The following is a 121896-nucleotide window of genomic DNA, read 5'->3' on the forward strand; positions in this document are numbered from 1 at the left end:
TACATTGTAGAACAATACTGAAGACATCAAAACTATGAAATAACACATGGCACATGATGATGCTTTGCACACTATTGGTATTATCTTAACCAGCTTCATGAGGTAGTCAGTTAACAGGTGTTGCCTCGTCAAAAGTTAATTAGTGGAATTCCTTGCCTTCTTAATGTATTTGATATCAAACAGTAAATAGTAGATAATAAAAATACAGTAAGTAGCTCTATTTGACACTGGTAGTAATCCATATTATGTCAGGAACTGCTCACCTAAGTAAAGAGAAATGACAGTCCATCATGACTTTATGACATGAAGTGTCTTTTAATGAATTAAAAAAAAAAAAAAAAAAAACCCTTTGAATTAGGTGTGTCCAAAAATTTGACTTGTACTGTATTTTTTGCGCAAATATATCTCATCTCATTATCTCTAGCTGCTTTATCCTTCTACAGGGTCGCAGGCAAGCTGGAGCCTATCCCAGCTGACTACGGGCAAAAGGCAGGGTACACCCTGGACAAGTCGCCAGGTCATCACAGGGCTGACACATAGACAACCATTCACACTCACTTTAGAGTCACCAGTTAACCTAACATGCATGTCTTTGGACTGTGGGGGAAACCCACACAGACAGACAGAACATGCAAACTCCACACAGAAGGGCCCTCGCCGGCCCCGGGGCTCGAACCCAGGACCTTCTTGCTGTGAGGCGACAGCACTAACCACTACACCACCGTGCCACCCCACGCAAATATATGAATTTGCAAAATTAAAATAATATTTTCGAAAGCTCATAACTATTTTGCCTTTCTGTAATGTATGCACTGTATGTGTAGTAAACATTTATGAATATATAAAGTTTTTTCTCCTTGGTGAACACTAGATGGAGAAGTCAGTTATCTTATTGTGGGCAAAGTACTGAGAACCACACAACCCTGCTCACATCCTCCAGAGATGTTCAGTTCTTTGATGAAGAACACGACTTTTCACAATAAAACCTCTGTGACAGAGTATACCTGGTCTTCTATCATACACACTGCATATATATTATCCGAACCCCTGCTCCGGTTACTCTTAGTAGCTCAGTTAATTTCAGAGACACCATTCTTATAAAACAACATAACTGTCCACAGATGACTAAACTTTGAAATAAACCTTAACTATTCTCTTCCACTTAGCAGCTCTAACATTAAGCTGCCTGCTGCTGCACATATGACACATAGAGAAAGCAGTGGCGGAACAACTGCACGCAAGGCCCCGGGGCAAAACACCAATCAGCCCCCCACGGCGAAATTGCAAACAAACAAATTAGAAGGCTTGCGGCATACAGTGGGGCAAAAAAGTATTTAGTCAGCCACCAATTGTGCAAGTTCTCCCACTTAAAAAGATGAGAGAGGCCTGTAATTTTCATCATAGGTACACTTCAACTATGAGAGACAGAATGGGGGGAAAGAATCCAGGAAATCACACTGTAGGATTTTTAATGAATTAATTGGTAAATTCCTCGATAAAATAAGTATTTGGTCACCTACAAACAAGCAAGATTTCTGGCTCTCACAGACCTGTAACAACTTCTTTAAGAGGCTCCTCTGTCCTCCACTCGTTACCTGTATTAATGGCACCTGTTTGAACTCATCATCAGTATAAAAGACACCTGTCCACAACCTCAAACAGTCACACTCCAAACTCCACTATGGCCAAGACCAAAGAGCTGTCAAAGGACACCAGAAACAAAATTGTAGACCTGCACCAGGCTGGGAAGACTGAATCTGCAATAGGTAAGCAGCTTGGTGTGAAGAAATCAACTGTGGGAGCAATTATTAGAAAATGGAAGACATACAAGACCACTGATAATCTCCCTCGATCTGGGGCTCCACACAAGATCTCACCCCGTGGGGTCAAAATGATCACAAAAACGGTGAGCAAAAATCCCAGAACCACACGGGGGGACCTAGTGAATGACCTGCAGAGAGCTGGGACCAAAGTAACAAAGGCTACCATCAGTAACACACTACGCCGCCAGGGACTCAAATCCTGCAGTGCCAGACGTGTCCCCCTGCTTAAGCCAGTACATGTCCAGGCCCGTCTGAAGTTTGCTAGAGAGCATTTGGATGATCCAGAAGAGGATTGGGAGAATGTCATATGGTCAGATGAAACCAAAATAGAACTTTTTGGTAAAAACTCAACTTGTGTTTGGAGGAGAAAGAATGCTGAGTTGCATCCAAAGAACACCATACCTACTGTGAAGCATGGGGGTGGAAACATCATGCTTTGGGGCTGTTTTTCTGCAAAGTGACCAGGACGACTGATCCGTGTAAAGGAAAGAATGAATGGGGCCATGTATCGTGAGATTTTGAGTGAAAACCTCCTTCCATCAGCAAGGGCATTGAAGATGAAACGTGGCTGGGTCTTTCAGCATGACAATGATCCCAAACACACTGCCCGGGCAACGAAGGAGTGGCTTCGTAAGAAGCATTTCAAGGTCCTGGAGTGGCCTAGCCAGTCTCCAGATCTCAACCCCATAGAAAATCTTTGGAGGGAGTTGAAAGTCCGTGTTGCCCAGCGACAGTCCCAAAACATCACTGCTCTAGAGGAGATCTGCATGGAGGAATGGGCCAAAATACCAGCAACAGTGTGTGAAAACCTTGTGAAGACTTACAGAAAACGTTTGACCTCTGTCATTGCCAACAAAGGGTATATAACAAAGTATTGAGATGAACTTTTGTTATTGACCAAATACTTATTTTCCACCATAATTTGCAAATAAATTCTTTAAAAATCAGACAATGTGATTTCCTGGATTTTTTTTCTCATTCTGTCTCTCATAGTTGAAGTGTACCTATGATGAAAATTACAGGCCTCTCTCATCTTTTTAAGTGGGAGAACTTGCACAATTGGTGACTGACTAAATACTTTTTTGCCCCACTGTATAGGCCTACTCTAACAAAATGCTATATCTAACAAAAAGCAGTTTTTAAGAACTTAGCCTTTGGACCTAACCATGGCGAAATTGCAAACAAACAGAAGGCCTGCGGCATATAATCAGGCTATATTAGAACAGAACTTGCTAAGTTTTTTTTTATTATTATTTTATTTTTTATAGGCCTACATAGCCTGTATTTTCCATTCATTTTTTATTATGTTCCAAATAGACACTAAACAACAACAACAACAAAAAAAAAATCAATCATGAATGATACACCCTCATTGTGTAAGCACGTCTTCAACTACAAAGCCGACACAGAAATCTGTGTTCGTCATTAAAAAGGCATTCGACGTGCCTTGCACTCCGCAAAGTCGTCGACTATTTGAGGGATGTTGAGCACTCTTGCTCGCTCATTCTCAATTGATAAAATGGCCAATCCACAGAGTCTCTCTTGACCCATTGCGCTCCTGAGATAATTTTTTATCAATTTTAATTTGGAGAAAGCGCTCTGCTGTCGCAACTGAGACGGGGAGAGTGAGAAAAAGCAAGAAGGCCATGCACACCTCACTAAATGTAGAAGTTACTTCTGGATGATCTACTACCAGCAACCTGGCCAGGCTAAGCACAGATGTGTGTCTCGCTATCTGCTCCTTGAAACAAGCCCTATATGACACTAGTTGACCAGGAAAGCTGGAGTCAATATCCCGACTATAGTGATCACACAGTCAACGGGCCACTTCGTATAGCTCCTTGGCATGCTGGAGCGTATTTGGATGAATAGTCTCAAACAAATGAGCAGTCTGATTTAAACTGACAAACCTTTGTAACAGCTGCTGAATGATTACATCAAGGCATGCATAGAACACATTCACCTGAAAATAATGTTCTGCATCGGAAAGCCGACTGTCTTCGCTAAGGTGATCAAAGTGGCGCTTCACTTTTTTCAACCTGGTGGCTACAAATTGCATTTGACTGCCCCATTTCACAGCCAATGCCAGAGTGGAAGCCTTTGCCTCATCAAACTGCTCTTTGTACTCCTGTAGAGTTTGTACAGCATTCTGCAATAATGCAGACGCTTTGAGGAGATCAGTGGTCTTCTCCTGCAGTAACTTTGAGATGGCATTAGTGCACTCCAAAATCTTTGTCTGAAGGCTGATTAAAAATATGAACTGGAATTTAGTAATGGCCTTTTTAAGTGCATCTGCCTCATCTCGTTCATTCATTTTCTCGCTTGTGAGAGCTTTAATGACGTCTCCATATCTGTACATTAACGCAACAAGCACATCATAGCGGGAGGACCAGTGGGTTGGGCAGAGGCGTTTCAAGGTTATGTCCCTGCTCTCTGGGCTCAATAAGTCACCAAGTAATGCTCATCTCTTAACACTGTTGGCAACCACATCATAAAACTATCTAATCTCTCGGATAGTTTTGACAGAATCATTCAGTACCAAACTCAGACAATGAACCGTGCAGTGCATGTACAAAGCAAGGGGCTCCTGCTCCGCTATTCTCGCTTGAACACCAGAATAAATTCCACTCATGGTTCGCTGCGCCGTCATAACCCTGTCCATGGCATCTGGAGAGATCTAAGCCATTCCCTTCAATGCAGCTAATAATTCGGCCATCCAGTTCAGAAGCGGATGCATTCGCAGTTATCTCAAATCCAAGAAAAACCTCAACTATCCTGATTTCACAGGGGTTTTTTAATTTTATTTTTTTTAACCATGATAAGAATGTGTAGCAAAAATTAGAGATATATAGGTCAACTAGTCTGTAATCATGTGAAAACTTGTAGGTTTCAAGGAATTTCCAATGAAATTGCATAAGGCACATTTATTGGGAGGGCCTGAATGTCAAAGGGTGGGGCCCTGTACGGCTAGGGGGAGGGCCCAAGGCCCAGGGGCAATGGCCCCACCCGCCCCTTTAGCTCCGCCCCTGTCAAACACCTTAGTCAAATCAAGGAACACCATGTATAGTTTCTGATTTGTTTGTGGATATCTCAGCAACCTGACAAAGCACAAAGATCATATTGATAGTTCCCGAATGGAAACCGCAATGAGATTCAGGATAGATGTCATCAATTAGGTATTTGGTTATTTTACTGAGAATAATCCTTGCAAGAATTTTGCCACTAAGGAGTGAGATGCCACGTGAGTTGCCACAGACATTTTTTTGCCATTGTTCTTTTTGAGATGCTTGATGGGATACATCTTTATATTCCTGTGGGACAGAATTGACTTTCCAGATGACCTTAAAGAGTTCCAAGTTTTTGAACAAGCATTTTTCCACCAAACTTAAATTTCTGTTGGAAAGTGATGATCTCTACAAAGTTATGCTTCAACAGCAGCACTTCCTGGGTGTGGCCTTCTAGAAACATTCTCTCATATGTAAAGTTCAGCACATACAGCAAGCGCTATTATACAGGATCCTCACAGAGCTGTGTTCAGAAATGACTCAAATATACAACTTCCTGTACACAGTGAGATACATCCCACTGATTCTCACTGTGACAACAGGTAATTCATTTTCATAAATTAATGATATTAATGAATACCCTAGTTTGTATTAATATTGTAATTTCATAATTTGTCAATATTTTGTTTACAAAAATATTTCCCAGATTTCTTTCTTTATTTTCTTTTTTACAACAGGCAATTTTGCAGATAAAATTGTGCCAACAGATAAAGATGCCAACACTGTGGGGAAAGAAACAGACACCGTTACTCTGAAATGTTCATATGAGTCAAGCAGCGATTACATTCGGCTTTACTGGTACAAACAATATCCTAACAGTGCACCACAGTTTTTACTGTATAAAGGTGCGAGGTCATATAGTTTGGGGATCACTTCTACTACTCCTACTGACACTCGATTAGAGACAGCAACAACCTCAGACTCCACAGAACTTACTATCAGAGGTCTAAAGCTCTCAGATTCTGCGCTCTATCACTGTGCTCTCGAAGTATACGCACAGTAATATAGAGTCAATTAAAGGCTGTACAAAAACATACAAACATTATACTGGAAGTTTGTAAAACCACAGAAGATTAAAGATTCCAACTTATCATCAGTTAACCACAGACACATGCAACATCTGTGGCAGCATTTGCAACTGAAAGAAACAGAAAAGAAGAATAAAGATTAACACAAACAATGACATATCAATCACAGTAAATACACAAATCTACATTTGATGCTGCAAAATATATTTTAAGGAAATATCACAGCCATTGTGTCAGGTGTTACTGGTGTACACTTTGTGGAATTAATTCCTGTTCAGTTTTTCCCAGTGATTCACTGTAAATCAATTTTCATTCATCCATCCATTCATTCAGTTATGTTTTTATTATGTTTAACCTAGGTGAATATAATAAACTAATAGAAGCTTAGATCAATACTAAATGTAAACAAATAAAATAACAGTTGTGTTTAAGGTAACAGGAAGTCATAAAAATAGTTAAACTGTTCAATTTATCATTATTTTTGTGTGCACTGCTCCTTTAGCAAATGCAGCGGTAACAGCCAATCAGGTAACTACAGCCAATCAGGTAACTACACCCAATTTTTTTTTCCGTGCTCTTACGGAAGGTGGTCGCATTCCTCTGCTCTCCTCTCCTTTTTTTCCCCTGCTTGTGCTCCTTTGTCTCATCTCATCTGTCTATACTTTTGAGAGACTCTCTCCACACTGCTCTCTAAACTAAAAAATCTCAGAGACTAGAATGGACAGAATGGACAGACAGAGTGGTCGTGTAAAAGAATGCGTCTGCTCACCCCAAGACCAAACAATCCCAATCTTATCTGCTTTTGGCTCCCTTAGACAGCACTGGCCTCGGCCAAGGCTGTTGCTGGGACAACATCTCCCCCTGAAGGTCACTGCTGTGAGACGCTCTCGTATTCCTTCTCCCACTTCCCGCGGTCGCTGCTTTTACCCCCAGTGTGACAAGCGGGTTCGTGACCAGCACCATCATGGCTGCAGGAGCGGATGGCTGCTTGCTTGCGCTGTGTTACCTCTACCTCCTCCCCCCACGCCTGATCACCCTCCCCCAAGTCTCGAGTTTTCATGTTGTAAAGTGTACTTGTGTTATTTTGTGCTTATGTGCTGAGGTGTCTTTTTAATGTTCCCACACTGTACTCCTCATAGGCGCATAGTGTGGGGGTTGCTTTTTTTTCTCCTCCCCTCTCCTTATGTTACTCTGTATTTTTTTTTTTCATCCCTGTCTTCCTGTCCTGTCTACTCCCCCTCTGTCAATTGTGTGTATGTGTGTATGTAAGGACAGGTTGATGGCCAATTTCGCTGGTACTTGTGACTAGTGATAATAAAGGGTTCATTCATTCATTCAATCAGGTAACTACAGCGCCATTGCTGGAGGGAGGGAGAATAATTAGAGCAAGAGCAGAACGCTAGAGACGGCAGATGGAAAAGTCAAAAACTAGAGGAAAAGAGAAAATAAATAGGAGTAAAAAGTGTATTTTGAGGTTTTACATCTTGTTTTTCTTTCATTCTTAGGAAGATATTGTATTCACCTGCTGTCCACGTTGCTGGATCCTGTTTTATTTGAGTTTTGAACAAGGATTTGGCCAGGTTTTTTAGTTGGGATCACTGGTGTGTGAAAACATCTGGAGCTGTGGAAAGAAGATGGCGAGCCACCCATAGGAGAGACACTCGAAGGATCACCTGTTCTGCAAAACTCACCTGCACACTGTGGATAAAGACACTGATTCTAACATTTGGATCGTAACAGAACTAACAGTTTTTTGCAGCAATACACAGTGAATTTCATTTGGACCAATAAAAGACTTAACTAAAGGACTGGTGATACACCAAACTGTGGAAATTTGAGTTATTGCTTATATACATTGATCTGTGTGATCTGAGATTTGAGTTGTATTTTTAATATTTTATTGAACTGTTTTTTTTTTTTTTAAATTCACTTTTCCTCATTGTGTGCCCAATTGGTATTACATGAATGGGTTGTGTAAAGTGTGTTAAAGTTTAAATAGAGCTGGTTAAGCTCTATTTAAAGTACAAGTAGAAAGTAGAAAAGTACAACTAAACTCATAAATAGGCCTAACTGAGATAAAGTGAGAACTTAAACTGAGTAAACTCAAGGGAGATACCAGGAACTAAACAACCAATATAAGAAACCTAGGTACAAAATTATCTCAACCCAAACAAGTTGTATTAAATCCAAACGAGATAAATAGGGATAAATAACCTTATTTTCCTGAGATCTTGGTTTCATTTTGAATGGTTGAAAGGAAATTGAACAATTCCTCTGTTGTATTTGTGTGTGTAAAAGTGTTTGGTACCAACATATGATTATTGTTTCTTCTAATAATTTACTATATAAATAAGTGTAGAGTGGGCTGTACATTCTGGCTATTTTCTCATCTGAGCTAACAAAAACACTGGACAAGCCAAGCCCTCAAGAGACAAACCATCAGCACCATGAGTGACCTCAATTGCGCTTTTTTTAACGAAACCTCTATCGTCTTTTCAAAGTCAAAGCTTGAATCCCCGGAGCTCCATGCGCTGCATTCGGACGAGGAGTCTGTTCCCATGAGGTTCTAATCCCACTGGGTTTTGATCCTGGGTTTTTGTACCAGGCAGGGTATTCATTGTATTATATTTTGTTTTCAAAATTACATTATTTTTCCAAGATTTTTTTTTTGTATTCTTGTCTCAGCAATGGTGAAATCGAATTTGTAAATAAAATCACTGCCCTGACTCTACTCATTAGGCAGGCCAGAGCTATTCTCTTTCTGTGTATGTTTTGTACAACATAAGGAAACAGTATAGTGACTATAATGGTAAAGAAATAAAACAAAAGAGGCTGGCTATGATATAAGAAAATTCTACAACCCAGAAACAGATGGGAGCTCTGCTTTTAGGCAGTGCCTCAATCTATATACAGAGGCTCCAACTCTCCCGCCGTGGGTGGGAGATCTCCCGCTTTAGGGAACATTTAGAAAATCCTCCCGACCTCCCGCTGACAACATGAAAATCTCCCGCCCGCCCTTACTACACATGATTTGTTAAAAAATATATAACTTGATACATTTATGTTGATGAAAATTAATAGTTGACTTTCCACTTTTCGTGTGTCTGGCATTGTATGGGTGGACTCAAGTGTGTACCTCGCGGTATATGCTGATTCCCCACTCGGTACACCGATCGGTGTAATGGGGGGATTGGAGTGAATGCTGGAGGCATGCGCGCGCAGATCAAGCCCGCAAATGAATCAAGCGGAATTCAGTACGCCGCGTTTGTGGTACACACTTGAGCCCACCCAATGTCTTAGCAGTTACCGATAAAGCATACAGATGGCACTATTAATGATACGCGCGAGAGAACGAGAAAACCCGCGACACTCAACCATTTTGTTTGGCTTTTTTTGTGTCTGCATTTATCGCCTGCTCATCTTTAACTTTATGTTCTCTTGAATGAGATAATGAAACGAAGTTCCGTTGGTGGAAATGGCAAAAGCCAAACTACAAAGAAAAAATATCAGAAAATCACAGAGATAAAGTTCGGATCGCCCGTCACGATGGTCGCCAGGGACGAATGGCGGACTATTTTGGACAGCAGCAAGACGACCCTATATCTGACAAGGTTAGATCACCAGACGAGACATTAGATTCTAATGAACTTGTCTGACTTTTTTTGTCTGACATTTACTAATTTAGAAATAGAATATTATTAGAAGAATATTATCATCAGAGGGTCTACCATTGGCAATTTATAATAGTCATAATTGACAATAACATTGACTTTAGGCATATTAAAGTTTGGTCTATAGTCACTGGATTTATCTAGATCTGTTACTATTAATAAGATTTAATTGACACAAAATGTGGTGAATCATTCATATATATATATATATATATATATATATATATATATATATATATATATATACACACACACACAAATCATTATATATACACACACATTTTATATATATACTAGTGCATCTCAAAAAAATTAGAATACCATGAAAAAGTTCCTTTTTTTCATAATTTAATTCAAAAAGGTAAACTTTCATATATTCTATATTCATTACATGTAAAGTGAAATATTTAAAGCCTTTTTTGTTTTAATTTTGATGATTATGGCTTATAGCTCATGAAAATCAGAAATCCAGTATCTCAAATTATTAGAATATTCCCTAAGATCAATCAAAAAAAGGATTTACAATACAGAAATGTCCAACTTCTGAAAAGTATACTCATTTATACACTCAATACTTGGTTGGGGCTCCTTTACCATGAATTACTGTATCAATGCGGTGTGGCATGGTGGTGATCAGTCTGTGGCACTGCTGAGGTGTTATTGAAGCCCAGGTTGCTTTGATAGTGGCCTTCAGCGGATCTGTATTTTTGGGTCAGGTGTTTCTCATCTTCCTCTTGACAATACCCCATAGATTCTCTATGGGGTTCAGGTCAGGCAAGTTGGCTGGCCAATCAAACACAGTAATATCATGGTCAGCAAACCATTTGGTAGTAGTTTTAGCACTGTGGGTAGGTGCTAAGTCCTGCTGGAAAAGGAAATCAGCATCTCCAAAAAGCTCGTCAGCAGATGGAAGCATGAAGTGCTCTAAAATCTCCTGGTAGATGGCTGTGTTGAAGTTGGACTTGATAAAATACAGTGGACCAACACCAGCAGATGACATGGCACCCCAAATCATCACAGACTGTGGAAACTTCACACTGGGCTTCAAACACCTTGGATTCTGTGCCTCTCCACTCTTCCTCCAGACTCTAGAACCGTGATTTCCAAATTAAATGCAAAATGTACTTTCATCTGAAAAGAGGACTTTGGACCACTGAGCAACAGTCCATTTCTTTCTCTCCTTAGCCCAGATAAGACACTTCTGAAATTGTCTCTGGCTCAGGAGTAGCTTGATATTAGGAATGTGAAAGTTGAATCCCCTTTCTTGAAGATGTCTGTTCGTGGTGGGTCTTGATACACTGACACCAGCCTCAGTCCACTCTTTGTGAAGCTCTCCCAAGTTCTTGAATCAACTTTTCTTGACAATCCTCTCAAGACTGCGGCCATCCCTGTTGCTTGTGCACCTTTTCCAGCCACCCTTTTCAGCAATGACCTTTTGTGGCTTACCCTCCTTGTAGAGGGCATCAGTGATCATCTTCTGGACAACAGTCAAGTCAGCAGTCTTCCCCATGATTGTAGTTGTGTGTGCTGAACGAGACCGAGAGATACACTGTTCATACTGTTTTACTCAAACTCGAAATGAAATATTCTAATATTTTGAAAAAATTTTTATGTTTTTGTACTGTATGCCATACTGATTAAAATTAAAATAGAAAAATGCTTGAAACATTTTAGTTTGTGTAATGAGTCTATAATATATAACATTTTCACTTTCTTAAATAACTGATGGAAAATATTGAACTTTTTCACAATATTCTAATTTTTTGAGATGCACTAGTATAGTTTATATTATGCTCAAGGGCACTTCAGCCCAACACCACCTAACTACCTGTACATGTCTTTGAACTGTGGGGTTAACCAGAGCTGACACAGGGAGAACACGCAAACTCCACACAGAAAGGCCCCCACCAGCTGCTGGGCTCAAACCCAGAACCCCATCCAGAACGTTCTGGGCACGTACGCCTTTGGTTGCCTATATGGTGCATATACGTTAGGTTTGGTTGCCACTTGGTTGCCATGGAAAGTTTTTCTGACGTTGCCCAAACGTTTCCTGTTGGTTACAACAACAACCTTCCCCTGCCCTTCCCCTAACCTTGCTGGTTGCATGTTTGGTTCCCTGAATGTTAGCCTAACGTCCCCCTGACGTTGTAGAATGTTATGTTTTAGTTAGATTTTGCTTGCAAGTAATTAGCAACATCAACACATAACTGCTAGCACATCTACATGAGAAAACTGTCAGTGATGAATGAACAAGCAAATTTGGCAGGTCTTGAAAGTTTAATGAGATAAAATATCAATAACAAATTTGAATAAAAAAATGTTTGAAAATAAAATAGAAAAGTTTCTGAAAGTGTAACGGTGCATTCAATAAAACAATCATATATATACAAAACAGAATAAAATAGAAAAGTTTCTGAAACAGTGCATTCAGTAAAACACATTCAAAACAGAATAAAATAGAAATAACAGCTTTTTAAAGTGTAACTGTGCATTCAATAACAAAAACATAAAATAGAATTAAAAAAAATCACTTCACAAAAAATAGAATAAAAAAAAAATCACTGTTCACAAAAAAAAGAATAAAAATTCACTGTTCACAATTCAATTGTCCATCCGTTGCTGCTGACCAGCTGATCTGAAAAGAAAAAGGAACAAATGTTTAAAAACAAGAACAATGAGCACATGTCCACAAAAGCATGATAAACCACCCTACTACCAACCACAAAATTTCTGTGATTGCACCAAATTAGAGAGTAGAAGTATACCGTCTGTGTGGTGCAAATTTTAGAGTCTGCCCAAGGCATTCCTCCACTTCAGCTTCCGTATGGCTGGGAAATTTTTTGACACATGCAGCTAGAAGGCAAAATAAAGGAAAGTTACACATCAAAACCTAGTCAGTCAAGCATGGCATAAAAGTGATGTGATCAATATATAAACACTTACCCTTTATAATCTTGCACAGAATGAGGTCATCAAAGGACATTTTGGCCCGTCTGCCCCGCAAGCTGTACTGGGCGAGTACCTCATTATTTGCCACTCGGCGTAGCATACGGTGAATGGCTGCCCCTAAACCTGCCCCTCCGACAGTTTCAAGAAAATGTTGCTGTAAAAAAATAAAAATTATTATACAATGAAAATTACTGTAGCGAGCTAGCTAGCTAGCTAGATAGAGCAAATTACCATCTTGTTCCTCTTGTCTGGTTGTTCCAGACTCCTATCCACCTCCAGCAGCTCCATCACCATGCTGCATGGTTTAGCCAACACCACATCATCTTGCTGGAGTTGAGGCGTGTGTGTCGGGGCGTTGGTCTCCACCAATGACTCGATCTTGTCAAACCTAGCCTCGGTCCTGTCAAACCTAGCCTCGATCCTCCGCATCAAGCGACTCATGTGGGCCTCTGTGACTATGGGGACAAATGTGATGGAAGTTGTAATTTATAATGTACTTTCCTGAGTGAGTGAACTAGTTAAGTGTGTATAAAAGTACTTACTTCTCTCAAACATGGCTGCGATAGCCGAGACACCCTGTCCGTCATGAAGCGCCTGGCTGCTGGCTGAAGTTTTCAAAAAGAAAATATTAGTTTTCCTGTTCATGATTTTGTATTCCAACATCTGTAAATGGGAACTTGAAAGCAACTGTACCTTGAACAGAGTCAAAAGAGGTTTCCAGTGATTCTTGGAGGTGCCTGGTTGACTGAATTGGGTGTAGTGCCAGGCTGCTGGCTGAAGTTTTCAAAAAGAAAATGTTAGTTTTCCTGTTCATGACTTTGTATTCCAACATCTGTAAATGGGAACTTGAAAGCAACTGTACCTTGAACAGGGTCAACAAGACTTGGGCTAGGGTGGTGAGGACTGGCTCCAGTCCCGGCTGGTGTTGACCCTGAAAAGATGGTGCATATGGATGTTAAGTCATTTATTTGGGGGGGGGGTTCTTATACATGGTATTCGCAAAAGAAGAACCTATGATAATACATTAGACATTTACAAATAAATTGAAAAACACTTACACTTACATTGTGGTGGTAGGGGCATTGGGTCCTGCCGACCTGAAAAGAGCACACAAACATCAGATCAGTCATGTAATATGCACCGGTTATTCATCATGAATGTTAGCTCCAAGCTATGAATGATGATTTGGGAACTGTTAACTTACACACAGGGCTTCCAGGCACAGTCAGAGTCTTGGGTTGCTTCTGGGTTGCTGCTACCACTGGAGCAGAATCATCTGGAAGGAAAGACCATACAATGTGCAATGTAAATTTCTTGTAAATGACTTGAAAATGAACACTGAATTGAGTAACTAATGTCATTAGTGAAGAGAGCTTACCATCATCAGAGGATTCGGAGACAAACCTCCTTGGGCGCTTACGCTGTCTTATTGCAAAAGTGTTCACATCATCCTCTGTATCAACACTTGAGGACTCCATCAATTGCAAACACTTCCGTTCAGCTTTGGCGTATGAATCTATGGAAAATGACTTTTAGTCAGTAGCACAAAAAAAAAAAGTGCTGCCATAGAGAGAACAATTCAGTATATTCTATGTAGTGCACAACAGCGATAGCTCACCTGTTTCGTACCAGGTTTTCTTAACGGGATGTTTGGCCCAAGTTGTATTTGGTGCTCGGCACTTCACAACATACAATCACACATTGTGTGTCGTCCAGTAGCAGACCATGCCATGCTAAAAATATATATAATTAAAAAATATATATAACAAGCATATATATATTTGCTATCAAAAGTATATAGGCATATGTAAGCATACATATTTGCTATGTATCGACAAAAAAAAAAAAAAGACTCGTACCTCAGAAGTGTGTCCAAGCCATGAAGATAGCACAACCTCAATAGCATTGTCTGTGAGCTCATCTGTGAAAACAAAGGCATCATTAGCAAGGAAAATGGAGCAAAAGGTATTAGTTCCCTTGGCTGGCCTATGAAAACTCCTGTAGGTGTGAAACAGTCTATTTGGTTTTAAGAAAACATTACAAATAAACATGGCATTAAGATGGACATATTTTCCCAACCCATTCTTTTTACATGGCTAAAACACAGAATCTCCCATTAGCAAAACACATTTTGTATCATATTTCGCAAGTGTACACAGCAATTACCCTAAAAGGATTCCTCCAAAAAAAATCATTGTGATGGTTAAATTGTGTGTGTGGATGTCTCCTAAAAATCATGCAGGACTGTCATGAAAACATTAGTCTGTTTCTGTGGCTCCTCAATCATCAAGGCCTGTTTTGTGAGTTCACATTCTGGCACCAGCTTCATGACACACTCACTCCTTTTCACTCTGAAGCACCCAATGATTCTTGAATCACAAGGATCTGTGAACAGAGGATACACCCTCTGAAAGACCTTGCACAAAACCATGTCATTCCTTTCTTCAATGGCCTCACAACATTTGGCACCTGCCAAAATGTATGCATTGTTTGGTCTTCGGGTTTTCTTTTTCGGTGCTGGAGCTGTGGGAGTCTGATCCTGGTCCATCTCCGAGAGCCTTTTAGCCACTTGAATTAGTGGTCTATTCCCTGATCGGATCAGACGTTTCAGCTTGCCCAAGTAGTTTTCAAACCGGAAGGCACTGCATGCATCAAGGCATCCAAAGGTCTCTGCTTCATCTGTTAAATGGAGCATGCTGTGCACATTATACACCATGAAGTGTCTGCCATACAGCTCTGCAGTCTGTGACACGAAATACACCATCAGGTTTAGTCTGCATACTTGCCGGCTAGGTTGGGAGAAACCAAAATGTTCAGTGCCACACTGAAAGCCACGAAATGCCTGTACAGTGGCCTGGATAGAATGCCCTTGAGCACTACTTTTCTTGTATACAGGGCAAACTGGCGCAGCTCTGTAGCTTTCCTGCGGTCGACTTCTTCCAAGCTCCTGGGCTTTCTGGTAAAGCAACTTGGTATATATATTCTCTCAATCCACACAATCTTCTGCTGACCTCTTGGAGCTGTGTAGTCGACAGTCTCACCTTCCTGCTTCCCCTCGCCCATTCCACTAACAGTTTCCTCATGACACCTAAACAAGCTTGGTGCATGTAATCAATGGGAAACATTTTGATCATATCAATGGGAAGTTGCAGGAATGGGGACACTGTATAGCCCTCAGTTTCCTTGACAGCCATCTCTCTTCTGAACAGGTCATTGGTTCGCAGGGTGCTTTGGACATCAGGGTATGTTACACGGCCGTCTTCCCATGTCCCTTTCTGTGCACATTTGTCACATCCATAGTATCCTGTGCACAGTTTTGTTGCTTTGACCATTGCCTTGGCAGGCACATCACATACAACACAGCGCATGACAACCATCTTCCCTTGAATTCCGTTTTCAAGTAGATCCTTCATTTCTGCAACCACATCGTTGAGAAACTCCAAATCATTAGGTTTAGCAGGACCAGATGTTAAGGTGACAGGGAAAACATGAGTTGGACTCAGATGGATGGCACACAAGACAGGCCACAGAGTGGTCTTGCTGTTTTTGAACAGTGGAACACCATCAATGTTCAGAGACAACTCCAGGGTGGTTATTTTTTTCAGAACCTCTTGTGGGTAGTGGTTTAGTTGTGCTTCAATAGCTCTCCTTAAACCAAAGTGAACATACTCCATTCCTGATTCCGGAGTTGACCTGATGTCTCTTGGGGTTGAGAGAAGGGTTCTTGCTGTTGAAGGCAACTCTGTGTGTCCATTGGCTTTTAATCCTACAAGAAGGTCATCAAGTGCAGAGTGTGTAATCTGGTGTTTTAAGGCCCAGTGTTGTAAAAAGTCCTTTAGTGAGCTTTGTGGGTCGTTTTCCTCAATGTAAGAGTCACTGGTGTCACTACTATCCTCCACATTCATGGGTGTGCTCCACAGCGCATCTGATGCAAACTCAGTACCAACACTACTGCTTGTTGGTACTGCCATGCACTCTGGCTCTTCTTCATTCTCCTCTGCCAGTAGTACAGATTGTTCTTGCAGTTGCTGCTGATGTTGATGAAGCCTGGCCACTTCTTGCATAGCCTGCTCTGCCCGTGCAGCATCTAGTGCATCCTTCTCCTCTTGCATTTCTGCTCTCAAAGCCTTTCGCACCGCTTCCACCTCTCACCGCACCATCTTCCATCTCTTCATGTAGGCTTGTCTGGCCAATCGCTTTTCACTCATTGTGGGGAAATACAATGTGACTGCAATGACAAAACTAAATGACTAACACATTAACAGCACATTGGCACAGTACACAGTAATGCCACAAGTCAATTGTGGATACTAAAAACACGTTCATCATTCAATGAATGACTTAACTTTATCAAAATCCAAAAACATTGCAGAGTGAAGCGTTGCTAAAAAAAAAAAAAAAAGATACAACTGTTACAACGCTTTCCATGGACATTGCAACATGGAACTCAAAATTACATTAAAAGATATGTGCATAAGCCCATATCTTGCCATTCTGAAGCAGGCTGAGACATACCCCAAATTTGCCAAATAACAGACAGCAGCAAACATAACAAACCTGGTGAGGACCACTCTATTACATTGCAAAGAACTCAGAAAGGAACTTCATGTTCAAAATACTGCACATATCCTTTAAAGGAGAATTCCGGCTGTTTTGCAAATAAAATTTTGAACTTTTGATTCCCCTGAAGTCAGCGCTGAGCACCGGTGAAGCATTTGATGCGCTCAGCGCTGACTTCTGGGGAATCCGGAAGGCAACAAAGGTATGTGCTGGCTCGAAAAGTTCAAAATTTATACACCTATGTGCTAGCTAATGCAGTAAATCTGCAATGTTTTCAAACATCAGGGTCCACACACCACGGGCAATCCCATGAAAACCATTTTGAAACAAGTTGTGTGAATATACGAACGTTGAAAGGCTGCCCTGTAGCCACCGTTTCAATAGAGAGCTTCGAGGTCAGCGCGAACCCGGCGGCGGCCATATTGGAAGTCAAACGTCGCTGTGTCAGTGCATTGTTGTTGCTCAGCGAAGCAAAATGCCGAACACGTGTCATTGTTGGCTGTAGTAGCCGGGGGGAAGAGGGTGGCAAAAGCTTCCACAGACTCCCTAAAGTCGTGACAAACCAGGGAATTGCAGCACAGGAGAAAAGCGAGCGGAGGAGACGACAGTGGCTGGCTGCCATTAACCGATCAAATTTAGGACAACTAGACTGTATCCGGATTTGTTCTGATCACTTTGTGACAGGTAGGTTAAATTGTCTTGAATTTCATAGTTACTAAAATAAACGTGATACAAACTTATCTTTTAATGATTAATGGATATATTTGTCACATTAGGTAGCTTATGTCTACTGCAGTGCATTGTTGCATCAAATAGCATTTAAGATCTAGGCCTAGTAATGTTTATGTACACATGCTGTTAGTACAAGTTACATACTAGGCCTACATTTTATTCACTGACTAAAATAATTGATAATAATTATGCGGCAACAAGCTGGGGTCAGCTTTCCATTCCTTCTCACTAACAGTGTATGGATCTACATTCCCAATGAAACGTACCTTCTCAGCATAACGCTCCCGTGCCTGCTTATCCAAACTTTCACAGTAGTGCTCCATCACTTCAGATGTCTAAATTCTTAAAAAATCAAAGCTTCTAAGCCCTCTAACGCGGAAACAAATCGGTGAATGTGTACTCTATGATGTGTACTCTATGCTTGCTCTGGAGCGAGTGACTTCCAAGATGGCCGCGCCAACCACATGGTTACTATTTTTAGCATCATCTCGGAGCACTCATTGAAATCCGCGTAGCAGCTATATGCATAACTTTTTTTTTTTTAGACAGGATGGATTTTTCTCGTGGTTTGTGCTACTGCCAACTTTCCTTGACCACAAACGTTTGAGACATATTTGCAAAACAGACGGAATTCTCCTTTAAGGTATAACCACAACCAGAACGAAATCACAAATTACCTTTTCGAAAGTAGAGTACTTGAACAGAAGCAGGCTTCAGTACTTCCAACAGAGACGTTTGCTTCCAAATCCAAGTTCCGGGTAGTGACTTTACTACACGCACCTACGTCCTCTTATCCATCTGTCCAGCCAATGAGGAGTGTTCGTTTTGCGTCACATGCCGTTGTGTCAGGCAACCTGACCAATCAACAACTTACAGTGGCTAGGTCTCATTTCTTCCTGTAGACCCCATGGGAACAAATCCAATGGATAAGGGAATCTGAACTATAAAATAAGTAACTTATTTTATAGTTCAGATTCCCTTATCCATTGGATTTACTACATGATGATTATTAACTTTTATGACAACCCTTCACACCAACAAAGTGTTGTTTTTCAACAGACAGTAAAAGTTACGTTACGTTTTCTGTGCAACCTCTGAACTACAATGCTTGTCTCGTGCTATATTCTAAACTCTAAGCAATGTGGTTTGAGTGAGCTAGGCTAACAGAGTACTGCAGTAAATGTGTTGCTGATCTTTGCAGCCTACAAAAGTAGGCCCTCACTTGAGGTTTTATCCACCAACATACTATATTTCGTCAAATAATACATGGGGAAATCCGTACTGCTGTTATGCCGCCGTTCTGAGGCACAAATACACAGACATTTTAACAGAGAACACCGTCACCTACACGACATGTATATCGATATGGGGTAATCATGCGTAACCTCGGCGCTATGGCGTTAGCCATGCTAAGGTATGCTACATAGCATTATATCAGCGTGCTAAATCACAACAAAGGTGAAAGAATTATGTACGAGTTCTTTGTCAGATGGGAGACTGGAAAAGACGTGTTTTAGAGATACCAACAACGATTCACTTCGTATAATGTGACCGGAGATGGTTGCACACATAGCAGCTAACTGCTAGGTGAATACTATTCACATTTATACAGAATAAAATAACACATTACCTGATCGCACATACTGTAAATCCAGATAACGTACACTGGCGCTGGTAGTTCTAAATCCAACAAGGAGACTCGGTGAAATTTTCAAATAGCTAAATAAAAGGGCTATCGTAGCATCCATTAAGTCCACCATTTTGTTATTTGCCTTAGAGCTGTTTGAAAGCACAGAGAATTCTGGGTAATGTGCAGGATGATGATGCATCGAAGCTACCTAGCTGGACTTTTATTTTTAGAAAATAAGAGGAGAAGAGAAGTGGATTTTTGTATTGCAGCAGATTTTGTTAGTGGTACAGGGTGGATTTGGTTGTTGTTGGGACAAAGTACAAATAAGTTGATCAATGGAGCTGGGTGTGAGTGAGTTGGGGCAACAATAGGGATAATGTACCAGAAGTATGTGCATGAGAAAATGTAGTTGGGGCAACAATAGGGATAATGTACCAGAAGTATGTGCATGAGAAAATGTAGGCATTATTGTAATGCAGCATGTTTTGAGGGCGAAATGTGTGACCACAACTTAAAGGTCAAACTTTTGTTGCTGCTCTGCCATATTATCAGGAGCCAATTTGCACCACACAAGACTGTGCACCAAGTCACAACGATCCATTGCCAAACCATGTTCACCCTCTTCATATGATATATGCTGCAGCCTGCTCATTACAGATCACTTGAATTCCACAAAAAACATCACCACTTACAATCCAAACAAATTTAGCCTATAAGTTTATTTCTGCAAATCAGCCACACTCTACCCACATTGCACTAACTAGAAAAACATTTAACCTGTCCATTTTGCTTTCACCATTCCCTTCTTGCCCAGTAAAATATCTTTTACATTTAACACTCAAAATGCTTCCTTTCCTTCGTTCTTAATTGGGTCTCCTGGAATTGAATTGGAGTCGCCTGAAATAACCAATAGAAGGAAAATACTGAAAATAAAAATGTTCAACTAATTATGTTATATATTACAAATAAAATGCTATATATCAGCTTTGAAAAGAAAACATCCACATAACTGAAGGCTAGGCTGCTGATCAAAATATAGAATATGTGACACTGTGCAATCTCTATAAAATCTAAAAAATGTGTATGGGGTCATGAGAAATTGGTGATGTAAAAATGGGGTCCCAGGCCAAAAAAGGTTGGCAACCACTGCTTTAGACAGTCAAAACACATTACTCAGGAATGTACATGGGTTTGTCGCCTATTTTTGTGAAAATTTCCTTGCAATATATCTCAGAACTCAACATAGACTAGCCTATTTATCTGGCCTAGTATGCACACGTTCTGTTGACCATGGCGTTTTCAATGTGTGAGGGTTGGATTCCAAACCAAAATGGCACGACATAACAATGCATGACAAAAGGAAAGTTATATGTGACAGTTTACTATGGCAAAAAAAATAGGCTACAAGTACAAAAGAGGTTGAAATAAAAGATTAAAAGATAATTTAGCCAGCATCAGGAAAAGCAGATAGTATAGTTCTCAGAACAACAAAAAAACAACCAAACATAACGTTGTGTGGAGGTTATAGTGTAACCAAATGATAACGTTTCAGTTGGTTAGTTACCTCAACGTTTCGGGGACGTTTGGCTTCGTTAGGTTTATGCATAACCATGAGGAAACGTTCTCTAAATGTTAGTTGTTGGTTACGTTCTAACAAACCTTTAGAGAACCATAGGCTAACGGTACATTAACGTTCTGTGTTACTAGGGGGTACAATGAGTGCAGTTTTATAAGGAAATGAGCTGTAGGTTTTACTGAGCATCTTACAGAACCAGCCACAGTTCTGGATACTTTCACTGACTGTCACACTCGCTTCTTAATTTTGCACCAAAACCCAGCAGCCTTCATAACGTTTTCTTTTTTGATCTGAAAAGTGCTTTTATGTAATATGCTGTTCAAATATTAGGTTTTTTTTCTGTAACATTTAATTTTGTGCTGGAGAATGAATGTGTGGGACTCTAAAATGTTTTTGTACTCACTTGATGTAGAAATCATAAAATAAAAATCTATAAGTTTGTATGAAAAGAGTGCCTAAGACAGTCCTGTGTGTGTGTATGTAAAAATATATTGCATTTGTGAATGTTGTTTTCTTTCACAGGAAATTTCAAAGCAGGTGTCTATCCAGCCATCCATTATCTGTGGCCGCTTTATCCTGTTCTACAGGGTCGCAGGCAAGCTGGAGCCTATCCCAGCTCACCATAAGCTGGAACATTTACTGGAAGATTACAGTAACTGGCAAACACACCGCCTAGTGGCCAGTGTTAGTAATTACCAGTCAGACACACCGCCTAGTGGCCAGTGTTGTTAATTACCAGTCATACACACCGCCTAGTGGCCAGTGTTAGTAATTACCAGTCAGACACACCGCCTAGTGGCCAGTGTTAGTAATTACCAGTCAGACACACCGCCGAGTGAAGAATGTCTGAGCGTTAAGAGGCTTTTGGGAAACCCAGCCCTGATCAGTATGAAGGTAAAGAAGAAGGAATGAGAATAGACAGTCATGCGATTAGTGTGTGTCGTGTTAGTAGACTATTAAAACTTAAAGAAAATACAAATCACTGTTAGTACAAGGTGACTTACTACGAAGGAGAAGATTAAATCGCTGATGAATTACTGATAAGTTGCTGATGATCGCTGTTACTCGCTGTGAAGGTTTGTGTCGCTCTGAAGCTCTGTGTGGATGTGTGGCTCTTGTATAGCTGCAGATTTTGAAACATAACTAATTAAACTGTTTTCATTTAAACTAATTAAACTGTTTTCTACGGAAGCGTATTGCTTTCACTTGGAAAAAAAAAAGAATCCAGTTTTTTTGAGTAATTTATTTTTTTGGTTTGTTTTTCGGGGTAATTATTTCAGTTTTTCTGAGTATTTTTTTTCTTCCTGTTTTTCTGAGTAATTATTTTATTTTTTGATTTGTTGCTTTCACTTGAAAAAAAAATCCGGTTTTTCTGAGTAATTTATTTTTTGGTTTGTTTTTCGGGGTAATTATTTCAGTTTTTTTGATTAATTATTTTTCTGTTTTTCTGAGTAATTATTTTTCTGTATTTCATGGTAAGTTTTTCTTTCGTAATTAATTTTTTTTTTTTAATTATTGAGATACTTCGAATGGAAGCAAACATGGCTGGCTTGTTTAGTTTAATCAAGTTTTACTTTGATCTGGGTTTAAGACACTGGGAGATAGTCCTGTCTTTAAGTCATATAGATGGTATTACTATTAGTTTGTCAACTTTACGCAGGCACCTGAAGACTTTGAGGTTGTTCAGAAGGAAAGCCCATTCAGATCTCTTAGACACAGCAATGTTTCTCCAGGATCAGCTGGACATATATGGCATGCTCCATGGATACAAGATGATGCATTTGAAATGCATTCAGACTGGCTACATGGTGACTCAAGAGACGATCAGGAGACTGCTGAAAATATTGGATCCGCACGGTGTGCAGCTGAGGCGCCGGAATCGCCTTCGGCGGCGTATGTACCAGAATCCAGGCCCAAACTTTTTATGGCATGTAGACTCATATGATAAACTCAAACCGTATGGGATCTGCATCAATGGTGCAATAGATGGATTTTCACGAATGGTGATATGGTTACATGCCTACTCTACAAACAGTGATCCCAGAATAATCGCGCAATACTTCATTGATGAGGTGTCATCAAGGAATGGAACTGCTGCCCGAATTCGTTCGGACCTCGGAACCGAGAACTGTTACATTGAACAAATGCAGATGTTCTTGAGGCACGATCATCTGGACAACTTTTCGCACAGATGTTATCTGTATGGATCGAGCAATCACAACCAAAGAATAGAGAACTGGTGGGGCTTTTTAAGGAGGCAACATGCACAGTTCTGGATGAACGTGTTCCAAGATTTAAAAGACTCAGACTCCTTTTCTGGTGACTTCCTGGACAAAAGTCTCATTCAGTTCACATGTCTTGAAATAATAGAGGTAAGAACTGCAAAACGTTTATGTTGTTTTTTCCCATAGTGCTATATATGTCAGAATAATACTGTGACACTTGCTCAGCTTAGTGCTTAATATATAGGCCTACTATTATTAGTGAAAAAGAGCTCACTCCATGTAGGCTATATTCAAAACCTTAGTAAAGTAAGCTTTAAAGTCAACAATATTCAAAGTACTTAAAGTATGAAAAGTATAAAATGCAATAAAATGTTCCTGTCAGTGTTTTGATGTTTTTAATTGCGTAATACAGTTTATTATTGCAGATGTTTAAGTTGGAGCTGATTTGAACTACATTACTGGCTAATTTAATGATCATGTGTGAACTGAATTTCTCACTTTCTATTTTTATTTATCTTTAGAGAGAACTGCAGGACGTTGTTCACCTCTGGAACGCTCACAGAATTCGCCCATGCAGAAATGCTGTGTCTCCAGGTGGGCGTCCAGTCATGATGTACACCCTACCCCAACTTTTTGGTGCCAGAGAGTACCTGAAAGAGGTATCCCAACAAAAGATAGAAGCCTGCAGAGAGGAATGCCTTCAGAGAGGTCCGTATCCCTGTGATGATACAGTGTTTGACATTTGCTGCCTTGCCATGGCAGAAAACAGTCTTCATCCACCCACCTCTCCAGAGGAAGCCATTGAGCTTTACATGTTTTTACGTGCTTACATACGAGCTTGAATTTAATGATCACAACCTGCTCTACTGGATTAAATGACTGGATGTAAGCCTCCACATAAGGGTAGAAAATCTTATGGACCATGAATTTCTAACTGTGAACTCTTTACTAATAGACATCTGCCATTTGTGCTTTGTATATCTTTCTGTTCATTATGGAAAAATTACACATCATAATAAGTGCTGGCAGTCCAATAGCTGCATATGAAATATCGCATCACATGTTACATGTTGTGAAAAAATGGAAAATCTTGGGTGCATTGTAAAAAGAGCAGCCATCAAACAGGTTATAACATCTTGTCCTTAATGGTGTGTATGCTGAATTTCAAATGTAGCGCTTACAGACACAATACCTGTTAAAACTGAGCAGTGAAACTCTTTTCTCTTTTGATATTTAGTTATTGTTTATCGTAGCATTTAGGAAATATACCTTCCTGTTTTTTTGTTTCTCTCATGAAGTTACTATATGTCCATTTGCAGCCAAACAATTACATGTAACAATATTTGGTGAATGTGTGTATCTAAAATTAGTTGGTGATTGTGAATGAATGTCATCTCTTAAACTTAACTGAACAGTTTAGATCAACTATTCTTATGTATTTGAATGAAATGTCACTCTATAGATTTATGTTGAAATGCAGTTGTCAATAAACTTTCAGCAAATGAAGCATACAATTATCTTTTATTAGGGCATGCATCTTTCCTTGAATTTACACATTTGATAACTTTAACATTTCACAATAGAAGCACCCCATAACAAAAGGAACATGTCTAATTTTATGATTGTGGATGGAAACATATCATGTCTCACAGAGCAGGACTCCTGAACTACATGATTCAACAGTAAAGACAATCTGTTTGAACACAGTACAAAACAAGACAGAGCTGTGATTCTATTTGTAAAAAACACACCTCAAAGTACCTTTTAATGTAACGAGCAGATTCACAAACACTGTCAGTATTAACATCTGACATGAGGTAGAGATTCAAATTCTGTTATGATTTAACAGTGAAAATATAACAGAAGTATTTTTAATGCCCAAACATCATTATCCTAGACTGATAACAAAAGTGTCTTAAATCAAAGTAAATTGTTAACTGTTTCTTGGTATGATAGAAAGAAAATATCCAAAATAAAAAAATTAATCTGTGCCCACACAGCCCCTGAGCTAGTCACATATTCTCCTTACATGCTCTGATAACAAAAAGTGTCTTAAAGCAAAGTAAGTTATTGTTTCTTGATATAATAAAACCAAAATCTTGAAATGTAATAACTATTTTGCACTGATCACACAGCACCTGAGCTACTGTAATCACATTTTCTCCTTATATGCTCTATCCCACATTCACACAGTCTAAACATACATCACTGGCACTGAAGGGGAAGAGAAAATTGTGTATGGTGTTCATAAGTCACTTATGCAATGTCCATTGCATAAGTGTTGCTGGACAGTATAGACACCATTTCAGCTCGAAGCTCAGGGTAGCTGCTGTAAGTTGATGGCAGCTCCACAGTTGGGCCACAAGTATGGGCAATTGGCCGCCGTGCTAGCCCTTCCAAAGAGGTGAATGTGACTTGAATTTCTTTTACACAGATGACATCAGACCCAGTCAGAAATCTCATCAGCTTCCGGAGACCTATTTCATCCAATCCCCTTATGTACTGATGTAAAAATCGCAAACTTTGGTTCTCTGCTGAATTAGCTGGAGAAGCTGTTATCATCTTAATCACCTTTCGTGTTGTTGGTTTAATGTCCTCATACAGCTTCTTCATATCCTGTAGACTTGGGAAAAACTTCCTGAGTATTGGTCCTGCAACCTCTGCAATATTATCCAATGCATATTTTGGGTGCTGGATCATTTGCTTGTGGGCGACCTGGACAAGCACAGCTCTCAAGTTATCTGGTGTCGGTACTGTTCTTACTCCCATGCGATCCATAAGATCAAGAAGCTCTTCCTCGTCATCGCCGACAACAGCCTCTTGCAAAGCAGTGGACAAGAGATCACGCTCAGACTGACTAAGATACAACATCAGGGAGTCAAACAGTAAATCAGGTGAAACAGAGTGTTCACCAAATATGACTGCTGCTGTAAAGGCTTGTGCCAGCCGAAATGGAAAATACCCCTGGTCCTTCAGTCCCTTGGCCAGTATCCTGCCAACAGACTTCCATTCCTCCTCTTGCCATTTTGGGGATAGTGATGGCACCCTCACATCTGCACCTTCTGCTGCACAGTCTAGGAATTCTGTCCAGAAGGCAGCATATACTGTACATCCCTTGACACACCATCAGCATCTGCCCCCATTTCATCAATGAAGCTGTATTTCACAGAGTAGGTCATCATTGCTTCATCTTTGAATTGAGCAATCAGTTCATCTAAGAGAGTCACTCTGTGAAGTTTCACAGTCACATGCAAAAGTTCACTTGCTGGAGTTGGTGGTCTAGCAGAAGCTGTCTCAGCATCAATAGGAGTTGAGGTGTAGGTGGGGGTGTTTATTTGTGCCTCTTCTATTGTAAGGATTGGCTCATGTATGAGTGTATCATCAAGATCACCTAAAAACGGCCCACCTGTCAAAGGACCAAAAATGACCTCTGATGTATTACACAAAGATGTAAGATCAATAACCTGAAGAGCTGCAGTAGAGACAACAGCTGATATTGTGGCAGTGCTTTGCTCATCATCTTCGACTGTGTGCATTTGATTTTCACTGTTATGTCTTTTTGGTGTCAGCTGCTTGACCTCTTCCATTGTGTGTTTATCTTGTCCAGATTCTGTTGTGTTTTCATGTTGCTCATCTGTCTGTACATCAGCTCCTTCCTCTTGGTCATCACCACTGGTCAGGGTCTTTGTGAACAAATAAAATCTTAACAACCCCAATTTGTGTGTCTCATAGTAGTCTCCCACACTAACATCCTCATCAACTTGTGCTTCTTGAAAGTTAACTATATCATGACTGAACTCTTCCCACTTTCCCATCGTTGACTTTTCATTAGGGAAGAACAGTTTTTTAGCTTGTGACAGAATCTCAGTTTTAGTGGCATTCTTGTTCATATCAAGAACTCTGGTTCCTCCACCACTGCGTTTTCTGACCTGTCTGTTGTCATGTATCCACCCTAATTCTATTTTTCTGGTTGTCTTCCAGGCTCTCTTATTACGTTTTAGATGCACATTTGTTGGTTGCACTGTATTCTCCCCCTCAAAACCTTGATCGCTGTCTTTGTTGCTCATTGTGCCCATTTTCTTTTTAAGTTTTTTAAATAAGGACAGTCTTTTTGTATCATCTCCACCTCTTCTCTGTTTTTCCATACAGAAACGCCTTGTGGCAATCCTGTCACCATAGGCTGGAATGTAAGAAGCCATAGTGGCATCATCTATTTCTCCAATTACCGAGCTATCAATCTGCAATAAAAACAAAAAGTATAAATTAGACATGACAAAGCTTGAAATATATTATCGCCAAGACTAGTTACTTCTGTGCCAAATTCCAGGACAACCAATTATAAATGCCTAATGTAGATGATAACATAATGGACAGTATGAGACAGTACAAAAACAGCTTTTGAAGTTGTGACTTACATGATCCTGCTGCATTTTCTGAATACTCTCCTCAGGAACACCTCTGCTGCGAAGAAATATCCACAGACCATTATCTTGTTGGAGGCCGGGGGTTGAGGATGTAGCCATTGCTGGCACTGCAAAAATTTAGGAAAAAGGCAGAACCTATATAAAAATTTGTTGCACCAACAAATAATATGTTTAAAACTGTCAAGGCCAATTGTATCATGATATTATCATGATATATATGGAAGCACAAAATAATTTTGTTTAAAATGGATGTTTCAGGTCTTGACTGTTGACCTATAAACACTCTGTATAATCAACTGAAAGTGGACCTGTCATTAAACATTTGAATACACTCACTTAAAATACCACCAAAATTGATTTGTGTAGTGTCCTTTGGTGATGAAAGCCTTCACTGGTTATTCATAAACAATAACATTACTCTGATAGTACAGAAGACTAAACTCAGCAGCTCAGAGTGGGCTTTTATTAGTAGTATTATTGTTGTTATTATTATGATTACTATTCAAATAGTCAATAAAATCCAGATTGGGGCTTTGCAACATAGGGCATGAGTAACTTGTACTTTACTAGTAAGCAGGTGCAAAAACGTTTTAAATTTTAAATTGTTTTATTCAACATATGGGCCTATTCAAATAATTATGTGCATGGACGTTTCATGCAGGATCCTTCCTCAGTGTGTTTCAGGTATGCATGCATGTATTAAATAAATAGGAAATAGCAAAGGAGAGGGAGCCCATGAGCAAGCCACAGCAACCTCAGCAACTCAAAAACACTCGTCATGGTCCGTCAATGGTCAATATAGTGACTAGTCTACTGGCAACGTTCTGTTTGTTTACATGCCCCATGTTAAACAACTTCTATGTTAGTATTCTCATGTTATGTCTCTACAGTGTTAGTGTATACTAATAGCATTTAACCTAACGTTATAACGAATGGCTCATCCTATTTGTGCCAAGCCAATATAATGAAAGAAAGGCGATTCATTTTTGATGAGCAACAATGTCCAGCACGATGGAAACAAAACTGTTAGCTTACCTGACATCTTAAATCATGCCGATAGACACCATTCGAACTACGGGGGTACTCGGGGGATCCGAGATCCCCTGAAACAGACATGAGATCCCTTGAAAACATGATTTGGGAAATGTTGGGGGGTCTCTAGCCTGACCGATTCGTTCATGTTTGTGGTGCGATTTGTTTGTTGACACGTGTTGAAATGGAAGATTGTTTGTTGACATGATTTCCAGTGATGCTTTGGTGCTGCTGTGGATCAGATGTGTTGAGTAGCCTGACTGTTTTTTTTTTCTTGTGTGTGGTATCATTGTTGACGCGAGGTTGTTTTTTGAACATGCCAATGCGGACACGATTTCCCCTGATGAGTTATGACTTCAGACGCAATGCGTGTGTGGAGGTGTGGAGTCCGCGTGATATGTGCGTAAGATAGGCTTCTCATGTGTTTGGAGCAGGGGCGTCACTAGACCCAAGACCATACTGGGGCACAAAAGGGGCACAGGAAATGTATGCGAGCGCGCGAAGCGCGCGAGCTAAAAATTTTGCACTATATTTATATTTATATTTTTTATATAATATATATTACATTTTATGTAATATATATTATATTTTATGTAATATATATTTATATATTGATATTTATATTTAGAAACGGCCTGCTTAAAACTAGTCACTAGAGCTGTAAAACTCAAAATGATTACGAGGACACTGAATCCAGGTCAATCATTTAATAATAACAGTATGAATATTTGCAACATTTGTGATAATAGCAATGTAATACTTATACTGTTGGTAATATTGTAAAAGAACATATTAACATACAATACAACACCGCCGAGTTTTTAAACTCAACCAAGAGTACTTAATGGCCAACAGTATTCACACTGTTACATAGGCTAGTGTACTAGTTGAACAGTGATCAGCTTGTGGTTCATCACCCACATGTTGCCTAGTTACCTTGTTCATTCTTCCTTTCTGCTTTATTCCTGCTCCTAGCAAATAGCTTTCTGATATCCATCTAGAAGAGGAAGTTTGCAAAATTGAAACCATACTAATAAACACCTGCCAGTAGCCTACACAAGTAGGGTGGAGGCTTGCTCAGAATGGCAGTCCAAAACGCCTCTCCAAGCGCTAGGCCTACTGTGTGTGTGTGTGTGTGTGCGTGTGTGTGTGTGCGCGCGCGCGCGTGTGTGTCTGTGCGCGCGCGCGTGTGTGTGTGTGCGCAGAGCGCGTGCATGTGCAATTGAAATTCGGTTCAATAATTCAATTACAATACTCAACTGGACGTAGCCTCCAAAACAACAGTTGTGTGTCATTACGTTAGGTGGCTATCTTCACACAGTCCATCACAAAACTATCAACGCGATCTGGCAACACGCAAACTGAGGGCTCGCGGCTTGCCACGTTGCAGACGACGGAATGAATGCAAACTTTTCAATATCCCTTCGTTTCAAACAAAAAATCAAGACAACACGAAAACAATGTCCCAACACATATTAATTCTACAGCGTTACAAAAATGACAGTGGAATTACTGTCTACTAACCTGTAAACAGTTGAAAAACACGGAGAGATGGTTTCCCCTGCTCTGAATTTCATTGCATCTGAGGGCTGCTGGAGTCTGCGGTCCCCATAGCAACCAAGATGTTACTCATGTCACGCGCACACTTTTTTCACATTGCTTAGTGTGCGCGAGGCCAGCCAAAACTACCAATGTAAAAGCATTGTAGATGGTCTTCTTCGCGCATCGGTTAGCCTACCCCACGTTATGAATTAATTAAATTGCAGCTATTCCCAAGTTTAAAATTCAGAGCGTTTCGTCACTGGATTTTTTTTACTGGGGCACTACAGATCTATACTGGGGCACGTGCCCCAGTAAAATACCCCTGGCGACGCCGATGGTTTGGAGGTCCGCGCTCCGAGACAAGCGCAAGCACACACACACCCCCGCAAATATCGGCATAGTTCGAACACTGCCGATAGACATGTTCGTCTTTCCCTAACTGCTACATTGAGCAATAGGCTTACAGTAGAAGGATAAAGTCTAAAACATAACAAGAGTATCATACCTTGTCTGTAACTGTAATTACATGCCTTACCTTTACTGAGCCAGTATGGTATAAAGTTGACAGTGGGGCATGCACGTACGGGGCAGGAGGCATCATAGATGGACGGGAGTCACTTGCAGGTTGCATGTTCTCGTGGGATTTCAAAGTATCTCGATAATTCAGAAAAAATAGCTCGAAAAACAGGGGGAAAAAATTTGCACGAAAAACAGAAAAAAAGTTACTACGAAAAACAGGGGGAAAAAATTAGCAGGAAAAACAGAAAAATAATTATTCAGAAAAACAGGAAGAAAAAAAAATACTCAGAAAAACTGAAATAATTACCCCGAAAAACAAACCAAAAAAATAAATTACTCAAAAAAACTGGATTCTTTTTTTTTTCCAAGTGAAAGCAATACGCTTCTGTAGTTTTCTTTTAAACTAATTGAACTAATTAAATTGTCTGAATCATGTGACCTGGGTTTTCCCCTAAACTTTAGGGGAAAACCCAGGTCATGTGACCAGGTGACATCAGCTCCCTGAGAGAGAGAGAGAGAGAGAGAGAGAGAGAGAGAGCATCCTGATCGCTCTGTGTTGCTCAGTAGCCCATTCAGTGTTGTGTGTGGGCGGCTTTACATCTTCTCTCCCGGACCGAGAGCTCATAGGCTCGTCAGAGTGAAGCCATCTGGCCGCCATCTTACCCCTCACATCGCGTGGATTTGGTTTGTGTGTTAAACCGTCATATCCGATCAAACTGGCCCCAAGACAAGTTTCTCCTGACCCCCATCCCCATTACCTCCTCTTATTTTCTCAACTTTACCCCCATTCCTTACATATCTTTATAGCGCTCCCCTTTTCTTTTCCATTTCAGTCTCTGGTCATTTTATGAGCAGCTCTTTTACTACTATAATTATTTTTACAGACATTATTTCAATTTATCTTTTTTTCTTTTGTATAGTTCTTCCTTTCTATCTGTTTATTTAAATACCAACACAAAGGCTATCCTTCCTTTCTGTTTAGGACAGCTGTTGAAACAGGAATATTTTCTCATGTTATTGGCCATTTTCACTTCATTCTTACAGTCAGGTTTTAACAGTATTTATTGGTCACAAGCTGCATGAATATTGTGACAGTGAATTATGTGACTTTGCAGCTTTGCTGAGATTTCGTCCATATAGCGTTCCGATGCTCTCCCAACTGAGCTGCTTTACCTGAAAATCAGTAACGTATGAGGCAAAAATCAGACGCTTGGTCCAGGAGCAAGGTGAATCCCATTTTATCTGATGACCACGTTCGTAGAACAAGCCCGACCATGCCACCATCAGAGCTCTGTTCTAATGCTCCCCGAGCCACCATGTTGCACCCAATGCACACATTTCTTTAACTGCATGGACCAAAATTCACAGCCATGACCCATTTTCATCTTTAACAAAAGTTATTTCTTTGTCCATCATTCAAAGTGGGCAAAAGCTTTTAAAGGTTCCACCAAGAATTGGACTCGGATGGCTGGATTCAAAGGCCAGAGTGCTAACCGTTACACCATGAAACCAAGTTATGCTCCACTTTTAATTTTTAGAAGATGAATACAGACCCGGGGCATTGCTAGACATAAAGCTCTATTGGGTCACAGCCCCCCCATATCAAAGGTTTATGGTAGTTATTGATTTTCACCCTGGCAAGACTGCATAGTTTTTGTAGCTTATATAAATGCTAGTATGCACTGACTTTTGAGTGCTACGGGATTCTGTAGATTAGAACTAACTAACTACTTTTGACAATGCAGTGAACTTACTGAAGGTTGACAGCCGTAAATCAAATGCATACAGCATCAACAACTAGCATCACTGTTGCCAGCTGACCGAGCATAGATCAATGATGATAATATTAACATACAGCTAGATCATCTTACCTCCCTCCACCTTATCCACATCTCTCCTTACTGCTTCTCTCCCTGCCTCTGTTTTGGATGAAGAATTTCCTGATGTCCATCTGCAGAGGTACAACCCCGATTCCAAAAAAGTTGGGACAAAGTACAAATTGTAAATAAAAACGGAATGCAATGATGTGGAAGTTTCAAAATTCCATATTTTATTCAGAATAGAACATAGATGACGTATCAAATGTTTAAACTGAGAAAATGTATCATTTAAAGACAAAAATTAGGTGATTTTAAATTTCATGACAACACATCTCAAAAAAGTTGGGACAAGGCCATGTTTACCACTGTGAGACATCTCCTTTTCTCTTTACAACAGTCTGTAAACGTCTGGGGACTGAGGAGACAAGTTGCTCAAGTTTAGGGATAGGAATGTTAACCCATTCTTGTCGAATGTAGGATTCTAGTTGCTCAACTGTCTTAGGTCTTTTTTGTCATCTCTTCCGTTTTATGATGCGCCAAATGTTTTCTATGGGTGAAAGATCTGGACTGCAGGCTGGCCAGTTCAGTACCCGGACCCTTCTTCTACGCAGCCATGATACTGTAATTGATGCAGTATTTGGTTTGGCATTGTCATGTTGGAAAATGCAAGGTCTTCCCTGAAAGAGACGTCGTCTGGATGGGAGCATATGTTGCTCTAGAACCTGGATATACCTTTCAGCATTGATGGTGTCTTTCCAGATGTGTAAGCTGCCCATGCCACATGCACTAATGCAACCCCATACCATCAGAGATGCAGGCTTCTGAACTGAGCTCTGATAACTTGGGTCGTCCTTCTCCTCTTTAGTCCGAAAGACACGCTGTCCCTGATTTCCATAAAGAACTTCAAATTTTGATTCATCTGACCACAGAACAGTTTTCCACTTTTCCACAGTCCATTTTAAATGAGCCTTGGCCCAGAGAAGACGTCTGCGCTTCTGGATCATGTTTAGATACGGCTGCTTCTTTGAACTATAGAGTTTTAGCTGGCAACGGCAGATGGCACGGTGAATTGTGTTCACAGATAATGTTCTCTGGAAATATTCCTGAGCCCATTTTGTGATTTCCAATACAGAAGCATGCCTGTATGTGATGCAGTGCCGTCTAAGGGCCCGAAGATCATGGGCCCTTAGACGGGCCCTTAGTATGGTTTTCCGGCCTTGACCCTTACGCACAGAGATTCTTCCAGATTCTCTGAATCTTTTGATGATATTATGCACTGTAGATGATGATATGTTCAAACTCTTTGCAATTTTACACTGTTGAACTCCTTTCTGATATTGCTCCACTATTTGTCGGCGCAAAATTAGGGGGATTGGTGATCCTCTTCCCATCTTTACTTCTGAGAGCCGCTGCCACTCCAAGATGCTCTTTTTATACCCAGTCATGTTAATGCTGGGCTGCCAACTCTCACGCAATGAGCATGAGACACACACATTTGATTGTCTTCACACGCTCACACACCATACCTCCGATTACTCACGCTAGAAAAAAATCTATTTTATCTATCTGATCTAGGCTACCCATTGCGTCGCGCCAACCACTTGTGATCGATCAATTACGCCTTACGCATGGCTAAACAGGCAAAGAGGTGTTCCCTTCTGTACACACTCCCCTATGGTAGGTGGCGCATCTAATGATGCTGCACTCGCCGGAAGTTGGATAATTGCCTACCGTCAATTTAGAGGAAGAGGAGAGAGAAGAAGGTATCCGAGTTGAAGACGGGTGTCTCAGACAGGTTTGTACATATGCACGCCAATGTGTGGTGTTACTGGCATAATTATGAACTTATATAAAGTTTCTTAATTGTTTTAGCCTATAAGTGTTGTGAAAATATTTAATGCCATATTGAGAGCTGTGTACTAGGCATGCTAAATCATTATAGGCCTACTGCCGTGCCACAGCCTCTATCTTCCCCAACAAGCAGCACGGGAGAGCACCTCCTTAGCACACGTTTATTAAGGTGCATTTTTAGTTTGTTTACTGTATGTTATCATACTTTATGACTTTATTTGAAGCCGTACTGGAAATGTTGTAAAATAAAGCAAGTAAGAGATAATATTACAAATGCAAGAAGAGCCATTAGCCACCATACCTATTGTTTATTTACAGGGTATTTATTTTTAATTATTTATGATGTATGTAATTGCTCAGTTAAAGTAAATAAAGCATGGTCACCTGTAATATCAAAGAGCTTGAACTTGTGAATAATTAAAAAAAAAGACAGAGAACAATATACTGAGGAGACAGGGTTTCAAAGAGGGCAAGACAGGTAGAGAATATTTGTCAGATAACAGGCCCTGACGAATGCTCTATTACTAATAAGAAACATAGATAAGAAATAAATTAATAAGAAATATATTAATATAGCTTATTTAAGTATGACCAAAATTTTTAAGCCCAACTTTGTGTGCACATTCCCACCTATGGCCAAGGTTCAGCTTTTTGTGTTTCAATACTGTTCAAACTCAATCATTTTAATGTTTCTTGCACATTTTGCTTACTGTTTAAGCATTTTATTTGTTCTTTTGCTGTTGATATTTTTCCCCATGCCAATCTTCTGCTGAACCTAGTGGTGGGGAAAGCCCTTAAATGCATAATGAATAGTCAGTGAGGGACAATCTTATTTTTTGCAACAGTTATTAAAAACTTAACATTTAGTTTCAATTCAGAAGGTATTTAGGCTTAGCTGATGAAATATTTTCAAACATGAACTTGCCTTTAAATCTGAAACACAGGTCTATAGGGCTACAGGAACATTGGCGGTCATCTGTAGTTTTCAAGTGTGGGGGCTTTTAAGCCAAAACTTGGTGCTTTTGTTGGCCACAAGCTGAAGGCCTGGCAAGTCAGGGTGTGTAAGAATGTATGTATGGCACAGCAGGCCACTCCAAAAATCCACCAGAATGCAGGAACATCTACTAAATCCAAAATCTCAAACCCCCCCCCCCCCCCCCCCCCCCCCCCATTGTCCATCTCCAGCTGGACGACCCACAAACAAAACACCAGAATGCAGGGGGACAAGTGAATATCAAACTGAATACAAAATTCCCACTTACTGCATGGTGTGTGAAAAAATTTGCCGTCGACCCCCCCAAAAAAAATTTCACTCCAAGGAATTTTGAAAAGTTGGCAGCCCTGCCTTACAGGCCCCAGTGAGGATTGAACTCACGACCCCTGGTTTACAAGACCAGTGCTCTCACCACTGAGCTATGGAGCCTTAACTCTTTCACAGCTGCTGAAGCTTGGGGCCACAGCAGAACCTTGAAGCCCCTGCAGCGATCCTCAAAACAGCCCACAGAAATTGGTGTCACATCACTCACAACTTTAGTTCTTAGCTGCAGTTAGCTTCTGTTTACTATTTGTCTCACAAAAAAAGACACACATTTTAAATAATGTGGTGTGTCAATCGTAGAGTGGGCTGTGGACTGTACATTCTGGCTACTTTCTCATCTGAGCTAACAAAAACACTGGACAGGCCAAGCCCTCAAGAGATGAACCATAAGCGCCATGAGTGACCTCCTGATCTTCAGGCTCTTCATGTGGGGTCATCCTCAGCAGCAGCCAATGGTTTTCAGGTGATGAGAACTCCAACCAAAACAATCCAAACAGTATTTTTGGTTGCATGTCTGTGAAGATTCTCAGTCATCCAGGTCATAGTAAACTGTGGGTGGTAAAAGAGAGCAACTGGACTTGCTTGAAGATTCTTGAAGACGTTTCACCTCTCATCCGAATACTTCTTCTGTCTTAGAAGCCTTTCGGATGAGAGGTGAAACGTCTTCAAGAATCTTCAAGCAAGTCCTGTTGCTCTCTTTTACCACCCACAGTATTTTTGGTCCTTTTTTTTATCCTCTGCCCAAACGAAGTTTGGCGGGGGATATAGAAACGGGTTCCATCTGGTCATGTTTTCATTTCCAGGCCATATCTTTAAAACTACTGAAGATATTTTCATGAAACTTTGTATACGTATCAAGCAACATGTGAACTGCTGTGTTTTGCTATTAATTTTCAAATTTTTACATAAAAAAATAGATTTTGAATTAGTTCCTAAGAACAATGTTCATTTCCAGAGCATATATCCAAAACTATTCATGATACGGATTTGAAACTTGGTATGTATGTTAACAAGATAATGTATATGTGCCTTTTGATTCTAAGAAATGTGAGAAATTTAAATTTTTAGCTCACCTGGACCAAAGGTCTGGTGGGTTTATGCCATGGGCTGCTGAGGTCAGTGTAAAGAGGTATGGTTGGTTTCCTGCAGCAGAACTTGAAAAATGTGACAATATCTTGAAACTTGGTATATAGTTGGTATATAGGGTGAGGGGTATACTGTAGATGACTGTCTTCATGTTGTTTTTAACTTGTAATTTTCTTAACCTCATGCTTTTTCCATGTACATCTCATAGAGTTCTTGTCCCGAGTTTCCTAGTGCTAAAAGTTGGAATTGTGTAACCAGGAACTTACAAATATTTGCAGCATGATAAGAATCCTTTAGAGTTTTAATTGAAGTCTTTTGTTTATGATGTCAAAGGCTCACTGATAGAGACTTGAGTGCAACATTCTTTGAAGAAACTTTATAGTCAGGGAGCATATGTAACCTACTTTGCAAAATTTGCCAAGTCTGGTTTCTCAGTATTAACCCTTTATTTACATCCCAAACATTATTTTTACTTGTTGTAATGTCAGCAATCACCATTTTCACCAAAAAAGGAAATGCTAAATATCGCATGTAAAAATGTAAAAAAAAACAACAACCATATATCCGTATCACTTAAGTCCATTATAACATCTGTATTTTTTTTTAATTACCCATTTACTAACTTTATATGAATAGAAATCATATATTTACATGATATTATCAAGTTAAGTTTAAAATGAGACATTTAAGTACATTGAGAACATAAAAAAAACAGAAATATTTTACACTGTTGGTACAGAACTTGAGAATATTTATAGCTTATCTACATTCCAGAACTCAGCTCACAATCTCTCATTTTAGAAATTTCTGTGATACATTTATTACTAAGCTGCTCGCAGTTTTTATTTTTTTATTTTTTTTATGTCCAAACTACATCAAGAAGTAACACTCTGCCTAAGGATTCAAACACAAAACACGAAGATAAAAGCAGTTATTGGTAACACATATTATGACCAGAACAGCCACTGGACTATTTTCAAAAGTAAACAATGTCACTTTCACAACTAGACAATGTCAGTTTCCTCTGTATCTGCTGGACTGTCTGTTGTTCTGTGTGGAGAGTGCATGGACAGATAAGCATCAGACAGCGGACATTTCAGTAACTCTATAACTAACAGGTTCACTAGTTATCTACAATTTTTAAGAAATAGTTATATTCTTAATTATGGCAGACATCTGAGACAAGCATGCAAACATACAGACAGGCAAAGATAGACACACAAAGAAGCGACTAACTTGCTGAAATATTTTTTGCAACAAATCTCACAGTTATGGGACCCCAACAGAAAATCAGTCACCTTGTTAAACACTTTTTTTCATCAATCTTGAAACAAACATACTTTTAGATAAAGAATCTATAGAGTAACAAACTCCGAAAAGCAGAAAGTTATGTCAGTTGAATAGACTGAGCAGCACACCACCTCTGAGGTTCTAACTGATCCCACTCGGTAGTTTAGGTCCTTTTAGGGTTAAATGGGTATCTAATGTATGAACCCTGCTTTTGACCTGAGTAAAAAGGTTGCGTGCCATAAATAACACCTATTATGGATATAATAATTGCATATTAATGATGTAATACTTTTATACCAATTTCCTATATGTGGTTTCAGGGCTCTTTTTATGCACAAAGTTCCCCTGCATAATTAACTATGAAACAGCAGCCTACAAACATTACAACAAGCCCAGATTTATGAATTCATATCTGAACTTGTATATTATTACCAAAAACAAGACTTAGTAAATTTTGCAAAGTAGCCTCCAAATATAAACAAATACCACCTGACAATGGGCATTGATGGAGACTTGAGGGCAAAGTGCTTTGTAGAAATTACACACCAAAGACAACTTCAGATCCTCCAAACTGTCCATATGAGGCCCTTCTGACCAGCAGAAAGTGGTCTTCAGGTGATGAGAAATCATAAAAGCACTTTCTGGTGTCAGTGTTCTCAATATCTCCTCTTTTACCTAGATCATCATTCCACCTTCAAAGCATTCCTTGTAGGCCCCAGTGAGAATTGAACTCACAACCCCTGGTTTACTAGACCAGTGCTCTCACCACTGAGCTATGGAGCCTTAACTCTTTCACAGCTGCTCAAGTTTGGGGCCACAGCAGAACCTTGACTGTGAAAGTTTTTCAAAATTTCTACTTTCCTGATGTTGCATTTGGTGAACTTTTACTCATATATTACTTTTCTGAAGTTATTTTTATTGGGTCATGCAAAAACCTCCCGCACCCAACATCACCTCACTTTTGATAAATGCATGTATATTAAAGAAATAAATCATGATTATAAAATAAATTCATTGAAAAATGTGTAAAGTACTTTTATATAACAATAAATTGCTTCACAATTGTTGTAATAATAATTATAATTTTAATTAAGTATTAATTAACAATTATAATTATTATTACAACAATTGTTAAGCAATTTATTGTTATATAAAAGTACTTTACACATCTTTCAATGAATTTATTTTATAATCATAATTACTATTTGCCTCACAAAAAAAGGACACACATTTTAAATAATGCAGTGTGTCAATGGACTGTACATTCTGGCTACTTTCTCAAGTATTTTTCAAATTTTTACATAAAAAATAGATTTTGACTTAGTTTCTAAGAGCAATGTTTGTTTCCGGAGCATATATCCAAAACTATTCATGATACGGATTTGAAACTTGGTATACATATTAACAAGGTGATGCAGATGTGCCTTTTCATACTAAGAAATGTGAGAAATTAAAATTTTTCATGTTTCCATGGAAACAATTTCAGACTAAGTCTCTCAGGTTAGTCTGAGGTTTTGTTTCCAGAGCAGAACTTGAAAACTATGAGTGGTATGGTCTTGAAAGTTAGTCTATGCCTATCTCTGAGTAGTTTGCCATGATCGTATAGTGGTTCGTACTCTGCGTTGTGGCTGCAGTAACCCTGGTTTGAATTTGGGTTATGGCAAGAAAAAAAAAAAAAAAAAAGCTACCTAATTTTGGGTGGCATGGTGGTGTAAGTGGTTAGCATGGTTCCCTCACAGCAAGAAGGTTCTGGGTTTGCAGCCAGAGGGGGCCTTTGTGTATGGAGTTTGCATGCTCTCCCTGTGTCTGGGTGCTCTGGTTTCCCCCACAGTTTAAAGACATGCGATTAGGTTAATATGGGATGGCCTTGAGCAAGGCACCTAACTCCCAACTGCTCCCTGGGTGCTGTTAGCATGGCTGCCCACTGCTCTAGGTATGTGCGTGTGTGGGTTCACTGCTTCAGATGGGTTAAATGCAGAGAGGAAATTTCACAAGTGTATGATGAATAAAGTTGTGCTTTCTTTCTTTTCTTTATGTGTTGATTAAGTAATGTATATGTGCCTTTTAAGACGAAGAAATGTGAGAAATTTTAATTTTTAGCTCACCTGGACCAAAGGTCCGGTGGGCTTATGCCATGGGCTGCTGAGGTCAGTGTAAAGAGGTAGGGTTGGTTTCCTGCAGCAGAATTTGAAAAATGTGACAAATAATATCTTGAAACTTGGTACATTGGTATATAGGGTGAGGGATATAGATGACTCTGTCTTCTTTTTTAACGTAATTTTCTCAACCTTTCAAATTTTCTCAATGCTTTTTCCATGTACATCTCATGGAGTTCTTGTCCCGAGTTTCCTAGTGCTATGTAACCAGGAACTTACAGATATTTACAGCATTATAAGAATCCTTTAGAGCTTTAATTGAAGTATTTTTGTTGGTGTCAAAGGCTCGATGATAGAGACTTATGTGTAACATGTTTTGAAGAAACTTCTCCTTCCTCAGCAGCAAGAACTCACAAGCACCACTCCTCTCAGGTCCCAATATTTTTAGATCAGAACCTGAGACGGAATCTTTCTCCCTTCAGGTCTGTCAAAGGCCCCAATGAGGATTGAAGGAGGAAATAAGAAACACAAATAAATAAAACACCCAGTTTCTTTCTCTCTCTCTGTGCAACCTTCACTCGATCCAGCAAACTTCACACACAAAATGCATCACACCTCTTAAGGGCTAATGGCTTGGTGGCATCTTTCATAATATTACAAAGAGCAGCAGCTGGTTTGTTCCTCAGTGAAATAACAGGCTTCATTTTTACAAAATCAATAAGTCAATCACATTGTAATAATAATAATAACTTGTCATACTAAATTATTTGTCATGATTTATACTTATTTACAGCAATTTCAGATCAGGCCAAATCTCCTAATGCAGCAAAACCACTGATAAAACAAATATAACAGGGAATTTAAACATTTAATAATGTATTAATTAGATTATATTTTTACAGATTAGAATGATTGATTTTTCATAATTCCATGAATTCTGCTGACAGTCGGAGTTGAAGACAGGTTCCCCATGTGAGCCTGAATGTAAAGCCAGGATGCTTCAGTAAGAATCAACAATCTGTCAGTAACAATGGTGACACTGTCATGTGGTGCTGTGGGCTGGAGCTTCATGAACCTTTATGATGTGAACATATCATAGTACAGAAAGAATACTTTCACTCAGCTGAGACCATTCATCATGTTCACTGTTATATTCATGTGTCTGTGGCTTTCACTCGGTGAGTTAACTTTGACTTTTCATGATTGCAGAAATATTAAGCGTTGAATTAGTGATTCATTTGTCTGTGTGGTGGGAAGAAAAATGAGAATGTGCATGTTCTCTTCTCTATGACAGGTGACTCCATGGCAGCTTCAATAAAGCCACTTTTCACACATACAGTTATAGATGAAGGCAGTGATGTTACTCTGTCCTGCAACTACGAAACAAGTGGTACAGGAAACTAACTGCACTGGTACAGACAAAATCTAAACTGGAGTTCCTTCTTTTTATATCCCAAAGTGGACATAAAAGTGACTCAATCCCACCACATCTCTCTGCTGAAGTGGATTAAAAGAATAACCAAGTGGATCTGCTCATCTCCTCTGCTGCTGTATCAGACTCTGCACTATACTACTGTGCTCTGCAGCCCACAGTGACAGGAAATCCAACTGCACTGTACAAAAACTTTCACACAGTTATATTATACTGAAGGCTGATCAACTCCTAAGGTTACACAATTCCGGATGATATAATATCAATGATATAATCAGTTAAAAATAAATAAATGGATGGTTTGAGAGGTCAGTAAAAATATACACTCACCTGCCAGTGTAATCAGAACTTGTTCTTGATTTGAAGATTCCTGTTCTTGGCTGCAGGAGTGGAACCAAGTGTGGTCTTCTGCTGTTGATTGCTGAGCTGCTTTTCTGCTCACTGTGGTTGTAAAGAGGTGCTATGAGTCGCTATATCCTTGCTAAAAGCACTAAACAAGTTTTCAATAAGTTCATATACATCCCACTTTCTAAAGTCAAGATCCTGCAGTGTCTGAATTTTACAATGATATTTGTGTGTTAGCTTTTTGTAATCCACAGTGATTTTACACAGTGAGGTGTGTTTTAGTGAAATGAAGTCATTATTGAGAATTTCTGATATATATTAGCCTGGTGGATACACAGTACAACTAGGAACAGATATTACACAGAATATAATCTTGTACCTTTTATATATTTACTTAAAAATTAGAAAATTGTCATGCTTGTGTGCAATCTACTTTCAGTGTTTCTTCTTTTTATAATAAACTGTTTATTGGTGAATTATTCTGAAATGCTTCAATATGTCTCAAGGCTTGTAAAAATATTTCTGCGAACAAAGACTAAACAATGGGAGAAAATCTTTCAGCAACATTGGTAACAGCCGAACATTGGCACCAGTTACCAGTTCTGTTCATACGAACTTTCATTTCTGAGAGGATCCATAAGCAAAACTCTTCTTTAACATAATGAGAGCATGAAAACTGATTCCATCATTGTCTTGATTGTTGGATTTTAAGTCATCCTTTTAATGTACATCTTATGTTTAATGACAGTTTTTCAATGAAAAATACTGTTTCACAAAAATGTTCAGTGATTCCTTGATGACTTCTGTTGAACGCGAGTTTGGATATTTGGGGTTTATATTCTTTTTTCAGTTTTTTTTTACACAATCTGTTTTTTTATTATACCAACACAAAAGCTATACAGTACAACAAAACAAAGACAACAGTGCACAAACAATGAACGCAAGATGTGCAATGAACCAAATGAATAGGTAGATTTTCAAAAGTGCAAATTAAATCATTATGTGATTCATACAGTATCAGTGATTTCTATCATTTTTTCTATTACCATTTTCTACACCGCAAAACAATACTGGAGACACCAAAACTTAAAAAAAAAAAAAAACATATGGAATACACACACAACTATGTGACATACAAAAAAGTTAAAAAAAAATTCCCACAGGAATGACAGACTGCAGAAGAAACAAGGGGATACAAAAATTAGAACAACAGGGACAATAGAAAGAAAAGAGCAATGACAAAGCCTACACAATACCTACACAACAATCGCAATAGAAAAGAACAGTAAAAGATAGTGCAAAAACCCCATCATCCCACCAGCCACCAGCGAAGCAGGCAGGGGCCCAATACATACACAGCAACCACCGATGGGTCACATCACCGCCTCCAGGACCCCAGACAGACCAAACACAGGGCAGCAAACGGGAGAGTAGAGCCGACACCAGTGCGCAGCTTTGTCCTCGACCTGCACTGCAACGACCTCATGCCATCTCTCCTGCACATCTAACATTGTGTGTGTGTGTGAGAGACAAAGATTTTGATCATATAATCAAAATCTCTCTATTCTTTATTCAGTTTTTTATTTCACAATCTATTTTATACACTACACACAGATCAAAACCTCTCTCTCTCTCTCTCTCTGTGCATGTGTGCACTTATAAGGGAGATCATTATCCACTTGACACTGTGGATAACAGTTGAAATAATCAAGACTGCATGATTGGGGGGTAACAGTGAAATGAGCGAGCACAGAGAACACATTTACCTCATTATTTAGCTTATTATTTGCTCATTCTTTCATGTGAACATTTGTTCATTTAATTAAAAACATGCTTGGAATAAAACAAATTGCCAACAACATAAAAGAGTTTCATTAATCAATTACCACATTACATATGTAATGCTTCCAGATCATACTATCTATTATTTTAAACACTTTATATTTCATTAGATTTTGGTTCAAAAGGAACACCATGTGACCTTACCGATTGGATTTAGCAACTACTCATGTTTATATCGGTGACGTGACTGCTCAGATGGTGACATGCTCTTGCTGAAATAGCTCAGTAGGGAGAGCGTTAGACTGAAGATCTAAAGGTCCCTGGTTCAATCCTGGGGTTCGGCACTGAGGGGTGTGTTCATCTAAGTCTTTGACACTTAAGGGGTGTGTCGTTCAAGTGTAGCTGATGGAAAAAAGCAGAATTTTGATCCATTGTAGCCCAAAGTCAGCAGGCCACTTGCAGAATGAATGGGTTTGATTTGTACCAACCAGTGGCGGTTCTAGACCAAAATTACTAGGGGGGCCGAGGTGGGGCCAGTGTTTTTTCAAGGGGGCACATATGGACAAAACATGGCAATATTTAAGCGTTCAAAACGTTTTGTTTAGTTTATCTCTCATCATCTCTAGCCGCTTTATCCTTCTACAGGGTCGCAGGCAAGCTGGAGCCTATCCCAGCTGACTACAGGCGAAAGGCGGGGTACACGCTGGACAAGTCGCCAGGTCATCACAGGGCTGACATATAGACACAGACAACCATTCACACTCACGGTCAATTTAGAGTCACCAGTTAACCTAACCTGCATGTCTTTGGACTGTGGGGGAAACCGGAGCACCCGGAGGAAACCCACACAGACATGGCGAGAACATGCAAACTCCACACAGAAAGGCCCTCGCCGGCCCCGGGGCTCGAACCCAGGACCTTCTTGCTGTGAGGCGACAGCGCTAACCACTACACCACCGTGCCACCCGCTGTTTAGTTTATTTAAAACCAAAACAAAATACATTAGGCATAAATACAATGAGAAACATTCTGTCTCAATAGCCTAAACATAAAATAAATTGTGTTCAATAAATCTTAAAACCATGTTTCTCTTTTTTGTAAAATAAGGTTTCTATTTTTGCATACAATGAATCTTTTCTTCAGATGTGGCTGCACTGGAGTGTCGTCCAAGCACTTGCTGATATCTGGAGAAAGATGAATACAGTAAATATGAGAGTGCTACTGAGAACAACATTTATCATTATTCATTTATTAATTTATTATTATATCTATTATTTTTATTTTATATTTATTAATTATTATTCAGACTTCACACTTTCAGGGTAGGCTATATGAATTGTAGGCCAACACTGCTCACACACACGCATTTGTTCAACATCACAAACCTGATGGTGCTGTACTTGATATGCATGGTGAATCTGGTTGTCCCAATGACTCGTTGGGTTGTCCCTCATTCTGTCCTTCAATCTGATCCTGAATGTCTTCATCCTCACTCTCAGATTGCCTTTCAGATGCCTCACTTTCCACCTCTCCAACCACCACCTCTGGCTCTCTCTCCACCTCTGGCTCTCTCTCCTCTTTCATAATCTTCATCTTCCTTACTCTCTCTATGTTGCTTTTTGCCAACAGTGGCAAAAAAGGACATAATGTCCTTCTTGCTTCTTTTCATGATGATAGCCTACAGTAGGTCTATACTAAAAAGTAAACGGAGAGGAATGTAGCCTCTACATATCACAAGGCCATTCGAGTTTTACAAGAAGGTTAAACACTGTCGGTTATTTTACTCATTTCCCAAAAATATTAAGTTAGGCTACTTATCGCTGTGCAACGCACTTTTAAGAAAGAGCAATAAAACGGATTTATTATTGTAGTGAACAACAACAGTAAAACACGGATATGTGCAAACACTGATGTTACAAAATTGAATAATTTTCCTTACCTTCGCTTCTTTGCAGTAGCCTAGTTCTTGCAGGGCTGCAGCTGTTATCTCTCACGTCCGAAGTTTACAATTCGTGCTGCTGCTGATCTTTCTGCTGCAGGTAACAGTGTGTGTGTAGTGCTTTAAGGAGTCCGTGTAGAACACTCCGTCATGTCAGTTCCGATCTTCGAGCCAGCGCATGTCGAAATTAATAAAGCTTATTATCTGTTCAGCACAGGGGCCACAACAGGGGCCAGGAGCAATTTTACAGGGGCACTGGCCTCCCCTGGCCCCCGTTTAAAACCGCCTATGGTACCAACAAAGAGAGGTAACTTCAAGCCGACAGGACAGTTTGGTGTCTGCTCCATAAAGATAAATTTGTGAGGCAGATTCACATAGAAGGATTTGATTGATGTCTGGTATGCGGAGCAGTTCCTACGATCTGGAAACAAAAGTCAGTAACGCCATCCCAAAGAGCTCACCGCACAGGAAGGGTCAAGCTTGCGTTTAACCTGTTGCTTGAATTTATGAGTTGTCCATCGGCATCGCCAGACCCATTTTACTGGGGCACATGCCCCAATACATACCTGCTGTGATCCAGTAAAATTTCCTGATCACATTTCAGAAACAGTAATGTATTTGGCACTGCAGAATAACCGTACACTGTAAAAAATTGCAGCCTCATTTAGTTATGTCCACTTACTACCTCTCTTTAACACAAAGAGCTCTGACAAGTTTTGGATTTTGAACTCAACTTTATGAGTTTTAGAAAGTAAAACTTATTGCTATCCATTGTGTTGACTATTTGAGAATTTCGCAGATTTGTATGTGTTGACTGAACTTGGGTTTGTAAGTCATCAGTTGGAAAAAAGGAGAGGAAAAATAAGGTGGGAATGGGGGATGGGAGCTACAGGAAAAAACAACTGTTTGCAGTGTCTTTAAGGCAACATTGAAGAATTGGAATACATTGCAGATAAGTAATATTTCAAATTCTATCCAAAATATACACATTTTGCAGTAAACAAGAAGGGACTTCATCCACCGGCGGAAGAAGACTATTTCCCTAACAATGGCCTGTTAAAATAAGCGGAGCAATACAACACTGTCTGTACTGAGTGCAACTGGAAAACCGGATTGTCGAGAGACGCGTGAGTTTTTCATGCAGCATCAGTGCCATGTGAGTTTAATAATCTTTAATTCACTATTTTTCCATTAACTGTCGGTGCAGTAATGTAATAACAGTAACTAGGTTGTGTTTTTTAATAGCAGGGAAAAGCTAAATTCGTGCCTTTGATTATAAGCTAATGGCTTGGTGGCATCTTTCATAATATTACCAAGAGCAGCAGCTGGTTTGTTCCTCACCTCAGGCTTCATTATTAGATTAGGGATAAAATTAGCTCATGTTTTAAGTCGTTCAAATTCTGTAAAGCTGCTTTGCGACAATGTTTATTGTTAAAAGCGCTATACAAATAAACTTGATTTGATTTGATTATTACTAGTAATAATAGCTTTTATACTAAATTATTTATCATGACTTATTCACAGCAATTTCTGAGAAGGCTAAAGTCCCTAATGCAGCAAAACCACTTATAAAACAAATGCAACATGAAATTTAAAGATTTAATGATTTATTTATTCAATTACGGTATATTTTTACAGACCAGAATGATTGATTTTTCATAATTATATGAATTCTGCTGACAGTCGGAGTTGAAGACAGGTTCCCCATGTGAGGCTGAATGTAAAGCCAGGATGCTTCAGTAAGAATCAACAATCTGTCAGTAACAATGGTGACACTGTCATGTGGTGCTGTGGGCTGGAGCTTCATGAACCTTTATGATGTGAACATATCATAGTACAGAAAGAATACTTTCACTCAGCTGAGGCCATTCATCATGTTCACTGTTATATTCATGTGTCTGTGGCTTTCACTCAGTGAGTTAACTTTGACTTTTCGTTATTGCAGAAATATTCAGCATTGAATTAGTGATTTATTCATCTGTGTGGTGGGAAGAAAAATCAGAATGTATGTGCATGTTCTCTTCTTTATGACAGGTGACTCCATGGCAGCTTCAATCAAGCCACTTTTTACTCATACAATTATAGATGAAGGCAGTGATGTTACTTTGTCCTGCAACTACAAAGCAAGTGGTAAAGGAAACTACCTGCACTGGTACAGACAATATCCAAAATCTAAACCTGACTTCCTTCTTTATATATCACAAAGTGGATATAAAAGTGACTCAATCCCACCATGTCTCTCTGCTGAAGTTGATGAAAAGAATAACCAAGTGGATCTGCTCATCTCCTCTGCTGCTGTATCAGACTCTGCACTATACTACTATGCTCTGCAGCCCACAGTGACAGGAAATCCAACTGCACTGTACAAAAACTTTCACACAGTTATGTTATACTGAAGGCTGATCACTTGTCAAAGTTACATAATTCCAGAAGTTATAATATCAATGATATAATGAGTTAAAATAAATAAATGGGGCGTTAGATCAGTCAATAAAATCTATATTCAGTGTGTCTTGGCTTGGGGCGGCACGGTGATGTAGTGGTTAGCGCTGTTGCCTCCCAGCAAGAAGGTCTGTGTTCGAGCCCCGTAGCTGGCAAGGGCCTTTCTGTGTGGAGTTTGCATGTTCTCCTTGTGTCCGCATGGGTTTCCTCCAGGTGCTCCGGTTTCCCCCACAGTCCAACGACATGCAGGTTAGGTTAACTGATAACTCTAAATTGACCATAGGTGTGAGTGTGAATGGTTGTCTGTGTCTATGTGTCAGCCCTGTGATGGCCTGGCGACTTGTCCAGGGTGTACCCTGTCTTTCGCCCGTAGTCAGCTGGGATAGGCTCCAGCTTACCTGCGACCCTGTAGAACAGGATAAAGCGGCTAGAAATAATGAGATGAGGTGTCTTGGCTCTGTCTCTTGCTCCAGATCTATGTTCACACTCAGGATCACACTTTTTGGTTGCTAAGTACAATGATTTCGTAGATTTTTGTTATTGTTGTCAATGGCTTCATAATATATTCAAAACACACACACACACACAAATACTTTCAAGATTCATAATGGCCATTTTAGTCTTGCCTTGCCTGACCATAGTTTTCATTGATATCGCTGTTTAAAGATCGTGATGGCCAAATGAGACTTCGAAGCGCATATCAAGAATAAGGGGGCAGATGAAGCCCCGCTTTGAGGCTTTGTATCGTTGAGCAGAAAACCACATGACCCATGATAAACAAGGCCTCGGTTGTGATTCACTAAAAGGTTCATTACTCAGACTCTCATTCAGCAGACTTCACTAGCGACCTACTGCTAAGAGAAATGTACAGCATGTTTAATTTCTACCTCGCGTCAATGTTCTGCCACTTTACATTATTCTTTGCATGTCCAGTAATTTGCACAATGTTCCATTTTAAAATAACTTATGTCATCAGATTTTTTTTGCTTGTTTGTTTTACTTATTTGCCCGTATGTTATTTGATGTTGACCCTCTGTCTCTCTCTTACACACACACACACTTTTGGCCCTTTTCCACTACCCTTTTTCAGCTCACTTCAGCTCACTTCAGCTCACTTCAGCCCGACACGGCTCGCGTTTCGACTACCAAAAACCAGCACGACTCAGCTCGTTTCAGCCCTGCTTAGCCCCTAAAACTCGCACCGTTTTGGAGTGGGGCTGAAGCGAGCCAAACCGTGCCGAGTGAGGCTGGGGGCGTGAGCAGACACTCCCCTGTGCACTGATTGGTGAGGAGGAGTGTCCTCACATGCCCACACACGCCCCGCGAGCGCGCTGGGATCTGTAAACACCGCAAACCTGGAAGAATAATAATTACGAATTACGAGAATTTCTGAAGCCTTATGCGCCTCGCCTCATCTATACGCTCTTGCCAGTATCTGTTGGCGTTGTCGGTGACAACAAGCCACAGCACCAAGACCAGCAACACTAACGACTCCATGTCCTCCATGTTTATTGTTTACTATTCGGGTCGTGAGACTACCACTTAAAAGATCACTGAATCAGTGACATACAGAGCATCGTGGACGAGTTCGCGGAGCGCAAGGCTCGTCGTATGCCCTTCAAATAATGCGCGCAGTAGGCTATTGATGTTTTATTATGAGCCATGTACAGTATGTCACCTAATGTTTTTTTGTTTCTGAGTTACATGTTCGTTTGAAGGACTTAATGTACAAAATAACATAGTTGCAACCCGTAGTGTTGAAATTGGTAAACACAGTGCATTCAGTGAGGTTTGCACCGCCCTCCTTTTATTTCTGACTCTTCCTGTCACCGTTGCAACCTCTGAACGCTCATTCGTATGCCCTTCAAATAATGTGCGCAGTATAGGCTATTGATGTTTTATTATGAGCCATGTACAGTATCCTAATGTTTTTTGTTTCTGAGTTACATGTTCGTTTGAAGGACTTGATGTACTAAATAACATAGTTGCACCCGGTAGTGTTGAAATTGGTAAACACCGCAGTTGCGGACATTTTGTAGCCTAAAATGATGTTATGATAAGCTTTAATAAAGGGCCCGGTCATTTGCCCCGCCCCCGGCCCGGCTCTGACTTGTTCCGCCACTGTCACTGATGTCACTGTTTGCGCTGCTTAACGACATCACGTGACGTCCACCCACTTTCGCTAACTCCACCCAATGTGTCCACCCACTTCCAGCCAGCACGGTTCAGCGCGGTTGTAGTCGAAATGCAACTCCAACAGCCCCGCTCAGCTCGACTCAGCTCGACTCGGCACGGCACGGCTCAGCCGCGTTTGTAGTGGAAAAGCGGCATTAGTCTCTTTCTATGGATTTATGATCAGTATAATTTTGTCTGCACAATAAAAAGGTGTAGATAAACATAAAGGGAGTAAGCTTTGTGTTCAGTGCTTGTGTGATGGGACTGTGAGTGCTACTGCAGCCGTGCAGTGCACAGAGTAACTTTTAGGGGAACCTTTATTGATTTTTGTTGAGGAACAGATTTATTTTCACTGTGTTTGGATTGAGGTGATTCCTTTTCTTCGAAATTCCCTCCCCAGCCTCACGTGGTTCCCTCACGTGGTTTTCTTCTGAACGATCCATGCCTCGAGGCGGGGCTTCATCTGCCACACCCCCTTATACTCGACACGCGCTTCGGAGCCTCGGCTTCAGACGGCCATCACTATCGACCAATAATTGCTGATTATTGTCTGTCTGTGTTTTGTCACAGCATTAAATCATAATGTATTTTGTGTGTGTGAGCAGTTTAAGGACAGTTCCCCTAGCCTGGCTAACGCGACTTCAAAGCTCTCCGAGCATTTGGTCTGGCCAAGCTATTAAGCCAAACCGTTTCCCAGAGCCCGTGGTTGACCCGCCTCCCTGAAATGCCTCAGTTTGCTACTGATCGAAGCCAGAAAAGGCTGTGACTAAGCTTAAACCAATCACATCACTCTTTCCTCTGACGTATGCGACGCAACGGGGCTAACTGGTCGATTAAACTCTTACCGAAGCCGGTCGGGAGCAAGGCAAAAACGTCCTTTCTTTCAATAAATACCTCCAGGGCTGCTCTTTGCTCCGTTTTCAATGAGAACTTCCCGTTGAATGCTTTCAATACAGCATCTACCCCTGTGTTAAAGGCTTGCCGCTGCTCCATGTTCGTGATGTGAATGAAGCACTTCTGGCATAGATTATGTAAACAATCTATGGCTTCTGGTCGCAGTTCTACTACGTCACTGCCTTGAACACGCCTCTACCCAGGGCCGTTGGAGATGCTCAAAGTTGATTGGTTCCTGATTTTTCGGGAGCTTGGAAATGCTGTAGATAGCCTGCCTGGCCAGACTAAGCTCGGAACAGGCCCTCGTGTTGCGTCACGCTTAGGATGGGCGGGCCCAGGCTACAGTTCCCCCATTTCCCCCTGATGAAGTGATCAGCCAGGATGTGTTTCTATCTGACACTTAAAGACATTGATTTGAATTAAAAAGTCTGCAAAGGGAATAAATCTGAATTAATAGTACAGATCTTTGCACAGATAACGAGAAAAGGTGTCATGAATTAAGTTACAGGTGTTTACATTTTTCCTAAACCTTTGTTTGTTAAAATTACATTTTATATACTCTATGTTAATATTTATTTTTAAACCTTTATTTGTCATATGCACACTTCAAGCACAGTGAAATTCATTCTCTGCATTTAACCCATCTGAAGCAGTGAACACATGCGTACACACCCAGTGAGCAGCACCTTGCTCAAGGCCGCCCCACATCAACCCAACTGCATGTCTTTGGATTGTGGGGGAAACTGGAGCACCCGGAGGAAACCCACACAGACACAACATGAAAACTCCACACAGAAAGGCCCTCGCCAGCAGCTGGGTTCAACCCAGAACCTTCTTGCTGTGAGGCGACCGTGCTAACCACTACACCACCTAAAAGAACAGACATGCGATGAGGGTGGGACTCGAACCCACGCATGCAGAGCACAATGGATTAGCAGTCCATCACCTTAACCTCTCGGCCACCTCACCCACATTTATGTGTGTGTTTATCTATTTTGTATGATGCAATGATCTTTGGACTTTGACAGAGTGAGTAATTCTGTCAAAGTCAAAACTCAGACTCATTAAAATATTTGTTGGAACATTGTTGCTGTATATTTATTTAATAAGCCTGTTATGAAAATGTGAAAACTACATATTCAAAAATAAATCCGTCTAAAATGCTCATCTGAAGTCTGACTGAAAATGAAATTATAATCATTTGAAACCAATCACAGTAAATTTTGTGCTCCTTTTCCTGATCAGAGGCTAATTATAGGTGGTGTGTGTGTGTGTGTGTGTGTGGGGGGGGGGGGGGGGGGGGGGGGGGGGTTAAGAATTTTGACTTTTCCATGTTTTACCCCCCTAGAAATATGGAGATGGTCCATCTATGTGGGAAAATGTAAAATTGTATTAAATTGAACCTTGCTAACCCCCCTGTACATACCCTCTGAAAGTTTCCATTCATGACAAAATACATTACAGTGCTGTTTGATATTAGAATGCTGCTTTTTTTTAATGTGTTTTAAAGTTATCGATGAATGTGAACCTCTTCAGGTATGCCACTAGGTACAACTACAACATTTTCAGTGCAGATGATCATTATTTTAAGGTAATAAGCTTGGTGGTAAGTAACCTTACATTCAAGTAAATTAAACATATGGTAATTCTGCTCTTTTTCAGCAAGTTTTAAAGTTATTGATGAATGTCACACTCTTCAGTAATACCTCAAATATGAACTATTTTTAAGCACAGAGGATCATTACTTAAGGTTGCTAATTTAGTTTTAAGAACCAGTATGCACAAATGATTCATATCTGAATTATATCTCCCAGTGTATTAAATAGTCATTATTTGTATTCTTGCAGGTAAATAATGGCTTCTGTTGCAACACGGTCAAAAGCTAAGAAGATACTAGGTGTAGTAGAGTACATAGAGCAGGCTGAGTTCCCTTCTGGGATGCTTCCAACAGGGAAGGACATCATTCAGAATATGCTCGATCTGCTGCGGCCGAAGCGTGCTGGTCAAGCACAGAGATCCAGGGATGCTGCTGCTCAGTTGCTGGCAGAACTTGTTCAAAAGCACTGGTTATTTTGTAACTTATACACCATCCACACCAGACATATAAAGAAGCATCTCTTGAAACTTTATGGAGAATTTGTTACTCTGATTCAAACCCGTAAACAGAGACAAAGTGAGGGTTTCTAACAACTCTTTTTGTGAGAAATAAATGTTATTACTGTGATTTTTGATGTTATGTTTGAGTTATTTCCGTTAAGGAATGCTTATATTAGTGAAAAAGGCAGTTTTTGACTATTTGGAGGGGTTATTAACTTCAGAGGGTATGTACAGGGGGGTTAGCATTTTTCAGTTGGCCAAATATTGGTATTTCCATAGATAGATCATCTCCATATTTTGGAGGGGGTAGAAAATTTTTTTTTGGTCTAACCCCCCTTATAGGATTGGATCAAAACACAGTAAATGAATTATTACATAATGCTGGTTTGGGACATAAACCTGTGTTTTGTACAAATCTTTTATTTCACTCAGAGGCGCTCTTACAATAGAGGCGAAGTAGGCAATTGCCTTGGGCCCCTCCAACTTTCCCATTCGGCAGGGGCCCCAGACCAGCTGCCCCTTCCCGAATCAGCTGGGGATTTGGGGGCCTTTGGACAGCGATCCATTCCTAAGCCATTGTGTTTGTAAATTGTAATTTCGTATGTTTAAATCGGAAACAAAGACAAAAAACTAAAATACAAAGGAATGAGTATTTGTACACCCCCCCCCCCGTTTATATTGAAATGGACTATTCCATGCAATGATCGCGCGAGTCCGAGAACATTGCGCGACGAACGTGAACTGAACCTGAGTGAGTGAATTCAGGGAACTTCTAATAGCGACTGTGCTGAATTGTTTTGAACTTGTGATCAGCGAAATGAAGCGCCACTTTCCAAGTGGTGCTACGAAAAGGAGGAAGCGGGATGAGGCGAAATCAAAGAATGATGCACTTCCCAAGCTTACAACTTTCTTTAATGTGTCAACACCGTCGGTTGACTCGGATGCTGTAGCGGAGCAGGAGGAGCTGCTGTTGATTCAGGAGGGGAGCGAGCGGCACCAAGCTCCAACACAGCAGACGAGCAGCAGACTAATCATTCTGAAAAAAACATAGCGGAGGTGGTGAGCGCGTGTCCCGTTTCTGTTGACCACCACGAAGAAAATGACTTTCTCATTCATTCACTCACTCACTCACCCTCTCACACACACAGAACACTCTCTCTCTCACACACTGTCTCATTCTCTCTCACTCACTCACTGACTGACACATACATTCACATGGATATGGAGTTGCTTAGAGCCAAATGTCATCTCTCCTCAGTCCACACTTCTTACCTCCCCTCACTCACACACACTCTCACACAAACACTAACTCACTCACACACACACTCTCACACAAACACTCACTCTCTCACACACACTAACTCACACACTCTCACACATACAAACACTAACTCACTCACACACACAACTATGTACATAGTTTTATTTATAGAATGTTTGAAATGTTCTGATCTTTAAAAAAAAATAAACAGTACTGGTTTTCCTGGCATTTTGGCAAAGACAGATGTTATCTGAAATCTTATTCTCTGTTGGGTTCCATCATGATTATTAGTTTGTGCAGTGCTACACTTTTTGTGTTCTCTGCTTTCCATCTTCATTTTGGAGTAAAGAAGTGTATGCAGGGATTAAAGGGGAATTTTTTTTCTCCTCTCCAACCTTTACTTCCCTATAGATTAGCTTTACCTGCTTATCCACCATGCAGTCGGTACATTTTTTTTTGTTTCGGATCGGATGAGGGAGGCCCCATACATACCTTCGCCTGGGGCCCCCAATTTGCTAAATCCGCCACTGATTTCGCTCCTTTTGAAGAAAAGTCCAACTTTATTTACGGATAATAATCCACGAACCACAACAACATGCATTTGAAACCAATCGCAGTAAATTCTGTGCTGCTTTTCCTGATGGTAGAATAATTATTGGACTCGGACTGATGGGTTCGGAACCAAACAAAACCGCTTCCTCATAAAGTAACGCGGTGGAACAGAAAGACTTCACCGGCCAATCAGGCGGCACTTTCCTAATGAATATTCATGAAGTCCCCACCCACCTCGCTGAAATTGAAAGGTCTTTGTGTTTAAATTAGTGCTGTCAAGCGATTAAAATATTTAATTGCGATTAATGTCGCGACTGTCATAGTTAACTCGCGATTAATCGCAATTTAATCGCACATTTTTGTCACATGAAAAACCATGTAATTCTCTTATCAGCATAAAAAAGTGAATGGGCTTGCTCACCGTTCGAACTACGGGGGTACTCGGGGGATCCGAGATCCCCTGGAACAGACATGAGATCCCTTGAAAACATGATTTGGGAAATGTTGGGGGGTCTCTAAAATATTGTCAAAATTATGTTTATTGACATAGCAATCATGTGTAACGGGAAGCATTTGCATATCCGAAATGAGCGCGCAATGGAGATCCGCGCTCTGAGACTAGCGCAAGCACCCCCCCAAGGGAAAAAAAGGGACCCCCCGAAAATATTGGCATAGTTCGAACACTAGTTGTACCAATGTGTTTTTTTTTTTTTTTTTAATTGCAGAGCATAACACGTCTTGTCACAGCCACTGCAAAGTGGGGCTGGAGCCGCCAATGGGAAAACGAAACCTAAGCCGAGCACCGTGGCTCTTCGGGGGAGGGCAGAGGACTCTGGCTGTGCGGGGCGTGGCATTACAGTCTAGCTGCTATCGTTTTTCTAAGCAAAGTCTCTGTTCCAAGTTCCTGGCAGTTTCAAAAGCTTATGAAAAACCTACATCATGTCACAGAGCGTTAATCTCGCGATAAAAAAATTATCGCCATTAAAATTGAGTCAAGTTAACGCGTTAATAACGCGACATTTTTGACAGCACTAGTTTAAATGTTTGGAAATCCCCACAAAACGCTCATTTGTAGAAGCAGCGAGATCAGGATCCCAGCAGCGACTCTGACACAGCGGTTATTCCTGCAGCACCACTGGGTTTATTCCCGCACCGGCAGCAATGAACTCTCAGTTTTCCTTTTCACTTCAACAACAAGCACTTTAAACACCTCATTATTACAAAAAGGGTCAAAAATAGCAGTGAACAGGCGGAAACGCTCTCAGGAATAGAGTTAACGCTCATTTGTGAGTGGGACAGGCAAAGTGCAGCCAGGTACTCTTTCTTTATTTTACAGACAAGCGTACTTGATTGGGACAGGCCAAGTGCAGCGAGCTACTCTTTCTTTCTTTTACAGGCAAGCGAACGTGAGTGGGACAGGCAAAGTGCAGCCAGGTACTCTTTCTTTCTTTTACAGGCAAGCGAACGTGAGTGGGACAGGCAAAGTGCAGCCAGGTACTCTTTCTTTCTTTTACAGACAAGCGAACATGAGTGGGACAGGCAAAGTGCAGCCAGGTACTCTTTCTTTCTTTTACAGACAAGTGAATGTGAGTGGGACAGGCAAAGTGCCGCCAGTTACTCTTTCTTTCTTTTACAGGCAAGCGAACGTGAGTGGGACAGGCAAACTGCAGCCAGGTACTCTTTCTTTGTTTTACAGGCAAGCGAACGTGAGTGGGACAGGCAAAGTGCAGCGAGGTACTCTTTCTTTCTTTTACAGGCAAGCGAATGTGAGTGGGACAGGTAAAGTGCAGCCAGGTACTCTTTCTTTGTTTTACAGGCAAGAAACCTGAGTGGGACAGGCAAAGTGCCACCAGGTACTCTTTCTTTCTTTTACCAGAGATGCCTACTAGTACGGATTGGCCGTATTTTGTACGGAAAAGTTACGTAAATACGATGTTACGGCAAACAGTGTTATTCTGTATGGAATTATTATAAAGTCTTAAATTCCAGTGAGTTGTTTTTAAATGTCCAAGCGACTTTTTCAATCCATGCGCAATTCACGGCTAGGCTATTTATTTTTCCGACAACCGCACATGCTGTGTGTGACATGCGCAGATTCCGCACATTTGTTTGCGCTATTTTCGATGCGGTAGAATGGCCGTGCATGACTGGGTGTAAAAAGGGCAATGGATACGCGCACTGCAAACTGTGTAGAACTGACATTAACATCACTCATGGTGGTTGTGATGACTGCACGCGGCATGTCAACTACAAAAAAAACATGGAGTATGCTGAAATGGTGAGTCAGGCGGAAAGTAAATCTGGGGGTATCCAGCAGTTTTTTACGAAATCTGTGGATGAAAAGACACGGAACGTGACACGTGCTGAAGCGGTGATGGTTGACCTATGCTTGGAGTTGAACTTGCCAATTAGTGCCATGAAATGTGAGTTAAACTTATTCAATTTCTTTTTACATGTACAGTGGTGCTTGAAAGTTTGTGAACCCTTTAGAATTTTCTGTATTTCTGCATAAATATGACCTAAAACAACATCAGATTTTCACACAAGTCCTAAAAGTAGATAAAGAGAACCCAGTTAAACAAATGAGACAAAAAAATTATACTTGGTCATTTATTCATTGAGTACCTTAAGATGCAAAACTGGATTTCAGCGTGCTATCAGTACACCATCCCGAACATTAGTAAGCAGGACTTAACAGACCTCAGGATCAAGATAGAAGAACACTTCTTCACTGGACACTGCTAGCCGGACGCTGCTCCTAGTCCGCTCGGCCAGACACCAAAGCGAGACGCATCGTTGACCACGCCCAGGTCTTGAGCCGGCCACGTGAGTTGGCAATGCACTCGGGTCACTGCTCAAATGCCTATATTCGCTGATCAAAGGAAGACCGCCGCCCCGTTTCAGGCCGAGAGCACAGGGGCCCTGGCGAAACCCATCCGCCGCCAGCCGGGCAACACTCGACGGGCCCCAAATTTCACACCGCACGTAGCCAGCAGGATTCGAACCTGCGCGGGGAAACCCCAACGGATTTCAAGTCCGTCGCCTTCACCACTCGGCCATGACTACTGGAAGCACCGAAATTCAAGTGCGGCAAAAAATTGCTTTGAGCAACTTTTTTTTTCTTTTGCAAAGGCACACCAGCCAAAGCCTCCGTTTTCACGCCAAGCATGGGCCACTATTTTGTATGATGCAATGATCTTTGGACTTTGACAGAGTGAGTAATTCCGTCAAAGTCAAAATTCAGACTCATTAAAATATTTGTTGGAACATTGTTGCTGTATATTTATTTAATAAGCCTGTTATGAAAATGTGAAAACTACATATTCAAAAATAAATCCGTCTAAAATGCTCAACTGAAGTCTGACTGAAAATGAAATTATAATCATTTGAAACCAATCGCAGTAAATTTTGTGCTCCTTTTCCTGACCAGAGGCTAATTATAGGGGTGGGGTGGGGGGGGGGGGGGGGTTAAGAATTTTGACTTTTCAATGTTTTACCCCCCTAGAAATATGGAGATGGTCCATCTATGTGGGAAAATGTAAAATTTTATTAAATTGAACCTTGCTAACCCCCCTGTACATACCCTCTGAAAGTTTCCATTCATGACAAAATGCATTACAGTGCTGTTTGATATTAGAATGCTGCTTTTTTTAATGTGTTTTAAAGTTATCGATGAATGTGAACCTCTTCAGGTATGCCACTAGGTACGACTACAACATTTTCAGTGCAGATGATCATTATTTTAAGGTATTAAGCTTAGTGGTAAGTACCGTAACCTTACATTCAAGTAAATTAAACATATGGTAATTCTGCTCTTTTTCAGCAAGTTTTAAAGTTATTGATGAATGTCACACTCTTCAGTAATACCTCAAATATGAACTATTTTTAAGGACAGAGGATCATTACTTAAGGTTACTAATTTAGTTTTAAGAACCAGTATGCACAAATGATTCATATCTGAATTATGTCTCCCAATGTATTAAATAGTCATTATTTGTATTCTTGCAGGTAAATAATGGCTTCTGTTGCAACACGGTCAAAAGCTAAGAAGATACTCAGTGTAGTAGAGTACATAGAGCAGGCTGAGTTCCCTTCTGGGATGCTTCCAACAGGGAAGGACATCATTCAGAATATGCTCGATCTGCTGCGGCCGAAGCGTGCTGGTCAAGCACAGAGATCCAGGGATGCTGCTGCTCAGTTGCTGGCAGAACTTGTTCAAGAGCACTGGTTATTTTATAACTTATACACCATCCACACCAGACATATAAAGAAGCATATCTTGAAACTTTATGGAGAATTTGTTACTCTGATTCAAACCTGTAAACAGAGACAAAATGAGGGTTTCTAACAACTCTTTTTGTGAGAAATAAATGTTATTACTGTGATTTTTGATGTTATATTTAAGAGTTATTTCCGTTAAGGAATGCTTATATTAGTGAAAAAGGCAGTTTATGACTATTTGGAGGGGTTATTAACTTCAGAGGGTATGTACAGGGGGGATAGCATTTTTCAGTTGGCCAAATATTGGTATTTCCATAGATAGATCATCTCCATATTTTGGAGGGGGTAGAAAAAAATTTTGGTCTAACCCCCCTTATAGGATTGGATCAAAACACAGTAAATGAATTATTACATAATGCTGGTTTGGGACATAAACCTGTGTTTTGTACAAATCTTTTATTTCACTCAGAGGCGCTCTTACAATAGAGGCGAAGTAGGCAATTGCCTTGGGCCCCTCCAACTTTCCCATTCGGCAGGGGCCCCAGACCAGCTGCCCCTTCCCGAATCAGCTGGGGATTTGGGGGCCTTTGGACAGCGATCCATTCCTAAGCCATTGTGTTTGTAAATTGTAATTTCGTATGTTTAAATCGGAAACAAAGACAAAAAACTAAAATACAAAGGAATGAGTATTTGTACACCCCCCCCGTTTATATTGAAATGGACTATTCCATGCAATGATCGCGCGAGTCCGAGAACATTGCGCGACGAACGTGAACTGAACCTGAGTGAGTGAATTCAGGGAACTTCTAATAGCGACTGTGCTGAATTGTTTTGAACTTGTGATCAGCGAAATGAAGCGCCACTTTCCAAGTGGTGCTACGAAAAGGAGGAAGCGGGATGAGGCGAAATCAAAGAATGATGCGCTTCCCAAGCTTACAACTTTCTTTAATGTGTCAACACCGTCGGTTGACTCGGATGCTGTAGCGGAGCAGGAGGAGCTGCTGTTGATTCAGGAGGGGAGCGAGCGGCATCAAGCTCCAGCAGAGCAGACGAGCAGCAGACTAATAAGTCTGAAAAAAAAAACATAGCGGAGGTGGTGAGCGCGTGTCCCGTTTCTGTTGACCACCACGAAGAAAATGACTCTCTCATTCATTCACTCACCCTCTGTCTCACACACACAGAATTCTCTCTCTCTCACTCATTGACACATACATTCACATGGATATGGAGTTGCTTAGAGCCAAATGCCACCTCATCTCTCCTCAGTCCCCACTTCTTACCTCCCCTCACTCACCCTCTCTCACACACACACACACACTCTCTCACAAACACTAACTCACTCACTCACACACACACACACAACTATGTACATAGTTTTATTTATAGAATGTTTGAAATGTTCTGATCTTTAAAAAAAAAAAAAACAGTGCTGGTTTTCCTGGCATTTTGGCAAAGACAGATGTTATCTGAAATCTTATTCTCTGTTGGGTTCCATCATGACTATTAGTTTGTGCAGTGCTACACTTTTTGTGTTCTCTGCTTTCCATCTTCATTTTGGAGTAAAGAAGTGTATGCAGGGTTTAAAGGGGAATGTTTTTTTTCTCCTCTCCAACCTTTACTTCCCTATAGATTAGCTTTACCTGCCTATCCACCATGCAGTCGGTACATTTTTTTTTGTTTCGGATCAGATGAGGGGGGCCCCATACATACCTTCGCCTGAGGCCCCCAATTTGCTAAATCCGCCACTGATTTCGCTCCTTTTGAAGAAAAGTCCAACTTTATTTACGGATAATAATCCACGAACCACAACAACATGCATTTGAAACCAATCGCAGTAAATTCTGTGCTGCTTTTCCTGATGGTAGAATAATTATTGGACTCGGACTGATGGGTTCGGAACCAAACAAAACCGCTTCCTCATAAAGTAATGCGGTGGAACAGAAAGACTTCACCGGCCAATCAGGCGGCACTTTCCTAATGAATATTCATGAAGTCCCCGCCCACCTTGCTGAAATTGAAAGGTGTTTGTGTTTAAATTAGTGCTGTCAAGCGATTAAAATATTTAATTGCGATTAATGTCACGACTGTCATAGTTAACTCGCGATTAATCGCAATTTAATCGCATATTTTTGTCACATGAAAAACCATGTAATTCTCTTATCAGCATAAAAAAGTGAATGGGCTTGCTCACCGTTCGAACTACGGGGGTACTCGGGGGATCTGAGATCTTTCTTTCTTTTACAGGCAAGAGAACGTGAGTGGGACAGACAAAGTGCAGCGAGGTACTCTTTCTTTTACAGGCAAGGGAACGTGAGCCGGACAGGCAAAGTGCAGCCAGGTACTCTTTCTTTCTTTTACAGGCAAGCGAATGTGAGTGGGACAGGCAAAGTGCAGCCAGGCACTCTTTCTTTGTTTTACTGGCAAGCGAACGTGAGTGGGACAGGCAAACTGCAGCCAGGTACTCTTTCTTTCTTTTACAGGCAAGAGAACGTGAGTGGGACAGGCAAAGTGTCGCAAGGTACTCTTTCTTTTACAGGCAAGCGAACGTGAGTGGGACAGGCAAAGTGCAGCCAGGTACTCTTTCTTTGTTTTACTGGCAAGCGAACGTGAGTGGGACAGGCAAAGTGCAGCCAGGTACTCTTTCTTTGTTTTACAGGCAAGCGAACGTGAGTGGGACAGGCAAAGTGCAGCCAGGTACTCTTTCTTTGTTTTACAGGCAAGCGAACCTGAGTGGGACAGGCAAAGTGCCACCAGGTACTCTTTCTTTCTTTTACCAGAGATGCCTACTAGTACGGATTGGCCGTATTTTGTACGGAAAAGTTACGTAAATACGATGTTACGGCAAACAGTGTTATTCTGTATGGAATTATTATAAAGTCTTAAATTCCAGTGAGTTGTTTTTAAATGGCCAAGCGACTTTTTCAATCCATGCACGATTCACGGCTAGGCTATTTATTTTTCCGACAACCGCACATGCTGTGTGTGACATGCGCAGATTCCGCACATTTGTTCGCGCTATTTTCGATACGGTAGAATGGCCGTGCATGACTGGGTGTAAAAAGGGCAATGGATACGCGCACTGCAAACTGTGTAAAACTGACATTAATGTCACTCATGGTGGTTGCGATGACTGCACGCGGCATGTCAACTACAAAAAAAACATATGGAGTATGCTGAAATGGCGAGTCAGGCGGAAAGTAAATCTGGGGGTATCCAGCAGTTTTTTATGAAATCTGTGGATGAAAAGACACGGAACGTGACACGTGCTGAAGCGGTGATGGTTGACCTATGCTTGGAGTTGAACTTGCCAATTAGTGCCATGAAATGTGAGTTAAACTTATTCAATTTCTTTTTACATGTACAGTGGTGCTTGAAAGTTTGTGAACCCTTTAGAATTTTCTATATTTCTGCATAAATATGACCTCAAACAACATCAGATTTTCACACAAGTCCTAAAAGTAGATAAAGAGAACCCAGTTAAACAAATGAGACAAAAATATTATACTTGGTCATTTATTTATTGAGGAAAATGATCCAATATTACATATCTGTGAGTGGCAAAAGTATGTGAACCTTTGCTTTCAGTATCTGGTGTGACCCCCTTGTGCAGCAATAACTGCAACTAAATGTTTCCAGTAACTGTTGATCAGTCCTGCACACCGGCTTGGAGGAATTTTGGCCCATTCCTCCGTACAGAACAGCTTCAACTCTGGGATGTTGGTGGGTTTCCTCACATGAACTGCTCGCTTCAGATCCTTCCACAACATCTCGATTGGATTAAGGTCAGGACTTTGACTTGGATATTCCAAAACATTAACTTTATTCTTCTTTAACCATTCTTTGGTAGAACAACTTGTGTGCTTAGGGTCATTGTCTTGCTGCATGACCCACCTTCTCTTGAGATTCAGTTCATGGACACATGTCCTTTAGAATTCGCTGGTATAATTCAGAATTCATTGTTCTATCAATGATGGCAAGCCGTCCTGGCCCAGATACAGCAAAACAGGCCCAAACCATGATACTACCACCACCATGTTTCACAGATGGGATAAGGTTCTTATGCTGGAATGCAGTGTTTTCCTTTCTCCTAACATAACGCTTCTCATTTAAACCAAAAAGTTGTATTTTGGTCTCATCTGTCCACAAAACATTTTTCCAAAAGCCTTCTGGCTTGTCCACGTGATCTTTAGCAAACTGCAGATGAGCAGCAATGTTCTGTTTGGAGAGCAGTGGCTTTCTCCTTGCAACCCTGCCATGCACACCATTGTTGCTCAGTGTTCTTCTGATGGTGGATTCATGAACATTAACATTAGCCAATGTGAGAGAAGTCTTCAGTTGCTTAGAAGTTACCCTGGGGTCCTTTGTAACCTCGCCGACTATTACACGCCTTGCTCTTGGAGTGATCTTTGTTGGTCGACCACTCCTGGGGAGGGTAACAATGGTCTTGAATTTCCTCCATTTGTACACAATCTGTCTGACTGTGGATTGGTGGAGTCCAAACTTTTTAGAGATGGTTTTGTAACCTTTTCCAGCCTGATGAGCATCAGCAACACTCTTTCTGAGGTCCTCAGAAATCTCCTTTGTTCGTGCCATGATACACTTCCACAAACATGTGCTGTGAAGATCAGACTTTGATAGATCCCTGTTCTTTAAATAAAACAGGGTGCTCACTTACACCTGACTGTCATCCCATTGATTGAAAATACCTGACTCTAAATTCACCTTCAAATTAACTACTAATCCTAGAGGTTCACATACTTTTGCCACTCACAGATATGTAATATTGGATCATTTTCCTCAATGAATAAATGACCAAGTATAATATTTTTGTCTCATTTGTTTAACTGGGTTCTCTTTATCTACTTTTAGGACTTGTGTGAAAATCTGATGTTTTAGGTCATATTTATGCAGAAATATAGAAAATTCTAAAGGGTTCACAAACTTTCAAGCACCACTGTATGATTTTTATTCACTGAAATATCAAACACTGCCTGTACTTCTTTAGCTCAAAGTCTTTTCAGTGTTGCAAGTGCAAATGTACATGTAGTATGATCAAAAACAGAATTTTATGATTAGTGCTGTTGGGATTGTGGCAAAAAATTGATCATTCCACTGTTTTAAATACAATTATAAATGTCATTTTATTCAATGTCTCTTCTGAAGCATTATGCTGAAGTATTTATATATTGAGACATTAAGATAACAATGTCGGACTCTCTTTGGCATGAAATGAGATTTTTTTTTTAAATTTTATTAGAATCCGTTAACAGGTACAACATTTTGCCAGGCAATATAATATAATACTTTTGATGAGTTACATTTAATACCAATGATTGGTAGTCAACCGTAATGTCTGCAAACAGGGAACACAATTGTATTTATAAAAATGTGCTATTGTATGCTTTAGAAATTTGTTGAGTGGAAATTCAGTTGAGATGGCTGCTCGCGTTTTGTTTATTCAATTCACACAAAACAGTTCTTTTTAATAATTTAAATGTTAAACATATTGGTATATATACCTCTTTTATAATGGAAATGCGCATAAATTAATGTTACTGAAAGTCACTCCAAAATACTGAAAAATGTTTTCAAGAATACTGAAATTCAAAATTTGGGGCAGGCATCTCTGTTTTACAGGCAAGCGAACATGAGCAGGACAGGCAAAGTGCAGCCGGGTACTCTTTCTTTCTGCTCCTTAGTCCACCCAGGCACACACCACAAGGCCCATCAGCACCCTGCTGCAACAAATGTCAGAAGTGGGATTCGAACCCAAGCCTCCAGAGGAGACTGCGACCTAAACGCAGCGCCTTAGACCACTCAGTCACCCTGACTTGCCGCACCTAGCGGCGAATCCGGTGTGGAACATGCTGAGGTCTCATGCGGCTCTCACGCGTGGGCCATACGCTTGGCTCACTATTGCAATACTCTGGGCAGTGCTTTTACAAGTTTGCAGAAAACATGAACTTTCCGGCAAACGTTTTACGACAGTGTCCAGGAGAGAAGCCCTTTCCGTTTAGGACAGATACCTGGACTTGGAACCGCTCCCTCTTTTGCCAGGCAAGCTCGGGTAAAAGTCGCCCCCGAACAAGGCTTCGGCTGCCTATCGGAAACCAAATTTCAGATGGAGTAGGCAGCACATTCAAAGCAGCGTGGGAGACGTCGAGTGGACGTCGAGGACATCGCTTTAACCAGGTGGCCACGACTGCGCACGGGGCCTCGGGACAGCGTGGACAAATTATCAGGAGATGCTTCGGTGCCCTTCGTTTCAAAACGCATACGCTTCCGGGAGGCAAAATCCTCAGGTTGGACGTGAACGAGTCTACGGCCTAGCCTCGTTGATTCACTGGATGTACAACCGTCTGTGGGCAGGGCTGCTAAATAAAGCCAGGGTTGGAAAATGAAACCCTGGAATGGACTGCAATGACCAGTATTCACCCATCGTATGGCAAACGGAATCTCAAACTTACTCGTAAGCATGCTAAATTATGTAGGGAAACATCAAGGCATCCGTTTCAGCACCTTAAGATGCAAAACTGCATTTCGGCGTGGTATCAGCACACCATCCGGAACATCAGTAAACTGTCCATGTTTATGTGGTAAATGTTTTCTTCGTCTATCTAATGGTAAAGATGATGAATCACTCGGTTTCGTTTATTTTAGATACCGTTTAGGTGCCGTTTATTAACATATCCCCGGTGAGACACTGCACATGTTGCAGAGTCAAAACATCACACATTCACACATGGTAGGAAACCATTAATAACAAAAATTAACACAAATAATATTTGTATGAGAACATAACTCAACACCCCCACTTGTTCTCATCTTCACAAACCATATACAACCATTATCAAGTATATCTAATTTCCAAACAGCAAATTTTTAAACTGCAGGATTCTAACTTTTGGTACAGATTTAGTGAGTATGTCTGCAACCATGTTTTCTGTTGGACAGTATTTAATAGTTATTCTTCCTGCCCTAAGTACATCATGAATGAAATGGTATTTCACATCAATGTGCTTACACCTTGACCTATGTACTGGATTTTTACTCAGTGCTATGGCTCCCTGATTGTCACCATAAATTGTTGTACAATTGTAAACATTTGAGTCCAAATCATTTAATAACTGCATTAGGTAGATGCTTTCCTGAGTTGTGTTTGCTAAGCCAATATACTCAGCTTCGCAAGTTGACAGTGCCACTGTGGGTTGTTTCTTAGACTTCCAAGATATTGCAGGGCCTTGTTTTGTCAGACTGAAACAGTAACCTGTGGTACTACATCTGTCCTCTACAGAGGATGCCCAATCCGAATCACTGAATGCTGACAGACTCAAGTGTTCATCTGTTTTCTTGAAACATAGTTCATAGTGAGAAGTACCCTTCAAGTATCTTAAAACATGTTTGGCTGCCACCAAGTCTTGTACTTTAGGTTTTGCTAAGGATTGTGACAGTTTACTGACAATCCAACTGATGTCAGGTCTGGTGCAAGTCATTGCATAGATCAAGCGTCCAACAATTTCTCTGTAATCTTTGGGATTTTCTATTTCAGTGTTGTTTTCTTCTACATTTCTGTTACATTCCATTTTCAACTCATTTGGTGTAGCTCTAGGTTTACAGTCGGACATTCCGAACCTCTCAAGCATTTTGATTATGTATATTTCTTGACTCATTTTGATTTCTCCTTCTTTTTGTTCAAACTGGATGCCCAAAAAGTATGATATTTGTCCTAAATCTTTCATATTAAATTGAGACTTCATTGTTTCCTTGAACCTGTTTAGCTGATCCTCACTACTTGCTGCAATGATCAAGTTGTCTACCCAGATGATTACTATGATTGTGTCATTTTCAATCTGTTTCCTGTATACACAGTGATCTACCCGATTTCTCTCAAAGTTGTTTTGTTCCAAATGATCGTTTAAAAGTTTGTACCCATTTCTTCCAGATTGTTTGAGGCCATAGAGGGATTTTTTCAACTTGTACACTAGTTTCCCTCCTGTTTCCGTTGCCTCTTTGAAACCCTCTGGTTGATCTAAATAGCTCTCTTCTTCAATGGGGGCATGTAAGTATGCCGTTTTCACATCCATCTGATGTACAGAAAAGTCATTCTGTGCCGCTATCTGCATCAGTGCTCACACTGAGTGAGATTTGCTGTAGGAGCAAATGTCTCATGGTAATCTATTCCTTCTGTTTGTTTGTATCCTTTAGCGACATATCTAGCTTTGAAAATTTTTCCTGTGTCTGCATTTTCTTTCAAAGCATAGACCCATCTCCCCCCCACTGTGTTTCTATCCTTTGGCAAAGTCACCAATTCAAATGTGTCATTTACTTTAAGTGAAGCCATTTCTTCCTTCATAGCCTGTTCCCACATAGAAGCTTCAGGTGACATGATGGCATCTCTATATGTTTGGGGAATCCCGAACACTGCCCTGTAACAAGAATCAACATTTGCATTGGTTATCTTATCTTTGGAGACTGTTACGTAATCTTGTAAGTATTTTGGGGGTCTCTTTTCCCTTTCTGAATGGTATTGTTTTTGCTTGATTGTTGTTGGTGTCCCTGCAAAGTTTCCATCAATCTCTTCAACTTCGGTTTCTGTGGTGTCATCATCTTTTGATTCATCTTTGTTGTCTGTGTTTGTGGTCTCACAATTTGCATCTATGTCCTGGTTCTCACTTTGTGATTTGTCATTTCTGCTCTCACTATCACGTATCCTATCTCTGTATTTTGGGAGTTCGTAGTCATCATCATCAGTTTGAGTCTGCTGTTCAACATTGTTCTTCCTGATAAATTTCACTAATCTGTGTTTTGAAACCTTCCTGGTTTCTGGATTGTATACTAAATAAGCAGGGCTGTTCCTGCTATAGCCTACGAATATTCCCCTGTCACATCTAGGATCCAATTTGTTATGATCGTGTTTGTACGCATAGCAGTCAGACCCAAAAATCCACATTTTTGAGAGATCTGGCTTCCTTCCTGTTAACAGGAAATATGGAGTATGGCACCCCGGTTGAGAAAGGCTGTATTAGACCAGTGCTCTCACCACTGAGCTATGGAGCCCCTGTACTGATCCTCAAAACAGCCCACAGAAACTGCTGTAACATCACTCACAACTTTAGTTCCTAGCTACAGTTAGCTTCTGTTTACTATTTGCCTCACAAAAAAAGGACACACATTTTAAATAATGCAGTGTGTTAATCGTAGAGTGGGCTGTGGACTGTACATTCTGGCTACTTTCTCAAGTATTTTTCAGATTTTTACATAAATAGGTTTTGACTTAGTTTCTAAGAGCAATGTTTGTTTCCGGAGCATATATCCAAAACTATTCATGATACGGATTTGAAACTTGGTGTACATATTAAGAAGGTGATGTAGATGTGCCTTTTCATACTAAGAAACTTGAGAAATTTAAAATTTTCATGTTTCCATGGAAACAATTTCAGACTTCGTTTGTCAGGTTATGGCCCTTTTCCACTACCCTTTTTCAGCTCACTTCAGCTCGCTTCAGCCCGACACGGCTCGCGTTTCGACTACCAAAAACCAGCACGACTCAGCTCGTTTCAGCCCTGCTTAGCCCCTAAAACTCGCACCGTTTTGGAGTGGGGCTGAAGCGAGCCAAACCGAGCCGAGTGAGGCTGGGGGCGTGAGCAGACACTCCCCTGTGCACTGATTGGTGAGGAGGAGTGTCCTCACATGCCCACACACGCCCCGCGAGCGCGCTGGGATCTGTAAACACCGCAAACCCGGAAGAAGGAGAATTACGAATTACGAGAATTTCTGAAGCCTTATGCGCCTCGCCTCATCTATACGCTCTTGCCAGTATCTGTTGGCGTTGTCGGTGACAACAAGCCACAGCACCAAGACCAGCAACACTAACGACTCCATGTCCTCCATGTTTATTGTTTACTATTCGGGTCGTGAGACTACCGCTTAAAAGATCACTGAATCAGTGACATACAGAGCATCGTGGACGAGTTCGCGGAGCGCAAGGCTCGTCGTATGCCCTTCAAATAATGCGCGCAGTAGGCTATTGATGTTTTATTATGAGCCATGTACAGTATGTCGCCTAATGTTTTTTTGTTTCTGAGTTACATGTTCGTTTGAAGGACTTAATGTACAAAATAACATAGTTGCACCCCGTAGTGTTGAAATTGGTAAACACAGTGCATTCAGTGAGGTTTGCACCGCCCTCCTTTTATTTCTGACTCTTCCTGTCACCGTTGCAACCTCTGAGCGCTCATTCGTATGCCCTTCAAATAATGTGCGTAGTATAGGCTATTGATGTTTTATTATGAGCCATGTACAGTATCCTAATGTTTTTTGTTTCTGAGTTACATGTTCGTTTGAAGGACTTGATGTACTAAATAACATAGTTGCACCCGGTAGTGTTGAAATTGGTAAACACCGCAGTTGCGGACATTTTGTAGCCTAAAATGATGTTATGATAAGCTTTAATAAAGGGCCCGGTCAGTTGCCCCGCCCCCGGCCCCACTCTGACTTGTTCCGCCACTGTCACTGATGTCACTGTTTGCGCTGCTTAACGACATCACGTGACGTCCACCCACTTTCGCTAACTCCACCCAATGTGTCCACCCACTTCCAGCCAGCACGGTTCAGCGCGGTTGTAGTCGAAATGCAACTCCAACAGCCCCGCTCAGCTCGACTCAGCTCGACTCGGCATGGCACGGCTCAGCCGCGTTTGTAGTGGAAAAGCGGCATTAGTCTGAGGGGGAGGTTTTGTTTCTGGAGCAGAACTTGAAAATTATGAGTGGTATGGTCTTGAACGGAAGTATGATTACCTCTGAGTAGTTTGCCATGATCGTATAGTGGTTAGTACTCTGCGTTGTGGCTGCAGCAACCCCGGTTCAAATCCGGGTCATGGCAAAGGAAAAAAAAAAAAAAAGCTACCTCCAGAGGCATAATTTTGGGTTTGCTGTCATTAGTCATTTGCACTGTTAGAGTTGATTTGTTTTTATTTATTTATTTGTCTTCCATTGCACAGTTTTTATCTTCATTTATCGCAATTCTTGATTTTAGCACTATTAATGCACAGTCACAGTTTTTATCTTCATTTATCGCAATTCTTGATTTTAGCACTATTAATGCACAGTCACATGTACAAAGTGCATATATAGGTTTTTTTATTGTTACATTTTTATCTGTATAAAGTCAGCTTGTTCTTTTTTTAATTCTATTTTATGTTGCACAGTGTGTCTTTTTCTTTTCACGTTTGATAACTTGCTGCTGCAACAAAAGAAATTCCCAGCTTGGGAGCTACCGTATCTATCTACCTGATGTTTACAGGAATCAAAACCTCCAATACGGTACACATCTAAAACTTTTGTGCTTTGGTGATGTTCGTGAAAACACTATTGGAAGTCCAGAAAGCTGGTATAGGGTAAGGTGGCCTGAGCCAATCTCTTGCATCTTTACAGCTTTCTTAGCCATTGCAAACAGGCAGAGAAAAAAAAAATAAGCCAGTAAGTAAATAAAAAGAAAGTAGAAGGTAGGAAATATTGTGTCTCATGAAAAAGTAAGAAAAAGAATTACTGCAGACTAACAGTCCAGTTGCTTGTTAAACATGGAGAAAACCAGAAAACAGGGAAGAATCAGACCAGACAAAAAAAAAGAACTTTAATTTTTGAGCAAAATAACTCTAAGACTACTATAACGTCACACAGATACATAGAACAGAAAAAGCAAACCCCACTTCCAGTTCTCTACTGTCAAGCATCTACTCTTATATAGAAAACACAAACATTAAACTGACATATTTAAAAAAAAAAAAACTTGCCTTTTTTTTTTTTTTAGTTTTTAAGCAAGGGCACCATTCCTGGATGTACTGCAGGCCCGGCGCCAGGAACAGTTTACTAAGGGGGCAAATATTTTTCATATAGTGTGTAGTAGTGATGGCGGTCTGACAACGTGTTTCAAACAATTAACTGCGCCAACCACAAAACCACGGCCCCGAAGGTTGCTTTAGTCCGGGAAAATCATGTGACACATTACCAGGGCAGTTACGCTTTATCAGCCCCCGTGCCCACCTGTTAACCCTCCCCTCCAATTTTCTCACAGACACGCGGTACAACCGGAAAGATGCCAAACATAAAACAACACACACAAACCTACAGGCAAGTCCTTTACATTTAAAATACATACAAATAGCTCCGCGGCATGAAAACAAAACGTCAATGCAAGTCTAAGGTACTTGACTCGGCGGCCAAAATCATAATTTAAAAAAAATCAACAGACCCCGCGGCTGCACCAGTAATAGCCTTCCTGACTCGCACCGAGTCAACGCTAACCACTTAATCCGCGATCCCAGTTTAGGCGTGTAGGGGACTAAACACTCTGAAGTGATGAATTTTCACCCCCGCTGCATGGGGGGTGACGTCAATGACACATATTCTTACGCTATTTGCGCACAAAGCGGACCATATATGAACACATGCACCAACCTACACGGAGATAAACTTAGCCTACAAAGAAAGAAAATGGATTCACAATATTGTGATTGAATTCGTTTAATTCGGAGGGGGAAAGACTACTCCCGTAAACTGACTGCATATTACAGGATATTGCAGAGACAGTGCACTTGTAAGTGTGCATGTAAAACCCCCGCCCGCACGACCCCTCCCCTTGTCCTTATCACAGGTCTGTGTGTGCGCGGCTGTGTCAGCATTTCACACATACACCCACAATAACTAGTCCCCAGTAGTTAGGATTGATACATATGTCTTAAACAGGGTTAATATTAAATTCAGGCTTTTTGAAATAATCCTACCTTAATACAGTTGAATTCTACGATTACAACGTAAGAATCATAACCAATCAGATTTGTCCTACCGTGCCAGTTTTAATAGTGATTTATGTGAAATGTATTTTTGTGCAATGCTTAACAACTTAATATTTCGTATTTGAAAATGCAAATTATTAATACGTCTATAATACATTATATTTTCATAAGAAAACAATTAAGTGATCTGAGTCTTCGTTGAGGAGGCGGAGCTGTAGCCACGAGGGGGCTGTAGCCCCCTTTCGCCCCCCATGACGCCGGGTCTGATGTACTGCAATACCAGGTTGATACATGGAGCAGAAAGAGCAAACCCTTATTCCAGCTCCCTGTTCTAAAAATCTGTTTAATATAGCATTCTTATTTAGAGAACATATCAGATATTAAACTGATAAAAACAGATACTACACTTGATCTTAGCCAAAAGGCCGAAAGCGATAACTTACTGCAGTGAACAGCTTTAAATAAACCACTTCCAAATATTAAACTCCAGAAAGGTAAACACAGCTAGACTCCGCCCCCAACAGCTGGATCCTTTTGAAGAGAGACATCGACTTGGTGTGTGTGTGTGTGTGTTGGGGGTGTTCTATGCAAAAAGCACGATATTTCTAACATTTGACCATGAAACATGTCCAGCTCTACCAGAGCAAAGCCTGCAAAAATAAGCTGAGCTCATTAACATCCCTCTCCCCGGAAATGTTTAGTAAAAGGTGAAAGATTTGCGGTCAGTGCAGAGAAACCTGAGCTGCACTGAACACTGGATCAGGTTAGTGACACTGGATTGGAGGCTGGGAGACTCTCAGCGCTGCCGCTGTGATGCTTGGAGTTGTGGCTGAGGAGCTCATTACGGAAACACCTGGGATCTCCTTTAAAAGGAGGAGCCTTTGGGAAATGGCGGGGGCTTGGAGCTCATCACCTGCTGTCTTGATTTGGTTATCTGTTATGGATTTGTTTTATATTTGGTTTTTCTTTCATGCTACAACTCTTCACTCCACTATCATCACATGCTTGCACTGATTAATTGCCTTACTCACACCATACATTCATTTTGTAAATATTTCTATTGTCTTTAAGTAAATGAATTAAGCTCTTCAGTCTCTGTCCTTGTCCTCCTTCCTTTGTTGTGATTTGTGAATCAGTCGGAACACTAAGTCATATCAGAAGGTGCGATCACGTGGCTGCAGCTGTGTGAGCTTTGAACCCTGACATTACAAAAGTATAAGTTTAGAAACACAAGCCAAATGTGACCAACATACAAATAAACAACTCAAAGCACATTTCAATGAAGTATTAAACTTGGATGAGCCAGCAGCAATATTTCTTTAAAAATATTCTGATCACTGGACTGAAAACCTAAATAATTATTGACAACTTTTTCCTGGGGCTCGAGGCAAAAATATTCGCTTGTGCTACATCCTAAGGCAAAGTTTAATTTTATAAAATTGAGAGCATCATTATGAGATCATAGATGCCTCTAAACTTTAAACTAACACTTTGTTTTCTCTAGAAATGTATTTTCATTGGTGAACGGCTGCTTATATTGTTTCTATGGTAGACTGGGTCTGTATGTGATTATATATGACACTGTAATATAGGAGACCTGACCAGGCTGATGAGTTTGTTGAACATCCCATTCCAAAACCATAAGCATGAGTTATATTTCAAATATACAACTTCCTGTACACAGTGAGATACATCCCACTGATTCTCACTGTCACAACAGGTAATTCACTTTCATAAATTAATTAATTAATTGTATTAATGAATACCCTACTTTGTATTAATCTAGTGATTTCATAATTTCTTCAGTCAATATTGTTGACAAAACATATTTCCCAGATCTCTTTCTTTATTTTCTTTTTACAACAGGCAGTTTTGCAGATAAAATTGTCCCAATGGATGAAGATGCCAACATTGTGGGGAAAGAAACAGACACCGTTAGTCTGAAATGTTCATATGAGCCAAGCAGCAATAACATTGACCTTTACTGGTACAAACAATATCCTAACAGCGCACCACAGTTTTTACTGTATAGCTCTGGGAGCACTCCTACTGACACTCGATTACCTGCATGTCTTTGGGAGAAACTGGAGCACCCGGAGGAAACCCACGCAGACATGGGGAGAACATGCAAACTCCACACAGAAAGGCCCTGCCGGCCATGGGGCTCGAACCCGGACCTTCTTGCTGTGAGGCGACAGCGCACACCACAATTTGCAAATGTCCATTTGAACAAATTATTTCTATTGAGGTATTTCACTCACGTGACCAAGTCATGTGATGCTGCCATTTTGGACGGCACGGCTCGAATCAGTTTGAATGCGAGGAAGGCGACAAACGAAAAACATAAAAGAAAAAGGAGCGAGATGCAGAAAACACCTTCACTATCCAGCGACGTAGGGCATTTACAGGGCGAGCAGAGGGAGAGGTATTTGCAAAAATTGAGGTTAGCAGGCTTAGAGAATGACATTTACCTGCTTCCACCAGGATTGTTCACTGACAGCTAAGGTTTGTTCACATTTTCATTTACTTTCGGTCCTCAGGATAAACAAAATGTTATTAAATGTCATTGAAATAACTTCTTAGTCTGTTGAGACATGGCCCGTTATAAGTTTTTCCTTTACTGTATTTACTAGTTTACTGAGCGCGCTCCGGGGCTGGCTGGCCGACTAGCTAGCGCTCCGGGGCTCGCTGGCTCAGTAAACTAGTAAATCCAGTAAAGGAAAAACTTGAGACTGAAAGGTTTTAACAGTCATCCAAATGACTGAACGTAAACATTGCTACAGTAACATACTAGCTACTGTTGTTGACATTAGCTAGCTTGCCGTCCAAAATGGCGGACACCGGGGCGTCACGTGACCCTGTGACGTCAGGTGAAATACCTCAATTTGGCAGCCAGAAAAGTAGGGACACGCCCATACCGCCCACACCCAATTCTACACCTGTGTTGTTGAGCATGGAGAAAACCAGAAAATAGGGAAAAAGTTAGGGCAGGCAAAATAAAGATTTTTTTCTTTCTTTTTTAAAATAAGGTAACCATTCCTAAATCTACTATAATACCACATGAGCATACAGAATAAAATAAACAAATTCCTATTTTAATTCTCTACTATAAAAAAAACATTTATCAACTTCACTGAAAGAGTGTCAAATAAGAATAAAAAAACACCCTTTTTTGAGCAAAAGTACTATTCCTGAAGATACTACAATATCAGGTTGATAGGAGCAAACCCCTATTTCAGTTCCCTGTTCAAAAAAAAAACTGCTTGATATAACATTTTCATTTATAGAACATATATCAAATTGATAAGAATAAATACCATGCTTGATCTTAACCAAAAGACCAAAAAGCAATATCTTACTGCACTCAATGCTTTTAAATACCACTTCCACATATTAAAATCCAGAAAAGTAAACACAGCTGGATCCTTTTGAATAGAGACATCACCTTTTGGGGCGTGTGGGAGATGCTTCTATGCAAAAAGATCAAAAGTTCTAACATTTATTGACTAAAAATGCTCAGCTCTACCAGAGCAAAGCCTGCAAAAATATATCGAGCTCATTAATATTTCTCTCCACGGAAAGCTTTAGTAAAAGGCAAAAGCTTTATACGTCAATAAAGAGAAACCTGAGCTACACTTAACACTGGATCAGGTTAGTGACACTGTATTGGAGGTGCAGAAAGCTGGTAGAGGGTAAGGTGGCCTGGGCCAATCTCTTACACCTTTACAGCTTTAGTAGCCATTGCACACAGGCAGAGAAATGTCTGACCAATGAGCTTTTTTGAAAGAAAGATAGATCGATCGATCGATCGATAGATAGATAGATAGATAGATAAGCAAGCAGGGTGGGGGTGTTGAATTTTGAAAAGGAACAGTTGAGTGCTGTGCGATCTGTCCAATATCACGGATGCAGGCCTATAAATTAAATATGAAAACATCAGCTGGAGTTTGATTATTGACAGGAATGGTGTTGACCCCAGCAGTAAGTGCTTTCCATACCACATTTTTAATTGATATATGAGGGTTATTGCATCATCCTCGTTAGTATAGTGGACAGTATCTCCGCCTGTCACGCGGAAGACCGGGGTTCGATTCCCCGACGGGGAGACTTTAAACATTTATTAACTTGTGCAGCAGGGGGATGGAGTGGTTCACACTGTCGCCTCACAGCATGAAGGTTCTGGGTTTGAGCCCAGCGGCTGGCGGGGGCCTTTCTGTGTGGAGTTTGCGTGTTCTCCCTGTGTCAGCTCTGGTTAACCCCACAGTTCAAAGATATGTAGTTCAGTTAAGATGGGGTGGTGTTGGGTGGAAGTGCCCTTGAGCATATGTATATAAAGTGTGTGTATGAATAGCCACATTTTGTGTCAATTAAATCTTATTAATAGTAACAGATCTAGATAAATCCAGTGACTATAGACCATACTTTAATATGCCTAAAGTCAATGTTAATGTCAATTATGACTATTGTAAATTGCCAATGGGAGACCCTCTGATGATGTTCTAATAATATTCAATTTCTAAGTCTAGTAAAAGTCAGACAAAAAAAAAAAATTTCTGTGTTTTTAGCTTTTAGGTAAATATCAGAAAATTGAGTTAGCTAATTTAATGGATGCCCGCTAACATATCTTTGCGCATGGAGTGTTAGCAAACCTCCCTTGTGATAGTGAGAACTGGCAGCCTGGATTTTTCCATTGGCTCGCGCGCTCGACCCCCAATCCAATGTTGCTTTGGTTGGCCAAAGTTATGAGGTTGCTGTGGGGTACTAAGACTAGACTAAATAACAAAATTAAATGTTTCAGACATCCCTAGTCCCCCGGACGCTCTGGGAGTCTCCCCAGGAGCATGTAGACAGAGACAGGAAAGGCAGGAGAAACTTGATCTAAGGGTGTATTCAGACCAGGATAGTTCGATAGTTCACTTGCTTTGGTCCAAACCAAATGTTTTTTTTATTTTTTCATTTTGGTGCGGTTCGCTTTCACACTGTACATTTTACTAAGCGGACCAAAATCTGTCAACAAAGCCACGCGCCCTGAGGTCGTTCAGCTATTGGTCAGAGACGACACGCGCGCACAGCGTTAAGTTCAAAAGTAGTCAGGGAGGATAGCGCTGATGAGCGCACATCATGTTGTGATAGTTCTGGCTCTTCATGCAAGTCGCTAGTACCGCCACTTTTTGAAAGAATGTCCCTGATTTTAATGTAGGTCTGACGGAGTTTCTTCACTTTTAGCCGACATTGTTCTGGGGAGCGCGTGAACCCCTTCTCCTTCATTTTCTCACTGAATACAGCAAACACGTCGGCATTTTTGTGTGTTCTCTCCAAAAGCTCAGATATGTGGACATCTGCCCATATATCCACAAGGGTACGCGTTTCTTCCTCGGCCCACGTTTGCCCCCTACTCATTTTTTGTACTCTGTAGTCTAGCCTGAATTACTGAACGACTGTTGTAAGGTTCCCTTGACAACCGAAACAGTGTTTGCGCTTTGCGGTGGAGTGTCAAGACTCTGTTTCCCATAATGCTCGACAAATGATGGAAGCTCCCGAGGTACAAAAAAGCAAAATTGTCGGATTAGGTCCGGTCTGCTTTCACACCTCCAAAAGGTCCGTACCAGGGTTCCTTTGGTCCGGACCGAGTCCGACCTTGCAGCTCGGTCTCGGTGCGCTTGTTTGGTCCGGACCAGAGTTCGGTGGTTTGTATTCAGACCAACCCAAAAGGTCCGGACCAAGGGAAATCTGGTTCGTTTGGTCGTTTGGTCCGGACCAAACAACATAGGTGTGAATACGCCCTAAGTCTTATTTGGAAAGTTGTAAATTAAATTGTAATGACTGGCTATTGCTGATATGTGGTTTGATGTTGTGACATGTAAGTAAGTTTAGCAAACAATTGATTTGATTGATGTAGATTTATGGTGTGAAATGTAAAGAACTATTCTTAATATGTGAATTGATGGTGTGAGATGTAAACAAGTAATGCAAATAATACTGTTGGTTGATGAGATGTAAATAACTATTGCTAATATGTGAATTGGTGGTGTATATTGTGAATAAGTTTTACAAATTACAGTGTAGATTGATGGTGAAACGTAGGCTTAATAAGTTACCAATATGTGCATTGATGTGAGATATAAATAACTAGGCCATAAGTTGATAAAATATGAATTAAACCGATGGTGCAATAAATAAAAATGTTTTGAGAGATCTTGACCACTGTGAGTGAAGAAGGGCTCCCCCTCCTTACAAAAGCCAATTTAACCACTGTCTGAATGAATGGATTTTTGACCAAAATGCTCTGTTATTTAGATGTTATTAGAGGGTTTTTTTTCTTGGGGGGGTGCCAAAACTCAATCTCGCCTAGGGCAGCCGGCCCTGTCTGAACGGATCAAACTTTGGTGCGCGAACCAGAATGGAACCCGTTCCCTGTTGGTGGAAAAGGGCTACGTGTCGGTGGGTGCAAAGTCTTGTCGGGTCCATATCTTGTCTGACCAGTAGGGAGCGCACATGAAATCAGCACCAGTGTCTTGTGCTGAATTGGAAGAGGAGGGGCCAAAAATTATGCAAAACCCTGCTCAGACACTTTGCCCACCCTCACGGAGCAGCCTACACCCTTGCAGGGTTACATCTCAGCCAGGTAAAGAAGCTCATACTTACCTAGTAGGGGCAATACCATGATCAAGAAGGTGGATTGCCCAAAATGAGGCCTAGCTATTGCTCTCAAGCTGTGCTGTCCTTTGTGAATTTCTCAAATGCAGAAATCTCAGCTGCATAATTTCTGCTAGAGGAGGACTGTGTTTGCATTTTCTCCTTTTGCCTAATTCTGTGGGAGTCAAAGATAGAGCTGTTTGTTTTTTTTGAAATTTTTCTTTGTGTTCAGATGTTTTATATCAAGAGCTACTAGCTGTTTTAAATCTTTGAGAAGCTAGAAGGGTTATGCTCTTAAAAGTAACATGTGGAAAAGATCTTTCTGGTTCTGTGTATTGCTGTGTTTCGGAGTACATAGGGAACAGGTTTTGTTCAGGTTTCTTTTATCCTTAGCACCCAGCTAGGGTTTCCATGAGTTTTGAGCAGAACATGGTTGTTGAGGATGCACCGTTGACAGAGGGAATTTCATTGGGGTTGTGCAGACCTTTGCGAATTCTTCAAATGCGGGAATATCGACTGCATAATTTCTGACAGTGGGGGAATGCGTTCCTGCTCTCTCCTCTTTCCCATAACCCTGATAGAGTCAAAAATAGAGCTGGTGGCTTTTCTATCTATCTATCTATCTATCTATCTATCTATCTATCTATTTCCTTCCTTCCTTCTTTGCCCTCCCCTGACGTTGTGCGCTGGAGTGCAAGTTGCACGATGTGTTTGAAGTCTTATGAATACAAGTGGGCTCAGGGACCAAAGTGCAGCATGTGGAGAAAATGTAGCTGGCTCCGCATGTTGCTGTTATTTTCGCTCTGCTCGCACGGCTTTCCAACCACCAGGGAACGTGTTCTTGAACGGGTTTAGGTCAGGCTTCTGGGAACCTTGGCATGAGCAAGGGTCTTGATCAGGGGCGTCACTAGGAATTAAGCTTTACTGGGGCACTGCACCCCCCCGCACAATGCACCTTAACGTTCCTGTCCCCAACCTATGCAAAGTGGATAATTCTCATGCTCTTGTGGATGAAGTTATGCGAGGAATAGGTCAACGAGACGGAAAACACATCCCAGTCCCCAAAAAAATTATTGTTGGCATTTGGGCTTTTAATGCATGCTGATGCTAAACATGTCACCTCAACTCTCACGATTTACGAACTTAGCTGGTTAGTTATGACTGACTAGCACATAGCCTACAACCTTAATCTTACCTCTCTCACCCTCCTCCTCATCTGTCACTGCTTCCCTGCCCCGTCTCTGCTTCGTGAGAATTGTCTGATATCCATTTGGAAAAGTAATTTAATATCGTTTAATTCGATGTAGTTTAATGGGTTTGTTAGAATATGGTTTGCTTAGTTTTGTTGCAAAAACTTCGCGCTACCTTAACTCATCCAGAGCCCGTTCTCTGACTCAACCAAAGAGTAGACTCATCTCTCTAGTAGGCTAAATGGACTCATGGCACGCCACATGCACACTATGTTTACAGTGAGAATCTCCCAGACCAATCAGAAAATTAGTTAGAAAGAAGAGGCGATAGAAGTTTGAAACACACTCTGTCCTACAACTTACAGTAGATAAATGATCTGCCAAAGAAACTAGTTTGTTACAAAAATCTTTCAACATTTTCTTACTGGGGCACAGCTGATTTTTACTGGGGCATGTGCCCCAGTAAAAAAGGCCTAGTGATGCCCTTGGTCTCCATGAGTTTTCAACAGAAATTTGTTATCAAGAATGCGTCATCGACAGAAGGCATTGCACAGTGCACAGCAGAAGTAAACAGTAGTCCGGAGATGGTGGATCGCATTGCTTGCCCGCAAGCTTTGTTCTTTTATTTCTTCCCTGGTGGTCAGAAAGCCGTGCGAGCAGAACGAAAACACCAGCAACATGCAGAGCCAGGTACATTTTCTCCACACACTGCGCTTTGGTGCCTGAGCCTCCTTGTCTTCATAAGACTTGCAGACATAGCAGATATTTGCTTTCTTCCAAAATACGAGCACAGACCAACTAGTAATCATAAGAAGATGTAGAAACTTATCCTAAACTAAAAACACGCCCTCTGATGTCGTCACGGTTCGCACCAGGAAAAAAAACAAAAAACAAAACTTCTATCCGGAAGGGGACCGACTTTTCAGGTTCCGAACCCAGAGATTAAATTGGGCGGAGCCCTCCGGAGCTCCCTTCCGCCTCCTTGCCTCGGCAATACAGCCAGCAGGAGCTGAGCTCCCTCTGCTTCAGTGTTTATTATAATATAATACTTTTATTCATTTTCATCTATTCTAAAAACACCATCAATATGAGAGTTCATCAATAATGATTTAGACAACAAAAAATAAGCTAAAGTGAATTACACCCTTCAATTAAAAAAAAAAACATTTTCATTGGAATTATCATTGAATGAGCATGCGCTGTGAGAATGCGTGACATCACACAGCATCATCATACGTTTAATCTCATTATCTCTAGCCGCTTTATCCTGTTCTACAGGGTTGCAGGCAAGCTGGAGCCTATCCCAGCTGACTACGGGCGAAAGGCGGGGTACACCCTGGACAAGTCGCCAGGTCATCACAGGGCTGACACATAGACACAGACAACCATTCACACTCACACCTGTGGTCAATTTAGAGTCACCAGTTAACCTAACCTGCATGTCTTTGGACTGTGGGGGAAACCAGAGCACCTGGAGGAAACCCATGCAGACACAGGGAAAACATGCAAACTCTGCACAGAAAGGCCCTCGCCGGCCACGGGGCTCAAACCCGGACCTTCTTGCTGTGAGGCGACAGCGCTAACCACTACACCACTGTGCCGTCCGTACGTTTACTATAAAATACTTTATATTTTATGAGGATTTGTGTTGTACAAAGTTGTAACTATCTGCTAAACATGATGCCTTAGCAAATTAGACAGAGGTAAGTCATGGTTCTTTTGTTTATTTTGTCTTTAGTTGAGAAACTTTCTCAGGCAAAATATACTAGTGCAGCAGATGACATAAGTAATGTTAGCTAACACTGACAGACAGGATTCTAGTCGAAAAATTCACGCATCCATTTGCTAAAGTTCAGATTTTTTTGTCTGTAGTTCTGTCATATTTTATCTTCATTTACTAAGTTGTAGCTGTTTTCTGCGTTTTTAGCTTTTAGGTAAATATCAGAAAATTGATTCAGCTAATTTAATGGATGCCTTAAATGGTCGACCTGAACTGCTGACGACATGAATTTCTCTTGGCTGCATCGTTCTGAAAGTGCTTGTTTCATGAAAGGTGCATCAGAAAATACCTGGTTTTCTGTGTGTGATGTGCTCAAGTACACTGTAAAGTTGGCAGATAAATACAAAAATGCTTCTTTGCATCTGAATTCTGTTCCAAAAATTACTAAAAGCCTGTCCACCATTATTAGATCGCAGCGACTGACGGGTAGGCGGATTTCACTCGGCTGCATCGTTCTTAAAGTGCTAGTCTAATGAAAGTTACGTCAGAAAACCCCCAGTTTTCTGTGTGTGCTGTGCTCAATTACACTGTAAAGTTGGCGAATAAATAAAAAACTGTTTCGATAAATGCTTTTTTGCATCTGAATCCTGTTCCAAAAATCACTAAAAGCTTGCCCGTCATTATTAGATCGCAGCGATTTATAGCTTGGCGGTGCTGCACGCTTGACGTTATTTGCACCAGTACCTTCTTTTGTTTCCACACGGACTCTATAATATTCTCCTCAGTGGCGTGAATTCTTGATACCGATTCTTTTGAAAAAGACACGAAAGCTCTTCAAATTCGTCCTCAATCTTTGTTTTTTTGTTTGAGGATGATTTGGAGCCGATAGCCGAGCAAGCAGACTCAAAAGAGAACCCATCCTCATCTGGGTCACATGTTGTTGTGAAGTTGTTTACATACTGAAGGCAAGCAATATTGAAGATGTCAGATGTCTGCAGTTCGAAGAAAGCTACCACTAGAAAAGCTTTACTACCAGAGTGCTTGGATAATCTAAGTCAGAGAGAAGCAGAGGATAGATACAGAAGAAGTTAGCTTATTTATGGTTATGATGTGTGCAAAATTGCTCGAAATTATTGGCGTGATGATGTCCATTTTTGGCCTAGGTTTACCTACATGGATGTTGGAATGTACCTTCTCACTGCATTTTCTCTGTTTTAATATTTTTTTTAAAAAAACATCGTTTACTGAAAGAGAAGGGCAGGGAGGATTGAGAATCCATTAGCTGTGGTTTGTTTACACCCGATACTAAAACTGGTAGCGTCCAGCAAAAGTAAGACTCAGAGACAGTTTCACTAACTCTTTATAGGCTCCAGTGAGAATTGAACTCACGACCCCTGGTTTACTAGACCAGTGCTCTCACCACTGAGCTATGGAGCCTTAACTCTTTCACAATCATTGAAGATTGGAGCAACAGCAGAACCTTGAAGCCCCTGCGCTGATCACCAAAACAGCCCCCAGAAACTGTTGTAAAGTCACTCACAGCTTTAGTTCCTAGCTGCAGTTAGCTTCTGTTTACTATTTGCCTCGCAAAAAATGGACACGCGTTTTAAATAATGCAGTGCGTCAGTCGTAGAGTGGGCTGTGGACTGTACATTCTGGCTACTTTCTCATCTGAGTTAACAAAAACACTGGACAGGCCAAGACCTCAAGAGACAAACCGTAAGCACCATGAGTGACCTCGCTGATCTCCAGGCTCTTCATGTGGGGCCATCCTCAGCAGCAGCCAGTGGTTTTCAGGTGATGAGAACTGCAACCCAAAAAAATTCAACCAGTATTTTTGGTTCTTTTTTGATCGGCTGCCCAAATGAATTTTGGCTGGGGATATAGAAATGGGTTCTGTCCGGCCGGCTGTCCGTCTGGTCACATTTTCATTTCCGGGCCATATCTTTAAAACTACTGAAGATATCTTCATGAAACTTTGTATACATATCAAGCAACATGTGAACTGCTGCCTTTTGCTATTTTGGATTTTTGAAAAAAGTATTTTTCAAAATTTTACATAAATATATTTTGACTTAGTTTCTCAGAGCAATGTTCGTTTCCGGAGCATATATCCAAAACTATTCATGATCCAGATTTGAAACTTGGTATGCATGTTAACAAGGTGATGTTATGGGTTCCTAATTGTTTTATTAACCCCGCCGATAGTAGTCGGAGGGGTTATTATTTTCACCTGCGTCAGTCTGTGTATGTGTGTATCTGTCTGTCTGTCTGTGTGTCTGCAAGATATCTCAAGAACCAATGGATCGATTTGGACCAAATTTTGTACGTGTTGCCAATCACCCAGGAAGAAAACCATTAAATTTTGGAGGTCAAAGGTCAAAGGTCAAGGTCATGGCAGAACTTCGAAATTTTCGCCCAATGTATTTTAATAGGGAAAAGGCGGGGTTTGCACTCGTTAGAGTGTCCCTGTCTAGTTTTTTTTATTTTTTGACATATCAACGTTTAGGGTGGCACAGTGTTGTAGTGGTTATCACTGTCTCCTCACAGCAAGAAGGTCCTGGGTTTGAGCCCAGCGGCTGCCAGGGGCCTTTCTGTGTGGAGTTTGCATGATCTCCCTGTGTCTGTGTGGGTTTCCTCTGGGTGCTCTAGTTTCCCCCACAGTTCAAAGATGTGGTTAAGTATATAGGAGCCATGGGCTGAGGTGCCCCTCAGCAAGGCACCTTACCCACAACTGCTCCCTGGGCGCTGTAGCATAGCTGCCACTGCTGTGGGTATGTGTGTGTGTGCTCATTGCTCACTTGTGTGTGTTCACTGCTTCAGATGGGTTAAATGCAGAGGAGAAATTTCACTGTGTGATTCAGTCGGTGCTTGAGTGTATGTGAAACAAATAAAGGCTTCTTCTTCTTAAATCTACTTGGCTAGATAATGTATGTTCAGTACTGACACAGATACTAGTAAACAATCCTGTTGCCATAGCAGTGTGATTCTTGCCATCTAAAAAGATCTCTTTTCTCCATGAATAAAAACAAAAGCATGTCACATAAAATTATCAATGATCCGGTTTATTTTACACCCAAATGCTTGACACTTGGTATCTTTAGGGCTGTTAACAACAATTTAAAAGCAATGTGTCCAAGAGCTCCACTAGCCTCGATAAATCATGTTTGGAGCACTGATCTCTACATAAAAATCTGGAAAGCTCAGAGGCTCATCAGAGTGAAACCATCTGACCGCCATCTTACCACTCACATCGTTGAGCAGAATGGTTATTTAGGCTACTGGAAGCTACACAAAACTGGTCAAGTTATTGATGTAGTTGGTGAGAAAAATTGCAAGAAAAATGCCTGCATGTGCAGCAGTGAACTGTACAAACTGTCAAGTCAAAGGTTGTGGACAGACATTTCACCTGTGAGTATTGATAGTGTGTGATCATTTTTATGTGTGTGTGCAGTGCCATTTGCATGGACCCACCTACAGCATTTTATGATGGTTTGCAAGAGCAAAATAACAGAAAATCTGTCTCATCGTTTTGTCTGTTTTTGTTGAAAATCTGACAGTGATATCTGGGATGAACACTGTGACTGTGTCAGATTTTTGATGGAAATGTCCCAGACTAGATCAAAGCCAAAGTCTAGACATGTTTGATATTGAATGTGAGAACTCAAGCTCAACGGCTCAAACTCAAAAAGAAGAATGAACTGAGTAAATTAGCCTCAGTAGCCTAAATGAAAGAAGGACCATAGCCTTAGGCAGAAATGGCAATGAGGGATGCAAATAAAAAGAGATGTTGTTGTTCTAGTTTGGTCAGCAGTTATTTTCATTTACCTCAGGCTAAGCACAAATGACAATGTCGATCATCTACACACGTCACACCTACTTGCACAAATTGACAAAATGGGCATGATTGTCTGTTTTAACATGATTTTAGTTTAAATTGAGTCCAAGTATATTGATAAGTACTCTTAAATCAGGGTTGGTCATATTTCCCGGTCAATGGCTTATTTCCCGGATGGCGTCCAATATATGATTTCCTGTACAAAGAAAAACTGAAATAATCTCTGTAAAAATAATTATAGTAGTAAAAGAGCTGCTCAAAAAAATGATCAGAGACTGAACTGGAAAAGAAAGAAAAAAACAACAACAGTGAAGGGGAGTGCTATAAAGATATGTAAGGAATGTGGGTAAAGTTGAGAAAATAAGAAGTGGTAATGAAAGGAAAAAAGTCAGGAGATACTTTTCTTGGGGCAAATTTGATCGGACATGACAGCTTAACACAGAAGTCAAATGATCACACACTATCGATGTGAGTGGTAAGATGGCAGCCAGATGACTTCACTCATCTCAACAGCAGGGAATTGAGGTATTTCACCCACGTGACCAAGTCACGTGACACAGCCATTTTCGATGGCACGCTTAAGTCCTTCAGTGCAAGGCGGTATGAGATGGTGGAGACCTTTGCACATTTTAACAAGAAAGTAAGCTGTGATTCGTGTTAAATTGGATCTGTCTTTTATCACAAACACTGTACCCAGCCTTGGTATGGAGCCCTGTTTATTTATTTCTGTGTCCCGTTTCTTTCTAGCCTCTGTTATTGCGTTTTATGTCTGATGTCTGCTACATGCAACCCTCGACAAATTAACACTGCCTTGTTTCACTGCTCAGATGGGTTAACAAACACTGACCCATTTCCTTTTTGCTATATATTTTATCAAAATTGCGTTAACTGATAAACTAACCTGAAATGAAATGATCAGTGCAAAGTCTGGAGTACTCTGTTGGCTCCCAATCCTGTCTCTTCGCAGCTGCAATCCATTTGGCCCTCTTGTCTGGGTCAGTAGGAAACCGGTAGTGATGTGTCGGTCGCGAACGATCTGGTTCAAAGAGCCGGCTCTTTGAAGTGAACGACGGGAGCCGGCTCTTCGGTGGGAGTCGAATTATTTTTTTGTACTTAGGTGCCTCAGAGAGACTTTCACAAAAGTTGCTGTCCGATTGCGTCTTTGTGTTGTCTATTACCTTTCAAAGGAAAAAAAGTAGCATGGTGTACGCCTACTTTTTTTGGTTGGGGGGGTTGATGTCATTCACAGCTGCGAAAATACGAAAATTGGTGTAATGCATAAAGCTGTGGAGCACAGGGGAGAGGAGTCTGTGAGGCACCTGAGGAGGGGAAAATCAGCTGTGTATTTTATATTGGTAATATAACACAGTTTTGCATTATGTTTGTGAAAAAATAATTTATTAATTGGTAAGTTTTATTTCTATAGCTAGAACATTGTTACACTACTATACTTAACAAAGCTTTACAATGGCTACAAAAACTAAAAAATAAAATGGAAAACATCCTATTGATAAAATATAAATAATAATGTAATTAATTAACTAGTTAATTGCAGCAATTAAATCAAAAATAAAATCTCAGGAGCCGTTTGGGAGCCGAAAGAGCCGGCTCCTTATAGTAAGAAGAGCCAAAAGAGCCGTGCCAACTACGGAAGTGTTTGCTTTTCACCAGCCAAGGTATGGACACATTTGCTGAACAAATCTTACACAGTGACTCTCCAGTTCTCTGTTTGTGGACAAATATACACCTGTCGCTTGTTGCCAACGAAAGGAAAACACGCAGGAGCCCGTGTTGTTCACCGCTTCATGGGTCGAACGTACGCAGGGGCAAACTGATGTCATTCAACCCTGCAAACAACTACTTACGTCGCTTGTGGAAAGCGGAAGGAACAGTCCTCAGTCATCTCCTTGGCCCGTCCAAACAAGGCATTTGATTTCTTCCCGTGATGTTGTTGCAGCGCTTTTCAGTGCTGATCCTCGTCACACTCGACCACCAGCTCATCTCTACGACGCCAAGGCCGTGCCCCTATCCTCGTGACAGTCGCTTAAGCGTGATCTGTGTTCTTCTTGAGGCCCAGGCAAGAGGTAACACACGCGTGGTTTCTGTGCTGTAGCGGCGGCCACGTTCGCTTAACACGAGAACGGTCCCCGATTCGAAACCGGGCGGAATCGGTGCTCGTTTTCTTGAACTTGGCGGCGAACAAATGTCGAGCTGCGATCTCTGCTCCGTCCGTGCCTTTTGGAACAGTCCCAAACCGAGACGCTGAAAAAGCTTCGCGTGTTTTCTGCTGTGCAGTGGTTTCCCCTTTCACCTGACAAGCGAATAGACGCTCCTGAGAAACCTGGCAGAGCCACGCTTTGCCTTTTGAGCTCTGCTTCCCTTAACGTCCAGTTATCGCCTTGCTAAAATCAGGTACCCTCGAAACAGCCAGAAAGACAGACCCTTAACGTGACCGGATTGCTTTCTGTAGCTTAGTGGTTGTCATGTTCTCCTAGGTGCAGACGACCGTCGGGACAAAACCTCGTTTGCACGGTTTCCCTGCCTCTCTGGTTTTCCATCAAGGTCCGTGACGGCTGCTTTAAAAACAAAATCGGGCACGATCTACATTTCTGTTGACTGTGGAAGCATGGACATTGCAATTCGTCACGGGGAGGTGGTGTTCTCAAATGCCACTTCGTTGCTCGTTTACGGAGTGAGGTCAGGTCAACAGGGCTGCACACGGCATCAGAACGCTGCAAAGTGGCATTGACTCTGGAATGCTTCATCATGTCTCAACGAGTATTTGCCGGCCAACATTCAGACACATTTGCTTATTGACTCTCAAACCGTGACTGTGCAGTCCTCTGTTTGTGGAAAACATGCAAAGAAGCAGCTTGCCGCCAACGAAAGACAAGCACGCAGGCGCCCGTGTCCTTGAAGCACGCCCAGGTTTGCGCAAACCGATGCCATTCGACTGCATGCAACGCGAGCGGAAAGCAGAAGGAGCGGCCCTCAGTCACCTCCTTGGCAAGGCAGTGACGAGCAACCGATCCGTTGCTGCCGTTTCCTCCCGGGTGCCTGGCCACGCTCTCTGCCTTTCATCAGAGAAACGAAGCGTTAAAGGGTGTGCGTTGGCCGGGAATCGAACCCGGGTCAACTGCTTGGAAGGCAGCTATGCTAGCCACTATACCACCAACGCTGCGTGCCTGGCCTGGGGACAGATGCCTAAGTGCCATTGCTTCTGAACTTGAGGCCCAGGCAACAGCTGATCGGTCCAAGCGCTGAGGTTTCTGTAGTGTAGTGGTTATCACGTTTGTCTCACACACGAAAGGTCCCCGGTTCGAAGCCGGGCAGAAACAGCGGTGGGTGGGTTTGTTTATTTATTTATTTATTTTTTGAGTGACTGCTGAGCTGTGATCTCTGCTCTGACCGTGCCAACTACGGAAGTGTTTGCTTTTCACCAGCCAAGGTATGGACACATTTGCTGAACAAATCTTACACAGTGACTCTCCAGTTCTCTGTTTGTGGACAAATATACACCTGTCGCTTGTTGCCAACGAAAGGAAAACACGCAGGAGCCCGTGTTGTTCACCGCTTCATGGGTCGAACGTACGCAGGGGCAAACTGATGTCATTCAACCCTGCAAACAACTCCTTACGTCGCTCGTGGAAAGCGGAAGGAACAGTCCTCAGTCATCTTCTTGGCCCGTCCAAACAAGGCATTTGATTTCTTCCCGTGATGTTGTTGCAGCGCTTTTCAGTGCTGATCCTCGTCACACTCGACCACCAGCTCATCTCTACGACGCCAAGGCCGTGCCCCTATCCTCGTGACAGTCGCTTAAGCGTGATCTGTGTTCTTCTTGAGGCCCAGGCAAGAGCTAACACACGCGTGGTTTCTGTGCTGTAGCGGCGGCCACGTTCGCTTAACACGAGAACGGTCCCCGATTCGAAACCGGGCGGAATCGGTGCTCGTTTTCTTGAACTTGGCGGCGAACAAATGTCGAGCTGTGATCTCTGCTCCGTCCGTGCCTTTTGGAACAGTCCCAAACCGAGACGCTGAAAAAGCTTCGCGTGTTTTCTGCTGTGCAGTGGTTTCCCCTTTCACCTGACAAGCGAATAGACGCTCCTGAGAAACCTGGCAGAGCCACGCTTTGCCTTTTGAGCTCTGCTTCCCTTAACGTCCAGTTATCGCCTTGCTAAAATCAGGTACCCTCGAAACAGCCAGAAAGACAGACCCTTAACGTGACCGGATTGCTTTCTGTAGCTTAGTGGTTGTCATGTTCTCCTAGGTGCAGACGACCGTCGGGACAAAACCTCGTTTGCACGGTTTCCCTGCCTCTCTGGTTTTCCATCAAGGTCCGTGACGGCTGCTTTAAAAACAAAATCGGGCACGATCTACATTTCTGTTGACTGTGGAAGCATGGACATTGCAATTCGTCACGGGGAGGTGGTGTTCTCAAATGCCACTTCGTTGCTCGTTTACGGAGTGAGGTCAGGTCAACAGGGCTGCACATGGCATCAGAACGCTGCAAAGTGGCATTGACTCTGGAATGCTTCATCATGTCTCAACGAGTATTTGCCGGCCAACATTCAGACACATTTGCTTATTGACTCTCAAACCGTGACTGTGCAGTCCTCTGTTTGTGGAAAACATGCAAAGAAGCAGCTTGCCGCCAATGAAAGACAAGCACGCAGGCGCCCGTGTCCTTGAAGCACGCCCAGGTTTGCGCAAACCGATGCCATTCGACTGCATGCAACGCGAGCGGAAAGCAGAAGGAGCGGCCCTCGGTCACCTCCTTGGCAAGGCAGTGAAGAGCAACCGATCCGTTGCTGCCGTTTCCTCCCGGGTGCCTGGCCACGCTCTCTGCCTTTCATCAGAGAAACGAAGCGTTAAAGGGTGTGCGTTGGCCGGGAATCGAACCCGGGTCAACTGCTTGGAAGGCAGCTATGCTAGCCACTATACCACCAATGCTGTGTGCCTGGCCTGGGGACAGATCCATAAGTGCCATTGCTTCTGAACTTGAGGCCCAGGCAACAGCTGATCGGTCGAAGGGCTGAGGTTTCTGTAGTGTAGAGTTTATCATGTTTGTCTAACACACGAAAGGTCCCTGGTTCGAAACCGGGCAGAAATAGCGATGGGTTTGTTTATTTATTTATTTTTTGAATATGCCGATCCAGTAGTGGTAGTGCACATGCATTCAGCTTCAACATACTGGAATGGACAGTCTGTGTCGAATGTATACAGTGCCATAGAATGCTGATTTTTCAGCATCTTTTAAGGTCAATTATAGCAGGAGTGAGAGTATTGAAGAACACAGAAAATAACCACAGTAAGAAGTGGACTCATCAGGAATTGAGCATAAACCATCACCAAACACAAACAGCAAAATCCCCAGTGTTGAATTCAGTGGCGTAGCCAGGATTTTTTTCATGGGGTGGCCAAAGGGGGGCCAAGGATATACAGGGGGTGGCCATGCTGTGACTAAATAAAGGTGAGGTGAGGGGGTCCGGGGGTCCTTCCCTGGGAAATTTTGAATTAGCTAGATTTGAGTTCCTGTATTCTGATGTATCTGGTGGCATATCTGGTGCCTAACTCATGAACAAAACCCATGTGAGCCAAGAGGTCAGAAATTAATGTATTCATTTATTTTTGTAACATAAAGCATCTGCAAAACAAAGAAACCATCCAACTTGTTTACTCTAGTTAAGCATCAGGATTTTAACGATCACTACTAAAATGCAGAAGTAAAAACTAAAAGATCACCTGCCCCAGGCACCTGGGAAGTAGTAAGTATATTAGTCAGGCTTGAATAAAGAGTGCTTTGCTCAGGAAAAGGAAAATACTTGTATACTTAACTCATACATACAACATATGTAAACACTTACAACACGTTGTGATATTGTCCATTGTAAGTACTGTACAAACTAAATGTGTTGAGTTACAAAATGTGTTTGTGTGTGTGTGCGCGTGCGTGAGTGAGTGAAAGTGTTACACTGATGTAACACATGACATAGATGAGGTGTAGTGCATGAGTGGTGTGTGTGTGTGTGTGAGAGAGACAGGGGGGAAAGTATGTGCACTGCATGTAGATATAGATGAGCTCTGTGTGTGTGAAGATATGTTATATGTAAATACAAAAATGAAGTGCATAAGTTGTGTGTGTGTGTGAGAGAGAGTGTATGTTCAGAGTGCATGAGTGTTGTGTGTGTTATACGTGAATATAGAAATGTAGTGCATGAGTGGTGTGTGTGTTGAGAGTGCACGAGTGTTGTGTATACCAGTGAGTGTGTTACATGTAAATATAGAAATGTAGTGCATCATGCATGAGTGGTATGTGTGTGTAAGAGAGGGTGTGTGTTGAGAGTGCATGAGTTGTATCTTATAGTGAGTGAGAGAAAGACATAGTGTGTGTTAAGAGAGTGAAGTGTGTGTTCATATATGAGTGTGAGAGAGAGAGAGAGTGTTAAGACAGTGCATGAGTGTTACATTTAAATATAAAAATTTAGTGCATGAGTTGTGTGTCTGTGTTGAGAGTGTATGAATGTTACATGTAAATATAGAAATGTAGTGCACAAATTGTGTGTGTGTGAGAGAGATAGACAGTGTGTTAAGAGAGTGCATAAGTGTTGTGTATGAGTGAGTGTGTTACATGTAAATATAGAAATGTGGCGCATGAGAGGGGTAGGGGGACAGTGTGTGTTGAGAGAATGCATGAGTGTTGTGTATGTATGAGTGTGACAATTATTAATCAATATGTACTCCCACCAGTAACACACAACATCTCACACACATTAATATAAACATCACACAACTTCTCTATATCTACTGTGTATCTAGTATCTATCTATGTGTGCCCACAGTACAAATCCCACTGTAGCCGGATATCTATAAAGACACATATTTATCTATACGGTTGCATTTACATGTAAACGAAGGTTTCAGTCACTGAAAACGGATACTTTCGAAAACCCCAGGCAAAGTGGAGATTTCTGGCAACTCAGGAGATTTCTGGAAACTCTGAATTGTCTGAGGACAGAATTGTAACTGCATATCTACAAAGTGAGAACTTGAAGAAAGTATGAGATGAATAACTTACCTCCCAAATTAATCGCACATTCACGTAGTTCGTAGGTTGTTGTGTTGTAGGACTAGAGCATGACTATCTGATACCACCTGCTGCTTGAACACGCGAAACGTTTATGTGCTACGGTAATATGCATCCCCGCAGAAACCAAATAGGCAGAACAAAAATCCAGTGGGCGGAACTAACATTTCGTGGGACATACCGGTTTTATAAATTTTATTGTCCGGCCCTGGGGTGGCCAGGGCGGGGCCAAGGCATGCCCTGGGGTGGCCACGGCCCCTCCTGCCCCCCCAGCTCCGCCCCTGGATATAGTCATAGAGAACTGATATCTGAAGAGTTGAAATAATAAGTAATATACAGTATATATATATATATATATATATATATATATATATATATATATGTGTGTGTGTGTGTGTGTGTGTGTGTGTGTGTATATAAGGAAGCTCGATAATCAATTTATATTGACTAAAGTAGAGGGGTGGGATTAAATAAGTTTTTACTTCAGCCCACTCCTTTTCGGACATGTAAACTCAAAACTGCTTAGTGCGTCCTTGTTTGCAGGCACATGCACACACAGGGCTTTAGGGGTGCTTGAGCCCCTGCCCTTTTTGCCTCTAATTAAATGTTGCCCTTTTAAAATAATAATAATAATAATAATAATAATAATAATAATACAGTCCTGTTAGAAGTTTAAAACAACGGCGGTACAAAAACTCCACAGCAATCTACCAATGTTCTTGTAATCCGGGGTGGCTGTGTGCGCTGTAATCCGGGGTGGCTGTGTGCGCTGTAATCCGGGGTGGCTGTGTGCGCTGTAATGCAGGGTGGTTGTGTGCGCTGTAATCTGGGGTGGCTGTGTGCGCTGTAATCCGGGGTGGCTGTGTGCGCTGTAATCCGGGGTGGCTGTGTGCGCTGTAATCCGGGGTGGCTGTGTGCGTTGAGCTGCCGCTTCTCTGTCCATTGCTGCTCCGCTCGCGTGCGGCCAGAGAGAGGGCGCGCACGGACTGAGTGAGAGGGAAGAAGCCGCTGCGCGCGCTGCCACAATGATAACAGAGGAGGCGGACAGTGAGGCAGCTGGAACATGTGAGCTATGGTCTAACAGTTAGCCCTTTCAAACTGTATGGACATGACATCTGGGCGTTTGTAGGGTAGGGTGACCACCTGCTCATAAACCCAAGGGGGGAAAAGGGGTATGTTTTTGAGGGACAACGTGGGACGGCGCCGCGCCGGCCGCTGGAAGACTCACAGATAGTGGTTTACCCATTTCTAGCACATACTACCTTACATGGTATATCAATAATACCCTATTCTGCTGTTATTGGTGATGTATGGTCATGAACAGGCCACCAAATGTGTTTTTTTTTTAAATAAACATTCATAATATTTTGACCATTCAATGACTTAACAGACACACTTCCACTTATGATTTACTGAAGCTACTCAATTTTATTTATTTTCCATTACAATTTATTCACTTTAAATCAATCATAATATAATATTGAGTCTGAGGCTTTGCAGTGCATCAGTACAGCAGGAATAGTGACAAGTCTCCATTTAGTTTTCAGTGGATTAACAGGAATTGTAGTGGCTCAGCACCACAGAAACAGTAGAAAATAAGTCTCTTAACTCACAACCACAGCAAAAACTCTTCTGTGTTTGGGGACACCTTTAGGACTCACCAGCATCTGCATACATGTCAACCTTTGGTCAATCAAACCTGTATAGCCAACCTCCAAAATCCGTATTTCCCTTATAAAATCCGTATAAGATGCAAATTAAAATAATTTACCTAAAATTTGAATGATAATTAACAATGATATATCCCAGTTACTTTTTATTCAATATTAATAACAATAAACCTTCAGAATGAATACAAAGCTCCAATGTTCGACAAAAACACAAAGTGCCACTCTAATGTTCTGAATTGTACTCCATGACAGCTTTTTTAGCACTCTGCACCAATACTCACTAGGCTGCATGTCACAGCAAGTGTCTGTGTTGATCTTGCCGGAGTGCCCATTCAGAATCTTTTCAGTCGCTAGTGAAAGTCGCTCAGATGGAAATACGCATTTCAAACAAAATACTTCCTGGTTGGCGGGATTCTTGCAATGCGGTGTGCGCATGATCAAAAGTGGAACGAAGTCTCGCTACTACAAGATAACGCGCGATTTCATAAGACTCTTTACTGGCTGTTTGTGCTTTCTGTGGCGTACAGTACGTTTGTAAATGTTATGCGCTCTTTTATCATCGTGGGAATTTATTATAGCTCTAAATAAATATTGAAGTTTTTTTAAAGAATCCGTATAACTTTATTTGTACGCCCGTATACTATGTTTATTGAATCAAATCCGTATAAAATACAGACATTCCGTATAGGTTGACATGCATCTGAATGAAATAAGGAAGAGAGATAAGAGACAGAATTAAATTAATTTTTTATTTTTTTCACTGACGTTAGCTAGATAGCTAACGCAACACTGTTACATCCATTAATATAACTTTTAACTTTACCTTTGGTTGTTGTCTCTCGTTGCTCATTCAGTGGTCTTCTGAGGACTTTCAAGCAATCTTCGACGGAGGCAGGGGCAAGCACGTCCGTGACGATGGCTTCTGCCTTTGTCCGACCACATGCCATCATCTTCGCAATGTCGGAGTCCTGATACATCGTTGCAGCTAGCTTTGTGCCACAATCTCCTGCCCGATATGATATTGCGTGTTGGGCAGTGTGAGACACACTCGTCACCTCTGCCGCAGTCACTTTGTCAGCTAGAGAGTCGTTTTTAGGTCGGAGGAAAGCATCCATAGATTTAGACGTTTCTTTCTGTTGCACACGTTTCTTGTGAGTCTCCGCGAGCCTGTGTCGTTTCAGGGCTACTGACATTTGTGCGAGTAATTTAAGTCTCTGTAGTTTAATAATCTGCTTGTTAACTGACATGACCTGACCTGTTACTGTTCACAATCGATTGCCTCGGGCGTGCTTCGGTGTACATGCAAGTATCATATATCGTCGGGACGCTTACATTCTCCTCTTGTATATATAACTAGTCGTCGACCTCTTCCACAATGTGCTCAAATCAAATGTGGGTTATGTTTCAGAAAAAAACAAAAACAAAAGCTTGTGAAAAATGTACTCAGAAGCCTATGCAAAGAAGAGAGGCTCTCTGATCTCCTTCTCCTCTCGATTGAAAAAGACATACCGATAAATCACAGTGAGGTCATTAATATCTACAGGGACATGGCCCCCAGAAGGTTACTGCTTTAAGGCCCCTGGAATGTTAGGCTTCTACCTTATGAGAAGAAGGACTGATTTTTATCATTTTGTCCATTAGGCTATTTACTTATTTGTTCAAAGTTCAGGTTTCACTGTTCAATGTTAAATCTTTAACAATAAAAAAGCCTAATAATGCACCAGTGTTTTATTGCTTTGCATGTCTTCCAAGCCTATGATAATGTGAGTGACAATTTTGCTGACACAAAAGAAATGGCAATTGCATATCACTTTCACCAACACAGGACACATAGCTAAGTACTTACCTTCCTCTTAGTATGTTAATTTTAATTCTACATTTCCATATTTTGGAAAGGACCGGGAAAAAAAATAATGCACTTGCTGCCCTTTTTCTGACTTTGAGCCCCTGCCCCTCTATAATCCTGTGCACGTCCCTGCTTGTTTGTATTTTTGTCTTGTTTTCTTTTGTTTTGCTATATTATTATCACCTATATTATTTAAGGTTTATTTTCTAATTTAGTGGCTTTTTACGTGTTCTTGTTGCAAATGCTGTTTTGTTTTTCTTGTTATCTGCTTATTTATTCATTGTTTGTTTACATGTTTGAAATAAACCATCATCATCATCATCATCACTGCAACCACACTTGCTAATTGACACGGTAGCCAAAAGTGCGGGCTATTTTCGCGGCCACGCCTCCAGAGTGAATATTCATGAGCGAACTGGGCGTGGTGTTTTGCCCAGTGGAAACCTACAGTAACCCTTTGTGTGCCGCGCACGGGGCGGGATTTTTTTTTCTTCAATCAGAAATATTGGTAGGGACACGCCCACACCGCCCACACCCAATTCTACACCTGTGTTGTTGAGCATGGAGAAAACCAGAAAATAGGGAAAAAGTTAGGGCAGGCAAAATGATTTTTTTCTTTCTTTTTTAAAATACAGTAACCATTCCTAAATCTAGTGTATAGAATAAAAGAACCAAATTCCTATTTTAATTCTCTACTCTAAAAAAAAAAACCATTTATTAACTTCACTTAAAGAGTGTCAAATAAGAATTAAAAAAATCCTTTTTTTGAGCAAAGGCATTATTCCTGAAAATACTACAATATCAGGTTGATAGGAGCAAACCCCCATTCCAGCTCCCTGTTCTAAAAAAAATAATCTGCTTGATATAACATTTTCATTTACAGAACATATCAGATATTAAATTGATAAGAATAGATACCACACTTGACCTTAACCAAAAGGCCGAAAAGCAATAACTTACGTTCAACTCGTTAACATTTCTCTCCCATACCGCCCACACCCAATTCTACACCTGTGTTGTTGAGCATGGAGAAAACCAAAAAATAGGGAAAAAAAGTTAAGGCAGGCAAAATATTTTTTTTTTCTTTTTTAAAATAAGGTAACCATTCCTAAATCTACTATAGTACCATATGAATGTATACAATAAAAGGAACAAATTCTTATTTTTATTCTCTACTCTAAAAAAACATTTATCAACTTCATTTAAAGAGTGTGTTAAATAAGGGGAAAAAAGATTTCTCGAGAACAAAGACAGATGTACTATAACATTAGATTAGTATATGAAAAGAGCAAACTCCAATCCCAGCTTCTTACTCTAAAAAAAAAAAACTCTGCTGGACATAACACTCTCGTTTAAAGAACAAATCAAATATTAAATTGATTAGAATAGATACTACACTCAATCCTAGTCGAAACACGGAGAAATGATAATTTACTGCAGCTAATGGCTTTAAATATACCACTTCCACATATTAAAATCCAGAAAGGTAAACACAGCTAGACTCCGCCCCCAACAGCTGGATCCTTTTGAAGAGAGACATCATCTTTTGGGGTGTGTGGGAGATGCTTTAATGCAAAACGATCAATAGTTCTAACATTTGTTGACTAAAAATGTTCAGCTCTGCCAGAGCAAAGCCTGCAAAAATATACTGAACTCATTAACATTTCTCTCCACAGAAATCTTTAGTAAAAGGCGAAAGATTTATGCGTCAATGAAGAGAAACCTGAGCTGCACTTAACACTGGATCAGGTTAGTGACACTGGATTGAAGGTGCCTTTACAGCTTTATTAGCCATTGCACGCAGGCAGAGAAATGTCTGACCAACGAGCTTTTTTGAAAGAATGATAGATAGATAGATAGATAGATAGATAAGCAAGCGGGGTGGGTGGTGTTGAATTTTGGAAAGGAACAGTTGAGTGCTGTGTGATCTGTCCAATATCACGGATGTAGGCCTATAAATTAAATATGAAAACATCAGCTGGAGTTTGATTATTGACACACTGTAAACCCGAATAAGTTGAGTTTACTTACAAAAATTGAGGAAAGTGGTTGCCTTAAAAAAAATAAGTAATTATTAATGATTGAATTGAGTACCTTAAACTTACAATCTTCTGGTAAGTTTAAGGTACTCAATTCAATCATTTAATAATTACTTATTTTTTTTAAGGCAACCACTTTCCTCAATTTTTTTAAGTAAACTCAACTTATTCGGGTTTACAGTGCAGGAACGCTGTTGACCCCAGCAGTAAATGCTTTCCATACCACAATTTTTATTGATAAATGAGGGCTATTGCGTCATCCTCGTTAGTATAGTGGACAGTATCTCCGCCTGTCACGCGGAAGACCGGGGTTCGATTCCCCGACGGGGAGACTTTAAAACTTGGTTTTATTAACTTGTGCAGCAGGGGGATGGAGTGGTTCACACTGTCGCCTCACAGCAAGAAGGTTCTGGGTTTGAGCCCAGCGGCTGGTGGGGGCCTTTCTGTGTGGAGTTTGCGTGTTCTCCCTGTGGCAGCTCTGGTTAACCCCACAGTTCAAAGACATGTAGTTTGGTTAACATGGGGTGGTGTTGGGCTGAAGTGCCCTTTAGCATATGTATATAAAGTGGGTGTGTATGAATAACCACATCTTGTGTCAATTAAATCTTATTAATAGTAACAGATCTAGATAAATCCAGTAACTATAGACCATACTTTAATATGCCTAAAGTCAATGTTAATGTCAATTATGACTATTATGAATTGCCAATGGTAGACCCTCTGATGATGTTCTTCTAATAATATTCTATTTCTAAGTCTAGTAAAAGTCAGACAAAAAAAAAAGTTTTCTGTGTTTTTAGCTTTTAGGTAAATATCAGAAAATTGAGTTAGATAATTTAATGGATGCCCACTAACCTATCTTTGCACATGGAGTGTTAGCAAACCTCCCTCGTGATAGTGATAACTGGCAGCCTGGATTTTTCCATTGGCTCGCGCGCTTGACCCCCAATCCAATGTTGCTTTGGTTGGCCAAAGTTATGAGGTTGCTGTGGGGTACTAAGACTAGACGAAATAACAAAATTAAATGATTCAGACATCCCTAGTCTCCCGGACGCTCTGGGAGTCTCCCCAGGAGCATGTAGACAGAGACAGGAAAGGCAGGAGAAACTTGATCTAAGTCTTATTTGGAAAGTTGTAAATGAAATTGTAATGACTGACTATTGCTGATATGTTGTTTGATGTTGTGACATGTAAGTAAGTTTAGCAAACAATTGATTTGATTGATGTAGATTTATGGTGTGAAATGTAAAGAACTGTTGTTAATATGTGAATTGATGGTGTGAGATGTAAACAAGTAATGCAAATAATAGTGTAGATTGATGAGATGTAAATAACTATTGCTAATATGTGAATTGGTGATGTATATTGTGAATAAGTTTTACAAATTACAGTGTAGATTGATGGTGAAACATAGGCTTAATAAGTTACCAATATGTGCATTGATGTGAGATATAAATAACTAGGCCATAAGCTGATAAAATATGTATTAAACTGATGGTGTGATAAATAAAAATGTTTTGAGAGATATTGACCACTGTGAGTAAAGAAGAGCTCCCCCTCCTTACAAAAGCCAATTTAACCACTGTCCGAACCAATGGATTTTTGACCAAAATGCTCTGAACGGATCAAACTTTGGTGCGCGAACCAGAACGGAACCTGTTCCCTGTTGGTCGAAAAGGGCGACGTGTCAGTCGGTGCAAAGTCTTGTCGGGTCCATATCTTGTCTGACCAGTAGAGGGAGCACACATGAAATCACCACCAGTGTCTTGTGCTGACTTGGAAGAGGAGGGGCCAAAAATTATGCAAAACCCTGCTCGGACGCTTTGCCTGCCCTCAGGGAGCGGCCTACACCCTTGCAGGGTTACATCTCAGCCAGGCAAAGAAGCTCATACTTACCTGGCAGGGGCAACACCATGATCAAGAAGGTGGTTTGTCCAAAGTGAGGCCCAGCCATTGTACTTAGGTTGTGCTGACTTTTGTGAGTTTCTCAAATGCAGGAATCTCAACTGCATAATTTCTGGTAGTGGGGGACTGCGTTCGTGCTCTCCCCTTTTGCCTAATTCTGTGGGAGTCAAAGATAGAGCTGTTTGTTTCTCTGAAGTTTTTCTTTGTGTTCAGATATCAAGAGCTACTAGCTGCTTTAAATCTTTGAGGAGCTAGCAGGGTTATGTTCTTAAGGGTAATGTGGAAAAAATCTCTCTGGTTCTGTGTATTGCTGTGTTTCTGAGCGCGAGAAAACAGGTTTTGTTCAGGCTTCTTTTATCCTTAGCACCCAGTTAGGGTTTCCATGAGTTTTGAGCAGCAAATGGTTGTTGAGGATGCACCGTTGACGGAGAGAATTTCACCGGGGTCGTGCAGACCTTTGCGAATTCCTCAAATGCGTGAATATCGACTGCATAATTTCTGAAAGTGGGGGAATGCGTTCCTGCTCTCTCCTCTTTCCCATAACCCTGACAGAGTCAAAAATAGAGCTGGTGGCTTTTCTATCTATCTATCTATCTATCTATCTATCTATTTCCTTCCTTCCTTCCTTCTTTGCCCTCCCCTGACGTTGTGCGCTGGAGTGCAAGTTGCACGATGTGTTTGAAGTCTTATGAAGACAAGTGGGCTCAGGGACCAAAGTGCAACATGTGGAGAAAATGTAGCTGGCTCTGCATGTTGCTGTTATTTTCGCTCTGCTCGCACGGCTTTCCGACCACCAGGGAACGTGTTCTTGAACGGGTTTAGGTCAGGCTTCTGGGAACCTTGGCACGAGCAAGGGTCTCGATCAGGGGCATCACTAGGAATTAAGCTTTACTGGGGCACTGCACCCCCCCGCACAATGCACCTTAACGTTCCTGGACAACCTATGCAAAGTGGATAATTCTTATGCTCTCGTGGATTAAGTTATGCAAGGAATAGGCCAACTAGACGGAAAACACATCCCAGTCCCCAAAAAAATTATTGTTGGCATTTGGGCTTTTAATGCATGCTGATGCTAAACGTGTCACCTCAACTCTCACGATTCACGAACTTAGCTGGTTAGTTATGACTGACTAGCACATAGCCTACAACCTTAATCTTACCTCTCTCACCCTCCTCCTCATCTGTCACTGTTTCCCTGCCCCTGTCTCTGCTTCGTGAGAAGAATTGTCTGATATCCATCTGGAAAAGTAATTTAATATCGTTTAATTCGATGTAGTTTAATGGGTTTGTTAGAATATGGTTTGCTTAGTTTTGTTGCAAAAACTTCGCGCTACCTTAACTCATCCAGAGCCTGTTCTCTGACTCATCCAAAGAGTAGACTCATCTCTCCAGTAGGCTAAATGGACTCATAGCACGCCGCACGCACGCTATGTTTACAGTGAGAATCTCCCAGACCAATCAGAAAATTAGTTAGAAAGAAGAGGCGATAGAAGTTTGAAACACACTCTGTCCTACAACTTACAGTAGATAAATGATCTGCCAAAGAAACTAGTTTGTTACAAAAATCTTTCAACATTTTCTTACTGGGGCACAGCTGATTTTTACTGGGGCACGTGCCCCAGTAAAAAAGGCCTAGTGATGTCCTTGGTCTCCATGAGTTTTCAACAGAAATTTGTCATCAAGAATGCGTTATCGACAGAAGGCATTGCACAGTGCACAGCAGAAGTAAACAGTAGTCCGGAGATGGTGGATCGCATTGCTTGCCTGCAAGCTTTGTTCTTTTAGTTCTTCCCTGGTGGTCAGAAAGCCGTGCGAGCAGAACGAAAACACCAGCAACATGCGGAGCCAGCTACATTTTCTCCACACGCTGCGCTTTGGTGCCTGAGCCTCCTTGTCTTCATAAGACTTGCAGACATAGCAGATATTTGCTTACTTCCAAAATACAAGCACAGACCAACTAGTAATCATAAGAAGATGTAGAAACTTATCCTAAACTAAAAACACGCCCTCTGATGTCGTCACGGTTCGCACCAGGAAAAAAACAAAAAACAAAACTTCTATCCAGAAGGGGACCGACTTTTCAGGTTCCGAACCCAGAGATTAAATTGGGCCGGAGCCCTCCGGAGCTCAGTTCCGCCTCCTCGCCTCGGCAGTACAGCCAGCAGGAGCTGAGCTCCCTCTGCTTCAGTGTTTATTATAATATAATACTTTTATTCATTTTCATCTATTCTAAAAACACCATCAATATGAGAGTTTGTCAATAATGATTTAGACAACAAAAAAAATAAGCTAAAGTGAATTACACCCATCAATTTTTAAAAAAACATTTTCATTGGAATTATCATTGAATGCGCATGCGCTGCAAGAATGCGTGACATCACACAGCATCATCATACGTTTAATGTTAACGTTAATGGACTTCAGCTCGAGAAACTGGCGCCACTGTTTTCTATCAGTCCATCATACTTTATATTTTATGAGGATTTGTGTCGTGCGAAGTTATAACTATCTGCTAAACACGATGCCTTAGCAAAGTAGACAGAGGTAAGTCATGGTTCTTTTGTTTATTTTGTCTTTAGTTGAGAAACTTTCTCAGGCAAAATATACTAGTGCAGCAGATGACATAAGTAGCGTTAGCTAACACTGACAGACAGGATGCTCGTCGAAAAATTCACGCATCCATTTGCTGAAGTTCAGATCTTTTTGTCTGTAGTTCTGTCATATTTTATCTTCATTTACTAAGTTGTAGCTGTTTTCTGTGTTTTTAGCTTTTAGGTAAAAAGCAGAAAATTGAGTTAGCTAATTTAATGGATGCCTTCAATGGTCGACCTGAACTGCTGGCGACATGGATTTCTCTTGGCTGCATTGTTCTGAAAGTGCTTGTTTCATGAAAGGTGCATCAGAAAATCCCTGGTTTTCTGTGTGTGATGTGCTCAAATACACTGTAAAGTTGGCAAATAAATAAAAAATGCTTCTTTGCGTCTGAATTCTGTTCCAAAAATCACTAAAAGCTTGTCCGCCATAATTAGATCGCAGCGACTGACGGGTAGGCAGATTTCACTTGGCTGCATCGTTCTTAAAGTGCTAGTCTAATGAAAGTTACGTCAGAAAATCCCCAGTTTTCTGTGTGTGCTGTGCTCAATTACACTGTAAAGTTAGCGAATAAATAAAAAACGTTTTTGAAAAATGCTTTTTTGCATCTGAATCCTGTTCCAAAAATCACTAAAAGCTTGCCTGCCATTATTAGATCGCAGCGATTTACAGATTGACGGCGCTGTACGCTTGACATTATTTGCACCAGTACCTTCTTTTGTTTCCACACGGACTCTATAATATTCTCCTCAGTGGCGTGAATTTTGATACCGATTCTTTTGAAAAAGACACAAAAGCTCTTCAAATTCGTCCTCAATCTTTGTTTTTTTTTTGTTTGAGGATGATTTGGAGATGATAGCTGAGCAAGCAGACTCAAAAGAGAACCCATCCTCATCTGGGTCACACCAGATAGTGAGATTATAAAGAAGTTCCCTTCTATAACTTTGTGCCACATTGTCAAAATTTGCAACAGACCCGTTGCACTTATCTCACAGTTATATTAGCAACCGTTACTGCCATTATCCTGGGGGACAAGCGAACTTTGTTTACATACTGAAGGCAAGCAATATTGAAGATGTCAGATGTCTGCAGTTCGAAGAAAGCTACCACTAGAAAAGCTTTACTACCAGATTGCTTGGATAATCTAAGTCAGAGAGAAGCAAAGGATAGATACAGAGAGAAGTTAGCTTATTTATGGTTATGATGTGTGCAAAATTGCTCAAAATTATTGGAGTGACGATGTCCATTTTTGGCCTAGGTTTACCGACATGGATGTTGGAATGTACCTTCTCACTGCATTTGCTCTGTTTTAATATTTTTTTTTTAAACTTATCGTTTACTGAAAGAGAAGGGCAGGGAGGATTGAGAATCCATCAGCTGTGGTTTGTTTACACCCGATACTAAAACTGGTATCGTCCTAGCCAACAAAAGTAAGATTAAGAGACACTTTCACTAACTCTTTACAGGCTCCAGTGAGAATCGAACTCACGACCCCTGGTTTACTAAACCAGTGCTCTCGCCACTGAGCTATGGAGCCTTAACTCTTTCACAGTTGCTTAAGATTGGGGCCACAGCAGAACCTTGAAGACCCTGCGCTGATCCCCGAAACAGCCCCCAGAAACTGCTGTAAAGTCACTCACAGCTTTAGTTCCTAGCTGCAGTTAGCTTCTGTTTACTATTTGCCTTGCAAAAAATGGACACGCATTTTAAATAATGCAGTGTGTTAATCGTAGAGTGGGCTGTGGACTGTGCATTCTGGCTACTTTCTCATATGAGTTAACAAAAACACTGGACAGGCCAAGACCTCAAGAGACAAACCATAAGCACCATGAGTGACCTCACTGATCTCCAGGCTCTTCATGTGGGGCCATCCTCAGCAGCAGCCAGTGGTTTTCAGGTGATGAGAACTGCAACCAAAAAAAAAAATTCAACCAGTATTTTTGGTTCTTTTTTGATCGGCTGCCCAAATGAATTTTGGCGGGGGATATAGAAATGGGTTCTGTCTGGCCGGCTGTCCAGCCAGTCACATTTTCGTTTCTGGGCCATAATTAAAACGACTGAAGATATCTTGATGAAACTTTGTATACATATCAAGCAACATGTGAACTGGTACCTTTTGCTATTTTGGATTTTTTTTAAAAATATTTTTCAAATTTTTACATCAAAAATATATTTTGACTTAGTTTCTCAGAGCAATGTTCGTTTCCGGAGCATATATCCAAAACTATTCATGATCCAGATTTGAAACTTGGTATGCATGTTAACAAGGTGATGTTACGGGTTCCTAATTTTTTTTTTTTTTTTTGACATTTCAATGTTTAGGGCTGCACAGTGGTGTAGTGGTTATCACTGTCTCTTCACAGCAAGAACGTCCTGGGTTTGAGCCCAGTGGCTGACAGGGGCCTTTCTATGTGGAGTTTGCATGTTCTCCCTGTGTCTGTGTGGGTTTCTTCCAGGTGCTCTAGTTTCCCCCACAGTTCAAAGACATGGTTAGGTATATAGGAGCCATGGCCTGAGGTTGGGCTGAGGTGCCCCTCAGCAAGGCACCTTACCCCCAACTGCTCCCTGGGCGCTGTAGAATAGCTGACCACTGCTGTGGATATGTGTGTGTGCTCATTGCTCACTTGTGTGTGTTCACTGCTTCAGATGGGTTAAATGCAGAGGAGAAATTTCACTGTGTGATTCAGTCGGTGCTTGAGTGTATGTGAAACAAATAAAGGCTTCTTCTTCTTAAATCTACTTGGCTAGATAACGCATGTTCAGTACTGACACAGATACTAGTAAACAATCCTGTTTTCATAGCAGTGTGATTGTTGCCGTCTAAAAAGATATCTTTTCTCCATGAATAAAAACAAAAGCATGTCACATAAAATTATCAATGATCCGGTTTATTTTACACCCAAAAGTTTGACACTTGGCATCTTTAGGGTTGTTAACAACAATTTAGAAGCAATGTGTCCATGAGCTCCACTAGCCTCGCTAAATCATGTTTGGAGCACTGATCTCTACGTAAAAATCTGGAAAGCTCAGAGGCTCGTCAGAGTGACACCATCTGACCGCCATCTTACCACTCACATCGTTGAGCAGAATGGTCATTTAGGCTACTGGAAGCTACACAAAACTGGTCAAGTTATTGATCTAGTTGGTGAGAAAAATTACAAGAAAAATGCCTGCATGTGCAGCAGTGAACTGTACAAACTGTCAAGTCAAAGGTTGTGGACGGACATTTCACCTGTGAGTACTGATAGTGTGTGATCATTTTTACATGTGTGTGCGCAGTGCCATTTGCGTGGACCCACCTACAGCATTTTATGATGGTTTGCAAGAGCAAAAGAAAAAAAAATCGGTCTCATCATTTTGTCTGGTTTTGTTGAAAATCTGACAGTGATATCTGGGATGAACACTGTGACTGTGTCAGATTTTTGATGGAAATGTCCCAGACTAGATCAAAGCCAAAGTCTAGACATGTTTGATATTGAATGTGAGAGCTCAAGCTCAACGGCTCAAACTCAAAAAGAAAAATGAACTGAGTAAATTAGCCTCAGTAGCCTAAATGAAAGAAGGACCATAGCCTTAGGCAGAAATGGCAGTGAGGGATGCAAATAAAAAGAGATGTTGTTGTTCTAGTTTGGTCAGTAGTTATTTTCATTTACCTCAGGCTAAGCACAAATGACAATGTCGATCATCTACACACGTCACACCTACTTGCACAAATTGACAAAATGGGCATGATTGTCTGTTTTAACATGATTTTAGTTTAAATTGAGTCCAAGTATATTGATAAGTACTCTTAAATCAGGGTTGGTCATATTTCCCAGTCAATGGCTTATTTCCCGGACGGCATCCAATATATGATTTCCTCATCTCATTATCTCTAGCCGCTTTATCCTTCTACAGGGTCGCAGGCAAGCTGGAGCCTATCCCAGCTGACTACGGGCGAAAGGCGAGGTACACCCTGGACAAGTCGCCAGGTCATCACAGGGCTGACACATAGACAACCATTCACACCTACAGTCAATTTAGAGTCACCAGTTAACCTAACCTGCATGTCTTTGGACTGTGGGGGAAACCGGAGCACACCCACACAGGGAGAACATGCAAACTCCACACAGAAAGGCCCTCGCCGGCCCCGGGGCTCGAACCCAGGACCTTCTTGCTGTGAGGCGACAGCACTAACCACTACACCACCGTGCCGCCCTATATGATTTCCTGTACAAATAAAAACTGAAATAATCTCTGTAAAAATAATTATAGTAGTAAAAGAGCCGTTCAAAAAATGATCAGAGACTGAACTGGAAAAGGAAAAAAAAAACAAACAATAACAGTGAAGGGGAGTGCTATAAAGATATGTAAGGAATGTGGGTAAAGTTGAGAAAATAAGAAGAGGTAATGAAAGGAAAAAAGTCAGGAGACACTTTTCTTGGGGCAAATTTGATCGGACATGACAGTTTAACACAGAAGCCAAATACACGCGATGTGAGTGGTAAGATGGCAGCCAGCTGGCTTCACTCGTCTCAACAGCAGGGAATAGGCTATGAACGCTCCAGATTTTTACGGAGAGCTCAGTGGTTTGGAGTCGGTGACGTCACGATTTGTCCTCAGAATGTGATATTTGAACCTTGGAGAGAGGAAGATGGCTGTGCACAGGAACACTGTTTTCCTTTTAAAATAAAATCTGTACACAGTATACAGGTACAAATATGAACAAGTGAACACTCAAACACGTCTGATATGGATATTATCTATCAGTATAAAGGAATTTACTTTTTGGGTTTTGTTTGGCTTTAATTCAAGGCATTTAACAAAAATATTCTTTTAACCATTTAGGAATTATAGCAGTTCATTGTTGTGGTGCAAGGACCTGATTGAATCCACATTGCAACCGTAAGGACTACTATTAGGGCCCAAGAACCCGAGATGCAGGCTGAGGGCCTGAGGGTCTGTTCCTCCAGTGACACATGCATCTTTGGCTCAGGCCTCATACTTGTGAAAAATCAAAAATGTACATTGTGTGTGGGTTTTGGCATGATTGAGGAGCTCCATAGCGTCCCTGAATGCAAGCAATGTTTAGATTTTTGAATGTGTTTATTTCTGTAGTTGTCACAAAGTTTGTTCGATCTCCATGATTTTTGGTGGGGACACTGTCATCACCATGACAGACATATTTCACACTGGCTTATATTTGCTCCACTCAACAGGAAGTCAGCTATTTTGAAAGTTTTGCATTTAAAAAAAAATAATTTTTATGTACTCTTTCAAACTCATTGGATTCGCTTGAAATTTGGCTGGTATAAACTCCAGATATATGAAAATTAATTGCGATGGTATAGTAGATATGGCCTATTTAAAAAACAAAAAAAATGGCTCACTGAGTGTGACAAAAGGGTGAAAAATCTAAACTCCACTCAAATTACATTTTGTGTTTGCTGTGTACTACAAAATCCACATTTTCTGAAATGGATGTCCATTTAACTCATGTAGCATTAGTTTTGCTGTGAGGCAGGCAAATAGCTTTCAAAAAGAGGATAGACCTTGATGGCTATAAATACTGTATGTAGGAACTTGAAAATCGTAGCACTCCTGACATGTGCCACTTCTCCATTGTGTACTGAGAAAAAGCACATCCAACAACATATCCTGGTACAGACTGCATGTCCTTCAGGTAAACTACATAGCCAAGTCCCCAAAATGCAAAGCGCATGCACAGTACGGCAATAAGTAATTTTACTGTAACACTCCTGACAGTTTTGAAGTGCTTTGAAAAGCTTTCAGCCCACCGCCACTGTGTTAGCGACATAAATGGTTTGTAGCAGAACAGAAGAACAAATGAAGAATTGAGAAAATGGTCACAGGTTTATTATTTAGGGCAATTTTCAAGCAACAGTGATGCTGTATTTGGTAAAAAAGATAAATTAATTCCAAGTCAACACATTCGGTGCCAGCTGGTGTAACAACAAGGCTGTCAACAGTAACTGTGAAACACCTGTTGCTCTCAGATTTGAACCACCAGTTGGATATCGAACATCAATGATCAGCCATCAGAGTACCTGTAAAATTAAGCAGATTACTGTTGAATTAAAAGTTTTGTCACAGCAAATGCATAACAATCCTGGCATTTGTGACACTTTCAAGGTAGCAACACCAAATTTGCAACAGATTCTCTTTGACATAAGGACTTTCTGGAGAATTGCTGACTTCATCTGCAATAGATGAACATGGTTCCTGCTACCAGGAGTGCCACCAGAAATTTTGGGCCCCATGAAAGATTAGAATTTTGGGCCCCCCAACTTTGCCCACCCTCGTCGCAATTGCACTATTGTCATTATTTGACTTTTGATAGCCCATGGACCTTGAGTTTGTGACTTTGTTATTGCATTTTATGCATTAACCTACCAGGGACTAGATGAAAACTGGTCAGTGACTAATTCTGGTGCATTTACAATCACAAATGAAAATTCAAGATTTTGCCACATGCCTTCTTGTGCTAGGACAATTGGTAGTGAAATGTGTGATGTGACTGCTAATAAATCATAGAAAAAGTTTTCTACCCAGCATCAAAATACCTATGGAAATCCCATGGCAATCTAGCAAACTGTATATGGCGCTCGCTCATTAAAAACTTCAATCCTAAAGCATTTATGGGTTGTATTGCTGCTTACCTCCTTCTCCAAAGGGGGGTTCAGTGGTTTGGTCGGGCGGAGGTCCCCCTGAGGCTGAATCTGTGCATATTTAGGGCACCCCATTAGTTATGAAACTGGTTATTAGCACTAGTTATTAGCACCAGCATAACGTAATATTTCATCTTGTTTATCACACAAGTCAGTTCAGTTATTAAAATGGAAAAAATGTCACTGTACAAACTGTAAAAGTGTTCTCTTGATAGGCTAATCCAACCACGTTCATACTGTTCATTTACCATTCGCTAATATTTTGAACACACGTGAGCGATAGCTACCTTTCTTTGGGAAAAACTGAGTGACCAGTTGCCTGCCTCTCCGGTCCCTCTCAGCTTTCAGCTGCCTTTCTTTACGTTTTTGACAGCCACTCTTCATATTTAGTGATCATAGACTGTACGCACTCCACTGCTGGCTGGCTGGCTGCTGCACCGCGATACAGCAGCAAGTAGCGTTGCACTGATCAGCACACAGATTTAACGCATCGCGCTTCTACCAGAACTGGACCGTACCATTTCGCAAAAGGGGGAGGGTTAAATGACAATATGTTGAAGAACTCAAGAAATAGACAACCTTGTTCAATTAGCTCATTTTACCAGATGGAATATTGCATTGTTGTTATTTCAAAAGTCTTATTAAAATCATTAAAAGCATATTATCAGCCCCTTAAAGGGCCCCATGGCAGTGCTGGGCCCCTAGAATTGTTCTAACCTTTCCCCCCCGGCGGCGCCCGTGCCTGTTACACAGCATTTGGACCTGAACAAACAGGTAAAGGAATCATCTTTAAGTCTTCTCATTTATTTCAGAACAATAATTAGAACAATTTTTACAATAGAACTGCATTCCTGTTTTTTTTTTTTTGTAGTACTGGTATACTGCCCAATATAATGGTAGGGGATACACTGTGTTTTTTGCAAAAATGAGCCTTTTTTTTTTTGTTTTTAAATGTCCTCAAATGAGGACATAATGGCAGACAATCAATTTGCTTGAGATGCGACATGAAATCAGATGCACGGGTCTTCATGGTCAGGACACAGTTACTTTGATATCCATTAAATTTGGTACGAGTGGAAGTTTTTAACATTGGGTTGAGTGATGTCGCCCATTTTGGATTTTGTGTATTTTTCACATATTTTTTACAATATTTTTTTTACTTCCTTCTCCAGAGTTCATCGGATTTCTTTGAAACTTGCTTGGAATAAACTTCACAAATATTTAATGATAAATTGCAAAGGAATAGTGGATATCTCGAACAAAGACACAGTCATGGGAAATTGATTTCCACGAGATGCCAATCCAAAAGAGGAAGCAGACATTACTTGGTGATACTTGGTTTGATCAGCCTCAAATTGTGAGCATGGCACTGCATTTTCACATGGAGCATTGTTCAAATGTATCATGTTTCACATTTACTATTTTATATTTTGCACTTTCATATGTGCTGTAAATAGATATTTTTCCTCCTAAATTCATTGGGACAGCAGTGCTGACAATGTTTTCCCACCTTGAAATCCACCTTGTCAGCACTTTCACTCACTGTTAGCAAGGTAGATTTAATGATGATTGAAAGACTGTTGTACCTGCTGGAGCAATATTCCCTCAATGTTGGTCAAGTGGATTTAAATGTATTGTAACCAGGGTTTCCACTGGCACTCGTCACGCTTGTCACTGATGAACATAATCCATCAATGACAAAGAGAAAATTACTAGCAGTCATCACCATGATGAATGTATTTGTCATCATTATCATATTTCATCTTTTCTAGAACTCCCTCCACAAATCCCTCCATTTGCCAAAATCCAACCCCAGTGAAGAGACGGCAGGAAGCCAGAGTGTAAACAATGAGCACATGCTTGTGACCAATAAAAATCGACAACACATAATGCCCAAATAAGCTCCAAGCTTTTGACCAATTGCAGTGTGTCTTAATCGGTCTGGTGTTTTGGTGGAATTATCTCTGCGTGAACCAAACAATGGCATAGTCTAAGCTGGCAAAGTTTTTTGGGTGGGCTTCTTTAAGCACTGAAGATGATTTAAGGACTAAAACAGCCATGAGGGAGGCACACTCGGAGCCCCTACTGTCCCCAAGCACATCAGACAGTGTCAGTAATAGAGGAGTCAGTTAAAAAAAATGCCAAAGTAAAATTGATGTCAGCTGCAGCAAGAGACTGGAGGGAGCTACATTTTGGGGTGGCATGGCGTGTTGAGCTCGCGTGGGCCATGCGCTTGGCTAACTATTGCAATACTCTGTATTGGCAGTGCTTTTACAAGCAACCTCTGCAAACATTTTATGACAGTACTTTGACTCGACCTGCCAACCGTCTGTGGGCAGTGCTGCTAAATAAAGCCAGTGTTGTAAAATGAACCCTAGAATGGACTGCAATGACCAGTTTTCACCCATCGTATGGCAAAGAGAATCTCAAACTTACTCGTAAGCATTCTAAATTACATAGGGGAACATCAAGGCATCTGCTTCAGTACCTTAAGATGCAAAACTGGAGTTCAGCACGGTATCAGCACACCATCCCAAACATCAGTAAACAGGACTCAACAAACATCAGGATCAACACTGAAGAACGCATCTCCACTGGATACCATGAGCCGAACACTGCTCCTTAGTCCGCTCGGCTAGACCGACAGCCGGGCACCAAAGTGAGACGCATCGTTGGCCATACGCAGGTCTTATGCTGACCACATGAGTTGGCAATGCACTTGGGTCACTGTTCAAATACCTATCTACAGTGACCAAAAGAAGACCACCACCCTGCTTATCCTCACCAAGAGCGACAGGCTAAACGCAAGCTTGACACTTACTGTGCAGTGAGCTCTTTGGGATGGCACGTCTGACTTTTGTTTCCAGATCGTTGGAACTGCTCCATGTACCGGACATCGCTCAAATCCTTCTATGTGAATCTGCCTCACAAATGTATCTTTTTCAAAATGTATGGAGCAGACACCAAACCATCCTGTCGGCTTGAAGTTACCTCTCTTTGTCAGTACAAATCAAACCCATTTTTTCCGCAAGTGTCCTGCCAACTTTTGGGCTACAATGGATCAAAATTCTGCTTTTTTTAATGGCTACACTTGAACAGCCTTGAAGGACACACCCCTTAGGAGGCATGCTTTGGTTTTAGTTTTGTTGCAGAATAAATAAAAAAAAAATCATTAGAAATGTGCTCCAATTTGCAAAACAGATGAAGCCAGAAATGCCAACGAACTTTTAAGCATTTCGCATATGATGTCACTTCTTTGAACAAACAGTAATTTACCAGGAACGCATTCGTGTAATGGTGGACTCAAAGAGCCAAACTTTACCAAATAAACAGAACATGTTCCTGGTCTCGTATTAAAATACAATTTAGACAGTAAACTATTAAACATGTCTAGTTTTATCGGGTATAATTCCCAGGGGTAATGTAATTTTCAGAAGACTGGCACTTTAACGGAAACAAAGGGTTTGGGATGTGACAGCTTGCTTGACCAAAAGGAGCATGCAGTTGAGATAGTCTGTGCATGCGAGTTCAGAAGCCACAAACAAAGGCTTCAGAGGTTCCACTGAGATTTGAACTCAGATCACTGGAGTCAAAATCCAGGGTGTTAGCCATTACACCATGACATAGCTAAAGGATTGTTTTCACTGTCAAACCTTTGAATGATATAATGACATTCCAGCAGCACATGAACACGATTGAAGGTTTTACCTGAAATCATCAACCTGCTGGAAAAAAAAAAAAATTCTAGAAATCCTGACTGCTGGCTACATGGTTAATCATTCATTGTTGTTTGTATTAATTTCTAGTTTTGTACTTTATCAATCAATGTCAACAGGCAATTTACATTATAACCATATGAAAATCCAGGTCAAAGGTCGCATGTCGTTCCATGAACTAAAACTTTATATTTTTACATCTAGAAACATAAAATACCTAATGATATTGTAATATGTGGCAGATATTCACAAGAAACTGAAAAAAAAAACTTATCTGAAAATAATTTAAAAATCTGAATATTTCAAGCAGGGCAATTTTTTACAGGCTAAGAAATTAATTCTGATCGAATTTTATTAATTGCAGTAGGACTCCAAATACTCTCAAAGCATTCTATTCCAAAAGTTTCTCAAGCTTATTTTTGCAAAGGCATGCTAGCTGAAGCTTCCATTTTCACTCACATGCAGGCAAAACTCCCAACAAGCATTCAACAAACACAAACCATGAGCATAAAACCAATGGCCCGTTAATAACCCGCGATAGCAAATATCAGAAGTGGAATTCAAACCCACACCTCCAGAAAAGACTGCAACCTAAACACAACGCCTTAAACCACTCAAAATCTAGGTTATACTTAACCAGGTTAGTGACACTGTATTGGCGATGCAGAAAGCTGGTAGAGAGTAAGGTGGCCTGGGCCAATCTCTTCCACCTTGCTTTATTAGCCATTGCACACAGGCAGAGAAATGTCTGACCAATGAGCGTTTTTGATAGAAAGAAAGAAAGAAAGAAAGAAAGAAAGAAGGGGTTGGGGTGTTGTGTGATCTGTCTAATGAGAAAGTAGGGGAAAGAATTACTGCAGACTAATGGTCCAGTAGCTTGTTGAACATGGAGAAAACCAGGCAATGGGGAAAAGGTCGACCCAGCAAAGACAGAAATAATTTTTTTCTTTACTTATTTTTTTAACAAGACAATTTCTAGATTTACTACAATGCCATATGAACAGATAGAATAGAAAAAGCTCTATTCCCACTCATTATTTTAGAAAACTCATTTATTATCTTTATTTAAAGAATATATCAAATAAGAAAGCTGTTTCTTTGTATTTAGAACAAGGCAATATTCCTGGAGATACTCAGAGTGCGAATTACCCCACCATAATTGGGGGGTACCATCATGGTCCACTATCATATCAATCGCCCCCCCAGTCCTGTCCCGTCTCATCTATGAAAGTCAGTGTCAGTAACTCAACACAATAACTCATCTCATTATCTCTAGCCGCTTTATCCTTCTACAGGGTTGCAGGCAAGCTGGAGCCTATCCCAGCTGACTACGGGCAAAAGGCAGGGTACACCCTGGACAAGTCACCAGGTCATCACAGGGCTGACACAGAGACAACCATTCACACTCATGGTCAATTTAGAGTCACCAGTTAACCTAACCTGCATGTCTTTGGACTGTGGGGGAAACCAGAGCACCCGGAGGAAACCCACGCGGACACAGGGAGAACATGCAAACTCCACACAGAAAGGCCATCGCCAACCCCAGGGCTCGAACCCAGGACCTTCTTGCTGTGAGGCGACAGCGCTAACCACTACACCACCGTGCCACCAACGCAATAACTCTGAGCAATAATTTTTAATTAGTTTTTTTTTTTTTCAACCGGGATGAGGGAGCATACATGCTCTCCCATACCTGGAGTGACATCTTGCAGGGGACGAACAGACAGTATAAGGCGTGACCGACCTGTCAAACCAGACAGGAAGGCCACGCCTTCAGAAACAGCAGCTGATAAAAGATGCGTCACCAATTAACATCCGGTGACACTCTGAGGAAGACGGAAGTTGTACGTCGAAACATGTCAGGTAAACAAACCCAAAAATTAGATGTCTGATAAAAAAGAAAAAAAAAACTAACTATATTTAATATAAGACATAATGAACGTAATCGAAAGATTAAGAATTAGTTACGGAGACGAAAGCATCAAGGAGTTTCGCCGCCTAGAGAGATTGACACGGAAACGGGCACGCTACAGGAATCACCTGAGATTCAATCTGCGCTGCCGGGATGAGGAAGTCGTACCGGCCATCCTGAACATCAAGAACCCGATTCCAACCAGAAACGCGGAAAAGATGATCAGGAAAGTGCGGATGACTCTGGTAAAAGAACGGATACGGTGCACAACGGATAAATTAAATAATATCAACAGCGAACTACACAGAGAGACGGAAACTTTCAAACGCCGGTTTCCCCAGAACAAGGAAATGGAAATAGCAATACACGGACACTTGGCAGACATACACGAACAGGAATTCACAGAGACAAAAACCCGACAAATACGAAAACTGGACAAACTCATCGCACAGAAAAAGAAGGCAGAACCGGAGCACGCACACATCAACGACAAATGGATTCATAACATATCAAGGTACAAACTCTCACAAGCAGAACGCAGTATACTAGCAAAAGGACTCAACTACGCTGTCACACCGAACCATATACCACACGACGAATTCATTCTGGCAACTGAATTAGCATGTGAGAAAATACAGGATCAGGGACAAAAAGCAGCACTAAGAAACGCAATAGCTGGTATATTGAAAACGGCCAAACCACCACCCAGTAACATCACAAAACAGGAAGCCAAAGCCATGAGAACATTAGCTAAAAATAAAGATATCACAATCCTCCCAGCAGATAAAGGCAGAACAACAGTTATTATGGACACTGATGAATATGAACGAAAAATTAATGAATTACTCAGCAACAACGCATTTGAAATATTAAAAAAAGACCCAACAGAAGACAAGAAAAAGAAACTTAAAGCACTAATAAAACCACTACTCGATGAAAATAAAATAGATAAGCAGGATTACAATCATTTAGTACCCACAGCCAATGTCATCCCCAGGATTTACGGTACACCAAAAATACACAAACCAGGAACACCATTACGCCCCATAGTAGATAGCATTGGTTCGGTCACATACAACTTATCAAAAGCACTCACCGAAATAATTAAACCATTACTAGGACTCACAGACCAACACTGCAAAAACTCAAAACATCTGGCAGAAGAACTAAAAAACATCAAAATGCAGCAAGATGAAGTTTTCATTTCACATGATGTCATATCTCTTTTCACCAGAACACCCACGGAAGCCACCATACAGATAGTACAAGACAAATTAAAAACAGACAGGACGCTCAAGAAACGCACAAACCTCACCGTACAAGACATCACTCAGCTCCTTCAATTCATCGCCACATCCACATACTTTCAGTTCAGGAATACAATCTACAGACAGAAGGAAGGTTTTGCCATGGGAGACCCACTATCAGCCATCATGTGCGGCTTTTTCATGGAGGATCTGGAGCAGAAAGCACTCACTACAATACCAGCGGAATACAGACCAACACTCTGGAAACGGTATGTGGACGACATATTGGAAAAAGTAAAGAGGGGACACACTCAACAACTCACCGACCATCTTAACACCATAGACAATACCGGCAATATAAAATTCACACATGAAGAAGAAACGGAGCAGTCAATAGCATTCTTGGATTTAAAAATACAACACACAGAAGATGGGGACATCAAAATAAAAGTACACAGAAAACCCACACACACCGACCAATATTTAAACTGGACTTCCGAACACCCCATAATGCACAAAATATCCGTAGTTAGAACATTACATGAACGCACAGCAATAATTACAGATCCACAGGACAAAGAACAGGAGGAACAACATATACAACATGCACTGAAGGCATGTCAATATCCACAATGGGCAATATCCAAAGGGGTGGAACAGGTTAAAAACAACAAAACACAGAAGAAAGAGAAAAAACAAACTAACAAACAAGAACACAGGGGAGTAGTTACATTACCATACATCAGGGGAATAACTGAACGCATTCAAAGAGTAATGAGGAAACACAATGTTAACACACCTGTCAAACCACACACAACACTCCGTCAGATCCTGGTTCATCCCAAAGACAGAATACATCCGGACAACAGATGCAACACCATATATGAGATTCCATGTAAATTATGCAATAAAACTTATATTGGGGAGACAGGAAGGAGTTTCAACACAAGAAAACATGAACATAAGAAAGAGTGCGAAAAGGAGACAGCTACAAGACAAACCCGAACAATAAAAGAAAAGGCACAACAGGAAAATTATAAGTCAGCTATAACAGATCACTGTAAAAGGGAAAATCACATTATGGACTGGGGGAATGCCAGAGTCATCCGCACAGAAGATAACAAACATCAGCGCTGGATCAGGGAGGCCATAGAGATCCGTAAGCGAAGCCCGAGGACCATCAACCGGGATGAGGGAGCATACATGCTCTCCCATACCTGGAGTGACATCTTGCAGGGGACGAACAGACAGTATAAGGCGTGACCGACCTGTCAAACCAGACAGGAAGGCCACGCCTTCAGAAACAGCAGCTGATAAAAGATGCGTCACCAATAACATCCGGTGACACTCTGAGGAAGACGGAAGTTGTACGTCGAAACATGTCAGGTAAACAAACCCAAAAATTAGATGTCTGATAAAAAAGAAAAAAAAACCTAACTATATTTAATATAAGACATAATGAACGTAATCGAAATAATAATTTTTAATGTCATTAAGAAGCATGACAAACCATACAGTACTACCACAGAAGAAAAACAGCAGTACAACCTGATAACCTTCTTTGTCAGAACAAACTGGGTATCGACACTACAAATGAGTCACATACAGTATATACACACATACAGAACAGTCCTGCTGAATGTCTTGCTCTCTTTCGTCCTGCTGTGCCTCTCCTGTCTGCTGGGAACCCATTTTCTTTATTCACATGAACAGTGTATAAAACAGGGATGAGAATTTTCTGCCTATCGGCGGATTTCCGACTTTTTCAGACCAAAATGATCGTTTTTGAGATCGATGTAAATCCGTTGAGAAATTTTCGGGGGGGTATGATTAACGATCTGTGGTCACCTTATAACGCAGACATCCCAAGTCTCCCAGAACTTCCGGGAGTCTCCTGCATATTGATAGAAGCGAGCAAGAGCGTGCGCGCGCAACATTAAGGTCTGCATCACGCATCTTAGAATGTGTGCGCGCGAGGGAGACTGTGTGCAGTGTTGCCAGATATTGCTGACGTTTTCCATCCCAAAATATGTTCAAAACCCGCCAAAATGCACTTAAAACCACCCATTGTGGCAAAACTGCCTGTGTGCCTGTTCATGTAGCGCATGCCAGACAAAGAGCATCCTGATTGGGTTACTTAGCAAAATAAGCCAATCAGCTTTCAGTGTGGGCGGGCTTTTATCCCTTTTCTCGAGGACCGACCGGCATAATAGAGAGAGAGCGCGCGCCCCAAAAAACGAAAGTACAAACCCCACTTCAGCTCAGATTACACAAAAGAATCTCCCTGTCTAATAAGGGTAGAGAATAATGACAGTTTTGCGCGATGTACTGTTTGCAGCAGTGATTTCAGCATTGCCCATGGTGGCTTAAATGATTGTAAAGGACATGTTGAGGTGAGGAGTGTCATTTCATGTGCATTATATTTAGGTCTACAACAGGCTGTCATGAAAAGACCAAACTTATTGAAGATTTCTGTAGAGTAACAATGAATATACATCATATATATCAAATACACGTCATATATAAGTGTGTATCTTTTTATAAATGAGGTTAGCTTGTCTAATGTAGCATGTTGGGGAGAATCATAGTATCATATCTATATTTCTGATAAAATTTTAGGTATGATACCGTGTATAACTCTCCTACTTATTGCTCATTTCATGGGGGGAATTGCTGGTATGTACCGCACGGGAGCGTCTGCCCAAATTTTTTTAGGCCGAGATGAACTTATAGTTTTTGATTTAAAATTTTTTTTCCAATTTGTAATGCATTGTACATGCCTGTTCTTTAACTCAAAATCACCATCTCGATCTTCAAATTGACCGTATGGTATATGCATTACATTACACAACATCCTGTCCAGATAAAACCTAGTTAGTACACACAACAGTTGAAAGGGAAGTGATGAGTGATGTTGAATGTTGCCTGCTTAATATGCAAGACCTCCTGCTACCATGATAACATCAGAAGAAAGCTTCAGAGAATTATATGACAGAACTTTTTTTTCTGGTTTGCACTTCATTGTAAAGGATTAGAGTATTCAAAGACATGAATAGCAAAAATGCAGAAATATAATACTGTAGAGCTCGTTTATATTAAAAGGTGCATTGATTTTTTGAAATCATCAAATGTGAATTGATTAAAAACAAGTCTCTTGTACCATATTAATCATTTTCACCTGGTAGTCCACCAAGAAGGGGAATTTATTTCCAAATACATTGCAACTTTTTGCTGATAAAATTAATGGTTTTGGGGTAAAAAAAATAAAAATAAAAAATAGCCAAAAATCATTAGCCCCTGGAACCCCTGGGCCCCACCCCCCTGGGCCATGGGCCCCGCCCCCCTGGTTTTTTCAGACTTTTTAAATATTTTTCATTCTCATCCCTGATAAAACCTAACTGCACCTACACTTGTACTGTAATTGTCTGTAGATCTTAGTGCTAATATTTACTACTTACTCTTTTAGCACCAAAAAAATGCCTGATGTCTGGCCCTTTTCTTTTCCTCATGTTTGGCCTACTGTCTCTGTGAATAAACTCAAACAGGGTACTCAGATGAAACTATGACTATCTTAAAAATAATACAAAAGGAATGTAAGTAAAAACAATAGAAAACATCCATGTACTAGGCTATTTTGCCGAGGCTAGCCTACTACCTGGCTCTTTTTATGTTGCCCCCAGTCCCCAGAGGTTCTGATTGTAATTTTACATACGTAGGTTTAGCTAGGCCTACATCAGAACTTCTTGTGCCTAATCACACACACAGGATGGGCCTATGTGCCAAATGAATTTCAGAAGGGCACAATTTATTCATGATAAAATGAGAATGGAAACATATGGAGTTCTTCTCCTTTGAAATGAGAATCGTTTCTATACCACACTGTAATAAGCTTGATTTAAATAGAGACTTAGCTTATCTTGCTAACTAACGTTGGTAACTAACGTTAACGTCTGTCCACTGTAGCCTACTGGCCTCAGTGGGTAAGTAATTCAACGTATAAAGATGTGACATGAGCTGAAAGAACAAATCACTTTAATAAATGAAAGGTGTAAAATAACACATTTTCAACAGGCTAAAAGTTGGTTAGCAGCTAACATTACCAATGCACGTCTTCTGCTGCAAACCACAGACTGTATAAATTGCTGCAAACCCATGGACTGTATCTGATGAATCAACTGAATACGGTGTGGACTAGAAGCTATTGCTTCTAGCGCAGGGCTTTTCAAAGTGTGGGGCGCGTCTCCCCTAGGGGGCGCCAGAGTTCTTCAGGGGGGCGCAACGTGAGGAAAAATAAACCAGAATAAGTTACTATTGCGGACATTTAGCGAACTTCAGCTAGCCTTTGCCAGAGACAAAATGGATCGATTTTTAGTACCTAAAGCTACAGTGAGTGAGGAGACAGAGTCTGGGCCAAGCAAAAAAAGAAGGAAGTAACCACGATTATTTAAAGTTTGGCTTTTCATGGACTGGATCTGAAGATGCTCCACTGCCACAGTGTGTTGTCTGCCAAGAGGTGCTAGCTAATGATGCTATGAGATGTTTAAAATGTGTAAAACAAGATGTTTTAAAAAAGCACAGATGTTTAAAATGTGTAAAAAAAAAAAGAGGTTTTCAAAAAGCACAGATGTTTAAAATGTGTAAAAGAAAATGGAACATTAAGTATAGCAACAACAAAAATTGTAGGGGGGGCGCTGTTGTTTATTTGCTCTCTGCGGGGGGGCTGACTCTCCCACACTTTAAAAAACCCCTGCTCTAGCGCGTTCTAGCGCTGCGGTGACTAAAAATGGTACGGTCCACAATAGGGTGTCTGAAATCAATTTACATTAAAATGTTCCTACAATAAGAATGCCGAATGGGAGTTGGTTTGAATTATATATTTCCTTTTCACAATATCAAAAAAAATATCGGACCCCCCAAAAACTTATATTTTTGTCTCTTTGGGGGTCACTGGGTCTTCATTGGGGGGTATAGTACCCCCCAGTAACCCCCATAATTCAAACTACAGAGATACTATAATACCAGATTGAGCAGAAGGAGCAAACCCCAACTCCAGCTCTCTAGTCTAAAAATCGATTTAATAATAACATTTTCAGTTAAAAAAAATATATCCGATATTAAAGTGATAAAAACAAACACTACACTTGATCTCAAACAAAAGGCCAAGAAACAACAACTTACTGCTGTCAATGGCTTTAAATATACCACTTCCAAATGTTAAAATCCAGAAAGGTAAACACAGCTAGACTCCGCCCCCTCCGCTGGATCCTTTTGAAGAGAGACATCACTTTGGGCATGTGTGTGTGGTTTCCATGCAAAAAGCTCGATATTTCTAACATTCATTCATTATCTCTAGCCACTTTATCCTTCTACAGGGTCGCAGGCAAGCTGGAGCCTATCCCAGCTGACTACGGGCGAAAGGCGGGGTACACCCTGGACAAGTCACCAGGTCATCACAGGGCTGACACATAGACACAGACAACCATTCACATCTACGGTCAATTTAGAGTCACCAGTTAACCTAACCTGCATGTCTTTGGACTGTGGGGGAAACCAGAGCACCCAGAGGAAACCCACGCGGACACGGGGAGAACATGCAAACTCCACACAGAAAGGCCCTCGCCGGCCCCGGGGCTCGAACCCAGGACCTTCTTGCTGTGAGGCGA

The 121896-nt window shown here is 41.0% G+C and overlaps 1 long non-coding RNA gene, 20 other non-coding genes and 3 pseudogenes across 21 annotated transcripts; 6 read left to right on the plus strand and 18 right to left on the minus strand.

Moving 5' to 3' along the window:
* Positions 1-13405: 13405 nt before the first annotated feature.
* Positions 13406-13812, minus strand: LOC132887043 (uncharacterized). Its single transcript, XR_009654764.1, has 3 exons — positions 13741-13812; positions 13595-13633; positions 13406-13467 (listed from the first exon to the last, which is right to left on the minus strand). It is a non-coding gene; the product is annotated as an uncharacterized LOC132887043 (long non-coding RNA).
* A 21985-nt stretch (positions 13813-35797) lies between these two features.
* Positions 35798-35870, minus strand: trnat-ugu (transfer RNA threonine (anticodon UGU)). The gene has a single exon. It is a non-coding gene; the product is annotated as a tRNA-Thr (tRNA).
* A 2981-nt stretch (positions 35871-38851) lies between these two features.
* Positions 38852-38924, minus strand: trnat-agu (transfer RNA threonine (anticodon AGU)). Its single transcript has one exon. It is a non-coding gene; the product is annotated as a tRNA-Thr (tRNA).
* A 5143-nt stretch (positions 38925-44067) lies between these two features.
* On the plus strand, positions 44068-44140 carry trnaf-gaa (transfer RNA phenylalanine (anticodon GAA)). The gene has a single exon. It is a non-coding gene; the product is annotated as a tRNA-Phe (tRNA).
* A 7993-nt stretch (positions 44141-52133) lies between these two features.
* Positions 52134-52215, minus strand: trnas-gcu (transfer RNA serine (anticodon GCU)). Its single transcript has one exon. It is a non-coding gene; the product is annotated as a tRNA-Ser (tRNA).
* Positions 52216-58140: 5925 nt separating this feature from the next.
* trnas-uga (transfer RNA serine (anticodon UGA)) lies at positions 58141-58222 on the minus strand. The gene has a single exon. It is a non-coding gene; the product is annotated as a tRNA-Ser (tRNA).
* A 6903-nt stretch (positions 58223-65125) lies between these two features.
* trnal-uag (transfer RNA leucine (anticodon UAG)) lies at positions 65126-65208 on the minus strand. The gene has a single exon. It is a non-coding gene; the product is annotated as a tRNA-Leu (tRNA).
* Positions 65209-72417: 7209 nt separating this feature from the next.
* LOC132897471 (U2 spliceosomal RNA) lies at positions 72418-72606 on the minus strand. The gene has a single exon (XR_009656325.1). It is a non-coding gene; the product is annotated as a U2 spliceosomal RNA (small nuclear RNA).
* Positions 72607-72801: 195 nt separating this feature from the next.
* Positions 72802-72915, minus strand: LOC132896477 (U5 spliceosomal RNA). Its single transcript, XR_009656059.1, has one exon. It is a non-coding gene; the product is annotated as a U5 spliceosomal RNA (small nuclear RNA).
* Positions 72916-75350: 2435 nt separating this feature from the next.
* LOC132898987 (U2 spliceosomal RNA) lies at positions 75351-75522 on the minus strand (annotated as a pseudogene).
* A 166-nt stretch (positions 75523-75688) lies between these two features.
* Positions 75689-75803, minus strand: LOC132899151 (U5 spliceosomal RNA). The gene has a single exon (XR_009656651.1). It is a non-coding gene; the product is annotated as a U5 spliceosomal RNA (small nuclear RNA).
* A 401-nt stretch (positions 75804-76204) lies between these two features.
* On the plus strand, positions 76205-76276 carry trnad-guc (transfer RNA aspartic acid (anticodon GUC)). Its single transcript has one exon. It is a non-coding gene; the product is annotated as a tRNA-Asp (tRNA).
* Positions 76277-78807: 2531 nt separating this feature from the next.
* On the plus strand, positions 78808-78971 carry LOC132896853 (U1 spliceosomal RNA). Its single transcript, XR_009656187.1, has one exon. It is a non-coding gene; the product is annotated as a U1 spliceosomal RNA (small nuclear RNA).
* A 4109-nt stretch (positions 78972-83080) lies between these two features.
* Positions 83081-83153, minus strand: trnat-agu (transfer RNA threonine (anticodon AGU)). Its single transcript has one exon. It is a non-coding gene; the product is annotated as a tRNA-Thr (tRNA).
* A 5507-nt stretch (positions 83154-88660) lies between these two features.
* trnag-ucc (transfer RNA glycine (anticodon UCC)) lies at positions 88661-88732 on the minus strand. Its single transcript has one exon. It is a non-coding gene; the product is annotated as a tRNA-Gly (tRNA).
* Positions 88733-88819: 87 nt separating this feature from the next.
* Positions 88820-88892, plus strand: trnav-cac (transfer RNA valine (anticodon CAC)). Its single transcript has one exon. It is a non-coding gene; the product is annotated as a tRNA-Val (tRNA).
* A 1540-nt stretch (positions 88893-90432) lies between these two features.
* Positions 90433-90504, minus strand: trnag-ucc (transfer RNA glycine (anticodon UCC)). The gene has a single exon. It is a non-coding gene; the product is annotated as a tRNA-Gly (tRNA).
* A 6423-nt stretch (positions 90505-96927) lies between these two features.
* Positions 96928-97107, minus strand: LOC132898131 (U2 spliceosomal RNA; annotated as a pseudogene).
* Positions 97108-97477: 370 nt separating this feature from the next.
* LOC132898792 (U2 spliceosomal RNA) lies at positions 97478-97582 on the minus strand (annotated as a pseudogene).
* A 188-nt stretch (positions 97583-97770) lies between these two features.
* Positions 97771-97885, minus strand: LOC132895574 (U5 spliceosomal RNA). Its single transcript, XR_009655779.1, has one exon. It is a non-coding gene; the product is annotated as a U5 spliceosomal RNA (small nuclear RNA).
* A 567-nt stretch (positions 97886-98452) lies between these two features.
* Positions 98453-98524, plus strand: trnad-guc (transfer RNA aspartic acid (anticodon GUC)). Its single transcript has one exon. It is a non-coding gene; the product is annotated as a tRNA-Asp (tRNA).
* Positions 98525-100081: 1557 nt separating this feature from the next.
* LOC132896054 (U1 spliceosomal RNA) lies at positions 100082-100245 on the plus strand. Its single transcript, XR_009655919.1, has one exon. It is a non-coding gene; the product is annotated as a U1 spliceosomal RNA (small nuclear RNA).
* A 3909-nt stretch (positions 100246-104154) lies between these two features.
* trnat-agu (transfer RNA threonine (anticodon AGU)) lies at positions 104155-104227 on the minus strand. Its single transcript has one exon. It is a non-coding gene; the product is annotated as a tRNA-Thr (tRNA).
* A 16985-nt stretch (positions 104228-121212) lies between these two features.
* Positions 121213-121404, minus strand: LOC132898546 (U2 spliceosomal RNA). The gene has a single exon (XR_009656551.1). It is a non-coding gene; the product is annotated as a U2 spliceosomal RNA (small nuclear RNA).
* Between the last annotated feature and the right edge of the window lie 492 nt (positions 121405-121896).

Source organism: Neoarius graeffei, chromosome 1, assembly GCF_027579695.1.
Source record: "Neoarius graeffei isolate fNeoGra1 chromosome 1, fNeoGra1.pri, whole genome shotgun sequence".
NCBI classification, from domain to species: domain Eukaryota; kingdom Metazoa; phylum Chordata; class Actinopteri; order Siluriformes; family Ariidae; genus Neoarius; species Neoarius graeffei.